The following is a 144,179-nucleotide window of genomic DNA, read 5'->3' on the forward strand; positions in this document are numbered from 1 at the left end:
GCCCCCAGATTCCCTTTTCATATGCAGATTTTTACTTCTGTTGGGTATATTCCTAAGAGCGGGATTGCTGGGTCATATGGGAGGTTTATTTGCAATTTTCCAAGCACTCTCCATATGGATTTCCACAATGATTGTACTAGCCTACACTCCCACCAGCAGTGAAGGAGGGTACCTTTCTCCCCACATCCACGCCAGCATGTGTTGTTTTTGAGTTCTGAATGTAGGCCAGTCTCATAGGAGTTAGGTGGTACCTCAAGGTAGTTTTCATTTGTCTCTCTCTGATGGCTAGAGAGACTGAGCATCTTTTCATATGTGCGTTAGCCATTTGAATCTGTTCTTTTGAGAAATGTCTGTTCATTTCCTTTGCCCATTTTGCTACAGGGTTTGTTTTTTCACTATCCCTGGGTTTCTGAAGCTCTTTGTAGATCCTAGATATTAGTCCCCTGTCACTTGTGTAGAATGCAAACATTTTCTCCCATTCTGTTGGTTGCTTCTTCACTTTTTAAATTGTTCCTTTGCTGTACAGAAACTTTTTAGTTTGACATAGTCCCATTTGTTCATTTTGGATTTGATCACCGTTGCTTTAGGCGTCTTTTCTAAAAAGTCTTTCCCTGTTCCTATATCTTGGAGTGTGCTTCCTATGTTTCCCTTTAGTAGTTTAATGGTTTCTGGATGTAGGTTTAGGTCCTTGAGCCAATTAGAGCTGATTTTTGTATAGTGCGACAGGTGCGGGTCCTGCTTCTTTATTCTGCAAGCTGCTATCCAGTTGTCCCAACAGCTTTTATTGAATAGACCAGGTTTTTTACCTGGATTGTTTTCTGTTTTCTTGTCAAAGATTAGTTGACTATACATGTGTGGATTCCCTTCTGGTGTTTCTATTCTGTTCCACTGATCTTCTTCTCTGTTTCTGTACCGGTACCAGACTGTTTTGATAACCACTGCTCTATAGTATGTCTTGAGGTCTGGAATTGTGATTCCTCCGTTTTGATTTCTACTTTTCAAGACAGCTTTAGCTATTCGTGGTCTTTTGTGGTTCCAGATGAACTTCTGTATCATTTTTTTCTGAGAAGAATGTTGCTGGGATTTTGATTGGGATTGTGTTGAATCTATATATTGCTTTCGGTAATATGGCCATTTTGATAATGTTGGTCCTGCCAATCCAAGAACATGGTAAGGTTCTCCATTTTTTAAGGTCTTCTATTTTTTTTAAATGATTTATAGTTTTCATCATAGAGGTCTTTCACATCTTTAGTTAACTTAATTCCTAGGTATTTAAGATTCCTTTCCTCTATTTTAAAGGGAACTGTACTTACAATTTCTTTCTCAGCGGTGGAATTATTTGTATACACTAGTGCCATTGATTTGTGTTCATTAATTTTGTATCCTGCTACTTTGCCAAAGTCTCTTATGAGTTCCAATAGTCTTTTGACTGAGTCTTTTTGTTCTCCTATGTAGAGAATCATGTCATCTGCAAATAGCGATAATTTCAATTCATTTGCAATTTGTATTCCTTTAATTGATTTTTCTTGTCTAATAGTTCTGGCAAGAACTTCCAAAACTATATTGAAGAGTAGCGGTGAGAGTGGACATCCCTGTCTAGTTCCAGATTTTAGCGGGAAGGCTTCCAGTCTTTCCCCATTTAGTATGATACTGGCATTGGGTTTATCGTAAATTGCTTTATGTTGTAGAATGTTCCTTCTATGCCTATTTTGTTTAGGGTTTTTAACATGAAGTGGTGTTGGATTTTATCAAATGCCTTCTCTGCATCTATTGAGAGGATCATATGGTTTTTACGAGTCAACTTGTTGATGTATCACATTTATTGTTTTGTGAATGTTGAACCATCCCTGCATGCCTGGGATGAATCCCACCTGGTCCGGGTGAATAATCTGCCCAATGTGTTGTTGGATCCTGTTGGCTAGTATTTTGTTGAAGGTCTTTGCATCTATGTTCATCAAGGATATCGGTCTGCAGTTCTGTTTTTCTGTTGTTTCTCTCTCTGGCTTTGGTATTAAAGTGATATTAGCTTCATATAACGAGTTTGGAAGAATTGCCTCTTTTTCTATTGTTTGAAAAAGCTTGTGTAAGATTGGGGTTAGTTCCTCCTTGGATGTTTGGTAGAATTCAGCAGTGAAGCCATCTGGTCCCGGGCTTTTCTTGGTTGGGAGGGCTTTTTATTTGTAGGCTGTCTGATCCTGAAATCACTAGAATAACTAACACCTTTAGCCTTTAAAAATAGTGAGTAACTAGGAATAAATCATCTCTCCTGGTCTGGGACAGTGTAACCCTCTGATCAAAACAGAGCAACTCCCTTCCCCCTACCACTACTAGATAGAAAACAAGCTCGTTCTTCGTTGTCTTCCTTTAACTTCATTTGTTGCTCTTGATCTAATTTTCCTCTGGGAAGGAGAAAATAGGAAAATGGTAAGTTCCGTAGGACAAAATGGTAAGTTTCTTTTCATGCTTGGGATATGGTTCTGTGCATAGTAGGTACTCAGCAAATGTTCCTAAAGCATTGGTTCCTCAACAGTTAAATTACTGAGTACCTGCTCCAAGATCAACACTCCATCAGATGCTTTGGATGGAAAGGTAACTCAAAACATGTAAATTACTGCAGTACTGTGAGATAAGTACAATTAAGCTAACTATAAAGTATAGGGGTAAATAGAGAAGTGATTATGTCTTGAATAAAGTTGGGAAGTCGTGTCTTCTAGAGATCATTTTTAAGCTGATTGTTGGAAGAATTAAGGACTTGCCAGATGGAAAAGTCCAGGCAGAATGTAACACAAAGTGAAAAGGCCAAAATCTAGGAATGACAGAGTGTGTTCCTAGTTTGTTTGATTGTACTGCCTTTGTTTCAGGAATAATTTAAGGTAATTTATGTTCCAGTCTTTTCATACTGGAGTGGTTAGAGATGAGACTCAAAGATGGCAGGAAGTATATTATTAAGAGTTTTGTAATTGATGCTTGAATATGAATTTTATATAATGGAAAACGAACCCAACAGGACTGATAATCAGATTTGTTGTGAGTTTTCTGTATATTGAATGAATGAAGATAGAAATTGAAGATTAATAGGTACATTTACATTTCATTTTTGTAAAAGGCAAAAGTGCATTTATGTGTGTTTATATGTACTTGTATATACAAAGGAAAATGTTTCAAAGGATATACTTTAACTTGTTCATAGTGATAACCTCTGGGGAATGGGATTAGAGGGAAGGGGATTTATGTGGCTGTCTGTATACTGGGTGGGATATTGTGCTTTTATTTCTGTATTTGAATTTTAAATAAATGTGTTAAAAAAAGATTTATTTATTTTTATTACAAAATCAGAAATAGAGAGAGGAGGAGAGATAGAGAAGATCTTCCGTCCAACGAGTCACTCCCCAAGTGGCTACAACGGCCAGTGCTGTGCTGATCAGAAGCCAGGAGCCAGGAACCTCCTCCGGGTCTCCCACGTGGGTGCAGGATCCCAAAGCATTTGGGCCATCCTAGACTGCTTTCCCAGGCCACAAGCAGGGAGCTGGATGGGAAGCGGGGCTGCCAGGATAAGAACCGGAGCCCTTATGGGATCCTGGTGTGTTCAAGGTGAGGACTTTAGCTGCTAGGCCACGCCGCCGGGCCCCTGGTTCAAGTTCTGACTGCTCAATTTCCCATTCAGCTCCCTTGGGACCCTGTACCCATGTGGGAGACCTGGAAAAAGCTCCTGGTTCCCGATTTTGAATCGGTTCAGCTCTGGACATTGTGGCCACGTGGGGAGTGAACCAGTGGATGGAAGATCTCTCTTCTCTGTACACCTGCCTTTCCAATAGAAATAAATCTTTTTTTTTTTTTTTGGCAGAGAGAGATACTAGCTTTTATTGCTGCGTAACAACTTATCCCAACACTTAGTAGCTTAGACCAACACACAGGGAGCCCAGCGGTTCTGCTCTCGATCCAGCTGCCTGCTAATGCGTCTAGGAAAGAAGCAGGGGTGGCCCATATCCCTGGGCCTCTGCACCCACACGGGAGACCCTGAAGAAGCCCTGACCCCATGCTTTTGGCTGGGCTGGCCTAGCTCCAACTAGGGAGTGAACTAGTGGATGGAAGAGCTCTCTGCCTCTCCCTCTGTGCCTCTCTGTAACGGTGACATTCAAAGAAATAAAATAAATTTTATTATTTTTAAAATTTATTTTTACTGGAAAGGCAGATAAAAATAAATCTTAAACCAAGCAATTTATCCATGATGGCAAACCGAGCAAACTTGAACACTGCTTCTTTGACAACATTAGCAAAGTCCAGGTAAAGAAATCAAAGTGAGAATCAGCCCACCAGGGTTAGGTAAAGGCAGCATTTTTTAATAAACACTCAGGTTAATGGATATCAGGAGAGACAGCACATCAACAACTTATTCTATTTATTGGATTGAAGAAAGGAAATACAAATGACTGGTTGAATGCTGTGCGCTGACATGGAAAAGGTGTATTAAAAAAAAAAAATCCCAGTAAAGGAAATCAAAGTTACTGTTTCAATTAGATTTAAGATGTTTCATATTCTACATGTTTATAAAATGAAAGGCAACAAAGGATGTTCTGTAGATAATTGAACAAGTGAAAATAAATATCAGACACTTGAAACTTTTATACTTTAATAATAAAGAAATTTAAATGACTAAATATAATCTGAGAGGCAGTTAAGAAACAAAACAACCCCAAAATTTAAGAACACAATCCTTTAAAACATTTAATCAGTCCATAGCAATTTGTTATTATATACCAAAAAAAGTCTAAATGTTAACTAGTTCCACCACAATACCATGTAAGTTGACAATTTAGAAATCTTGAGATCAACACTTCAGTTCTTTTCTTGATCTCTACAGCTTGGTTTGTAAGCACATCCTTGCTTTTGTGGTCCTATTTCCCTCACCACACACACACACACACACACACACACACATTTTCAAAGAGCCAGCAAGATTTTTTCCTTCTGTGCCTAAAAGTGTTATGAACAGTTTTAGTACATTGACTCTGCTAATGAAAAATGTTTTAAGATAGGGACACAATTTGAATCTTATAAAAATATATCAGTTTTAAGCAAGCCAACGCAGGGAGGGCACTCTATATGTGCACAAGACTTTAAGTAAAATCTAGAAAGTTGTTTTCAGGACTTTATATGAATTAAGTATGCACTTCCCACACACATACCACCCATTTTTATAGTTAGGTTTTACTAATTTATCCAGGCTATCTGGATTAAGTAGACAGGGGATGGGTGTTTTTGATATTTGCTTTTGTAACTATGGGGTGGCTACTGTAACAATAGCTCAATAACACTAAGAAATTTTAATTGTTAGCCCTGTTTTTTGAAAATGTCTAATAAATGTAAATGTAAATTCACTTTTTAAAGTTAGCAGTTTCTATCCAATCAGATACGGTTTCGGAAATGGAAGTAATGTTCTGGAGGGCAACCAAAAGAGCTATTAAAATCGAGGTGAGAAACTACATCATAGTATTTAAACATCTTAGAGAGGGGACAAAAAGGATATTAAGAAAAATGTCTTCTTTCCTCCCCACTCAAAAGCAGCCATTCTTCTGCTGTGAAAGAAACTGACATGAATACTTTCCCTTTCAAGAGATGTAGGATATATTTACCCACTGTGAGGCAGAGGTGATAAGGTCAGTTCTTGTCTGCAGGAAACAACATCCTAAAAGAGAAAATTTCAACATGGGGAGGGGGAGGGAAGGGTTTTCTATTAATGTCATGGATGCCACTCCAGAGGCAGAACATGTCTAATAATAAAATTCACATCATTACTCACTTGTGTTTTTTTCAGATTAAAAAAATATTGGACTCTTCCTTTTAGCTAGGAGGTTATTTTGATTAAAGTTAGGGACTCCCTTTCTGTTCTCCCACCCAAAAAAAATGGGCTAATTTTAAGGACATTTGTAAATAGTTTCCTGTATTTAAACTACTTACCTGGTTTTATATAACATGGCGTGATCAGTTAAGAGCAGAAAAAAAAAAGCAACTAGTATGAATAGAATAAAATGTAAAAATCAAAACTAAGGTTTTCTCATTCCTCCCAACTAACAGCCACTCTGAATCTTTATTAACACCCATACACCAATCTCAGTGATACCCGAGCCAACATTTAACCACTGATAACCAACAACTTGTGGGAAAGACATTTAATTTCATACTTGCCCTAACCCTTAGTACATAACAAAAACACTTTTAAGCACATGGAAAATGAGCCTACTAACCTGATTTTTGGAGCCCAAATTCTCCACTATTTCGATTCTATGTGCAAAAAGTATTGGTACTTTTCATTCTCTGCATGTTAGTAACTTGTGGCTGGCTCGCAGTATTCTCAGACCTCAGCTATTTGTCTATCACACTACCAGAAATCAGAATACCCCGCCATCAGATTCTCAACCACAAACCCTAGTTTCCTCACGATTCATTTCCCCTTTCCAGCACAGTCACTGCATGGCAAATGTATGAAATAGACATGTACAGCAACTTGGCACAGCCAAGTACCAGTGTTATGTTGGAAGCTGCCAGTTAAGACAAATCCGGGAAACAAACTCACCTAGCTGCTACAGAATCCTTTGCATAGTTATTGCTGTTTTCACAGGAGCTATGTTCTTGTAAAATGTACCTCACCATTATTCCACTTTTTAAAAGTGTTTCCAACTGTACTTCAAGAAGCACTCTGAAAACTCAGCTCTAGGAGGCTGGGTTGAAGTGGTAGAATCTGAGTGCCAAATTGCCCCTGAATGGATACAAACGTTACGGCTGTACCATGGCCCACTATAACCAGGTGTGTAAACTGCGGTGGAGTTTCTAGGCCAACCTTCTGTTGTAAGTGATGGTACTGTAGAGACTGGGGTGTATCATCGGCTTCAAGGCATGAATGAACCACACCTCAATATGGTTTAATGGTACTGAGGTAAAGAGAAGTTGCCACTTAATTATAAATTATAGACAGTTACCAATGAAGATTTTTTTATTCAAGCTTAAAGTAAAAAGTAACTTAAGAAAAATGAAGTACCAGATAAACGGTAACATTTTTTTTTCTTTAAACCTTAGAAGTATCAAAACAGGAATTCCTTGATTCTCTAAGTGGTGGTCTCTGCAAAATGGAGCTTAAAGAAACCGTATTATACACCGATTTGATAAAATAATCTGCCAATCTCGATCTGTAATTTTCTCCTACTATGGGTTTTTGGGAGAATACATGCTATTTTAAGGCCAAATGTGTTTATCCTTCTTCTCCCCTTCCCTGATTGCCCACCCTCCTTTTTTTTCTGTTAATATTTCCTCCCCTTTCAAAGCGGAGAGCTGTTGACATCCAAACCTCCCATTTCTGTATGGATCGCCAACGAGTCTAGTCACAGTAACAACATGTTATAGACTTGGCCAGGTGAAAAGGAAACAGTAAGAAATTTTTCTTCATTAGAACCTGATTTTGGGGCATCCCCAACCCTTTCTGCCAACATAACAGCTGTGGTACCTCCCAGCCCCGTCCTCTACTGAAAAGGGGACGGAATTTCAAGGCAGACAAAGGAGGTGGTACTCAGCTGGAATGGGATCTCAATACAATGCAAACATCAGGCTGTGGGCTCCCATGAAGTTAAATTATTGAAAACTAAAAGTGCTTTTCCTTAAAGGAACCTTTCCTTATACCAAAAAGGGAGGGCAGAGGGAGAGAGTATCCACAGCACCAGTTTAGAACGAGGTTCTGTATGGCAATATCAAAAAACTGCGAAGGAATATTCTTAACATCTATGTTTTCCTATCGCAAATTAAGAGAAATGAGTATGAGGTTTGAATCTCAGTTTAAGTATGTTTGGAACCTGCTAAATCTTCTAACAATTTCAGTTATATTATAAACTTCCAAACTGATTACATCTACACTTGCTAGATTACACCAAAATGACCTTCCAAGCTGAGGACAACTTGGAGTAAGTTTTGTTAAAAACCTAAACTCACTACTGATCTCTCATGTTGGCATATTTTTCTTTTTAAATCTTGAATTTCTTGAAGTTGGTGTACTGATGTTCTTTCAGGAATGAAGCAAAAGGGGGAAGCCGCCAAAGTGTTAGTTTCCTGTGCAGTGTCCCTCCCTCCATGCACTGTTTCATGTGTCTCATGTGGTATCAGTCACACTGCGCATCTAAGTCACACAGGAAAATGTTTAAGCTGGTTTAGATTCCAAATGTATACAAATGAAGTCACTTTAATCCTATAAATACTTCTTAATTTATTTTTAAAAAATTGTGCTGTTAACCCTTTTTACGGGGCAACAAGCTATGTGAAAAGTACAAAACTTTTTGTCAAATGTGATATTGAGAGTGCTTTTGACATAGTTCACTGGTTATCTTCTGGATCAGTATATACTGCGCAACGGGCAAGGCTAGAATCCATGAACCAAGCTGCAAAGATCTCAAGCTAAATAAGGCGGAAAGATTTGGAGAAACAAAAGGAAATTCTTTCCTATCCAATGTATACTCTTCAGACTAATGCACTCTTCCTATCAAGCCTTCTAAACTGTTAAATAAAGTTTTCCAAACAAGCATTTAAACTTCATTACACAGAAGAGCAACAAGAATGGTATCCTGCCAGACAAAAGGCAGGAGGGAAAAAAAATATATATACTGAGTTCAATGGGTAAGCCTGGATGTAGCACAGTTCTTCACAACCGACGGGGGATAATTCAACATGGTGTCCAACAACGTTCTAATGAGGCGCTTCATCAACTGGTTACTAGGAAGCAAGGTGTAAATGTTTGGCCCCAATCGGGCTTCAGAAATGGTTCTTTTTTCATGACGAGCATGTCTGTCCAGCTATCAATCATGTCTGTTTGCACCAAATCCCAAGCCATTAAAATACGACTAATTTTAAGTTAACAGAAGTCGTCTGCTCCAAATTCGCCATCAACTATCCATGCTACTGCATTCCTCTGAATGAAGATGAAACGCACATATATAGGACAGAAAGAGAAGAAGGGGGGAGAGAGAAAAGTCACCAGTTAGAAAATTTCAAAATTAGACTCATATTACAAAACAAAGTGGCATTAAAATACAATCAATTCAGAACAAATTTTTCTTTCATAACATAGCCATTAAACAATGTATCAGTCACTTCTTAGGCTAAGTGAACAATCACGTTAAGAGTCTCATCCTTAAATTAAGCTTAAAGTAAGTAATGCCAAATAGAGAAATATTTCTCCCTTTTGGGTACTTATGGTATTAATAGTTTTACTGAGACATATTTTGCATATTACATAATACATCCATGTAAAACACAAAATAGTTTGTAGCACTGTACAACTATTAACAATGAATTTTAAAACATCTTAATCATCTATTAGTATACACACAAATCCTTTTTAAAAAAAGATTTATTTATTTTTATTACAAAGAAAGATATACAGAGAGGAGGAGAGAGAGAGGAAGATCTTCCATCTGATGATTCACTCTCTAAGTGACCACAACGGCCAGTGCTGTGCCGATCCAAAGCCAGGAGCCAGGAATCTCCTCCAGGTCTCCCACACAGGTGCAAGGTCCCAAGGCTTTGGGCCATCCTCAACTGCTTTCCCAGGCCACAAGCAGGGAGTTGGTTGGGAAGTAGAGCTGCCGGGAAAAGAACTGGATGCCCATATGGGATCCCGGGCATTCAATGCGAGGACTTCAGCCGCTAGGCCACGCTGCTGGGCCCTACACACAAATCCTAACCCCAGTTCTAGAAAGCAGTCTATTTTCAAGCTATGGGCTTTCCTACCTAAGGCCTTTTCTTTATAATTAGAATTACAACATGGGGTCTTTTGCATCTGCTTGAAGCATGCTCTTTTCCAGGAAAACCCATGCTATCAGTTTTTTATCCTATTCTACTGAAAAGCACTTAGCATCAAATAGCTTTGCAGCTCTAAAAAATTTAGATTGGCTCAGCTTTGGCCGTTGTGGCCACTTTGGGAGTGACTCAGTGGATGGAAGATCTTACCTCTCTGTCTCTCCTTCCCTCTACAAATCTGACTTTCCAATAAAAATTAAAAAGCAAAAACAAAATCCTACAATAGAAAAAAAATGAGTTTGTTAATCCTACTACTATAATAAATGTCAGCAAATTCTTTTATTTATTTACTTTTTAAAGATTTATTTATTTTCACTGCAAAGTCAGATATGCAGAGAGGAGGAGAGACAGAGAGGAAGATCTTCCGACCCATGATTCACTCCCCAAGTGACTGCAATGGCTGGAGCTGAGCCTATCAGAAGCCAGGAGCCAGGAACCTCTTCTGGGTCTCCCATGTGGGTGCAAGATTCCAAGGCTGTGGGCCATCCTCGACTGCTTTCCCAGGCCACAAGCAGGGAGCTGAATGGAAAGTGGAGCTGCCAGGATTAGAACCGGAGCCCAAATGGACTCCCTGCGTGTACAACAAGGACTCAAGCCAACACTGCGCCGGGCTTGAGCTAAGCAAATTCTTACTTGCAAGAGCTATCAAGAGAAACATTTTATTTATAGTATCTTATTTTGTCACAGCTTTTAAAATGCCATTTTCCTTCCCTCAACTACATTTTTCAAAGGTTACATTTCAAACAGGTATTATATTTTAGTCAAAAACAAAAAAGTGATTTGGAAAGAAACAATAATTTGAGAAGTGAAAGGGGGATTCTAAAAGAGCTGTACAAAGGCATATGACTAAATATGTGATTCCATGGAAACTTTTCTGTTTAGTGACCACAATGGCTGGAGCTCTGAGCCAATCCAAAGCAAGGAGCTCCTTCTAGGTTTCCTACATCAGTGCAGGGTACCAAGGCTTTGGGTTGCCTTCCACTGCTCTCCCAGGCCAGAAGCAGGGAACTGGATGGAAAATGGGGCTACTGGGATTAGAACCGGCGCCCATATGGGATCGTGGTGTTTGTAAGGTGAAGAACAGCCAATTGAGCCACTGCCCATGGCTGGAAATTCATTCATTCATTCATTCATTCTTTCAAGTAATAAATTCATTTTATTTTTGATGATGGTTACATAATTGAGAGGGGTGCATTTCTATCAGGTAAAAATGAAAACCCCTTAGGGGCTCTTGCCCATGTTGCCAAAGCGCAATGCAAGGTTGTTGAATGGCATAGTGCCCACAAAAGCTGGAGCTGGACCGATCTGAAGCTGGGAGCCAAGAGCCTCCTTTGCGTGGGTGAAGGGTCCCAAGGCTTTGGGCCGTCCTCAACTGCTTTCCCAGGCCACACGCAGGGAGCTGGATGTGAAGTGGGGCCGCTTGGATTAGAACTGGCGCCCATATGGGATCCTGATGCGTTCAAGGCGAGGACTTTAGCCGCTAGGTCACCTCACTAGACCTGGATCCAGATCTTATAACTGAGTTAAAATGTACTTGCTCACAAAAGAGAGTATCCATATTGATTAGCACACTAAACTGCAGTGTGCCTCATTCTCCTATACTGGAGGCACAAACACATTCTCTTGTGGAGTACATCTGCAACTTCTGACCTAGTATTTTTATACTTCTTCAAATTAGATCATGTGAAGAAATAGCTTCCAAATTATTAACAGAATTAGAAAAGCACAAATCGGGCCCAGTGCGATATCATAGTGGTTAAGGTCCTCGCCTTGCACGCAGTGGGTTCCCATATGGGCACTGGTTCTAATCCCGGCGGCCCTGCTTCCCATCCAGCTCCCTGCTTGTGGCCTGGGAAAGCAGTTGAGGATGGCCCAAAGCCTGGGGATCCTGCACCTGTGTGGGAGACCTGGAAGAGGCTCCCTACTCCTGGCTTCTGATCGGCTCAGCTCCAGCCATTGTGGTCACTTGGGGAGTGAATCATCGGATTGAAGATCTTCCTCTCTGTCTCTCTTCCTCTTTGTATATCCGCCTTAAAAATAAATAAATCTTAAAAAAAAAAAAAAAAAGAAAAAAGAAATAAAGAAAAGCACAAATCATCATAGCTAGAGAGGCTTAAGCCTACAATATCAATGTGGTCATCCCATCTGTTTCAGCTCCTGCAGATGTGTCTGTGAAAGCAACAAATGATAGATGGCCCATGTGCCTTGAGTCACCCTAGTCTTTGCCTGGATTAATCCCATTTGGGGTGAACCAGCAGATGGAAAAATCAATCTCTTGGAGCCTGGCATGGTGGCCTAGTGGCTAAAGTCTTCTCCTTGCACGCCCTGGGATCCCATATGGGCAATGATCCTTATCCAGGCGGCCCTGCTTCCCACTCAGCTCCCTGCCTGTGGCTTGGAAAGCAGTCAAGGACGCCCCAAAGCCTTGAGATCCTGCACCCATGTGGGAGACCCAGAAAAGGCTCTGGGATCCTGGCTTGTGATTGGTTCAGCTCTGGCTGCTGCTGCCATTTGGAGTGAATCGGCGGACAGAAGATCTTTCTGTCTCTCCTCCTTTCTATATATGACTTTCCAATAAAAATAAACAAACAAAAAACTCTTACAGAATTGGCCTTAGAGCCTAAAGGCAACACGAAGAATTAGTGAAGACCTCAGCTTTGTCTGCTACACAGTGGGGACCACAGGAGCTGGCTGAGTAGCTGAAAGCACATCCCATGGCCATGGGCTCTGTGTTATGTTTCAAGAGTTTTCCTCTCCGCTCAAGCTGCACATCCTCATAGCCTAGCCTGCCAGCAAGATCTGATGAAGCCATGGGCAGGGGCACCGTGACAAAAAGGTAAGAGTTGAGGAGAATTCTCTTTTCAAACCATTCATGCTATTCTGAAAGCAAGCCACTGCAACTCCTACACAGAGAATCACTTAACCATGGATGGTTAGTCATCTTTCTTACTAAAACATCTGTGAGACACTTAACAACAACAACAAAAAAAACAAAAGCAAAACAAACAAGCAAACAAAACGTTTCTAGGTAAATTCTTTTGCTCTAAGCCAAATAAAACATTTTACTAGCTATTTAGAAAAGAGAGATAAGTCATTAACATAAAATTTCTTACTACCTCTTCTCTCTAGCATGGATATCACATTCTACTGAATTTTTGTCCTTAAATTATGTCCTTTGTCTTACTTTGGGCTTTTGTAATTTCTAAGAATCTCAAACCTGTTGAAAACACTTCTCAGATCTAGAAGACCTGGCAGAACCCAACAAGCCGCTGGCTCCTGCCAGGCTTAGTTATCTTACCTGTGAGAACGAGGATAAAACTAATTCTGAGGACTAGGAATATTTTAAGCAAGAGTCCATAAAAGGAGTCCATCACATAATTAATATGGCAAATTTTAGTTTTAGCTCCTTTCTCTATCAATCAAGTGTGACTAAAGTTAGTACACTCACATTAAAATACCTCTTTTTCAACTGTGAAATGCCTAATCACAGGCATTACAACCCTGCAGATGTGTTCCCAGGGTATGCTGGCTAGTTCCCATGTATATTAAATGCATTCATTGAGTGCAGTATTACAACAGGCAGGATAAGGAAGTGGTATTTTCAATAACATCTTATAAATGCACTATATGGTCGTTAATGATGTGGTACTTTTCATTTTATTCTCTCTTGCACCACCTTGCTTCCACACAAAAACAATACTTTCAGATCTTACATTAAATCTCGTTTCTAGAGTCAGACAGTGTAAAATCTAAAAATGGGAGAAAAATAATTGATATCCTATACTCTAAATTACTATCTGAAAATGTTGCAACTTCATAGCAAGCCGAGTAATATTTTACTTGGGAAACACAGAGCACAGCAGTCTTACCTTCAATATTCTGGTGGTCTAGGAAAGGTGCTGGTCCCCATATTCTAACAGTGCCGTCATCTGAGGCGCTGGCCATCATGGATGGAATCTGTGGGTTCCAGCTCACACAGTTTACTGTACGCGTGTGTCCTGTCAGCTCCGCAATAGGCAGTTCACTACGTTTGTGCCAGATGTAAACCTTGTGATCTAAACAGCAATTCAGAGGAAAGTCAGGAAGCTGTTTTATATTAAGAAAACCATCATCTTAAATGTATCACTTACTATATACAGATCATTAGTTATTACTACAAAGGGAAAATGAGAACAATATTAAATTTTAACAAATTAGCTTATGGAAAGCCATTTGAATGAACTTTTTAAAAAAATATTCAGGTCTTACCACCAAAAATTTTTATCTATGCTATTTTGTCAATACATACATGAATAATAAATAATTACAACCCAAGATCTTTGAAGGTAAACAAATCCATTATGCAGATGATAAATTCTAAGGAAATTCAAGGCTGACAAAAAAGTAGCCTAATAAAAAAAAAAAAAAAAAGCAACAGGGCCCGGCAGCGTGGCCTAGCAACTTAAGGCTTCCTCGCCTTGAACACCCCACAATCCCATATGGGCGCCGGTTCTAATCCCGGCACCTCCACTTCCCATCCAGCTCCCTGCTTGTGGCCTGGGAAAGCAGTTGAGGATGGCCCAGAGCATTGGGACCCTGCACCCGCGTGGGAGACCCGGAAGAGGTTCCTGGTTCCCGGCTTCGGATCGGCGCACATCGGCCGTTGCGGCTCACTTGGGGAGTGAATAATCGGACGGAAGATCTTTCTCTCTGTCTCTCCTCCTCTCTGTATATCTGACTTTGTAATAAAATAAATAAATCTTTAAAAAAAAAAAAGCAACAACACAGCTAAACTTTTATTGGATGCTTACAAGCTAGGAGGCAACAAGTACTTTCCTTATCAGCTAGTAGACAGGGAAGCTGACATTGAAATACAGGCAGCCCTGCTCAACAGCTTACTAGCAAATCTAGACAGTCTCACATTTGCACCAAAAGATGGCCTTAGAGTAGTACCATTCATAATCTTTTGAAGTGAAAAACTCAAAATCCCCTACAGACTTGTTTATTATAAACTAATCTCAAAAACTCCAACCAAAGTATCCAAAGCAATGGCTCAGAGGACTCAGGGGAGTCTTTGGAACAAGACTTCCCAACATCAGTGTCTTCTTTTAAATTAGGGTAGATATATTCATTCTTTGCAGCCTCTTCATCCAAATGTGAAAATCCAGACAGATCAAACAGCTGTGAAAGCTCAACTAAGTACAGGAGAAGGTTGTGAAGCATCAGGTTGGATCCCAGGGTACTCTAGAAAGCTGTGAGCAGGTCCTCAATACCGCCAACCCTCAGACGTGTGCTGGACACACCCTAGGAGACTCTGGACAATGCATCCTGGTTCCAAAACTTATGTAATAAAAGGGACAAGGAGCTAACTGAAGAAATAACTTTATGCTTCCTAGAAAACATTTGTTGTTAATTTCTGGAAAACAATTTTTTTCTTGCATAGAATGAAAAAAAAAAAAAAAAAAAAAAAGAGCCTGAACTAAAGAAATCTATAGACTAGACATTAAATGTGAGTGAACTGAATATGCCTATATTTCAAGGAAAATGTCAGAAGGATGTTTGCTGAAGCAGCAACAAAAATATGATTTAAAGCAGTCACGGTTAGAATGATATGCTTGATGATCAAGCTCTGCTGGCTGTGCATTTCGGAACAATACATACAGACTTTGCAATTTTCCTATCCATTGCCAGCACAATGAGAAAGTCTGCAATGCTACAATATTTTAGGGAAAGTTTTCAAAGTTGCTCTACTTTGTGGAAAGTTCTTGAAATATATTTCTTGCAAATAAATTGCAAATGCATTAATGTGGCCATCTTGGGACAGGGAGTCAGCACATCTTACGGTGTTCTAGCATTTTTAGAACCATCCTACAACACCTGAGTGAGCCTCAGAAAAAAATAATCTCTAATTCATACCTCATTTTGGTTTTAAGGCCTATGTAGAATATCTCAGATTTACTTCTTGGTTTGGCCTTAAGAGTAAAGGTGTGGTACCAAGAGGAATAATGGTAGCCACATTTTTTTTAAAGAACCATGGGACATTCTGAGTGTAACTCAGAGGGAAAATACCCACCAGCAGCAGACTGAACAGAGCATGGGGAGAGAGTTCTTAGAACTAGGAGGAACCAAAATGCAAGTACAAGACTTTACACACAGACCAGGGAAAAAGTCACTTGGGAACCAGTGAGGAAGCTTGGAGACAAGAACAAACAGGAAAAAAGCACTGGTTGGAAAGGAGTTGAATCCACAGTGAATCACTCTTCTCTCCTCCCAACAATTTTGTCTGCCATACTTTTTTTCTTTTTTGAGGAAAGAGAATATACAAATTCCTATGTTTGATGTTAAAATAAAATTGCTAAATCTCTTTGGTACCAATTTTAAATAAACTTCATTCTTAAAGGAAAAACACTTTATGATCCTCTTAGTCATTGAGATGATTTTTTTTTTTTAATCAGGTAGAGACAGGAAACAATTACTTATTTTTCTTAAAAGATTCTAGCTTCCTGCTAATGCAGGCCCTTGGAGGCTTACTAACGACTCAGCTAATTGAACTCCTGCTATCCACTAAACAGACAGCGACTAAAATACTGATTTCCACGGGCAGGCATGGCAGAATAAGTGAAACCACAGCTCGGGCTATCCATGTCCTGGACTGGAATGTCTCTGAGTGTCAGGGTTACTCTGCTTCGGATCCAGGTTCTTACTAATGTGCCTGGTTGGGCAGCAGATGCAGGCCCAGGTGCTGGGCTTCCTGTCACCAACGTGGGAGAGCTACTTGGAGTTCTTGGTTCCAGGTTTCAACCTGATCCATCCAGCCCCAACTTCTGAAGGGATTTGCAGAGTGAATGGCAGATGAACAATCTCAGCCTCTACCTTTCTCGACACCCACACTGTCACCCTTTCAAAGAAATAACCCAAAAAACAAAACAAAACAAAAAACACCCCCAAACAGGCTCCCCGGGGAGTTTTACCACTGAGGCTACCTGAGCAATGCATCAGAGGATGGGACCTGATTTCTTCCCTATGTGATAGATTTCAGGGGGTGGTGGTGGTGAAGAAATGGTAGAGAAAAAAATATATAGACACAATTACATCCAAGCTGAGGTAAAACATCCTAACTAAATCTGATTTTTTAAAAAAGTCTATACTAATTCTCAATAACCTCTTAAGCAATATACAAGACATGAAAGCATGATGATCTGACTAGATCTTGATTTGAACCAAGAGTCAAACACATCTTTATGGGATCAGAATACAGAATATAATAATGAGAGCTCAATCCATTTTCTTCCTCCCTGAAAAAGGAGAATGATCAATGTGTTGGATAAATAATGCACAAAATTTTTAATATCTGGAATTATAGAATTTATAAAGATATAATTACCTTAGTTGAGAAAAAAAAATTATAGAACTTTAAACCCAACAATATTATTTACCTTCACTGCCACTGGCGATGAAGTCTTCATTATGGCCTCCAAAACATGAGTGAATTGTATAAAACCCTTGTGTAACACCTTGATACTTTCTTACTAAAACTCTGTCTTGCAAATCCCATAAATGAACTCCCTGCGGGGGAAAAGAGAATATAGGCATATGTTCTGTTTCAAGTCAAATAACTTTAATATGTGTTAATATGAAATCTAAGAAATTAGAATTAAAATTTCTGCTAAGGTAAAATTTTTTGAAAATTGTATTAACATACCTGAGTTGCTACATTTAACAAAGCTAACCGGCCGTTTTTTGAAATAGTGAAAGACATAATAGGATGATCTTCTTGTACTCTGTAAGCAAAAAATAATTCGTCAGAAGCAATAAACAGTTCACAAACTGAAGTGATCAAAAGGGATGGCAAGGGGAGGGTTCACCGTGGGGGAGGGGCATGGGGAGGGGTGGGGGAGACCCCAGAGCCTATGAAACTGTCACATAATGCAAAATAATTAATAATTAATAATAATAAAAAAAGGGATGGCAAGGAGGCACAGTGGATTCACCTGCTGCCTACAATGTCAGTATTCTATATAGCTACCAGTTTGAGTCTTGGTGGTTCCACTTGCAATCCCTCTCCCTGCTAATGTGCCTGGGACAGCAGTAGATGCCCTAAGCACTTGAGAGAGTCCCAGATGAAGGGCTACTGATTGTAAAACACATGCGACAATGGGCAGGAGAGAAGAGGCAGGGGGGAGGGATCACTAAGCCTACAAAGTTGTATAATGGATAATAAAAACAACCAAGCAACAACAAAAAACCACAGTAAAAATGAATGTATCTTTAAAAAACACTACTATACATTCTAGTACATAAATCAGATAATTGTTGTATAACGAAAACAAATAATTACATGTTCCTATCTGTAAGGTCCTCAAAGTTGTATCCTCGAATTCGCTGGTGCGTATCTGATGCCAGAACAGTCTTCCCGTCACTCAAGCACCAAAGGCATTGCACTCTCACTCCTTCCCAGGAGTCGAGGAGATTACCATCTAAATCCTGAGCAAGAAGACACTGTTAACTTCAAAATGCACAGGGTTCAGAAAGCCCAAAACACAAAGAACCTTTTTTTTTAAAAAAAGATTTATTTATTTTTATTGGAAAGGCAGATATACAGAGAGGAGGAGAGATACAGAAGATGACCTTCCGTCTGACGATTCACTGCCTAGGTGGCCGCAACAGCTAGAACTAAGCCAATCTGAAGCTAGGAGACAGGAGCTTCTTTCTGGTCTACCACACGGGTGCAGGGTCCCAGGGTTTTAGGCCATCCGTAACTACTTTCCCAGGCCACAGGCAGGGAGCTGGGTGGGAAGCGGGGCTGTGGGATTAGAACTGGCGCCCATATGGGATCTCGGTGCATTAGAGGTGAGGACTTTAGCCGCTACGCTATCGTGCCGGGCCCACAAAGATTTTTTTTTAAAAACAAACCACCCTGGAACATAATTGTTCCATAAGTATTCTTAACTGTAAGAATTTGAATTTAGGTCCAGTTGTATTAAAAGCTCTCTTCTCCCTTCACTAGATGATCATGTGTAAGTAAGGCAATCATAAAGAAATAATCCTTAAGTTCTATGTAAAGTTTCATTTTTATTAGAAAATAACTGAAACATTCCTTATTCTTGGGCTCCCCAACTATGGACTGAAACGTATTCAAGGAGAAAAGAGCCATGTATGGACTTAGGTTCTTACACTCACTATCTCAAAGCACTGAGCGGGATCACCATTCCCAGTTCACAGATTAGAGAACGGTGAAGTTCTACATCCAGAAAGCCAAAAACTGCACAGGGCAGGAAATGAGCAGAAATACACATGGTCATGTTGTTTCCACAGGATTCAGAATTTTAGAACTAACAGCCAGGGCTGGTGTGGTGGTATAACAAGCTTATCATGTGCTGGCGGTGCCAGGATCCCATCTGTGTGCTGGCTAGTATTCTAGCTGCTCCACTTTCACTCCAGCTTCCCCCAAACTCCCCCAGGACAGAGGAGGCTGGCCCAAGGCCTTGGCCTACTGCACGGATGTGGGAGACCCAAAGAAGTTCCTAGCTTTGAATCAACCCAGCTCCAGCTGTTGCAGCCACCTGGGGAGCGAAACAGTGCATGAAGATTTCTCTTTCTGTCTCTCCCTCTGAGACTCTGTAACTCTTTCAAATAAAATAAACAGATCTTAAAAACACAAACTATGTTTCCATGGTAAGACACTGAATTCCATGAGTTTCAAACAAGGTTAACAAAACTGGTGATTCATAATGATTACATTAGAAATCCCTATAGTAAATTATCTTTAAGCTACATAAAATGATTATCACTCATCTGGAAGGGCCTCTTAGACCCCCGAAGCAAAGATATAGGACACAGAATGTACACAGGATAGTAAAGATGACATGCCTATAGCACAGCCTTCCTGGACCTGACAATTCTTAGCCATTACTTATTTTTAGCATTCAAACCATTCAAAACAAAAACAGCAGCTACTAATCAAAATAAAACTCAAACACTGAAAAGCTCTCCGGAAGCAATTATCACTGCCTTTCATATTTTTTAGTTTTTTTTTTTTTTTTAATAATTGGAAAGTCAGATACACAGAAAGGAGGAGAGATGGAGAGGAAGATCTTCTATCTGTAGAGATTCACTCTCTAAGCGGCTATAAAGGCTGGAGCTGTGCTGATCCGAAGCCAGGATTCTGAAGCCTTGGGATTCCAGCGTGTCCAAAACAAGGACTTTATCTGCTAGGCTACAGTGGCAGGCCCAGTTATCACTACTTCTATTCTTCAGTTATTTAAGGCTGTTTGCTCGAGAAATTTAGCATCCTTTGGGTTACAAAAATGCAAAAAAATATCCACCAGAACTAAACACTTTTTTTGCATTCCCTATGAATTAGAATATTCAAAAGACTAAAACAAATTGTTTTCTCAACGCAAGGCCTATACTGTGTATAAACATTTGCAATGATACTTTTCTTTTAAATGAAAGAAACAGGGCCCGGTGGTGTGGCCTAGCAGCTAAAGTCCTCGCCTTGAAAGCCCCACGATCCCATATGGGTGCTGATTCTAATCCCGGCAGCTCCACTTCCCATCCAGCTTCCTGCTTGTGGCCTGGGAAAGCAGTTGAGGATAGCCCAAAGCCTTGGGATCCTGTACCTGCATGGGAGACCCGGAAGAGGTTCCAGGTTGCCGGCTTTGGATTTGCGCAGCACCGGCTGTTGTGGCCATTTGGGGAGTGAAACATCGGACAGAAGATCTTCCTCTCTGTCTCTCCTCATCTCTGTATATCTGACTTTGTAATAAAAATAAATCTTTTTTTTTTTTTAAGATTTTATTATTATTATTGGAAAGCCGGATATACAGAGAGGAGGAGAGACAGAGAGGAAGATCTTCCATCTGATGTTTCACTACCCAAGTGAGCCACAATGGGCCGGTGTGCGCCAATCCGATGCCGGGACCAGGAACCTCTTCCGGGTCTCCCACGCGGGTGCAGGGTCCCAATGCTTTGGGCCGTCCTCGATTGCTTTCCCAGGCCACAAGCAGGGAGCTGGATGGGAAGTGGAGCTGCCGGGATTAGAACCAGCGCCCATATGGGATGTCAGGGCTTTCAAGGCAAGGACTTTAGCCGCTAGGCCATATCGCCGGGCCCAATAAAAATAAATCTTTAAAAAAAAAAAAAAACAGAACACTACACTCAGCAAAACTTATTTAGCAGGATAGCAGAGGAGGTACTGATACAGTGCGTTTTATAAAAATTTCTAGACAAATGATTTTATTAAATAAAACTAACACTTAAATGTGCTTTGGAACAAGCACATACTGGGAAGGGGCAGTGGATACTTACACACTGATAGAACTGGCCTCGCTGGCCTCCAGTCACAAAACGTTTCCCATCTGGGTTCCAAGCTACACTTGTTAAGCTGTCCTCATGAGACTGGCTCATTTTTGTCCTTAATTCTCCCGTCTATAAGGAAATAAAACAATGGATAAGACCTTTTACATAATTCATGAAAGGGCTTATTTAAACGAAAGACAACAAAGAACTAGTAACTCGAATATCCAAATATTTTGGTTAGTTGTTTCCTAATCAGATATATGAACTGTTTCAAGTGGCCTTGCAAAAATGACTACAGCACTCAGATGAGAAATTAAGGACTTAAAAGAAAACCCAGGAGTTGAACAACGCCCAGCACAGGTATCTAAACAGTAGATACTAGAAGGTAGTTTCCAACAAATCCCTCCTGTTAAATGAGCTACAGCCAATGAACATATTAATCTGTCCCAAGCATAATGATAAAGCCTAAGACCACATACCCATTTCTTCTGAGATCCCATATCTCAGCCCAAAGTTTTATCTATATTTTATTCTAAAACTAGATTAATGGGTAATAAAATTATGCCCTTAAGCTAGGTGAAGAGCAGTAGAATTTATGCTAAATTTTCTACCAAAATACAGAATGGGAACCATTGCAGTGCAGCCATTCAACTGCCACCTGGGAGAGCCACATCTTGTTATTCAGAGTGCTGGTTTAAGTTTGCAACTACTCTGCTTCTCCTTCATCCCCTGGGAAGCAGCAGATGGTAGCCAAGCGCTTGTGCACCTGCCTACTCACAGGGGAGACCCAAATTTATAGGTTCTTGGTTTTGGCCCGGCACAGGCCCAGCTGTCATGAGCATCTGGGGAGTACACCAGTGAATCAAAGATTGGTGTGTCTTTCTCTTTCTTTCATATAAATAAATAAATCTAAAAAATGCTACAGAAAGGTACAACATATTAGGGAAATGGGAAAAATAAAATGGGTTTTTTTCTGACATTAACTGTATTTCAGTAAGAAAGAAGATCTGTGTGCTGTTGAACCTAGGTCGTCTGCATTATTTCCAAATGAGCAAGAATATTTAGTGGTTCTAACCCTCAGATATCCTCCTGTTACATTTCTAAGTCATTCAACTTAGAAGGTATACACATACCATTTACTCTAGTCTTGATTCCATTTTGTTCAGGAATTAGAAACAGGATCTGAGAGAAATAGCTGCCCTTGGTTTAATAAAAAGTACATGGGCATAATTTTCCTGTGAGAAATGGGTAATCAAAAGTAAAAATAAAAGAATGAAAACAAAGGTTTTATGATTAGGCAATGGGGCCAAGTAATAAAAGCAAAGAGGGCACAAAAGCAGAAAATCAGATTATCTCCCTTAACCTGAAAAAGAGTTTAACAATCTTAAATTATTATCCCAGACTGCTAACTACTCTTACCTAAATACTTTTGGGGATTACTTGTTATAAATAATCAAAAATTTACAAGCACAAATACACATGCAATAGGTAGACCCTGAGCATTTTAATTCACAAAAATGCTAACACATAGCATTTTACAGTCAGAATCGGTCTTTCCTATTACGCTAAGGACACCAAGTATGTATGGCTGTCAGATTACTATAACCTACTCCAAACACCTTGGAATCATTCACATCTGATGAGAAGATCACCCATGTACAAGTCTCAGCATACAAAGCACACTGAGGAACAGTCACACAAAAACACAGTTTGTAAGAAATTCAAAATTGACTCCAAGGAACACAAAATGGGCACGAAAGTTTTAAGACTGTATCAGAATTAGTATATACTTCCTTCCTATGAAGACAAAATGAAAATTTTAATGAAGAAGCATTTCTTTTGTGTTAGGTTAAATCATTTCAAACTTTGTTTTTACTGACAGAAAACAGTTTACTCTGTTTTGCCAACTCCCTGAAACCAATCACAAATACAACACTGATTAAACAAGCACTGTTCTCAAAAAATTGCTGGGAAGATATTTTGGGGACAATTGGAGATTTAAAAAAAAAATGAACATTAGCATCCACAGAGTTTTAGTTAAGATCTTTAAGTATTGAAAGCTAATACAGTTTGAATACATAGCATCTTATTTTAGGCAGATATGTATTAGGAAGCAAAATATACCTGTACTTTCAAATGTTTTAGATACTTTCAGATACGGCTTTCTATATGTACATGCTTATATGCCTGTCTTTACTTATCTATGCATGCATATGAACATAAAATATCATAAAATATTAGTAACTATTTAATCTCAGGAAGTAATCATATATATAGCTCTGATCAGTTTAATCTTTCCATTTATTTTTATTGGAAAGACAGATTTGCATAGAAGCAGAGACAAAGATCTTCCATCCACTGGTTTGCTCCCCAAATGGCCACAATGGCCAGAGTTGAGCTCATCCAAAACCAGGAGCCAGGAGCTTCTTCCAGGTCTTCCACATAGGTGCAGGGTCCCGAAGCTTTGGGCCATCCTCGACTGCTTTCCCAGGTCACAAGCAGGGAGCTGGATGGGAAGTGGAGCAGCTGGAACATGAGCTGCATATGGGATGTCAGGGCTTCGAGGTACAGGATTAGCAAATTGAGTCATTGTGCTGATACTCAACTTTTTTTAAATTATTTTTTCAAACTTTTCTTAATATTTAAAATTTTTCTTAAAAGCTGGGACTGCAACAAGGATACGTTGAACAGTGAGAAAATCTAGTCTTACATGGGCCAGCATTGTAGCACAGAGGGTTAAGCCACCACCTGAGACTTGGCATCTCACATAGGCATCAGTTTGAGTCACAGCCGCTCCACTTCCAATTCAGGGATAGTACAAAGCGGCCCAAATGCCCGGGCCCCTGCTACACACGGGAGACAAGACAGAATTCCTGGCTCACGACTTGGGCGTGGGATTGCCCATCCCACTGGGAATGAACCAGTAGATGCAAATATCATTCTCTTTTTAATTCTGCCTTTCAAATAAATAAAATCCTTAAAAAATTACATTTTGTTCTATTAGGCACAATTTAGAGTTCATCTTTTTTCCTGTGCAGCTTGATTGGCACATTCTTGTTAAAATTCTTACCCCATTCAAGCTGAACTACTACACTGAAACCACAGCCTGGACCATTCCGTTGCATAAAGTAAAAAAAAGAAAAAATCACACCTAACCAAGTCAGTTTACATAAAAAGTTCAGAAATAAATTTTTATTGTAACCACAGGATTTCTAAAACGTGGTCTGTAAGTAATACAATAATCTATTCTGAGGTTTTCCAAAATTGGACTCTGGATAAAGTTAAAATTTTAATTTGGAAATACTAAAGTTGGGCCTGGCGCTGTGGCCTAGCTGCCTAAGTCCTCGTCTTGAATGCACCGGGATCCCATATGGGCACTGGTTCTAATCCTGGCTGCTCTACTTCCCATCCAGCTCCCTGCTTGTGGCCTGGGAAAGCAGTTGAGGACGGCCCAAAGCCTTGGGACCCTGCACCCATGTGGGAGAACTGGAGATTCCTGGCTCCTAGCTTCAGATCTGCGCAGCATGGCTGTTGTGGTCACTTGGGGAGTGAATCATTGGATGGAAGATCTTCCTCTCTGTCTCTCCTCCTCCCTGTATATCTGACTTTATAATGAAAATAAAATAAATCTTTAAAAAAAAAAGAAATAGTAAAGTCATTAAAATATTAAGCACTACAATCATCATTTAGCTACATTAAATGAATTCAGAATATTAAATACATGTAAGAAGATGTGAAGCTGTTGTTATAATGGGAAACTGGATTTAATGCTTATATTTTATATGCTGCAAAGGTGTACACTGTGTACACTGCAGAACCATGAGTTGTAAAATGGTTCTGGAAGCACCACAGTAAATTGGATAAAACTCATACGACAAAAACTATTATTCAGAGTAACTTATAAATCTAAACACTTTATTCCACTTTAGGAATTGTGTTTTATAAGCGATACATTATGGTAATACGGGTTGAATGATTCTGTTCTGCAAACCAAGAAAACAGTTGCAACAAACATATAGAGTTTGATCATTTGTTACATAAAGGCTAAACCAAGGATGGAACTCGCTCACTTGTACATTCCAAAGCCAAAGCTCAGAGCAGTCATCAGGGCCACAAGCAACAAGATAGTTGTCATCTGGACTCCACGCAATATAAGAAACGCCATAAGCATGTCCTTCTAATGTTTTAAGCAATTTTAGCAGGTGTGTATCCTAGGAAGAAAAACAGATCACTCAGTTTATCCCCATCCCTAAAAATCACTGTCTTCTGGCACAAGAACTTAAATAGCTGCAAAAAAAAGTATTCTGATAACATAATAATCGATGTTTTCATGCCAACTGTCCTCTCAAGCAAGTCTGGAAAAGCTTTCTTCGCAGACTCAATCACACTGTAACATTACTAGAAATATTACACACATACACACTGTGTACCATATGGAATTATAAAGGTGACACAGAAATCACCCTTAACAAGCTGACAAGGAAATAAAAAAATAGGCATAATTAATTAAGAGCTAACTTTTACTTTTTAAAGCTTTAATTGAACTCTTACTTACCAGAAAATCCATCCTTGAAAAGTGTGCAATTTTGTTATCAGAGTATTTTCAGTGTTGTGTAACCATCATCACATCTAATTTTAGACCATCTTTATGAACCCGAAAGAAATCCCATACCCATCAGCAGTCATGCTCACTTCCCTGTGGCACCTGGCAACCATTTCATAGAAATGGAAAGATACATGATGTGGAGTCTTGTAATTGGCTTCTTTTACTTAACACAAGGCAAGGCTCATCTTTAATGGAGAATTTATCAACAATTTCAGTCACTTTTACTGCTAAATAGTATTCTACTTCACAAATGCCCAGCAGTTTTTTTTTTTTTTAAAGATTTATTTTATTTTTTATTACAAAGTCAGATATACTGAGAGGAGGAGAGACAGAGAGGAAGTGGAGCTGCCAGGATAAGAACCAGCAGCCATATGGGATCAAGGCGAGGACCTTAGCCACTAGGCCACGCCGCCGAGCCCCCAGCAGTTTTTAAAGATTAAAAAAAAAAATTTAAGTGAAAGATGTTACAGAGAGAGATCTTCCTTCTACAGGTTCACTACCCAAATGGCTACAACAACAGGAGCTGAGCCAATCAAAAGCCAGAAGCCAGGAGCTTCCTCTGCTTCTGCCACAAGGGCACAGGGACTCAAGGACTTGAGCCATTTTCTGTTGCTTTCCCAGACCATAGTAGAGAACTAAGTTGAAAATGGAGCAGTGAGAACTAGAACCAGCACCCATAGAAGACACCAGTGCCACACCAACCATGCTGCCCTCACCATGCCTGGTGATTCAGCTCATCAATGCCTGGATTACTGCTACCTTGTACACATCCTGCAAGATGTTTTTTTGAGGGGGACATGCTTTGATTTCTCTTAAAAAATGCACACAGGAGTGAAATTCCAGAGTCATATAATAACTATGCTTAATGTTTTGAGGAACTACCAAATCATTATCCAGGAGATTGTACTATTTTATGTTCCCATCAAAGTGACCACTTAGTATTAATCAATGGCACATAAAAATATCCCATTTAACACTCAAAAAGTTAAGAGCTCAGTATTACCCTTTCCCTCACTTTATAAGGAAGGAAACAGAAGATTAGAAGAGTCAGAAATCTGCCTGTTCAAAATAGAGTTGGAAGTGAATAAGGATTATCTAATTTTAAGCTTGACACTCTTAGCTTACAAAGGCAAAAATGTAGAGGGCAAAGGACATAGTGCTAACAGACCAAGGCTTGAGGAATTGACTTGTTTATTCTAAGCAAAAGAATTAAATTTTAGGGGCAGAAACTTTGGCTCGACAGGTTAGTCTTCCATCTTCAAGCACCAGGAACCCATCCAGGTTGCACATTGTGTCCCGGCTGCTCCACTTTCCATCTTGCTTCCTGCCTGTGGTCTGGGAAAGCAGTCGTGGATGACCCAAGCCTTGGACCCTGCACCCGCATGGGGAACCCAGAGGAATCCCCTGGCTTCTGGCTTCAGACTGGCTCAGCTCTGGCCTTGCAGCCACTTGTGGGGTAAGCCAGCAGACAGAATCTTTGTCTGTCTGTCCTCCTTTCTGTGCATCTGCCTTTCCAATAAAAATAGATCTTTAAAAATTAATCTGGGGGACCTACCTGCATTCTGGCACAGTGGGTGGGCCAGTTCTAGTCCAGGCTGTTCCACACCTATACAGCTCCCTGTTAACATTGCTGGAAAGCAAAGGTAAGCTGCCCCAAGAACTTGGGTGCCTATACCCACAGGAGGCACAGATGCAGTTCCTGGCTCATGGCAGTCCTGGCTGCTGAGGCCATTCTGGGGGGCAAATCAAAAGATGGAAGACTTCTCGCCCTCCTCTAACTGCCTTTCAAGTAAATGAACAATTTTGAAAAAAACAAAACAAGGTAGAGCTGAGACTGGCAGTGGCACAGTCAGTTAATCCTCCACCATCTAGTGGCAACATCTTGTACGGGTACTAGTTTATCTCTCAGCTGTTCCAAGTCTGATCCATTTCTCTGCTAATATGCTTTGGAAAGCAGTAGAGGATGGTATAAGTACTTGGGACCCTGCACCCATGTGGGAGACCTGACAGAAGCTTCTAGCTTCTGCCTCCTGATCAGATCAGCTGTGGCCGCTGTGGCCATTTGGGGAGTGAACCAGTAAACAGAAGATCTTTCTCTCTGTTTCTTCTTCTCTCCATACATCCTCCATTCCAATAAAAACAATTAAATCTTAAGACGTAGAAGAGCAGAGAATCTAGAAGTAGAAACAGTCAGATTTTAGTTAGTCCGAAGATGCGCTGAGTTTACCTGAGCCTTGGAGGTAGGGATTACAGCAATGGCCCATAAGCCATTAGGAACTGATCTGCAACTCATCTGGCAAAATTAGGTTGGCCAGGGGTTAGTATTGTGGCCCCGTGGGTTAGACACTGCTGATGATACCGATGCTAATACTCTCAGAGCGACAATCCCAAGCCCAGCCGCTCCACTTCTGATCCACCTCCTGACATAGTTGGGAAAAGAAAAGACGGCTCTAGTAGTGGGGAGACTGGGATCGAGCTCCTGGCTTCAGCCTAGCTCAGACCTGGCATGGCGGTCATTTGGATGGTGAATCAGCCAATGGAATCTCTCTAACTATGCCACTGAAATAAACAATAGATCTTCCAAAAAAAAAAAAAAAGCAGGTCATCTGTGTGCTGGCATACCATATTGGTGCGAGCTTGAGTCATGGCTGCTCCACTTCTAATCTAGCCTCCTGCTTATGGCCAGGGAAAGCAGTGGAGGATAGTTCAAAGTCCTTTGGCCTCTGAGCCCATATGGGAAATCTGGAAGAAGCTCCTGGTTTTGGATCAGCCCAGCTCTGGCCATTGTAGCTATCTGGGGAATGAACTAGCAGATGGAAGAGTTCTCTCTCTCTCTCTCCCTATCCTCCTCTATAATTTTGCCTTCAAATAAAAATTAAGTAAATTTTAAGAAAAGAAAAATAGGCTAGAATTTTAACAAAAAAATGGATTATGTATATTGGTTTGTTTCTCTATGGAGTTCTACTTTTATTAACAAATTAGCTATTTCTAAGCCTATATTAACAAAATAAAAGTTAACATTGCAATTACATCCAATTCTTTCCTGGGAAGGGACAGACATGAGGTACATGGATCGTATCCACAGCATTAAGGCCTACTCATCTGTATGACTTACTAACTGGACAAGTTACATTTTCCTGACTAGCTCAAAATCTTCTAGGATCAAATTTTCGTTCATGTTAATGTTCTAGGATAAGAACGATTTGCTTAAAGTGATAACAAATCCCTTTAACAATATTAGCTCAAAAACTGCTTCATGTACATAAAACAATGCAGGAAGCAAAAATAATGCTGTCCCAGATAATTTTAGCTATCTAAAAACATGTTCTTTAAATCTTCTGTATTTGGAGTGCAGCGTCCTATGCAGCTTCCTACTAATGTGCTTGGGAAGGTAGTTGAAGATGGCCTAAAGACTTGCAACCCCTTAGCGAGACCTTAGGAAGACCTAGACAGCAGCCTGGCTTCAATCTGGCTGCTTCAGATGCTTGGGGAGAAAACCAGCAGATGGATGGGTCTTTCCTACTCCGTGGGCTCTGCATTTCAAAGAATTAAAAACAAAAAACTGTCTAATCCTCAACGAAGTACACAAAAGATCCCTGGGCTATCTATTGCTTAGTTTATTAGCATCATCTCAGTTCAACACCAACTCTTTCCCACTCTCATTTAGCCAAAGGCAACTCTTCACTAGTTTTGTTTAATAGTTCTTTATCTTTGTTTCACCTAAGATGTATTGTCTTACTTCCTGAGCGTTTCAGTTCCAGAATGACCTTTTCTGTATGTTCCTGCAGCATTCATTATAGAACAATTTTACAGTGTATTCTTACGTACTCAGTCTGTGTGTAGCCAAAGACGGGCACACAGTGGGTGCTTACTAAATGCTAACTAAGAGTGTGAGATAGATACTGATATTAAGAAAAAACTTTACAGAGCAGTGTTTTTTTATATTGTTGCATTTCCCTTTTAGATACCTTGTAAATAACTGCAGAATGAAAAGGGAGACAATCTTTTTTGTTTGTTTGTTTGTTTTGCAGATATAGTGTTACCAAAGCAAAGATGCAACCATACATAAAACAAGCCATTTGTGGAAAACTAGCAGATGGAAGATTGCTTTCTCTGTCTCTTCCTCCTTCTTTCCAGTAAATAAACCAATCTTACAAAGAGACAAAAGATAAAACATACTAATATCTACCCATATGTAGTCATGTAGTTATAAACAGACAGAATGGGTGCTGGGCCCTTGGCCTAATGACACTGATATTCCATATTAGAGTGCTTGAATTTGAAACTTACCCCTGGCTTTGGACCCCAGGTTCCTGCTAATGCAGACACGGGGAGGCAGAGGTACGGCTCAAGTAACTGGGTTTTTGCCTTCCACGTGGTAGCATGGACTAAGCTCCTGACTCATAGCTTCAGCCTGGCCACTGTAGGTACTTGAGGAGTGAATCAGAGAATTGGAGCTTTCTATTTTCTTCTCTCAAATAAGTGATTTAAAAAAATTACACAAGATAATGAATAGTTTTAGAAAACAGAGTAAGTCTTTTCTCACTTTTTAGAATAGGCATTGTATTACTCTGAAAATCAAATACTATGGAAGACATACCTTGACACAGACAGCAATACCAGTGGGTTTGGGGCCAGCATGGTGGCATAACAAGCTAATCCTCCACCTGTGATGCTGGCTTCCCACATGGTCACTGGTTCAAGACCTGGCCACCTAACTTCTGATCTAGCTCCCTGCTGATGGCCAGGGAAAGCAGCAGAGGAGGGCCCAGTGCACTGGCTCCTGTACCCACAAGGAAGTCCTGAAACTCTTGGGTTTTGGACTTGAACACTTGGGGAGGGATGCAGAAGATGGAAATACTCTCTCTTTCTCTACTGTTTCCATTGTTCCTTTGTCACTCTGACGTTGAAGTAAAATAAATACATCCTTAAAAAATAGCAGTGATTTATGGGGCCCAGCGGCGTGGCCTAGCACCTAAAGTCCTTGCCTTGAACGCCCAGGGATCCCATCTGGGCGCTGGTTCTAATCCTGGCAGCTCCACTTCCCATCCAGCTCTCTGCTTGTGGCCTGGGAAAGCAGTGGAGGATGGCCCAGAGCATTGGTACCCTTCACCCGCGTGGGAGACCCGCAAGAGGTTCCTGGTTCCTGGCTTCAGGTCGGCGAAGCACTGGTCATTGCAGTCACTTGGGGAGTGAATCATTGGACGGAAGATCTTCCTCTCTGTCTCTCCTCCTCTCTGCACATCTGATTTTGTAATAAAAAATAAACTAATTAAAAAAAATAGCAGTTATTTGTAATAGAAATTTTATATGCCATTTACTAGCTTTGAGAGCCCAGGAATTTAATTTTGATTTCAGTTTTCTCATCTGAAAACAGGACATGTCAGTATCTCAGGACAGACACAGCACGCACAGCTTTAGTACAATCACCAGCACACGATCCATACTCAACAACTTTGATATTCATCTACAAGCTATCTCTATAACAAAGAGAAACTTAAAGGCCGCAAACCTCCCCCACTCTATAAGTACTTTTAAAATATGCACTATGAATCAATTAGATTTAAAGTTATCTCTTTGCAATCGCAGCATTAACAGTGGAGTACATACCGGATCAACTTGCCATATGATAACAGTTGTATCTTTTGAGCCTGTTGCTAGTTTAGTGCCATCATTAGAGAATTTACAGAACCATACTTCATTACAATGCTCCGTAAGTATCTGCTGAGTATAACATGGAAATTGCCTCCTACAAAGAAGTCCACAAATAATTATTTAGATTATATCACAAATGTTAAGATCAAAAGCACTTACAAACCTTAAGAACAAAGTTTTTACTTGTACATTGAAAAAGGTGAGATTCTAACATTAGAACCTTCTTACTTAAGGTAACCAGGGGCAGTCAGTAATCTAAAATCTGCTTCAACTTAGAATTTACTGTTGGGCCTGGTGCGATGGCTCTGCGGCTAAATCATCGCCTTGCATGTACCGGGATCCCATATGGATGCTGGTTTGTGTTCCATCTGATCCACTTCCCACCCAGCTCCCTGCTTGTGGCCTGGGAAAGCAGTCAAGGATGGTCCAAAGCCTTGGGACCCTGCACCCAAGTAGGAGACCTGGAAGAAGTTCCTGGCTCCTAGAATGGTTCAGCTTTGGCTGTTGCGGCCACTTGGGGAGTGAACCAACAGACGGAAGATTTTTCTGTCCCTCCTCCTCTCTGTAAATCTGCCTTTCCAATAAAAATAAACAAATTTAAAAAAATAGCTATCTCTACCCTATGCCTTTCAAATATTAACAATAAGACCTTAAAAAATTATGACATGATCAAATACATTTCCACAGATTATTAATAATCAGGGCGTCATGTTTATATGTTTAAATTGGATGGCATCAGCTAATTGTATTAGAATTGACATTATATTTTTATTTATATAAAATCCACTATATAAATCCCTGAAATAAAGAAGCCGTGTATGTTCTTGCTGGCACTGTGGTAGGCGACAAAAGCGCGCTTTAAGGCAGCAGCTCTTGTACTTTAACAGTAAAAGCTAAAAATGAAGGCACAGAGTCAGCCAGATCTGGCCTTACATTTTTTGTTTTAAGATTTATTTATTTGAAAGGTAAAGTTACAGTCACAGAGATCTTCTATCTGTTAGCTCATCCCCCAAAGCGCCAGGCTGAAATCAAGCCCTTCTTCCAGGTCTCCATGTGGGTGCAAAGCCCAAGCACTTGGCCTGGCCTTCTGCTGTTTTCTCAGGTTAATTAGCAGGAAGCTGGATCAGAAGTACAGCAGCTGGGACAACAGAGGGGATGCTGGTGCTGTAGGTGGTGCTTTTTTAAAATTATTTTTAAAGATTTATTTATTTTCGGGCTCGGCGGCGTGGCCTAGCAGCTAAAGTCCTGTCTTGAACGCCCAGGGATCCCATATGGGCGCCGGTTCTAATCCCGGCAGCTCCACTTCCCATCCAGCTCCCTGCTTGTGGCCTGGGAAAGCAGTTGAGGACGGCCCAATGCATTGGGACACTGTACCCGCGTGGGAGACCCGGAAGAGGTTCCTGGTTCCCTGCATCGGATCGGCGCGCATCGGCCCGTTGCGGCTCACTTGGGGAGTGAATCATCGGACGGAAGATCTTCCTCTCTGTCTCTCCTTCTCTGTATATCTGGCTGTAATAAAATGAATAAATCTTAAAAAAAAAAAACAAAACAAAAAACATTTCCACGGTCACAAGAAGATCCATTGAACAGTGCTGGTGTAGTCTGGAAAACAGGGTGATTTGATTTTTAAGTAAATGTTCAATGGAGTTAGTCATTCTCACATCAACATCTTATTCTTTTTTTTTTTAAGATTTTATTCATTTTATTACAGCCAGATATACACAGAGGAGGAGAGACAGGAAGATCTTCCGTCTGATGATTCACTCCCCAAGTGAGCCGCAACAGGCCGATGCGCGCCGATCCTATGCCGGGAACCAGGAACCTCTTCCGGGTCTCCCACGCGGGTGCAGTGTCCCAATGCATTGGGCCGTCCTCAACTGCTTTCCCAGGCCACAAGCAGGGAGCTGGATGGGAAGTGGAGCTGCCGGGATTAGAACCGGCGCCCATATGGGATCCCGGGGCTTTCAAGGCGAGGACTTTAGCCGCTAGGCCACGCCGCCGGGCCCGGAAATGTTATACATCTGTATTGTGTCCAATACCAGGTCATTCTAACACACGTGGCTACTAAACACCTGTAATATTGCAGGTAAATTTTAAGAGACTGGGGCCGGGCAGCATGGCCTAGCAGCCTAAGTCCTCACTTTGAACGCCCCACGATCCCATATGGACGCCGATTCTAATCCCAGCTGCTCCACTTCCCATCCAGCCCCCTGCTTGTGGCCTGGGAAAGCAGTCGAGGATGGCCCAAAGCTTTGGGACCCTGCACCCGTGTGGGAGACCCGCAAGAGGTTCCTGGCTCCTGCCTTCGGATCGGCGCGCACCGTCCGTTGTGGCTCACTTGGGGAGTGAATCATTGGACAGTAGATCTTCCTCTCTGTCTCTCCTCCTCTCTGTATATCTGACTTTGTAATAAAATAAATAAATCTTTAAAAAAAAAAAATTTTAATAGACTGGATTTAGGACCTGACACAGTCACCTAGTGGCTAACGTTCTTGCTCTGCAAGTGCAAGTATCCCATATGGGTGGCAATTCTTGTCTCAGGCTGTTGGCTTCCCATCTTTTGTTTGTCGCCTGGGAAAGCAGTCAAGGACGGCCCAAAGCCTTGGGACCCTGCACCCACGAGGGAGACCTGGAAGAAAGCTCCTGGCTTCGAATTGGCTCAGTTCTGGCCATTGTAACCACTTGAGGAATGAATCAACAGATGGAAGATGCTCCTCTCTGTCTCTCCTCCTCTCTGTATATCTTGCTTTCCAATACAAATAAATAAATCTGAAAAGAAAAAAAAAAAAAAAGAAAGAAAAACTGATTTAACTTGAATAGCTTTTCATTTAAGGGTACTCTTATGTAGTTAATTGGCTACTATTTGGATCATATAGGATTATATTAAAATTCTTACCTAAAAATATCCAGACAATAAGGTATAAACATTCAAATCTATTTTGAAAGCAATTTTCACTTTTTTTCACTAACCAATCAATAATGCACAAACATGTTCCGTTGGGGAAAACTCTGTGGTGCAGAGGGTTAAGCTGCTTTCTGGGATATTCGGATCCCTCCCTTCCTGGAGTGCTGGTCTGAGACCTGGCTGTTCTGCCTGTGATCTAGCTCCCTGCTAATGTGGACAGAAAGTAACAAAGAGATCTCAATGGATTTCCTTGCTCCTGGTTTCAGTCCAGCCTAGCCCTGTGGTTGTGGATGCAGGTGGAAGGTCTGTCTCCTGTTCTCCCTGTCTTTATCATCTTGGCATTCAGATAAATAAAACAAATATTAATAATTAAATGAAGTACTATCTCAATTTTCATGAAGCTGATGGTAAGTAATGCACAAGATGTTATAAACCCACTAAGTAACAGTTTAGCATTTGGATCTATGGCCGACTCCAAGGCCACTTTTCTTTCTAAGTGTCATTCAATAAAATCCAATTTTTTAAAAAACTACCTCTGCATAAAATTCTTATAAAAAATTAACTTCAATCTTCGAAAAATTTTCTTCTTCCTACAAATTTACCAATAGCAATGTCAGTTAAAAGGAGAAGCACTTTATATGCAGGCATAAAACGCACACTAATTTGAATGACCAAAACTGCCCGAGTAAAAAAATGCATTTGAAATTGGGTGGCAAAGATACCTGTAAGAAAGGATTGTCTAATAATCAAAATGATAAGGCACAAATAATCTAGTCTACTGTAAATTTGTACACGTATGTGACTGGAGTGGTGTTTATGTTGTCACTTTTTTGTCATTACTTAAAAAAAAATCTTTAAGATTACCAGCCCTGTTTATTAATGGCTTTTTTTTCTTAACGGTATGTGACAGTCATCGTTTCTCTGCCACCCCACACCAATACCAGCATCAGGTCTGGTGTTAGCTGTTCAAGTGCTACGTACCATGGAAATATGAAGAGTGAAAAAAAGGAGGATGCACACACTGTGACTGTATAGTAGGAAACGGCTTTAGGGGCCACCTCAAAAGCAGAAGGGAGAGTATGTGCTTTCCCACAGATCGTATTGGAACCTGAGCCCTGACATCATGGTTGAAAAAGGTTACACTAAATATTTTCTACATGTGATGAAATGTGGATCACGTAATCCAAAATTTCAGTTGCTAAACACAAAGGCGAGTTCTAAATCTACAGATAATTCTTGAACCATTAAGTCTAGTCATTACTCTTCAATATATAAATTTATGAACCACACAAAACAATGGGGGGGGGTCACACTGCTTTAACATTTTCTTTAAATCTCTTTAAAGAACCATGAGACATAAAACCATGCAGTCTTTTCAGCCGTGTCCCTTACTATCTCTATTCAATTTAAACCAAAGTCTTAAAAATATTCATCAAAAGCAGAATAGAGCTAAAGACTAAAAAGGGATCAGAGCAAAGGATCTCTAATTACTCCTTTACAGAACACTTGAGACATGCAACAAACAGTACTCCTATACTTTAAGCTAAGTGACATTCTGAAGTCATTTATTTAAGGCCAACAGCTCAATTACTTCTTATTTAAAAAGGGAGTAAAAACTCAACTACAAATCAAAGTGGTTTACGCACACCTAAAATTTCAAATCAAAGAACAGCTATGCATTTATACATAATTTTTGTGGTTATCCTCGTCCTCCACACTGCTGTAATTTTATCCTCCCTATTCATGCTATTTTCATCAGATGACCTTGGGCAAAACCAACTGAGCACATCCACTTCAGCCGTTTCCCCTTCATCTTTGGTTCACTGGAACCAACTCATTTCCTTTCTGGAGTTTCAAAGATTGCACAATTTATTTTGTTATCTTAAAGTTGTACTTCCGGGACAGGCATTTTGGTGCACATGTTGAGCCACTGCTTCCATCAGCAACTCACACCACAGGGCCTGGTCTGAGTCCTAGCTTCTCTGCTTTCACTCCAGATTCCTACCAATGTGCCAGAAAAGGTAGCAGATGATGGCTTAAGTGCTTAAGGCCCTGCCACCCACAAGAGACCCAGACAGAGTCCCTGGCTCCTGACTTCAGCCTGGCCTGATGAAATGGCCATTTGTGACATTGTCTCTCTCTTTTCAACTATTTAAAAAAAAGTTTTATAGACTAAAAACAATTTTACCAACTCTAAGAAAAAAAAAACAGCCCAAAATTCTTAAAATGCTAAGTTATGTACATGGGTAGGTAGAACAACCTACCCTGGAAGATTAATACCCGTTACTCTGAGCATTTTTGGGTTAGAGTCCATCTTCTACTAAAATGCAGAACTTTCATTAAATTATTTCCTGACCATAAGCTTCTTTACAATAACTTAGACCAAACTGTCAGAAAATGAAGCTAAACTTTACAGCCAACAAAAAGAAAACCCTTTACAGCTTTTACAGCTTTACTTATTAAACTGTAGTTTACTATATACACATGTATACTTAATATTCAGTTTTAGTTCTACCTGTGAATAAATGCTTAGTCAGTTAAGAATACTGTCCAGCTCTTATGTAAAAGTCTAAACAGAACATTTTGATAAGCTTCACAACTGAGTTTATAAAAATGTTACTCTATTTCAGAATATAAGCAGTTTTCCTCTTACCTACTACAAACATGATCTATAAGCAGAGACACAGAATCTAGATTGTTGTCAAGTTTGGTATTGTGATATAGGCACCGATCCCTCTGCAGTTCCACCGCCTGCCGCAGGAGAGTCTGTAAACGCCGTGGGGGAAGCATCACTGATGGTGGTAAATAGGCTTTAATAGAAGATATTTTAAAAAAGAGAAATAAAATAATAATAAACTGTCAACTTTCTGTAACACAATTACTTATCTTCCCTACTTGCCTCCAGCCCAATAACACTGTGCCTCTTCAATAGAGAAGTTCTGGGTAATGTGATACATAAGCTTTATGAATATTTTTCAGTAGCTAGAGTGACACTGCCTTGAGGTTGGGATACAATGAAAACACAACAAAAAAGCAAATTCCCAACCAAAAAGAAAAAAAAATGATGATGATGATGAAAAAAATCAAATGATAATCATATAGCAGAGAGAGATCAGATACAAAAAAAGTCTCTAGCACTGGCACTGTGGCTTTGTGGGTAAACCCACTGCTTAACACCAGCAACCCATATTGGTACAGGTTTAAGTCTAGCGGCTCTACTTCCAATCTGAGTCCCTGCTAACGTGCCTGGGAAAGCAGCAAAGATGGCTCACGCATCTGGACCCTTGATACCCATGTGTGAAACTCAGATGAAGCTCCTGACTTTGGTTTGTCCCAATCCTGGCTACTGTGGCCATCTGAGATGTGAATCAGTGAATGGTCTCTTCCTCTGCATGTCTGTCTTTCAAATAAACAAATCTTCAAGGGGTCAATGCTATGGCATAGCACACTAAGTCTCTGGTGGAGGTGGGGACAATATTCCACAAGCCAATGGTTCAAGCGTCAACTGCTCCATTTGCAAATCAGCTCCATGCAAATGTGCCTGGGAAATCAGTAGAGGTTGGTCTGAGCACTTGGGTCCCACACTCACATGAGACCCAGAAAAGGCTCCTGGCTCTGGGCGACTCGGTTCTGGCCATTATCGCCATTTGGGGAGTGAACCAGCAGATGGATGACCTCTCTGTTTCTCCTCTCTAATCCTGCCTTTCAAATAAAAATAAATAAATCTTAAAAGAAAAAAAAGGGGGGGGGGGAGTTCCCGGCGTGATGGCATAGTGGTTAAAGTCCTCGCCTTGCATGTGCCGGGATTCCATATCACTGCTACTTCTAGTCTCTGCGGCCCAGCTTCCCATCCATCTCCCTGCTTGTGGCCTGGGAAAGCAGTCAAGTACGGCCCAAAGCCTTGGGACCCTGCACCTGTGTGGGAGACCCAAAAGAGCTCCTGGCTCCTGGCTTTGGATCAGCATAGCACCGGCTGTTGCGGTCACTTGTGGAGTGAACCACTGGACAGAGGATCTTCCTCTCTGTCTCCTCCTCTCTGTATATCTGCCTTTCCAATAAAAATAAATTTTAAAAAAGTGCATTAAAAAAAAGAAGAAAAAAACCCTTACTCAAAAAAGGGCAATGTGGGGCCCGGCAGCATGGCCTAGCAGCTAAAGTCCTGTCTTGAACGCCCAGGGATCCCATATGGCTGCCGCTTCTAATCCCGGCAGCTCCACTTCTCATCCAGCTCCCTGCTTGTGACCTGGTAAAGCAGTGGAGGACGGCCCAATGCATTGGGACACTGAACCCGCGTGGGAGACCCGGAAGAGGTTCCAGGTTCCCGGCATCGGATCGGCGCGCATCGGCCTGTTGCGGCTCACTTGGGGAGTGAATCATCAGACAGAAGATCTTCCTCTCTGTCTCTCCTCCTCTGTGTATATCTGTGGAGCGGGGGAGGCATGGTACCACTTGGGATATGGTACCCCTTATCTAAGTGCTAGGTTGAGCCCAGTTGTTCCACTTCTGATTTAGTTCCCTGATAATATGCTTGGGAAGGCAGGTGACAGTCCCTATACTTAGGACCCTACCACCCAAGTGGGAGGCTCAGATGGAATTCTGTGTTCCCAGCTCCGCCTGTTGCAGGCATTTGGGAAATGAATTAGTAGATGGAAGGTCTGTCTCTATCATTTTTTCACTCAAATACATGAATAAATACTTAAGAAAAATCAAATAAAAAACAAGCATCAAGTCAAATGTTAGAACAAGTTTCCATTTCTCATTAAACCATTTCTAATGCCAAGAACACTATGGAAATTCGGGGAAAAACCAATGTTTTGATATATGCATCAACCAACTGTAAGATTCGTTGATTCTTAGCGCTGCACTACTACGCCAACATGCATAACACTTCAGAACATATTTTTTCCTTTTAACCTGATTTTATGCTGAATTTTTTCTAAGTCATTAAATTCTTTGATTCCTTAGCTTCTTCTGAAATATCTTTTCTTCTGCGCCACCTCCTCTTCTGACTTAGGAACAATGTGCTCCTGTTCGGTGAGGGTCATCGCACTGTGGCAGGGAGCTCATGTATTAACCTAGCCAGGAGCTCTGCAAGGATGATAGCACCTCTCGGTACTTTGTTCACTGGTCAGACAGTTGACATCCACATCCTTCAGCTCGCACTACTCTGCATTTTTAAGCACATGCAACAAAAACTCGTGTTCCTTTGGGCTACTGACCCTGTGTCCAATCCTGCTGCTTGGCCATCTACTAACCACCATCTTAACGATGGAATGGCACATGCTGTTTCTTGAATGTGGCGTGGCATGGACATTAGTAACATACACGAGAGCAAAGAAGGTCTTTAATAAGTAAAGATCTGATGAAAGTGGAGCCCACCACTACAATTCGGAGGTTATAAATTTGGGGGAGAATAAAAATTTACCTAAAGAAACTTGTATCTTAACTACTGAAATAATTTCTGAACCATCTATGGCTTAAGGCTGTGGTTTACATATTTTTTTTCCATCAACAGTTCTGAGAGCTAATATCTTCAGAGGAGCATCACTACATTACACAAATAGAAGGAAAACTGTTCTGGGTTCAATGCCTCCTCAACAGACTCCAGCTGTTAGCTCTTTAGCCTCCAAGGCAGAGTTTGGAAATCTTTGGCTTCAGTGTTCCTTTACAGACTCCCCCTCCTCTCCTACAACCATTTAGTAAAACTGCCTAGAAACAAAGCCTCCCAATTGATATCTCATATCTATTTCTAACCTAAGAGAAAACAAAGAATTAAGAATCCTACTCTGAAGTTTGTCCAACAGTTTGGATCGGGAAGCCGTCCCTTTGCCTTCCCATTCTGCTTTTGCACGTAGGTCTTCTGCATGGCTACACATCAAATACCTAAAAGTACAACAGAGAAAGCAACAATCATCAGACTCTTTCCTTTGGAATAAATAGTTACAAACACTGACTATAACTAGCATTTCAGCTATCCAGCTCTTACTTAGTTCAAGAAATTTCTACAGTGGATTTAGTTCATTAATATAAGATGCACTTGGAAAGAATTACAAAAACTCTGTGTTTAACAGTAATAGCTAAATATGAAATGAGAAGACTTCAAAAAGGTTACAAAAAATGCATACTACGAAAACTCCATGCATGGCTTCCAAGTTTTTGCATTAGAATAAACTTAAATTCCATGTTGACAGGGTGTTTGATGCTTCCTTTTATTATAGGTTAACCTATTTATAGAACACATTCTAATATTACTATTCACTTTTTTTGATTGTTCAACTTTTGAGCAAACTCCGTAAAAGAAACCTCATGTAACTGGCCGAGAAGCGGCAAAGCAGCAGCATGGAAACGCTGCATCCTAACTGCAGACGCTGCTCTTCACCATTAACCTTTCCAATACACAAACATTTTAAAGATAAGTATCAAGTAAACAAATACAATACACCTGCAAAAACTGGGAGAACCACATTTAGGATGGAGGGGATGGGCACTGCAAATGCCTTCAAGACTGGCAAATTAAGGATCAGAAAGCATATTAATTTCACTAGAGAGTAATAATCAAAGAAGGCAAAGAGAGTAGGAAACAATCAGGCATCCCACAAGATCGAGAAGAGACTATTAGTGTGCCAGAAAGCCGGCGCAAGTTTTTAAGCAAGGAAGTAAACAACTTATAGTTTTATTTGTAAAATAACTGTCAGGGAATAAGGGCAGAGATAATACACCTTGGCAAGATATGACCATAATATCCTGAGATGCTTTCAGCTGGCAGAAGCTGGCACTGGGGTCTAATTCTGCCAAGTCAAACCACAGAACTACCTGGAAAGTATATAATCTGGGAGTGGGAGAGGCCTGGGAGGGAAATAGTGGGCTCCTCCCTCTTGGGTTACCACTTCCTCGGGAGGGCACAAAAACTAGGACAGGGGCTGGGGTGGCTAGACAGATACCCAACAGCATCTGTGTGGGCTGCATAGTGGAGCTGGATAGATGGAACAAAGCTTTAATACCCACTGACATGTATGAGAGCCGAATGGGGTGTGGGACAGACTGGACCACTGCTACACATACTGGCAAACCAGGGTAGGGGGCGGGCCTGGTGGGGGTTATTGTGGGTCGCTCCAACTAGGCTGCTGCTCCCACTGGTTTATGCGAGGGCCGAGTATGTGCTGGGCAGAACCAGGCTGGACTGCAACACCCATTGGTTCCAGTGGAAGTCGGGGCTGAAAACAGAACCAACCCAGCAACTGCAACCACCAGCTGATCAGGGCAATGGACTGTGCCGGGTCCTGTACTTGCTAGTACATACAAGAATTTGGTCTGAGAACACCTCACACAAAGTTTCTTTGGAGATCTCCCCAATCGAACTGCTGGACTCAGAACCCTAACCAAGAAAAGACATAAGACAGAACAGGTCAATCAACCATCTCAGCTATATGTTGGCAGTGAAATACGGGGCAAACGGAGACTCTATGATGGACTATGTCAATCAGTGGATTCTTCAAAGACCTCATCGTGCTTGGAGTGGCAAGATTGGCAGCGATTCATAACTGGTGAACCATCAAAACCACTTGAGCAAAAACCTCGGAGCATGCCCTACATCCGGGATCTGGGGAGGGTAGGAAATTGGGTGGGTCTTCTCCCTTAATACCCCCCTTTAAACATGAAGGAAACAATATGGAAATGATAGTCTTACCCACTTTCCTATAGCCCTTGAACCTTTTTAACCCTAATTAACTATGTAAAAATTGTCCAAAATATAACAAAAAATATATATATATTAAATATATATATATATCCTGAGATGCTTTATGGCTGCATAGCATAGCAACTGCAGAGATGCAGAAAAATTAAAGACTTTTATTTAGAACACAGAACTCTGAGTCACTTATCAGATATTCAAATGGAGACTGTCAAACAGGTTACCAGATATATATACCAGGAGTTCAGATCTGAGATGAGCTTAAGAACCATTAATAGGGTGTCGTGGTGTGACAGGCTAACTGGCATCCCACATGGGCTCTGTCACTTGGGAGAGAGACATAGTTTCCAGCTCTGAGATTCAGTCTGGCCTAGCCCCTGCCATTGCATCCACTAGGAGAATGAGCTAGCACATGGGAATCTGTCTCTCTCCCTCTCTTTCAAACAAATAAATTAAAAAAAAAAAAAAAGAAGAAAAAAAAGGGCCACTTGGGGCGTCAATCAGCCAATGAAAGATCTGTATCTTCTCTCCATAAATCTGCCTTTCCAATCAAAGTAAATAAATCTTTTTTTAAAAAAATCCATTAACATATGGATTTTACTGCATGGTATGATACAGAATATTAGCTAGAAAGAGTATTGAGGACACTTAAAAATGTGCAGAATTAAAAGATAAATTGATTTTGATGCAAAAAATGTGAAATTTGGAAATATGAAGTATCTTCAAAAACTTTAAGGCTTAGTATGGACCTGAGTTTAAGTACATGGTGAGTAGCCGTTAAAAAACCGAATCCACACTGGAAACTTGACTGATTATTGTATTATTATCCATACCACAGGATCTTACAATTTGGAAATAGCAAATCACAGGCAATACATACTTCTTCCCCCTTCCACTGATTCAGTAAATCTTAACAGGAACAGCTTTTTTGAACAAAGTTGAAACACATGAAAATAGACCCAGACAGAGTTTATATAAATCCCTGGCATTAATAAGATATTTATATCTTGGAAAAATATTCAAGAGCTGCAACTTTATGGTGAACTGCATGGAAATAACAGCTCTCTCATTGTCCTGATGTCTAAGAACTCAGCCTCCTTACCCACTGAGAACATGAATGCGCTCTGTATTATATTTCAGTGGCGTCAATTCACAGCGTAGAACTTGAAGTGCCTCCAGGACCTTGCCATCCTCCAGGTATTCCAGGTACTTCTGCTGCAGCAGCAGAAACTTCATCCTCTGACATGACAGAAAGCAGCAGTCAGGGGAAAAAAGTTGATGGAAGTTTCAGAAAATGTTTGTGCCTAAACAGAACAGTAGAAACCATTCCACTATGTCCTTTGAAAATAATTTTATAAAGCTTCAAGACGACTCAAAATATTTCGGCTTAATAGAGTTAGAGTAAATGTGATTTTGCGCAATTCTAAATCTTAATAAAACATTGCTTTTGAATAAGTAATCTCAAATCAGACAAGATCAGTGATCAAAACAAACATGGAAAACTGAATTTTGTTCTTAAAATATTCCTAGAATTTAGAACTATTCCAAGTATTCTAAATGAAATTCCAAAAGGTTTGATGTCTATACTGGGACACTGAGGGGGTTTTATGTAACAAATTTTGAGAAGATGGGAGGAAAAACTAGTTACTGGGGAAATTACTTAAAAGTCATCATGTGGGCTCGGCAGCGTGGCCTGGTGGTTAAAGTCCTCGCCTTGATCCCATATGGCCACTGGTTCTAATCCCGGCAGCTCCACTTCCTCTCTATCTATCCTCCTCTCAGGGTATCTGACTTTGTAATAAAAATAAAATAAATCTTTAAAAAAAAAATCATGTAAATGAAGTAGACTAGAGCCACAGTATGCAAGTGGAGTGTGAGACTGGCTGATCAAAACTAAGAAGCTTTACCCAGCCAATGAGTCTGTTGGTATACAAACAGTGTCTTGTAACTACAGTCGACAAGTTCAGTGCTGGCTGACTTGCTCTTTTCAAAGGTATAACATTCCAAGGTTAAATTTACAGGTCTTCAGAAAACTTCATAATTTGTTACTTTCAACAGTCGGACCACTGATGCATTTAACTAAATACTACTTACTAGGTCTCTTCCCCAAAATAAAAAATCAGTTTTACAGTTAGTTGTGAAATACTTTTCATATTTAGCTTTTTTCTGAAGTGTTTGTAAAAATAAAATAAAAAGTTTAAAAACTTTTTTAATGGTACTTCATCATTTCATACCACATGGAACTGGCCGATCAGGATTTAATTTGCTCACTCAATTTTCTCAGTAAGTGGGAATTTGCAAAGTTTTTTAAAAATTCAGGGAAGGGGCTAGCATAATGGCTCAGCTGGCTAACCCTCAGCTTACAAGTGCAGACACCCCATATACGTGTTGGTTTGCATCCTGGCTGCTCCATTTCCCATCCAGCTTCCTGTTTATGGCCTGGGAAAGCAGAAGATAGTCTTTGGACCCTGTACCTGAACAGGAGACAGGGAGGAGGCTCCTGACTTTAGATGGGCTCAGCCTTAGCCACTGAAGCCATTTGGGGAGTGAACCAGCAAATGAAAGATGTGTCTCTCCTTTACTCTGTAAATCAGCCTTTCCGATTAAAAAAAATCAGAGCAAGCCTTCTTTCCATGGGGCACAGACAGGCAGGAGAGAATAGGCAAACTAAACTAACGTAAACACACATTTCTGTATATAAAAGGAATGCTGTAAAAGTAGTTTAAGAATATTTTATCCAGATCAAAACAAAGAACATCTTTAAACAGCAAATCTTGGTATTGTGCATTACAAATAATATGCTGCTGGCCAAGCAAAGCTAGATTTGGGGTTGAGAAAGAAATGTTTCTTCTCCTAAGATTCAGTCCAACTCAAGCATCTGACACAGGAAGCAGAAGGCGAGTAAAACTCTACCTTACTCCCCTGCTCCGCCCCACCACTTTAAAGCAAAAGCTAGATTATAATCAAGAAAATAAACATGTTTTAATTCACAAAGGATGTTTATTATTTACGAACTTTTAAAAGTTAGACAAAATTGAAGTTTGCTAAGGAGGGAACTGAATACTACTCATGATCATAACAACAAGACAAAAACACCCATGAATTTCTCTCCAAGGGGAAAAAAAGGTGAGGAAATAAACTCCCTGCTATAACTTTCCTCAATTCCCAATTAGACCTCCAACAGGCCATTTCTAATCTCTAACGATTTTTCAACATCTCTGGGCCCTTATCCCCTTTTTAATATCTAATATATCTTAAAATTGCTAAGTCCCTAGGGTAGTCTGAGCAATGGCTCCACACTAAATTCTGCTGTGCTCCTTATGCAACATTTGGATTGCCTGACCCTTTCCTCCTTCCTTTTTTTAGAATGAACTCAGTGTTGGAAAAACTTCACAAGGTGGGATACACAGAACGTTTGGTTATTGAGGACAGCCTCTTAGTTAACTTAGCCATGGTTCTAACTCAAATAAGGTTAAAACCAAGTTGAAGCGATTAAATGACTCAGAGGAAAGGGGAAACAAATCATACTTAAACCATGGTTCAACACTACTGCCTACTTGATTTCAAAACATTTTTGTATATTAATGCAGTATCTGAACTTGTTTGCTAAGCATGTTTCAACTATGTTAAAAAAATAGAAAAAAACAGGTATTTTTAAGATTTAGAAAAGTTTTTTTTCCTTCTTTTTCCTTTAACTGTAATTAACTATGTAAAGATTGTCAACAACAATACAATAAAATAGATTAAAAAAAAAAGATTTAGAAAAGTTTTGTTATTGATTTGATATCCACACAAATTGCAGAACATAGACCCAAACTAAAAAAAGTTTTAGTTCATGAGCTTGGCTTCCAGAAAATCCAGAGCAACTTCTATGATTGTGTCATGTGACTGGAAACCATTTTAATCAGAGGGACAGCAAGAATAGACTGGATCAATATAACATTCAGATTTAAAAAATAAAATACAATTTTAGTCTAGACTAAGTCATGAAATCTGTTTGGGCATACAATTACAATAATCAAGCTTTAAAAATCCCAAATACTTGTCTTCTATGGTATTGTTAACGATTTTAGCTTATAGATTATCTTCTGCTGGAGATGCAGTGGGGAGAGGAGTAGATATAAACACAATGGGAAGGGCTCAGAGCAGCGCTGAATTGAATCTTACAGCAGCAATTGATTCATGAGTGTTTTCAGATAAAATCTGGAATGCTTTTCTTTGTATAAATACCTAAACAATTTGAGGGTGTGAGGCTCAGCCAGAGATTTAATCTTCATCTTTTATTAGATGCTAGAATGTTCTACAAACTGAGAATGTAAAAAGAAAGGATTTCACCTTACCATCTTTCTTCAATTTATGTGTTCTTTATAAATTATGAAGGTTTCTAACAAGATATTTATAATCTCAATCTAATTCAGAAGTCTCAAACTACCAAAAAAAAAAAAAAAAAAAAGCCCAGTTAAGTGAGCCTACCAAACTCCTCACTACTAGAATCATTTGGACCAAACTTATGACAAGCAACCTTGAAGAAATCACACCCACTAGATTCAAGCCATCCACAGGCACATTCTTCACTGTGCCCATGGAAGCAGAACCAACTTGCACAGTGGGAAGGAAACCCAATTCTTATTTTGGCCATTTAATTGTCTTTATTTTAAAAAGCTTATTCAGTCAGAGCTAAAATTTACGAAAAGCTAATTAAAGTTGTTTTTCTTTTTTTAAACTCCTAAGTGGGGAAATTTCTGTTGCTAGAAAAAATAATAATCCCTTTGGACATACATGCTTAACTATTTTGTTTTTAAAGTTTTACTCTGGAATTAACTTTCATAAATTGATTTGCTATCAATCAACTGACTCAGTAGTAATCTTAAGTATCTACTGAAAGAAGTCTATATTGTCAATTTAGATAAATTTATATTTATATTTATATTTGTCCACTCATTTGTACCTTTAATTCATCTTAAGCCTATTTCCTTTCTATGATCATATAATTGAACAGACCTACAATCTTAAAAAATTTTGTAGTAAGATTTCAAAAAAGAAACCTAGACTATAGAGAGGGGCAGAAAAGATTGCTTGATCCAATCAAAAATCGAAATCTAGCAGTCATTTATTAATATTTAACAAAAAAGCTGGTTTCCTTACTTCACTTCCTATTCCCTCCCCCAACAGACAGGAAACTGCTTCTGACAACAAATGAATCAGCTAGAAGTTAGAAGCCTGCAGCCACCAGCTCTTCATGGCTCCTAACCAACAACACAACACAAAACTGATCCCTGCCTCTTCCTCCACAAGGGCTCCAGAGGAATCAGAGCCCATCAAGTGTAAAGGATTCACAACGGGGAAACCAGCGAGCTGGTTCTGTCAGGGAAGGCAGGCCAATGAGCAAGCCCATACAAACCTCTGCCAGGGTAATACAGAGGATACAGATTTTGACACTGTTAGTTCTCAAAACTGGAACTCAAGAATAGGAAGGAAATGGTGAACACACCAACAGAGTTGGCTTGACTTTGTTCTTAAAAAAATCTTCAGGGGCTTGGCAGCGTGGCCTAGTGGCTAAGGTCCTCGCCTTGATCCCATATGGCCGCTGGTTCTAATCCCGGCAGCTCCACTTCCTCTCTATCTCTCCTCCTCTCAGTATATATGACTTTGTAATAAAAACAAAATAAATCTTTAAAAAAAAAAATCTTTGGGAATTATAGTTCACGTATATATCAGCTTAAGGCTATGTGGATGTATGCACTTTCAAACACATTTTATCTTTAACCAGCACACTCAGTAAGTATTGTAACATAAAGGTATAATTTATCTGTAACTATAAATATAAAAATCATACCAGCATTGAAAGCATGAACATCTTTCAACATAACCTCTGTAAAAAGCTTAACTTATAAACTATGTTCAAATGACACATTTCAACAGCGATCTTTAAAAATTTAAACTCATCTTTTAAAACACCATAAACACTCTTCCTAAGTTACAAACTTAATTATACGCAATGCAACTTTTTTAGGCCTTATCTTTTATTATAATAGGCAGAAGCCTAGAAGTTATCAATAACCTACTAAAATAAGCATAAATGTGAAACTAAGAACGAAAGTGTATTTACCACAATTATTCCCAACAACGTTTGAGAGATTTCAAGTGCGCCTCTTACCACAATAGCATGAGGAGAATGCACTAAAGGCTTTAGTTCATTCAGGTCATTTTCTGCCTGCAAAAATTGGTATAAAAGAAAAACAGGAATGTCACAAAATGCACATCAAATATGTAATTTTAGCAGCAGTCACACAGTTCTATGCGCCCTACTTTACCTTATCCCAGTCTCCTTCCATGACATGATTTCGGAATTTGGTAGCAGAAGGATGTTCTAAACGACATCCTGACTCTTGCATGAGGAGATCAACAGTCTGGCTGCAGGAGAGATACAGTGTAAAAAAGACCTGACCGACTTGAGGGTGTTACTCTTCCAAATAAACTCCAGCCTTCCACGAAAACAGTCCCAAAGCTCATATGAAGGAAAAGTGGGCTCTAATGCACTTGCTTCAATAAAGCTCATGTACAATGGCCATGTACTTTTATTTCTAAGTCATGTCAAAAACCTTCCTGGAAACCAGAATCAAGACGGGCTAATTCCTACTTTTGCTTTTTAACACCTCAGGAGTGAGTTCAAGCGGTATAAAACTCCTAAAAGAGTGTTTTAACCACTTGAGCAGATTTGGACAGGATCCACAGGCTAAACATGGTACTACAGCTAAAAGCTAGAAAGAAGAAAAAGGCGCTCTACACGGCTGACAAAGATGACCTGTGCCAGGCAGCGCTTCATATCTAGGTATTACATGCAGGTACAAATTCTAATAGGTCGATCCCTTAGATTCAAATAAAGCCAGCAACAAAAAATCATTTCCTTTCTCCCTATACTAAAAATAGCAAATTTACTATGGTGTAGGTTCCAAACAGTCACGAGTTATTTCCTCCTGCTGCTGTCAGCTTGCTGCTTCTCTGAAGTCAGACGTTCTGTTAGCATTTACAAAATCTGTTTTCATCCTAATCCCTTTCCTTAGGAAACAAAATAAAATCCTCCTAGGATACAGTTCATTGGAAGTGGTAAAAATTGATCAAATATGTTTTTTTCTATCAGTTATTAGGCTTCTAAGAACCTTCCACATAGTTGTCTCTACGGAATCACCCAGCTCTTTCAACTGAACAGTGCTAAAGATCTGCCAGAAAATCAAAATATGTCATGTGCCCGGGTGCCGTCCCTCTCCCCACTTTCCAACAAATCCACAAATCCAAAATCGCCTGTTGGCCAGGCCAGGAGCTCATATTAATCTGCGCTTTGAAGTCTATTCCTCTCCTTCTGGCTCGGGCACCTCCCCCATGGATTCCGGGGCACTCCCACCCATCTCGTTCTACCTTCCAACCCCCCACCCCGGCCCGATTTTTCTTTGTGTTTATACAAAAACGGTGGTTTGGGGCCAAGGTCGCGGGTCTACCTTCATCCTATAAAGGTGAGGTACCCGAGGCCACCTAAGCCGTATCGGAAAACAAACGATTCACCGGATCAGATGTCCAGTGTGGAGAGGCAATCATTCCTGGCGTCCAACTGGGATTTCAGACTAGTTGGTGCCGCGCCTCTCGATACATATGGGCCTTTCAGGGACATCACCAAGGCCTCTGCCTGCCTTATTCCCACCAGATTTATTCCACAACCTCCTTCCACATGATCCCAGCCCCTCGGCTCCTATAAACACTTGTAGGTGATTGTCTTTCCTGATTGGTAGTTTGCCTGGGCTGTTGTCTGTCATGGTTGGGGGTGGGGAGGTGTCCCACAAAGATGCCTCTGAGATACACTTGAAAAACAAATCCTCCAAGGTTCATTATTTCCACCGGCTCTAATCCACCCCTCCCCCACCGCCGACACCGACAGCCTCCCGCATCTGTCTTTATTGACAGACAATTAAGCTCCCAAGGTGTGCGGGGCCGGGAGAAAGGGACAGGCGGTGGTGGCGGGGGGTGTCATTCTTTTGCCGTCCCACCGAGCCGCGGCCTCCGGGCCCTGCGTGCTCGCCCGTCATTCTGGCTCTCGGTCCCAGAGAGGACTCGCTCCTCCCGGTGGCCTTCCCCACCCCCCACGCCGCTCCGCGGCCTCGTCCCTCCGTCCGTCCTTCACCAGCTGCCGACGACGGATACTTACTTGAGCCCTAAGCCATTCAAGTGCTGTCCTATTAGCCTAATGACATCCTCATCTGACTGCGAAAGCCGCTTCTTCTTCTTGAGGCTGCTGCCCAGGTCCGGGGTGGCCAAGGCAGACGAGGCGGCCGTGGTGGCGGCGGCAGCGGCGACGGTGGCGGAGGCTGCGGCGGCGGCCGCCCCGCCGGGAACCCCGTTATTGACACTCAGGCTGTTGCTATTGTTGCTGGCGGCGGAGGGGGCGGAAGGCAGGAGCCCATTGGCGTGGGCCAGGTCCCCCGCGGACGACGACGAGGGGGACGACTCCCCGTTCTGGGCCGACAGGCAGGCGAGTTCCTGGGTCTGTCCCTGGCCCCCGCCGCCCCCTCCGCCGCCGCCGCCGCCGCCGCCTCCTCCTCCTCCTCCTGCCCCGTTGGCCTGCATGATGCTGCCGCTGACCAGGCTGTGGCCGCTACTTCGGTGGGGGACGGCGGCGGCAGGGGCAGCAGCCGGGGGGAGTCCCACCACTACCACCACCGAGGAGGAGGAGGAGGACGAGGAAGACGACGAGGACGAGGACGACGAGGACGACGAGGACGGAGGGGAGAGGCCTGCTCTGCCGGCCGAAGCCCCGGGCTCTCCTGCTCCCTCCGCCGCCGAGGCTCGGGGTTTCTTCCGCGGGGGCGGGGAGGCTCCGCCGGTGTCCGAGTCGGAGGAGGAGGAAGCGGAGGCCAGAGTTTCCTCGCCGAGAGAGGCCGTGGTGGGAAGCCGGTGGGGCGAGGCGGGGGAGGGGAGGCGAGGGCCGGGGCGGGGGTCGGGGCGAGGGACGCCGGGGCGGGGGTCAGGGAGGCGGCTGGGGGCGAGCGGGCTGAGCAGCAGCAGCAGGAGGAGGAGGAGGAGGAGGAGGGGGAGAAGGAGGATCCGGGCCCTTTCCCCCCCCCCTCCCGGAGGCAGCTCGGGGTGCGCGGCCCGGGGGGTCGCGCCGGGGGGCGCCGCGGGGCGGCTGCGGAGGTGCGGGGCCCGCCGCTGGGGCTGCGCCCAGGCGCGGGCGGCGGCGGCGGGCGGCGGCGGGCGGCAGCGGAGGCAGCTGCCGCCTCTGTCCTCGGGTCCGCTCCGCTCTGCTCCCTGGTGTGTTGATTCTTCCCCCAGCTGCTGCCTAATGGAGTCCAGGCGCTCGCGTCACAGGAAATGCCTATACTGCCCTCCTCACTCACTTCCGGTGGCAGGTATGGAACCTATAGGGGGGCCTGTCACCCGGCACGTGCGTCGGGGGCTGGCCGCGGCGGAGGGGAGGGGGCCTGCGGACCGGTGGGACGCGACCCGACCCCGGCCCGGACGCCGCGGAGAGGGGGGACGGCGGGCGCTCGGGGCCGGGCCTCAGCGTCCTGGGCGGCCGGGCTCGGCGACGGGGCAAGCCGGAGGGGGAGGCCTTGGTCCGCGGGGTTGGGGTGTGTGCGTGGGTGCCCCCGGCGCGCGAGCTGCAGGTGTGCGGAGGAGCGACCCCCAGAGAGCCGCTGTCACGGGCCGAAGGTGGGAGTGGAGCAGGTGGCCGGGTTTGGCAGTGAGAACTGAGCGACACAGGGTGGCGGTAGGGCCCCAGCTCAACTCGCTGATGGTAACCGGGACGGGGTGGGGGGGGTGGAGGGTTGGAAATCAAGCTTTTAAAAGGACTTCCCCATTTTAGGGTGGAAAAACTGGAATGTGTGTGTACTGCCTGATGCGGTGGCCATAGCCAGGGCCATGCCAGGATGAGGTACCCCGGCCGAGAGAAGGCGCACTGCTTTGTGACAGTGTTTGTTGAGAGGACAAGAAGTCACAAAAAGGCTGTGGAGTGTGTGGCCGAGGGGAGGGACTTGGCCACCTGGCCTCTTGTTGAGCACTGGCCCAGCCAGCACCTCCTTCCCCCTCCCGGCTGCCTCTTGAGTCACTGCCCATTTAGGAAGCAGTAGCAAGCACCAAGCTTGTTTCCTCCACAAGACTTGCATCTTAAGGATGATTCAGGCTTCAGGCTGGACCCCGAGCTCGCAATTTTTATGTGGCATGTGAAGCTGTGTGTCACCGTCACTTATCAAGTTTCAGTAGTAGACAAAGTAGCCTCAAAGCCCAGGGCTGAACCTGCATCACTGGCCAACAGTGGGGCTCACCAGCACAGCACGATTTACTCGGAGGTGCTGGAGACCTGAGACAGACAAACATTTTCTCCCAAGGTGGACTAGTGCTCTTGGAAGTGGTTGGAAGGAGAGCATAGACCTGACTGAAGCGTGTGGCACTGGTAACGTGGATAAGATGAATCAGGTTTGTGATGAATGCCTTAGGAGACTGAATCTCTCCGTCTGGATGGATAATACAGATGCTGGGGATATCTTCGGTGGATTCTCAGGGTAGAAGGGAGAGGCTGACCAGTGTGAGATCTCGCTTCGTAGGCCTCATTTCTTAATATGTTTCCAGGTGGCAGCTGTAATGGCAGGTGACTCACACGGGGTGTTTATGTTCATCTGGAACAGACCTGAGTTCTCCCAGAGGTTCAGAGGGCATTGTCCGTGTAGGCAGCAGAGCCGGAATGACTCGCCACTTAACACCTTCTTGAGGCCCTTTTTTGCATGTTGACTTCAGGCAACCTTATTATTAAAAGGGCTGTCATTGTTTGGGCAAAATTTAGTGTTTGCAGAATGGTTGATGAGAATTTATTAGACCCGCAGCAAGCCTGAGGATGCTTCTCAATAAAGCCTGTGACTCTCCCAAAGGAAATAATCATGTCCCTGTACCTCCAGATGAGGCTCACCTTTCCCGAAGAAGGATGAAGGGCTGGAAGGAAGACAGCAGACACCGGCGCTGTCTGAACTTGTGTACATCCCAGCTTTGCCATTCACAGCTAACCTAGGCTGCTGTTAGTGAAATTTGGGAAGGGTTTGTGTACACACACGTCTTTCTCTGTGCTGAGACAAGGCTTGAGAGCCTGTAGTGAGAATGCTGGGAGTTGCTGGAGCCAGGCCTTGGCGCCTAAGCCTTGTGCAGATGAGTGATACTAGAACACCACTCAGCACACCCAGAAGGACTCCCCAACAGCGCATTACTTACAGTATAACACCTAGATTCTATATTGCCCTCCTCGCAGAGCAGGGCTCTTACCGAACCTCTCAGCTAACCCTTTGCTTGCATCTCCTCAAATGTGCTGCCTTCCTCCTTTCATCTTCTGAGTCCCTGACCATACCCACTCATCTATTCTCTACCTTTCTGATTCCAGTCGATCATTGAAGGCTTACTTGCTTCCCTCCTTGCCTTTTAAAATTTGTGTTTGTGTATTTAAGGGTCAGAGAGAGAACATGCTCCCATCTGTCAGTTCACTCCCTAATGCTGACAATGGCTAAGGCTGGGAACACAACCCAGGTGTCCCAGGTAGGTGGCAGAAGCTCAACCCCTGAGTCATACCCTGTTGCCTCCCTAGACCTGTGTTAGCAGGAAGCTGTGGTCAGGAGTCAGAACACTGTATATCAGGGCTTGGTGGGATGGCTCACTTTGCTGCTCCTCCCCTTGCAAACATCGGGATCCCACGTAGGTGCCAGTTTGGGTCCCAGCTGCTCCACTTCCCATCCAGCTCCCTGCTTGTGGCTTGGGAAAGCAGTTGAGGATGACCCAAAGCCTTGGGACCCTGCTCCTGTGTGGGAGGCCCAGAGGGAGTTCCTGGTTCTGGATCGGTTCAGCTCTGGTCGTTGTGGTCATTTGGGGAGTCAGCCAGCTGATGCAAGATCTTTTGTCTCTCCTTCTCTGCCTTTCCAATAAAAATAAATAAATCTTAAAAACAAATGAACAAACCTGGGAATCAAACTGTGATACTCCAAAGTAGGACAGGTGCACTCTTTTTTTTTTTTTTTTTTTTTTTTTAACTTTCCCTTCTTAATTGAGTAATTATCTTTTTTTTTTTTTTTTAAAGATTTATTCATTTTATTATAGCCAGATATACACAGAGGAGGAGAGACAGAGAGGAAGATCTTCCGTCCGATGATTCACTCCCCAAGTGAGCCGCAACGGACCGATGCGCGCCGATCCGAAGCCAGGAACCTGGAACCTCTTCCGGGTCTCCCACGCGGGTGCAGTGTCCCAATGCATTGGGCCGTCCTCAACTGCTTTCCCAGGCCACAAGCAGGGAGCTGGATGGGAAGTGGAGCTGCCGGGATTAGAACCGGTGCCCATATGGGATCCCGGGGCTTTCAAGGCGAGGACTTTAGCCGCTAGACCACGCCGCCGGGCCCGACAGGTGCACTCTTATCCACTGCTGTAAGTGCAGGAGCCTTCCCAGCTTCTGTCCCTTACTCTGATAGAGCCTGAGGTCCTAAAGACTGTTTATAACCTGCTAAGCCCCTCCAGTTCACCTCTAACTTCACCTTCCTCCTGAAAAAGTTGTGAATAGATTTAGGAGTAAAGGGCCAGGAAAAAGAAATGGAGTCTACTTTGAGGTGTTGGATTTGTGTTAGCAGGGCTGTCTATGGCTGCCTCTGTGCTAGGCTTCCATTCGGAGGGGACTGTGGTCCTGGAAGGAGCCAGAGCTCTCAGGTGTCTGCTGTCAGACATCTTGGTGGTTGGACCCACTGTTCTCAAAGGCCCTCCCCACCTGTGGTGTCTGTGCACTGTATGTGTGACGTCAAACCACTGTAGCTAGTCCATGAAGACCAGCTGTGTGTATTGTTGATCGAAGACAATGTGTTGAGGTTGTGGGTCGTAGTATCATCTTAGTTTGAGCTATATTTGGTATTTTAAAAAATGAAGTGGAAAAGTAAACACATGTAGAGACTTTGTCCAGGTAAGTCGCTCAGAGGAAGATGATTATTACTTTGTAAGACTTTTGCTTCAGAACCGGATACCTGTCTGTGCTTGACAAAGTAAAACATACAGCTTCTGTAGCTTGCTACCCAGAATGCTTGAAAAACACTCATCGAGAAGTCCCAACTGACTGGGAGACAGCTGAGGAAATATGTAATGGGTATACACATGACATGACACGTTGCTGTCACACTCCAAGGCATTGTCTTTAAGGTTAGCTCCTGGAGCTGGCACTGTGGCACAGTGGGTGAGCTGCTGCCTGCAGTGCTGATAAGCCTTATGGGTGCCGTTTTGAGTCCTGGCTGTTCCACTCCCAGTCTAGCTTCCTGCTAGGCAACAGTTGAAAACAAATGCCCCTGTCACCCATATGGGAGACCTGGAAGAAGTTCCTGACTTCAGCCTGGCGCATCCTGGGTTATTGTGGTCATTTGGGGAGTGAACCAGTGGATGTAAAATCTCTCTCTTTGTTTCCCCTTCTCTAACTGCCTTTCAAATAAAAAGTTAAAAATTAAAGAATGTTAGCTCCTGTTAGACTTTGAAACATTGAGACTTTTAGTAAATTATAACAGCAAAATTTTCCAAGTCTTTCTAAACTAGTAGAGACTGTTAGTCTTCTATCAAAATTGAAGTTTGGGGGCCATTGCCGTGGCATAGCAGGTAAAAGTGTTGCTGATATCCCACATGGGCACTGGTTCAAATCCTTGCTGTTCCACTTATAATTCAGTTCCCTGCTAAAGGCCTGGGAGAAGCAAAAGAAGATGAGTCAAGTGCTTGGACCCCTGCACCTATGTGGGTGGACCAGAAGAAATCCTGGCACATGGCTTAGGCCTGGCCTAGTAGCAGCTGCTGTGGCCATCCAGGGCCTGGATCTGTGGATAGAAAGTCTGGCTGTCTCTCTTTTCTTTGTAACTCTAGCTTTTAGGTAAATAAATTTTTTTGAATGTATCAGTCCGGTGCTGCAGTGTCAGTACTCAATTGTTACATGTATGTTAGTTGTCAGGATCTCTTGTGTCTCTGAGGAGGGATATACTTTTTTTTTTTTAAAGATTTATTTATTTTTATTACAAAGTCAGATATACAGAGAGGAGGAAAGACAGAGAGGAAAATCTTCCATCCGATGATTCACTCCCCAAGTGAACCGCAACGGCCAGTTCTGTGCCAATCTAAAGCCAGGAACCAGGAACCTCTTCCGGTGTCCCACATGGGTGCAGGATCCCAAAGCATTGGGCCATCCTCAACTGCTTTCCCAGGCCACAAGCAGGGAGCTGAATGGGAAGTGGGACTGCCAGAATTAGAACCGGCGCCCATATGGGATCCCTGGGCATTCAAGGCGAGGACTTTAGCTGCTAGGCCACGCCGCCGTGCCCGAGGAGGGATATACTTATTTCTGTATTTCTGGCTCCATTGCTAATTTTTTTTGTTTTTTTTTTTCAAATTTTGGATTTGTTGGCCTTGGCTGGCTTGAGAGAACTCAGGAAAGCACAGTTCTTGGATTCAGACTCCTTGGTAAGCTTATTGGCTGGGACAAGCCCCTGGGCCCCACTACTTCTTGGTCCTCAGCATTTAGGCCCGTCTGATGGAGTGGATGTGTTGGTCAAAGGGAAGTCATGGATGTGACAAATATTTGGAAAAAGACTATGTTGAAGTGTTTCACAGTGAAAAATTAAATCTTTCATTGCCTGAAGGAGTTGAAGCAGCTAAGGGCCAAGGTGTAAATGACAGTTTCTGTGTGTGTGTGTGTGTGTGGTGAAGGGCACAGTGGTCTGGCAGTTTTGCCCATTGCTGTGTGTGTGTCTCTACAACACTTGCTTCTTTTCTGTCTTCTGAATGCCATGAGCATTCAGTGCTTCCTATAAGCAGGGCAGGGGTGTGGCTGAGAGAACCAGAGAGGCTGACTGCATGGCCACAGGAACCTGCTCACCCACGAGGGAACAGGCTTGCCTTTGTCTCACGAAACACAGTCCTCTCCTCAGAAGCCACATCCATGTTCTGCAAGTACACGTTTTGCAGTCATGTTCTGTGAGTACATGACAGGGTCTCAGGAAGCTTTCTGGAAACAGTGACGCGACCCACAGTAAGGAGATTATTTTACCACCAAGCATCTGGGCTGGACTGCTGGGAGCAGTCGGTACTGCCTGCGCTGATGCTGTGGTAGGGCCACACTGCAAGACGTCACCACCGGTGCAGAGAGACTCACTGATATGTTGGAAGAGCCAAATGAAAGTGGCAAAAACCATGTGTTCAAGTGAGTGATGTGTCACCAAATGAAAAATGCATGTTCGAAAGCACTGTGCCTAAGAGTCATGCTGGCAAGTAAAACTATATGGGCAGACCTGACTTTTTGTCTATTAGGGTCAAGAAGTGTACAGAGTGGTTCACCTTCAAGTGAGGGGGTGGGGATGCCAAGCAGGGAAGTTCTTACTCACGTTGTAATTCTCTGCAGTCTGTAAATCTTCTAATTATACATAACGATATTTCTAAGGATTTTTAAAAAGTGTCATTCAAGATTGTTGGGTTGTGAGATTATAATTAACTGGGCTTTGTTTTTCTGTATCAATGTTAGGCTTTTAAGCACTTACGTTTGTAAAAGCACACTCAAAAACCATCAGAATATTCATGAGAGCCTAATCATAATAAAAACATGCCAGATCAAGAGATGTTACATGTATTTCATTAAGTATATTTGTCTTTTTGTTTTAATCTCCCCTATGACTTGTACCTTTTATATTCTCAGGAGGCTGTCTCTGTTTGGGCACACCTCCATCTCTCATTTGATTCAGTTCTTCTGGGAATGAAGGGCAAAAAGACATTCCTATTTATTAACTTTGAAAAGTGGATAAATAATTAATAGCCCCGGGAGTCCCCGCACGGACAACAGCCCCTTTGGGCAGTCATGCTGAGGCTTGGTTTCAAGTGTGTGGCTTATCCTTCTGGCTTTATGATAATCGTAAATAATACTTAACAGCAAAACCATCATGACCATAAACTGCATCCTAATTATTATGAGAAAACATGGTTTCTGGATCTGTGCACATGGCCCAGGTAGAGGAATTAGACTAGTGACTACACACTGTTCAGTTTAAAAGATTTGCTTATTTTTATTGCAAAGGCAGATTCACAGAAAAAGAGAGACAGAAAGATCTTCCATCTGTTGGTTCACTCCCCAAGTGGCTATGATGGCCAGAGCTGAGCTGATCCAAAGCCAGGAGCCAGGAGTTTCTTCTGGGTCTCCGACACGGGTTTAGGGTCCTAAAGCCTTGGCCGTTTTCTACTCCTTTCGTAGGCTACAAGCAGGGAGGTCGATGGGATGCAAAGCAGCCGGGACACAAAATAGCACCCACATGGACTCCTGGCACATGCGAGATGAGGATTTAGCCACAAGACCATGGTGCTGGACCCGTGACTAGACATTTATAACAAATTTTCAAGACTGCAGTGGATAGCTATTCATAAAGTTCTAAAAATTGTTGAAAGTATCCCTGGCTTTCTTTGGTTAATTTTTATTTTATACTTGTATTCCTTACTTAAGAAAATAGTAAGTACTATAGGGAAACCTGAAGCTTTGTAGCCCTGAACGAAGACAAGAATTGAGATAGGAAATGAATGGAGAAACCACAAGTGCCAGTCATTCACAACAAAGGAACCAGACAGTTCCTAGCTTCTTGATGTTAGTCGAGTGGTGCTGGGTTCAACCAAACCGATGGCACTAAAGAGATTTGCTTAAAGCTGGTAAGGTTTGCATCTTCATGGGCAAGAGATGCCTTCCTCAATTCTGACGTATTTCTGAAAAGTCAGTACGTCCACTTTGCCATGCCTCTGACCTCTTAGACTCTCTGTCTGTCCCCCAATATTGACAGGTACAGTAGCACAAAAACAGGTAGAACTTCAACAACAACACTCTTTCCGTTTCCTTTGCTAATGTCCGCTTGCTCCATCCTTAGTGTTTCTTTGTCTGCGATTGGGCTTCCTTCATCATAAAATCATACTAGCACTGTGGGCCAGGCGTTGTTCTGGGTTCTGTACACACGTTGCAGTATTTTCACTCATCAGTCTGATGAGGTCTGCACTGTCATTGACCCCATTTCATGGCTGCTCTGCTGCAGCAGCTGTCTGGTGGGGACGGCACACTAAGCTAAGTGCAGCCTGGAGATTTCCTCACGTGAGGACACTTCACCTTGAACTGGGTGAGTGAGAGCAAGAAGGCAGGAGTGCATTTTTTTTCTTTGTGAACTAGGAAAGTTTCCAAACCTGGGGGGCTCCTGGGAGACAAGCTGTACCAGGGTGCCTCCCCAGATTTATTTTTTTTAAAAGGTATTTATTTTCATTTTGCTTTAAAATAAGAGAGACAGACACAGAGCTCCCATCTACTGGCTCACTTCTTACATGCTGGCAATAGTCAGGGCTGGACCAGGCCAAAGCCATGGACTCCCATGTGAGAGGCAGTGAGCCAAATACTTCGGCTATCATCTGCTGCCACCCAGGTTGCACATTCACGGAAGCTGGAATGGGAGGTGGAACCATGACTCAAAACCCAGGGACTGTGATAGGAGATGCAGATGTCCCAAGTGGTACCTTCACCATCGCCCAAATGTCTGTCTCTAGTCAGATTTGTTTTTACAACCTATTGTGTTGGTCTAATGAGGGCTTCTAAACCGTGAAGGGCTGTAATGGTCTGGAGGCTGGGATGAGAAAGAGCCAAACTTGATTTATGCAGGAGTTCATACTTGGTTACCTTACTCCATTAGCAGTGACAGCCAGGTCAGCTGGTGAGGGAAGTCTCAGCTACCTGAGTGAGAGCAAGGCTAGACAGTGTAAGCTAATACGGAGAGCCAAGACGGGGCAGGTCAGCTCAGCGAGGCCACAGGAGCTGTTGTTGGGAGCCTGATGCTTTAGGCAGTGCAGCCAGGCTGCCTGGAGCCCTTGGGCTGCATATACCCCAAAGAAGAGAGGTACACGATTGCTTTTTTTGCCCTTTGTGTTTTCTTTTTTATTTTATTTTAATTTTAAAAGTATTTATTTTTATTGGAAAGGCAGATCAGACTTACGGAGAGAAGGAGAGACTGAAAGATCTTCTATCCACTGGTTCCCCCCTCAAATGGCCCAATGGCTGGAGCTGAGCTGATCCAAAGCCAGGAGCTTCTCCGGATCTCCCACTTGGGTGGAGGGTCCCAAGGCTTGGGGCCATCTGCTGCTGCTTTCCCAGGCCACAAGCAGGGAGCTGGAAGGGAAGTGGAACAGCCAGGACATGAGCTGGTGCCCACATGGGATCCCAGCAGTGCTTGCAAGGTGAGAATTTAGTTATTGAGCCATCAAGCGGGGCTCATGCTTTCCTATTTAGTAGATGCTCTGGGAGTAGGCACAGTGTTTCTTATACTGGCCAGTGTGCAGTGGATTCTTTTTTTGTGTTAGAGACTTTGCTTGGTAAAGGCGTATGGCCAACAAGACTTCTTGAGGTCCCTGTAGCCTAGTGGTTCCATGTTTGTGGTTTCCACTGTCACTCCATAATTATGACTTGATTAGCATGAGGAAGGGTAAAAGAGGGGAGTTATAAATGGCCAAAATGATAATACCTTTGATTTGCTGTAGCTTTAAAAAACCTTTGTTACGCATGATTTCACATATTCACAAAGGTAGACAATGATAGAGCAATTCTTAAGTCCCCACTTTGGAGCTGCAGTAGCCATCAGTTCATCTATCCTTGTCTCATCTGTCTTCCCTCTTCTGAGGATTTTGAAGTGAATGCAAAGTATTTGATTTATAAGAGGCCTATTTTTTATTTCACTATAGAGCTTTAAAAGATAAGAAATCTCTTTTTAAAAGATCTACTTATTAGAAAGGCAGACTTATAGGGGAGAGGGAGTGAGAAAGAGAAACAGAGACAAAAAGATTTTTGCTGGTTTGTTCCTCAAATGGCTGCCAGTGGCCAGAGCTAGGCTGGTGCAAAGCCAGGGACCAGGAGCTTCTTCCAGTTCTCCCATGTGAGTACCCAGGCTCGAGTATCTGGGCCACCTTCTACGGCTTCCCCAGGCACATGAGCGGGGAGCTGGATAGGAAGTAGAGCAGCTGCAGTTGGACCATTGCCCACACGGGCTGTCAGCACTGTGAGTAGCAGCTTTGTGTGCTGAGCCATAGTGCTGGCCCCAGATAAGAACTCTTCATGAAAACATTGTCACAATACCATCATCGCACCTAAAAAATGAATTCCTTAATTATTATCATATATGCAACTTGTGTTTCATTTTCCCCAATTGTCTCACAATATTTTTAACAGCTTATATGAAGCAGGATCCAAATAAGGCCCACACATTGCATTTGGTTAATGTATTTCTAAATTCTCCCTCTTCCATTTTTAGTAAAGCTTTTTCTATTAAAATATAATACATAGATGTACAGATCCTTAGACATAACTTACTTCTTTTTTTTTTAGTGTCAGTATACCTATGAAATCACCACCCAGGCATTAAAATAGAACAATACCAGGACCCTGGTGGCATCTCACTGTAGTTTTAATTTGCATTTCTCTGGTGACTAATGATGTTGAACCTATTCAGTTATGTGTGTATGTGTGTAAATAATTGCCATTTCAATGTTCTCTTTAATAAAGTGCCTTTAAAAATGCCTTTTAAAGCCTCTGGCTGCCCTTCTAAAACTACTTTTTTTTTTTAACCCCTCACTGATTTGTGGAATTCTTTTTATATTCTGGATCTGAGTCCTTTTTGGGATATATATTCTGTAATTTCTCTCACTGTTTGGTTTGCTTTCATGCTCTTCATGGTGTCTTGAGGAGGAGTGGTTCTTAATAAAATATGGTTCATCAGTGTTCCCTGTACAGTTTAATGCCTTGCATGTCCTACTTCAGAGGTCATTCCATGTCCTCAATGAGCATGAAGGTATTCCCTTATGTGGTCCCCTGGATGTTTCAATGATTTGCCTTTCATGTTTGTTATTACAGTCCTTCTGGAATTTCATTTTGTGACAGGTGTGAGGTAGGGGTCGTGGCTGCTTATTTTCCTGTGCACTGTCTGGTTGACCCACCCATACTGCAAGAACATCCTTTTCCCTCACTGTTCTACAGTGGCTTTGTACTATGCATTCGAGAATTGAACATGTATGGCTCTGCTTCTAAACTCTTACATTGTCCCATAGGTCTACTAATACACCTTTGTGGTTTGGTTGGCAATAGTTTGTGCTAATAGCATACTAACTTAATTCCTGTAATTATATAAGTCTTGACATCTGGTAGTGTAATTCTTTCAGCTTTTTTTTTTTCTCAAGAGTTTCCTGGTTATTTTTTGGTCCTTTGCATTTTATATGAAATATATAGACATATCTTGTCCACCCAAAAATTATTGCTGAGATTTTTATTGGAATCCCAGTAAATCTATACATCTATTTAGGAAGAACATATATCTATATAATGTGACTTTTTTTGGATCTAGCAATATGGCATGTTTCCCTACCTACACAGATCTTCTTTAATGTGTTCTTCACTGTTTCCTGATAATGGTACATGCTTTTCTGTATTGAAGCCTTACACACATTTTGCATAGATTTAGGTCAAGGTACTGAATTTTTTTTGATACTGGTATAAATGATATGTTTAAAATTTCATTTTCTTCTCTCTATCCTAACATTAAGGCTATGGACAGATACTTCATCATCAAACACAAATTGGAAGCCTGTGTTAGGACTATTGTTTAGAATTGATTTTACTGTGTTGTTACAGTTTACCTTTTCATTTACAAAAACACTAATAATACAGCTGGTGCTCTGTTGTTTCTCAGGTATCTGCCTTAAACAACCCCCCACTCCTGCCAACCTGGGGAAGAACTGGGCAGAAGAGACCTCCTCTGAAATCTGTTTGGATGAGGAAGGAGAGAGTGTCCCGGACAGTACTCATCCTAGGGGAGCTGGAGCCAGGCTGGACCCACTTGACCCCATAACAAAGCTGCGAGGCAGGCCGGGTGGTGTCTGTCACTCATTTGTCTTCTAGCCTGGGTGCTCATGGCGTCTTGTGTCAGTCCTTTGGAGGAGGGTATTAGAAGGGAGGGCAGCCAGTAAAAATGTAAACAACTGTTTGGAGTGGTGCTTTCCGAGAACACTGGACAGGAGCTGCACTGCTTTGCTGCCCCTGGATATCGTATTACAGAAGGAGGAAGGCTTTGTCCCTTCCCATGTGACAGTGCTCCCGTGGCTTTGGCACCTTACAGCAATACCTCCCAGTGCTGTCCCCAGGGCCAGCACTAGCAGCGGTCATGGGGATAGTGGCTTACGTTTACAGAGAACTTGTTGTGTGTTAGGCACTGTTCTAACTGCTTTATAGATACGCACTGTTTTTTTTTTTTTTTTTAAATAAGGAGGGAAACAATGCACAGAGAGGCTAAATAACTTGTTCAAGGTATACACAGCTTATAAATGGCAATACCAGGATTCACACCCAAGTTGTCAGGCACTAGAGCCTGTGTTCGTAACATCCAATAGCCTATAAAGTGACAGCAGCAGGTGAGGGCTGGTGGAGGAGAGCAAAAACAAGGAAAGGAGGCCCTGCAGGATGTCTGGCCGAGGGGGCACGGCCATTGAACTTGCTTTCCAGTGTCTGTCTGCCAACTCCCAGAGGACTGTCTGAAGGAAGTGTCTTGGGTTGTAGGTGGGGCTGGATGCCAAATCAACAGTTCAGGTTGGAAGAAGTGAAACACAGGTGAAGTAATCCAAGTCTGATGCTCAGATCCAATTTACAAGCTGCAGAAATGTTCCAGTTGTTGATGCTCTACTTTTCATCCCCTTCAATTTCCTTGGAGTAAGTGGAGACATGACTTCTGGTCTGTTCTTTCTCTGAGGTGACAGGCACATCTATATTTAGGCCAATAGTCATGCTTCTGTAGTGATGGATCAGCATGTGCCTATGAGGACGGCTGCACATAGAGGCAACACGTGTCTGTGAACAGACAAATCATCCCTGTCATGGCTCTGATGGACACCTGTAAGAGGGGCGTCGGTACAACTTTGTCCAGCAGGCACATAGACTCACATTTGTGCTGGGACCAGGGATGGCTGGCTACCTGGGCAAGTGTCCATGAGCTCAAGTAAGCAAGTGGACTCCAAGGCAGCCACATCACAGCCAGAGGCTTTCAGGCTCCAGAGCCTGGCAAGTGAGAGCCATCTTTGTAAGAGAGGGAACATCAAAGTTTCTCCCGCTTCCAGGAGCAGAAACTAGAACCTGCTTTATCCCCCTCCCATCTCCTGTGTCCCTGAGCTTTATTGATTCTTCCCTTTTAATGGCTTTCAAATCTATCTCCTCGACTTCATCTCCAAACCATTAATAGTTTGGATTCTTTATTTCTTTTTTCTGGCCTAGATTAGACAACAGCCTACTAAATGCTCTGTACTTTTCTCTAATTAGTTGCATTCCCTGCCACCAAACTTATCTTCACAAGACATAAAATCATCATGTGACTTCTTTCCTTAAAACTATTTCAGTGATTTTTCTCACTTAGAGGATAAAACTTAATGGCCAGGGACCGATTCACGAAGCTCCTTAAGAACTGGCCCCTGCTGCTCTTTCAAGGCCTTCCTGCCGGTCTCCTTGCTTTTGACACCTGTCTGGAACCCAAGGATTGCTTACGGGGTGGGTAGGGGAGAGGGGTAGCCCTTGTGGTGGGTGAGTGGCATCTGTTACTCCTCTTCTTGCCCTCAGGTGGCTGATGCCTATCTTTCTGTAGACATTATCTTTACATTCAACCTGGGTGGAAGTGTGATACATGATATAGGCATTTCTAGAACAACATAACTAGAGAGCTGGCTGTCTTCCCTGGGAGACCCTGGGGTCTTGGGAGGAAGGTCTTCTAACTTGTCCCATTTCCAATGCACCACTATCTGGGGAGAGAATCAGCAGATGGAAGATTTCACACTCTCTGTGTCTGTTTTTCTCTGTAACTGTGCATTTCAAATAAAAATAAAGATATATATTTTAAATATAAGGGAAGTATTTGGTCCTTGAAAGGACCCCTGATTTTGTTTAACACAGAAAAAAACAAAATCCATAGGTACTTTGCAGATACTTGCTGAATTTATTCTTTGTACCTGTTCATCCATCCATCCATCCATTAATCCATTCATTGCTTCAAAGGTAGTTTTTGAGCATTTTCTATATACAAGGCATTGTTCTAGGTTCTGGATATGCACAGTAAACATGACACAAAGTGTTTCTTCCAATATAGCTTATCTTCTTGCAAGCTTGCATTCTAGTTTTACCTACTGTCTTCTAGGGAAGACAGGCAGTAAAGGAAGAAACAGGAGGGCCAAGAGAGTCCTGGGACACGATGCACAGCACTGCATAGTAAGGGAAGCTCTCTGAGGGTACCCTTGACCTGAATGCACTTTGGAAGCAAGGCAAAGAGCATTCCAGGTAGAGGAGACCACCAATACAGAGTCCTTGGAGGAAGAACATGGGGACTTTAGAATAAATGCTTTGGTTACCAAAAGCCAGGGCAGTTAGAAGCACATTGAGAACACCTCCAAGGGAAATAGAACTGAAGATATAGGTTGTGGCTGGTTTTGGAGGGAAAGATAATTCATTCTTCAAAACATAGTAAGGGCCCAGAGCAATGTTGCAAAGGATGAATCCTTGCTTTACAAACGTGGCATTCTATTTGGATGTTGGTTCATGTCACTGCTGCTCCACTTCCCATTCAGCTCCCTGCTTGTGGTCTGGGAGGGCAGTAGGGGATGGCCCAAAGCTTTGGGACCCTGCACTCATGTGGGAGACACAGAAGAAGCTCTTGGCTCCTGGCTTCAGATAGGCTCATATCTGGCTGTAACAGCCCTTTGGGGAGTAAACCAGTGGATGGAGGGTCTTTCTCTTTGTCTCCCCTTCTTTTTGTAAATTTGCCTTTCTGATAAAAAAAAAAATTAAAAAAAAAAACCCAAAAACTAGGCGTGGAGGTGCTGATAACGAAAGAAAAAGTTCCCAACTAATGCACAAAAGCAGTAGGAATGTGAGACCCAGTGCTCCCTCCCCTGCTCCTTTGGGGCCAACTGCTTGGGTGAAGGCGCTGCCCAGCCATAACTCCCTTGGGCTTTCATTTGTCCTGGGGCCTGTGGTTTGCTCAAACCCCACAACCTCAAGAATGTGAAGGCATTCGCTTGCCCTGACATGTGCTCCCTGCAACTCCAGAGTGGGAGAAGTCCCTTTGTTGACCCATCTCTCATCTCTCTTCCCGCTGAATCTTTTCATTCCATTCCTGCTCTCACTGAACAGTGGGGCACCCTGTGTCTGAAATCCTGTGTCCTTTGGTGCAGGGCAGTGAAGCATGTGCTCCTGTACCCACACAGGCACTGGCCGAGGGTTACATAACGAGAGCTGTTCCTGGCTCACACAGGAGGCTGTGATGTGGCAACCACGGGGCTTACTGCAGGTAGGCCAGGCAGGAACTCGCTGAGTGGGAGCCATGGCTCGGGGCGCAGGCCTATTGGTCAACTTTGCTCAGACTTAAAACATTCCCTCAGAACCCCAGGCTTGGGTTCAGGAAACCCTAATGAGATCTGTCTTGTGGATGGGTGCTCCCTGCCACAGTCATGAAATGTTGGAGATAATCCCTGTGAATTTTCTGCCATGGGTTGAAGGGCACCAGGCAGGAGATCTGGCCTTGTGGTTCACACTAAGGCAGCGTCCACACTAAGGCAATGTTTAGACAGCATAATAGAGCCTGTTCTGGGGCCGTGATCTAGTCTCTGTTTTGTTTTCTTCTTGATTGTACTCCTGGTTATGCCTGTGGAAGCTGGCTATCCAGAAAACATATACTACTACGTCGACAACAATCATTTGGTACTGAAGTTTTCAGACAAGGCAACTGAGGCCCAGTTGGTCAGATGTCTTGCCCAGGGGATGAGGGTGGGTTGGGGTCAGAGCCAGATCTACCAGTCTCAGGTTCCTGACTTCCAGGGTAAGTCTCCTATCTCCACTCACGTGGCCGCTAATCAGTAAAGGGAGGTAGCAACATGATGACCTGATGACTAAGGTAGTCCATATTAAAAACAAAAACCTTGATTTCTGGTTTCCTTGAGGAAACTAGGGCCTGCGCTTGTGTAAGACAAACAGCTGACGTAAACTGTGGCTTCTGTCTTTGGACAGGCTGTACGCTGTGCACACGCTACATTCTCTACCACTCGTGTTTGTCTGCTAGACATGGAGGTTGACTGTTGACTGTGACCTATAGTCCAACTTGCACTCATGTGTTTCTGATGGTAAAAGTAAGAAGAAAATGAGCTCATGCCCATATCCCTGAAGAGTAGGCTATATTTCACAAAGAAATTGGAAAAAAAAGGTTAAAAATCTAATAAAATAATCTCATGAACCAAATCTATGCGGCACTTGTAGATGCTGGGGTTGCAACTCCTGTGCCTGTAAACTCGAAAGCATAACTGGAGGAACTCTGGGCATACTGTTCTCACCGAACAATTGTAAGATACCTTGACAAGTTACCTTTTTAAACATTTGCATAGCATGGAGAGGAGAAAAGTGGCACAATGAGAAATGGAATCTTTCCAGCACTCCCCTCCCCCTCCCCGAAGCTGTTAAATCCAGGATCAGTTTTGGATGCCAAGTCAGGCTGTCCGAAGGCTGTGCCTTAAGGATCTCCTCATGTGGCAGGATTATCTGAACTCTTCTATGATCTGCGAGTCATGGCACCACAATGACTTGGGGATGCCAGAGCTTGGGGCTCCTCTGCCTTTAGCCAGAATGACAGCGGAATTGGTAGAAGGAGATGAGCTCAGTGATTCTGAGGAGGAAAGTGCAAATAAACAGAACGCCCTGCGCTTGTGTGGTTAAAACGGACCGTGTTTTCCCCACCCAGCACTGTGACAGACAGTACCCATTCCGGGCTCACTTCCACTTGGGAATTTTTCCTGATTTGCTGCTTCTAGCTGTCCTTTTAACACTGCCAGCCAAAGCTGCTTTGTCAAGGCCAGGGGAGGCTCCAGAAGGTGATAAGTAATTGAGCTATATTGTGTTGAACACAATTGAAATGTCCAGGCCTGTCCAGAGAGCAGGAGAACCAGTCCTCTCTGGTTCCCACTGGGACAGTCCTGTTTACTTTCCTCCTGCCTGTCGTCGTCACAGCCACCCGAATCTTGGCCTGTGACCTGGTGAGGAATGTCTCCGCTGGAGTTTCGACAGGCAGGGCTGTTTGTCACCACCAGGGAAGCTGCCCAGCTGGCTGCAGGTGAGGAATGCTGCCCAGCTCTGCACCCCAACTCCTCGTGTGCTTCAGGAAGTCCTGCCTCTGTGTGCCTTCATGTCAGTGTTCTTGCTGCCTCTCTAGAAGGGCAGCTAGCCCCTGCATCTGCCAGTTCCTCAGCCAGGCTCTCTGCGTGGCTCACTGCTGGGCTTGCTCCGAGGAACAAGGATTAAGCAGAGGAGGCGTCACTGCCATTAGGATACCATACACATGGCAAAGGCAAACAGAACCAGCCGCCTCCTCGCTGACTCACCTCCCCCAAGCATGAGTAACTGGGAGGCGGTGGGAACAAGCAGGTATTAGAGGCAGTGAGGTGGGAGCAGGAATGGGGGGAGTGTTGGGTGGGAGGCCGTCTGAATCCTCTCCCCTTGCACTAACCTTTCCCATCACTGCCCTCCCCCCACCCCATCACCAGCTCCTTTTCCAGAGGACCTGGAAGTCTGGAGATCTCAAAATACACGTTGACTAATGAAGTCTCCCTCAGCCTCATGAGTCCCTTGCTGTCCTGATGGGTTCATGAACTAGAACCTGTACCCACAGCAACACCTGTCGGGGTGTGTGTGTGATGCTGTTGGATGTCCTAGGAGCCCTTGGGCCCAGGACACTCCAGGAGTCACTTCACAGTGTCCTAAGTGCCTGTAGGCAGGGGAGCCTCCAGGCCTCTGCCGTGACCCTGGCAGAGGCCTGTGTGGGTGGTGCTGGATGGTGTCTGCCCTTTGCTAAGTTGGCCCCATGTCGGCGAGAGGAGCGCCGCCATCAAAATTGCCAGGGCTGTCCTAAGGGGAGCAACATGAGGGGCAGTCCTTCTGTACCTCAATTCTGAGAGGCAACAGGATTGTACTGGAGAGAAGCAACACGCCTGCTGTCCCAGGCCCATGCCAGCCCATCAAAGCCACGGTCATTATCCCAGTCACAGCAGGTTAACGTGTATGGCAAAATCAACACTGTCTTGTCCCCTTTTATGTTTATGTGAGGAAGCATTCAGCTTGTATAGGACGCTTGAAACATCAAGTATAATGCGTTGTCATATTTGAATATGAATACCACCTAGGTTTTAATAATAACCAGTCTCTTTATTATGCTTGTGGCACTGTAGGCATATCATTTTAAATTATGTATATAGCATGTCAAGTGTATATCATGACTGAAATAATTACTGTTGCTCCATGTGGCCTACATAAGATGTGCCAGAGTAGTAAATGTGATCACTCAACTCAAAACAAGGGGGGGAAGTTGCCTTAATACCCCTGCTGGGTCATGGAAATCAGTGTCCAGTGGATTGCACAGAGAGTGTTGAGATCTTGTCCCTTCTCCTCGCACCACCTGCTGCCTTTTTCCAGGGGCACAAACTTGCTGTGATTGTTCACAACCAAGTTCTGTTCAGGAAGATCTGAGGCCTGCCTGATCCCTCCCCTACGTCTCCTGGCCCAGGAATGGGATGCTGACTGCACCTGGGGGACAGCCTGGTCCACTGCCCATAAGGCCATGCCATAAGGAGTCTCCCCAGCTGGGCTGCCCCGGCGCTGAGGTCTGCTCCTCCTGGAGCTAGGCTCCCTGTGGGCACCAGGCCGTATGGGAAGCAGCAGCAGGACAGGGCTTGCTGCGGGAGTTACCTGGAGGCCTGGAGCAAGCAAGCATGTTGCCTGCACAAGAGCTGGGGGCGGGTGGTGCCAGCAGCTGGAACAGCCAAGGCCGCCCAGGCTGGGGCCTGGAGGAAGAACTGTGTAACCGGCCTGGACGACAGCCCGAAAATTGGGAAGGGAGCCGCCCCGAGCTCTGCTCTCAAGCACGGAGGGCCGCGGCTTCCAATCCAGCAGTTCCAGAACCGCAGGCGGCAAGGTCAGGCCCCTGCCGAAGGAAGTCCACGTGAGGAACCAAACAGGAAGTGAGTAAGAGACGAGGGTGTTAAAGGTTAAATAGGAAGAGTTCTTGCATACAGATTGGACTTCCCCGTCTTAAAATTGGCGTGGCTGTGGCCGAATCCTCCCTCCCGGTGCCCTTCTGTTCCCTGTCCCTTTGGTCAGCCAGCTGGGGCGGCTTCCAGAGGCGGCCTTGTAAAGCTGCCAGGCCTTGTTTTGACAGCGCTGTTGTGAAGATCAAAGGGTACTCACCTGAGTGGAAATCGGTGCCTCCCGCCGCCCCTCCCCCGGCCCTAACTAGACAGCCAAAGAGCTGAAGGGATTGGGCTGGGGAGGATTCTGGCCGGACCTTCCCAGCTAAGTCCTCCCTGTCCCCTTCTTGTAACTTTCCAGTCGTCATCGGGGAATACGATTGATAACCCTGACACCTGGTGGTCGTCCGAAAAACTGCACTGGGGGACAATTGATCTTTTGTCTTAAATTTTAAGTTTTACATTTCGCATTTCTAATGTTAGTGCTTATCTTAAAAGAATATTTTATTTATCTGAAAAGCAGAGTTAGAGGTGAGGTGACATCTTCCATTAAAGGCTAGGGTGGAGCCAGCCTAAGCTAGGAACCAGGGATTGCCCCTGCATCTCCCACTCGGAGGGGCGTTAACAGGGAGCTGGATTGGAAGTGGAGCAACACAGACAGGAACAAACACTTGTATGAGATGTTGGCACTGTGGGTGGCAGCTTATTGCACTGTACTACAGTGCCTGCCCCAAGTAGTTGCTATTGAGTCATTCATTTACAAGTAAAATTCCTACAAATGCATTCAGCAGAATGCACCTTGATAAGAAATTTTTGGAAAGGTAGACCTGGGACTGTATATAATCCTAGCAGAGGGACTTAGTTTGAACTTATTAGTGCTCTCTTAATTAATAGACTGTGAGCAAACAGGATACCATTGCTCCAGTAATCATGGTGACTGCCTGCACCTGGGCAAGAGGCCCAGCCATTAGCGTTGACGCTGCAGGGTGGGCTGCCCATTTGTTCAGCCTCTGCTCACAGCCCAGGGCTCTCCCTCTCCTTGCTTCCAATGACTCCTGGGGATGAGGCCACCAGGAACCAGGCTTCCACAGCCTGAGGAGGCAGAGTATCAGCTGGGGCGTTGAAGGCCTGGAGAGCAGGGCGTGATGTAGGCAGGTGTCCTCTGATAACTGTGGAGCCGACCTTCCCTAAGAACTGTGTAGTTGCTTGCACACATTTCTGGGGCGATACCACTTTTCAGATGTGTGTCTGGGGACAACAAATACTTGTGCCCAGCCCTTCAGCCTGCTTGCTTCGGGTGGCCTAGGGACACTGGCAGGTGCACGTTAGAGGAGTCCCCAGTACCCCGAGAGTCCTTACCCCAGTGTCCAGTAATCAGCTGTCTCAGGGGGCACCCTCCAGCTGCACGACCACCCAGTTGCTGTCCCAGAATGGGCTCCGCTGTCTTCCTCCCTTCTCTCCTCCCACCCCGCCCCATCTCTGACCTGAAGGAGAGGTGAGCTACCTGTGTCTGTCTGCCCTTTATCTCCCAGGGCATCAGGCCCTGCCCTTAGCCTGCCCTGCCTCCTCCCTGCTTTGGCTCCCAGAGCATCATTGGGTGTCATGTGACCCTGAGGATGGATGTCCTATGTTGGAGGAGACTGGAGAGGGCCAAGGCCCCCGGTGACTTCACAGAGTTGCCGAAGCAGATCCTGACTGTTTCCTCTGGGCTTCATAGTAAGGGCAGAGAGAATAGATTCTTGCATATAAAATGACTTTTTTTTCCTTTCTGTTCTGTGCAGCTAGGCCTGCTTGTAACAGATAGTTTGGCCCTCAGTGGCAGCTGCAGGGTGGGCTGCACTAGAGAAAAATGGGCAAATGTCTGTTGAAGAAAGATCAGAGAGAAACAACAGAACTCAGCTCGACTCCTATGGGGGGGCACTTCTGGGAGAACTGCACATGCAATCAAATAGGTGTGTTGGGGACGGAAACATGCTGGGGTTCCCCTAGCCCCCGGCCGTGTCTCGGAGCTTCTGTTTTCTCATATGGATAGTGTGGTTGAAGGGGGACAGGGAAGGGAAGGGGCAGTCCGCTCCAATTGTCCTGGTACAGACACACTGGCTCAAAACTCAGCTTAAGCAGGCCTGGGGAGGTGCCTCCAGTCCTGGTTTCCTGTGCCCCTGGCATGGGTGTGGTGTCAACAGAGGTGTGTGCCCCATGTCTTTCTTTATCTTGGAATCATTTTGTTAAACAGCTATATAGGGCCATCAGTTAGGGACAGTAGGTTGCACATGTGTGAATTGGAAACTGGACATCTCTGTACCACTGAGTACATGTCATTCCCCCATAAGTTTTCTCAGGCCCCTTTGTGATCATTCACTCCGCCACTGAGCTGCCCTGCCATGTAAGGCCACTGTGCTTTTTAAATTTTTTTTCCAGTTTTCCATAGGGGGGCTCTCACAACATGTTCTCTTGTCTTACCTGTCGTTTTTCTCAGCATGGATTTCTGATTTGCCCATCTTTCAGCGTGTGTCAGTTTATTCCTTTCTGTTGCTGAATACCATCCTGTGGCACGGGCACAGCACACCGGCGCAGTCTGTTTATCATTTGCCTGTCGATGGACATTTGGATCCCTTCCAGTTACGGGCCATTTGTGTATAGCCCTTTGTGCTCTTGACTGTAGCATGGCTGCATGGGGAGGGTGTTGGCTTAACTTTCTATTTATTTATTTTTAAAAGATTCATTTATTTTATTGGAAAGACAGATTTACAGAGAGAAGGAGAGAAAGATGTTCTGTCTGTGGGTTTACTTTGTCAAATGGCCTCATGACCAGGGCTGAAGCCAGGAGCCTGGAGCTCCATCTGGGTCTGCTATATAGATGGCGGGGTCCCAAGCCCTGGGACCGTCTTCTGCTGCTTTCCCAGATGTGTGAGCAGGGAGATGGATCAAAAGCTCAATAACTGGGACTTGAGCTGGCACTCTTGCAGGATGCTGGTGTTGAAGGCAGCAACTCATCTTGCTACAACGCTGGCCCCATAGTCATTCCTTTCTTTCTTTCTTTCTCTCTCTTTCTTTCTTTCTTCCTTTCTTTCTTTCTTTCTTTCTTCCTTTCTTTCTTTCTTTCTTTCTTTCTTTGATAGACTTTATTTTTTTGGATGAGTTTTATGTATTTATTTAAAAAAATTTAAAAATTTACTGAAAACGTTGCAGAGAGGACAAGAGACAGAGAGAGATCCTGTAGGAATTGCCGGCATTGTGGGTGGTGGCATTAACCTCCCATGCCACGGTACTGAACTCTTTAGAAGGGTTCCATTTCATAGAAAAACTGAGTGGCAAGGGCACAGCATTCCCACATACATGCTCCTGGGATAGCCTTCGCCATGGTCAGCATATTGTGCGAGAACCCACACTGCTGACTCAGCGTCCCCCAGAGCCTGCAGGCTGCCCATGGTTCACTTATGGCTTCAGACAGTTGTACGGTGACCTGCATCCACTCTCACAGCCTCATACAAAATAGCTTCACTGCCCGGGGTTCAGAACTCGTGAAGTGTGCGTGGAGTCGGCGCAAAGAGAGAAAGAAAGAGACGGATCACTAGGATTCCATGATAGTGGACTCAGCAATAATGCAGTCCGCTTTATTTAAGCAGAATCAGTCAAACTCTGGCTCAGACTTTTACTTCATGGTCAAGTGGGTGTTTCTAAGGACAACCCTGCCACCTGCTTTACCCAAAAACAATCGAAGTTCCTGCTACAATTCTTATTCTACAACTCAATCTCGTATCACAAAGAAAAGGAGAACCTAAAGATTAAGGAAAGAATGAAACCCTAAATACAGGTCCCTTGACTAGCATAAGGTCAATGGGGACAGCCAAGACAGTAGGAATAATAGAAGGCCCTTTTGCAAGACATTATTATTGACATTAACCTCCAAGCTCACATTGTGTAAAAAGCCAGTCTCACAGTAGCAAAAATGCCTGGACAGATTAGAATTCTTCCACAGGGTGGTCCGGTATCCATGCAAAGGAAGGTGGAGCTGCATCCAGGTGGCTGTAGACATCCGCAGGGCCCTGCCTCAGCGGGAGGTTCCTTGCGGCCCTGCCAGCAATGGAACAATGTCTTCACACCCTCCTGTCCCCCACATCCACTGCACGGACCCCAACACCCTTCGAAGATTTCCCCCCAGCTTTTGGGTTGTCTCCTTTTCTTAGAAATCTCCTTTTCTTTGTCATCAAATAACATTTATTTTTAAATCTTTTGTTTATTTTTAAAAATATGTTTGAAAGGCAGAGACAGGGACGGAAAGATCTCCCATATGCTAGTTTACTCCCCAAATGTCCTCAATAGTTGGAGCTGGTTGGGCTTAAGCCAGGAGCTGGGAGCTCAGTCCAGGTACCCCATGTGGGCGGCAGGGACGCACTACTTGAGCCAGTACCTGCTGCCATCCTGGGTGTGCAGTGGAAGGAGGCTGGACTGGAAGCAGAGCCAAGGCTGGAGCCAACTCTGCTGTGGAATGTGAGTGTTCCGGGCTGGTGTTTCAACACTAGGCCAAATGCTTGCCTCCAGTTTGATTTCTTTAATATGTTCTGTTGATCTATGTATGTCTCTCTGCTAGTACTTTATTGTGCTGACTGCTGAAACTATTTTGTAAACTCTAACGTTCTAGAGTGATTCTCATACTACGTTTTTCTCTTTCAACAATTTAAAAAAAATGATTTTAGGTTCTTTATGCTTACTATCTTTACAATAATGTGCTCTCTCTATAGAAAACCTTGCTAGGGTTTTGATAGAAACTGACATTTTTCTTATATCTCGTTTTCTAAACCTTAAGTACCATGTCTCACGAGATATTCAGATCTTTTGTGATTTCTTATGTTTTGTAGTTTTTAGCATAGATCTGTACATGTTTTGTTACATTTATAACTAAGTCTTTGTTACCTTTGGAGCAGTTGTAAATGCATTGTTTTCAACTTTAACTTGTGTATGTTGATTTTTGTGTGCTGTTTTTGTGTCTTGCAATTTTGAAGATTATTTATTAGTTTAGTTAAAGATTTTTTTAAAGATTTATTTATTTTTGGGGCCCGGCAGCATGGCCTAGCAGCTAAAGTCCTCACCTTGAACGCCCCGGGATCCCATATGGGCGCCGGTTCTAATCCCGGCAGCTCCACTTCCCATCCAGCTCCCTGCTTGTGGCCTGGGAAAGAAAGCAGAGGACGGCCCAGTGCATTGGGACCCTGCACCCGTGTGGGAGACCTGGAGGAGGTTCCTGGTTCCCGGCTTTGGACTGGCGCTCATCGGCCATTGCAGCTCACTTGGGGAGTGAATCATTGGACGGAAGATCTTCCTCTCTGTCTCTCCTCCTCTGTGTTTATCTGACTTTGTAATAAAAATAAATAAATCTTTTCTTCCTCTCTGTCTCTCCTCCTCCCTATATATCTGACTTTGTAATAAAATAACTAAATCTTTAAAAATAAAAGATCTTCCGTCCAAATGATTCACTCCCCAAGTGAGTGCAACGGCCGGTGCTGTGCCGATCCAAAGCCGTGAACCAGGAACTTCTTCCGGGTCTCCCACACAGGTGCAGAGTCCCATGATTTTGGGCCGTCCTCACCTGCTCTCCCAGGCCACAAGCCGGGAGCTGGATGGGAAGTGGAGCTGCTGGAATTAGAACTGGCGCCCATATGGGATCCCTGGGCGTTCAAGGCGAGGACTTTAGCCGCTATGCCATGGCACTGGACCCTAAAGATTTTTTATTTTTTTCAATTGGAAAAGCGGAGTTACAGAGAGAAGGAGAGACAGCAGTATCTTCCATCTGCTAGTTCACTACCAAAGCAATTGAAACGGCTGGAGCTGAGCTGATCTGAAGCCAGAGGTCCTTCCGGAAGCTCCTTCTGGATCTCCCACAGGATTCTCAAGGCCGTGAAACAGTCTCTGCTTTTTTTCTCAGGCCACAAACAGGGAATTAGATTGAGCAGCTGGGACTTGAACCAGTGTTCATTGGGATGCCAACACTGAAGCTCAAGCTTAGTCTACAACACCGTCATGCTGGTCCCTTTGCAGATTATTTTTAAAAATAGCAGTTTAAAAAGTAGATTTACTGGAGTGGGTGTTGAGCCTAGCAATGCATACACCTTGTCTCACATCAGAGTGTGGCACGTGGTCCTGTCTCTTGACTGCTCCTTCCTGCTGGTGCAGACCTGGAAGGAAGCAGTGATGGCCCATGTAAGTGGGATACAGCTGCCTCAGTGGGTTTCCTTCTTGATGCCCAGCTGCGGCTGCAGCCCTGCCTCAGCCATTGAGGGCATTTGCAGAGTGAACCAGTGGGTGGGAGTTTTCTCTTTCTATTTGTTTTTCTTTCCATCTCTCTACATCTCAAATGAGTAAAGTTTACTGACTTTTTTTATATAGAAAGTTGTCATCTGAAAATAGGGGCAGTTTTATTTCTTATACTTCCCAATCTGTTTTTTTTTTTTTTTTTCTTTCCTTATTTCATAGTCTAGAACTTCCAGCAGTTTTCTGAATAAGAATGGGAAGCATGGAGAGCTGGCATTGTGGCATAACAGGCTAAGCCACTGCCCGTGATGCCAACATCCCATATGGGTGCTGGCTGATGTCCTAGCTGCTCCACTGTGTACCTAATGCAGCTTCTTAGCAACACACAAAAAAAGCAAGAGAAAATGGCCCCAGTCCTCACGTGGGAGGTGCAGGTGAAGCTCCTGGCTGCTGGTCTTGGTCTGGTCCAGCCCTGGCTGTTGTGGCCATTTGGGCGAATAATACAGCATATGAAGGATCTCTCTCCCCCTCCTTCTGTCTCCCTCTGTTCCTCTGTAACTTTGCCTTTCAAACAAATAGAATAAATTTTAAAGCAAAGGAGAATGATAAGCATGGATATCCTTGCTACTAGGCTAATACGCTGGGCCCCATAGATTCAAATTGAGACATAACATTGCAGTCCCAGTCCTATTTGTAGCCATGTGAAGAGTGACCAATACATGGAAGATCTCTTTCTCTCTGCTTCTTCTAACTCTGGCTTTCAAATAAATAAACTAGTCTTGAGAGAGAAGACAGAGAGATAGAGAGACAGAGAGAGAAATCAGAAGCAGGGTTGGAACCCAGGTGCTCCTTGAGGGGACGTGAGCATCCCAAGCAGCAGACTAGCCTGTTTGTGGTTTTCATAATTTTTGTGGTGCTGGTCTGGTACTGAAGGGAAAGGAAGGAGAGATGTTTTTTAAAAATTCTTTGAAAACATTTTTATTTTTTTAAAAAGTTTTATTTATTTGTAAGGCAGAATGTCTCTCTCTCTCTGTCTCTCTCTGTCTCTCTCTCTCTCACACACACACACACACACACACACACACACACACACACTGCTAATTCCTTCCTCACATGACCACAGGTCTGGGCCAGCCCAAAGCTAGGGAGTTCCATTTGGGTCTCCCACACCGGTGGCTAGCATTCAAGTTCCCAGACCAGTGGCCTTGCTAGGCAGAACACTTCTATGTCAAATGACAGTGTCCCAGGTGCAGACTTCAGCCACTGTACCACAGCACTGTTCCCCCATCTTCATGTTTGAAATCTGTATTTTGTTGTTGTTGTTGTTGCTGTTTTAAGAATTTTTCCCTCTTCATGACCAGTTGTGAGTGCTTTGGTGTAGTTTTATTATTTAATTTTTGTTATTTACTGTTTTTTATTATTTAATTAGCAGAACTAAGCACACTCACAGGCTTTAATAGGAGTGTCTTTTCTTCCTTAAGTTTTCTCCCTCAAAACCCCTGCAACAACTGGTCAGTAGGGGAAAGAACCTCCTTCATATATGAATTTTTTTCCCAATTTTTTTGGGGCTGGTTCCCTGGCATAACAGTAAACTAAGCTTCTGCATGTGGCACCAGTATCCCAAATGGATGCTGGTCCATTTCCTAGTTGTTCTGTTTCTCATCCAGCTCCCTGCTTATGGCCTGGGAAAACAGCAGAGAATGGCTCAAGTCCCTGTGCTCCTGCACCCATGGGAGGGACTCAGAAGAAGCTTGGCTCCTGGCTTTGGATTAGCTCAGCTCTGGCCATTGCAGCCTTTTGGGAAGTGAATAAGCAGACGGAAGACCTCTCTCTGTCTTTCCTTCTCTCTGTAAGTCTGCCTTTCAAATGAAAATAAGATAAAGTAACTTCTCCTTTGCTTATGACTGCCACTCCCTTGCATTCCATGTAGACTGCCGTATTTCTTTTTTCTTTTTCCTTTCCCTGTTGTTTGGTTTATCCATGGAAAATTCTGAGCATTGAAAAAAATAGGCTGCTACAATGCTACAATGAACATACTTATTGACAATTACCAACTTCTGAAACTGCAGGTTTTTTTTTTTAATGCTTCTGACTTGCAAGTTTTGGAGATTCGTTTTCAAATTACATAAGAAATCATGTGGTAGAGAATGCACAGTGTTGTTGCTTTTTCTGTCTTTGGGGGTGTGTGAAGGGACTCGCTCCCCTTCGACATGATTTATATTCCTTATCAGGAAGCAAGCGGTATGATAACTAGAGTCTCCAGTGATTTCCAGAGGTTACCATAGCACCTCACATACTAGAGTATCTAATAAAACTGCCACAAAATAGTATGAAGAAAAACACTTATGTTTATGAAAAAAAATTTGTAGTCCATGCATAGATTTTTCCAAAGATTTGTTTTTATTGGAAAGGCAGATTTACATAGGAAAGAAGTTCCTATGTAAAGAAAGATCTTCCATCTGCTGGTTCACTCCCCTAGTGGTCACAGAGGAGCTGAGCCATTCAAACCAGGAGCCAGGAGCCTCTTTTGGGTCTCCCATAAGGCTTCAGGATCCCCAACCTTTGAGCCATGCTATATTGCTTTTCTAGGCCACAAGCAGTGAGCTGGATGTGAAGTGGAGCAGCTGGGACTTGAACCAGTGCCCATATGGGATCCTGGTGCTGCAAGATGAGGATTTAGCCCCTGAGCCTTTGTGCTTGGCCCGCATAGATTTTTCATAATAAATAAAAAGTGTGCTGTGAACCCTTTGGCTTCTGTCCTTCTGCACTTCAGGGATGGCTTTGGAACTTTGGTTGATTTTGGTCATAACTCATCTTTCACCTGGGGTTTCAATCCTTAAATGTGTCCCTAACTTTTCTTCTTTTCCCTCCTGTGTGAGGGTATGTATACATGCATATGGGACTCTTATGTCAACCGCGCACAATGGATAAGGCAGAGGAGCATAAGGCAATAAGGCACCTGATAGAATCCTGGCACTAGCATGTCCTAGTTGGGGTGGCTTTTTAAAGCTTGCCTTCTACACATGAATAACAGCCTTGGTCAGGATGATTGTTGGGATTCGGAATAGTGCAGGCTGAGGGCTGCTCTCAGTGCCTGAGCACAGTGGTAACTCCGGAAATGACAGCCCTTCCGGTGAGGACAGATGCAGCACTGCTGTGAAGTGGGGAGTAGAGGATCACCTACAGCTTGGCCCACTCTAGGCCCCAGGGAGAGCCAACTCCTGGCTGCAGTCACTTAGAGAGCCAGTGCCAGACTCATGATTCATCCCCAGACTCATCAGTGCCACTTCCTGGACTTGCGGGAGGGTGGGGGGTGCCTCCTGTGAACACACTACAGTCAGATTTCAGCTTCTATCTTTACAGGTGAAACAAGACAGTCTCAGCAGCTAATTTCAAGGGAATTTATGATTCCAGGCCTTGAGTTTCAGGCTCTGTGTCCAAGACCACGTCCACACCCCCACAGCTGTGCTTGCAGTGAGCTTGGGAGACTTGGGCAGCTCTGCTGGGCCATTGTGCTCAGCTCCCTGTGGGTGGATTGGTTTGCAGAGCCCCAGCTTGTTTGCAGGCAGTTGTGAACAGACCAAGGCACACTTGAAGGTGTCACACAGAGGACACCTCTACTCTGCTTCTCTACTTCTGTCTGTCCTCTGTCACACACACACACACACACACACACACACGTTGCTTCTATGCCCCCTAGCTTCTGGAGAGCTGTGCGGACCTTTGTGCATTCTTCCCAAGGTACAGAAATGGTCTTTCTTAACTGCTTTCTCTTGTTTTACTGGCTTATGAAAAGCATCACACGTCACCATCTGTAGCTACTTGGAGGACATCCGTTCTGTCTGCGAGGTAAAGGCAACTTAAGATGAAAATAGTGGACAGTGTATAGAAGGCCATCCTTCTCCCTCTGTCCTGAATGAGCATGGTGGGAGGCGGGCAGAAAGGGCCATGCAGAGACCATACCTGCTAAGGGCCTGTCCACTTGAGCTCCCTTCCCACTCTGCAGCAGTGCTGGGTTGTATTAGTCAAATCATGACAGATTACCTAGGGAAGACTTAAAAACAGAGGGTGTTGTAAACCCTGCAAGAAGAAACAATGAGACATCTCTCTCTTACATGCTAGAAACTCTATTCCTACCAGCCGGCGTCGTGGTGCTGTGAGTTTAACTGCCATCTGTGAAGTGGGCATCCATTTCAAAGTGCTGGTTCAAGTCCTAGTTGCTCCCTGCTGATGTGCATGAGAAGGCAGCAGCAGAAGCCCCTGCTACCCATGTGGAGATGCTGATGGAGTTCCTAGCTCTTGGCTCAGCCAGGGATGGGCTACTTGGGGAGTGAACCAGTAGATGGAAGGTATTCCACTCTGTCTTTCCCTCTCTCTGCCATCCTGCCTTTCAAGTTCATATAATAAATTATTAAAACAAAATGAACTAAACAAGCCTATTCCTGGGACAGATGTTGTGGCATGGACTTGAGCTGCTGCCACAGACACTGGCATCCAATGTGTAAGTGCCTGGCGTGAGTTCTGGCTGCTCCACTTCCAATCTACCTCACTGTTGATGTGCATCCCGGGAGGCAGCTGGTGATGGGGCAAGTACTTGGGCCCCTGCCACCCAGGTGGTACCCAGTGGAGTTGCTAACTACTTGCTTAAGCCAGGACTGGGCCATTTGGGGAGGGAGGCAGCAGATGGAAAATCTCTCTATAACTCTGCCTTGCAAATGAATAAACAAATCTTTTTTTTAAAGTGGGAATTTCTCCATGTCTTTCTTTTCCAGATGTCTGCTTCCCTCTATGTCAACTTCCCTCCTGTATCTCCCTGCCTGGTTGCTCCTCTGTGTCTTCAGATACTTATTTTTGTGTGGTGTCCGTAGTAGGTAGCTGTTATCTATGAGAAGGATGGTCTGTTAGGAGCTATTTGACCATGACTGGGAGAGGAGCCTATAGAGGTGTGTTAGTTCATCTGGGTAGGTACAGTAAAATCCCATAGGCTGGGCAACTTATAAATAACATCTGTTTCTTACAACCATTCCTAGAGGCTGAAAAACCCAAAGTCAAGGTGCTGGCAGAGCTGGTGTCTAGTGAAGGTCTGCTTGGTTACAAATGGAGTCCTCTAACTGTGCTCACCCAGTGGAAAAGTCAAGGCAGCCTGCAGAGGCCTTTCTGTAGGGACACTGCTGCATTATAAATGCATGAGGCTCTCATCCTCTTGACCTCACCACTTCCCAAGGTCCCACCACCTCTTTATGTCATCACACCAGGGAATTGCGTGTTCAATGTCTGTGTATTGGGAAACAACCATTCAGATCTTGGCAATCGTTAGATACGTAGAACCAAAACAGAGGGACAGTGGAACAAACTATGACCAAAGAAAGACTTGGAGACAAAAGCATTTAAGAAACAATTGTATTTGTAAAAAGTTTGCAAGGGTGTGTAGGTTTTAGAAAGGCAAGGCTTGTTTTTTTTTTTTTAAGGATTTATTTATTTTATTACAAAGCCAGATATACAGAGAGGAGGAGAGACAGAGAGGAAGATCTTCCGTCCGATGATTCACTCCCCAAGTGAGCCGCAACGGGTCGATGCGCGCCGATCCGAAGCCGGGAACCAGGAACCTCCTCCAGGTCTCCCACACGGGTGCAGTGTCCCAATGCATTGGTCCGTCCTCAACTGCTTTCCCAGGCCACAAGCAGGGAGCTGGATGGGAAGTGGAGCTGCCGAGATTAGAATCGGTGCCCATGTGGGATCCCAGGGGTTTCAAGGCGAGGACTTTAGCCGCTAGGCTACACCGCCGGGCCCAAGGCTTGTTTAATAGAAAACACACCAGGTCTTTTACCATATGATTTAAATCTTGACCAACATCAAGGCCCATCTTCAGACATCAGTGTGAAAGTTGGGGAGCAGGCATTTTTTAAAATGAGTTGGTGTCCTACTGGAATGCCTCAAGGTTTTATGTTGGGCCCGTCAGTGTGGCCTAGCAGCTAAAGTCCTCGCCTTGAACGCCCAGGGAAAAGGTTTAATGTTTTGGCATGAGAGTTATGTAGAATGATGTTTTAGAGAATTTTTATTTATTAGAGTAGATATTGCAGCATAAATTGAGCTGAGACACCCACATCTCAGATTGCTGGTCCTAGTTCCAGCTGCTCTACTTGTAGTCCAGCTTCCTGCTGATGCAGCGTGGGAGGCAGTGGATGACAGCTCAAACACCTGGTTCCCTTCCACCAATGTGTGAGACCTGGACGGAGTTTTTGGCTTCCCTGGCTGTTGTGGGTATTTGAGAAAGGAACCAGTGGTTGTTTGTTTGTCTTCTCTAAAAAAGAAGAATGAATGATCTTCTGCCTTTTAGCTCATTCCTTGAACGCCTGCAACCAGCCAGATCAGGCTGAGTCCATTGTGGGCATTCTCTGTGAACTGTGAAGCATGGTCCTGCCCCTTTGTGGTGGCTTGTCCTACTCATCTGCACTTGATCTGAGCCAAAGGCCAAGAAGCGATTGTCCTTCCCATCTGAATGGTGATTATATAATGGCTATCACTGCAGACTAGATTTTGTCTAGTTCAGCCTTACAGGAAGAGGATGGAGGTTTTTTGTTGTTGTTTTCTTTTAAGATTTATTTATTTTATTACAAATTCAGATATACAGAGAGGAGGAGCGACAGAGAGGAAGATCTTCCATCTGATGATTCAGTCCCCAAGTGACCGAAACGTCCGGTGCTGCGCCAATCCAAAGCCGGGAACCAGGAACCTCTTCCGGGTCTCCCACGCGGGTGCAGGGTCCCAAAGCTTTGGTCCATCCTCAACTGCTTTCCCAGGCCACAAGCAGGGAGTTGGATGGGAAGTGGAGCAGCTGGGATTAGAACCGGCGCCCATATGGGATCCCTGGGCGCATTTAAGGCGAGGACATTAGCTGCTAGGCCATGGCCCTAGGCCCAACCAGCCATTGTTAAGCACTGTTTTGGATAGTGTGAACATAAATTCTACTAATCTATTCTATAGGATTCCTATTTCATAACTATTTAAAAATATTTTTGGGCCTGGCGGCGTGGCCTAGCGGCTAAAGTCCTCGCCTTGAACGCAACTGGATCTCACATGGGCACCGGTTCTAATCCTGGCTGCTCCACTTCCCATCCAGCTCCCTGCTTGTGGCCTGGGAAAGCAGTCGAGGACGGCCCAAGGCATTGGGACACTGCACCCGCGTGGGAGACCCGGAAGAGGTTCCTGGTTCCTGCCTTTGGATCGCCGTGCACCGGCCGTTGCGGCTCACTTGGGGAGTGAATCATCGGACGGAAGATCTTCCTCTCTGTCTCTCCTCCTCTGTGTATATCTGGCTGTAATAAAATGAATAAATCTTTAAAAAAAATATTTTTATATGCACTGGGAAGGTAAATCGTGTGTGTATGGATGCTCACTACAGCCAGGGCTGGAGGAGGCAGAAGCCAGCATCTGGAACTCCACCTGGACCTCCTACCTGTGTAGCTGTGGCCCCAGCACTTGATTCTTTATCTGCTGCTTCCCAGAACAGTCATCGGGACTTGAACTTGTACTTCCATATAGGGTGTGGCTGTCCCAAGCAGCGGCTTACCTTTGTGCACCCCAATGCCTGTCCCCAAACTGTTAAATTATAAAGTTTTTCTTTTGCTTTCCTACGTTAAAATACAGACCTAAAATTCTTTTAAGAAATTGTCTTCCTACTGAGTTTTGAGAAGAGATGTTGGAATAATAGACCATTTGCATGTTTCCTTCCTGTTTTTACAGGTATTTCGTGTTAAACTTTCAGTTACAGATAAAGAGGAAAGAAAAGGGTTTTTCCCTCATATATTCAGTAAACATAGACATTAACCACCATTCATCAGTTCATTTAATCCTAGAAAATTCGCTTTTTTGCCGATCAAAAGCTCAGCAGTCTGCCTTCTCTAAGTTGTCGGGTGTTCTGTGCCAGGAGTCCTGACTGACAGGTTTCTGTGGGAATGATGTCAGTGCCCACCGGCAAGCCCGCACCCCAGTCTAGTCTGGTGTCTTCAGGCTTGAGTCCCTGCTGGGCTCTTACTCGTCTCCTCCCAGGTTGCTTCAACAAGCTCCCATTTTATTTCTGAATCTGTAGCAGACGCCTTTAGACAAGCATGAGGGGAGAGCAGACACCATCTGTTGATGCTAAGATGAAATAACTCTGGTGATTTTATTATAACAACCAACAGCATCAGCCTGGAGGAGCTGCCTAATGTACTCACATGGACTTGGTCAGTGATTTCCTGGGAGAGTGAGGGCACTGACCTCTAATTGTCCCTTAGGATCTTGTTTTATTTGTCATCAGCTGACAAGGGTTATTTTAAGCCTAGAAACAAAAATCTGCCTTTTTCTTCTTCTTTTTTTAAAAAGGAATCAGTCTGTAGAAAGTAATTTTGCTGGTTTCTATGCATGAAATTGCCTTGATTGCTAATAGAGAGGTTATGGGTAGGTGGCAGATTTGTGTAATAGACATGCAGACATTGTTTATTTGCAAAACCTGAAAGGAAATTTGCATGCCATTTCTTGGCTTTCCAAGTTGTCTTTAGCTAATAGAGATCAAGGAGACCTACCTGGGTTTTTGAATGAATGTTGAGAGACAGAGAGAAGAGAATGTGTGAATATTTTGGGGACCTGGAATGCTTCTTCCCATGTATTTTCAGTCAGTCTATCCTGAGAACTCAAGGTATAGGTGTGACTGGTGTTAGCAAAAATAAGGAAAAGTGGGCCCAACGCTATGGCTCAACTGGTTGATCCTGGACCTCCAAGAACAGCATCCCACATGGGCCTTGGATTGTGTCCCAGCTGCTCCGCTTCTTGAGCTGCCTTGCTTGTGGCCTGGGAAAGCAGTTGAGGATGGCCCAAGGCCTTCGGACCCTGCACCTGTGTGGGAGACCTGGAAGAAGCTCGTGACTCCTGGCGTCAGATCCACTGAGCTCCGGCCATTGCGGCCACTTGGGGAGTGAACCAGCAGACAGAAGATCTTTCCCTCTGTGTCTCCTTCTGTGTGTAAATCAGCCTTTCCAATCAACATTTTAAAAAATCTTGTAAAAAATAATGAGAAGTACATATGAAGGAGTGTCAGAGAGGAGAAGGGGGCCCCAGGGTAGAGCAAAGTACACGGGGAGAGGTTTCTGTTTGAACCTGTGCTTCAAGCTACCCCATGCACAGAAAGTGCCCCAAGAGTCGCACACAGGCACATGGAAACTGTTTGTAATTTACTGCTGTCACTCTTCACATCTTAATTAGATGGACTTTCTGGTTTTGGTTGTTAATATTTAGACATTATCTTAATGGGACATATGAGAGCTTTTAAACCCTTTGACATGCAGATACATACTGATAGCACAATTTAATCATTGTCTTTTAAGGATTTTTCAGTTATTTTCATTTACATTTTGTAGCTTTGAAAAATAGTATATAGGATATTGCATCATAACATCATTCTAGACAGTTTGATAAGTGAGATAAATAAAAGAATTGCTCAAATTTCATCACCCTAATGTCACTATTGCAGTTTTTGGTAAATTCTACTTCAAAGTTGCATCAGGTTGGTGTCTATGTCATTTAAAGTTTTTAATCAATGTTTATACAGTTTTCTAAAGATTTATTTTATTATTTTTTATTGGAAAATCAAATATACATAGAGGAGGAGAGACAGAGTAAGACCTTCTATCTGTTGATTCACTCCTCAAGTGGCCGATCCAAAGCCAGGGGCCAGGAGCCTCCTCCAGGTCTCCCACATGGGTGCAGGGTCCCAAGGCTTTGGGCTGTCCTCAACTGCTTTCCCAGGCCACAAGCAGGGAGCTGGGAGCTGGATGGGAAGCGGGGCTGTCGGGATTTGAACCAGCACTTGTATGTGATCCCGGTGAATTCAAGGCGAGGACTTTAGCTGCTAGACTTCTGTGCCAGGCCCTATGCAGTTTTGATTGTGATGTTTTTCCTTTCCACATAGAATCATAAGCCTTTTTCATGGTGTCTCACCATCTTTGTAGGTGTATTTTTCTTCAATATTTGCTTAAGGTGGTATGATTATAAAAACCCAAATGCACTCCAAGTCAAGACCTAGGCTGGCATGTTAAATGAGACAGAACTGCAAAGGGGTTTAAGACAGGGAGTGGGAGAGCTACAAAGCCAAGAGGCTGTTCTTTTTATTTCCAGGAAAGCAGTCAGCTCCTTGCTTAGTCTCAGATGCCCAGCCACATGCCCAGATGAGGAACAAGGTGTCTGGCCAGCACTCCCTTTCAGTTACAGGGAAGGCCTTGGAGCTCACAGATAATTTGCTGTTATGTAAATTGGAGATAATTCAGGTTGCCCTCCCTCACTGGCACTGGAGCCCAGCAATAAAGGCCTGGAGTGAACAGGCTGTGTGCACAGGGCCAGGAAGGAGGAAAGCAACTGCTCCCCATGCAGAATTTCACCTGCAGCCTCCAGTATCCCCTACGGGCATGACTTGGTGCTTGTCCCTGCCACCACAGAGCCAAGAGGGGCCCAGCTGCTGCGCTGCAGCGCTTTCACTGACATCTCCTCGTGAGCACATGGGCCTGGCGAGGCAGAGCAGTGTGAGAACAGAAGTGGTTCTGCAGATCCTCTGCAGCAGCAGTGAGAATGGCTTACGATCCTAGAAGCCACTGGGCTCAGCTTTGTGTCCTCTTCTCTCCTTCCTTCTCCTCTCCTCTTCTTTTCTTTCTGTTTTTTCTCTCTCTTAAGATTTACTTATTTTTATTGGAAAGGCAGATCCACAGAGAAGAGATACAAAGAGAAAAAGATCTTCCATTCGCTGGCTCACTCCTCAAGCGGCCACAACGGCTGGAGCTGAACCGATTCGAAGCCAGGAGCCAGGAGCTTCTTCAGGTCTCTCATGCGGGTGCAGGGTCCCAAGGCTTTGGGCCGTCCTCCACTGCTTTTCTCAGGCCACAAGTAGGGAGCTGGATGGGAATTGGAGCGGCCAGGGCATGAACTGGTACCCATATGGGATCCCGGTGGTTGCAAGGCAAGGGTTTAACCACTAGACTATCACGCTGGGCCCTGAAGAATTATTTTATTTTAGTGAGGGAGACACACACCAACTCACCACACATGCACACACACACATAGACATAGAGGACCATCTTCCATTCGCCAGTTCATTCTCCAAATGGCCACAACAGCCAGGCTGAATCTAGAAACATAGAACTCCATCCTGACCTACATGGGTGTCATTGGACCACTTCCCACTGCTTTCTCCAGGCTCATTAGCAGGAAGCTGGATCAGAAGTGAGGTACTGCTGGGACTTGAACCTGTGCTCATATTGAATGCTGGCATCACAGGTCTGGCTTGTGCCACTATGCCAGCTGGCATCACACATATTGGCTTTACATTTTTAAGTTGTGACTGTCCAGTAGTTGGTTCCCTCGCTGGCTTGCTTCTGAAGTCTATGACAACCTCCCCCTAACCTCACCATCGGTCAGATGGTTACACGAGCTCCTCACAGACTTTCTGGTGGGATACTTTGGAAGTGGCTTGCTTTCTTCTGACCTCTCTGCTGCCTCCACTTCCCCAAATCAGGGTTCTGTTCCAAGCCCTTGTCTTGCAGCTGGAGTTCAAGACACTCCCACATCAACATTCTCATTCACACATCTACACTCTCTACTTATCCCACCAAATACTGTCCTCCCTGGAGAGAAAGGTAGTCTCAATTGTCCCCTCTCCTAGCTTGAGACTCACCAAGATTTTGGTTCTTCAGAAACCTCAGATGAGGATTTGAGAACCCCTCAGGGATCTAATCCTGAACCCACCCCCTTTGCCTGTTGGGCCAAGCTGTTGTCTGTCCCGGGTAGGAGGGGAAGGTCCCACTGGATATAGACTGTGGTGGAGTTGTCCTTGGTGTGCTTGTCACAACTGTAGGTTACATACCAGCTGTACGTGGTGCAGCTCTGAGGGGGGAGAATAGAGGTCCTTACTGTTCCCCAGAGGACCCTGACCCCTCCCGCCCTGCATGAAGTAACACTGAGCTGAGGTTCCAGAGGGACAGACATCTGCTGTGTGTTGGGGAGAGGAGGGCCTGGGGAATGCGGAAGGGGAGTGCACGTCATGCACGAATTGTCTGGACCAAAGGAGCCCAGGGGTAAAGAAGACCAGAAGGCTAGGGAGTTGGGAAGTCAAGCAGGAGGAGAAAAATGGAGAATTCTAGTTTGAATTCAGTTAAGTTTCAGATGTGTATATGAGGAGCAGGTGCTGTGGCATAGTGTTTTTTTTTTTTTTTTAAGATTTATTTATTTTTATTGGAAAGGCAGATATATAGAGAGGAGAAGAGACAGAGAGGAAGATCTTCCATACGATGGTTCACTCCCCAAGTGGCCCCAACGACCTGTGCTGTGCCGATCCAAAGCCGGGAGCCAGGAACTTCTTTCCGGGTCTTCCATTGTGGGTGCAGGGTCCCAAGGCTCTGGGCCATCTTCAACTGCTTTCCCAAGTCACAAGCAGGGAGCTGAATGGGAAGTGGAGCTGCCGGGATTAGAACCAGCGCCTATATGGGATCCTGGAGCGTTCAAGGCGAGGACTTTAGCTGCTAGGTCACGCTGCCGGGCCCGGCATAGTAGGTTAAGACACAATCCGGTCCCTGCTTGTGGCCTGGGAAAGCAACTGAGGATGGCTCAAAGCCTTGGGATCCTGTACCCCTATGGGAGACCCAGAAGAAGCTCCTGACTCCTGGCTTTGCACCAGCTCAGCTGCATCCAATGCGGCTATTTGGGGAGTGAATCAGTGGGCAGAAGGTCTTCCTCTCTGTCTCTCCTCCTCTGTATAACTGACTTTCCAATGAAAATAAGTAAATCATAAAAAAAGCATCTTGGGGGCCTGGTATGCTAGCCAAGTGGCTAAATTCTCGCCTTGCATCCACTGGGGATCCCATATGGGTGCTGGTTTATGTCCTGGCTGCTCCACTTCCCTTCCAGTTCCTTGCTTCTGGCTTGGGAAAGCAGTAGAAGATGGCTCAAAGCCTTGGTTGGGATCCTGCACCCATGTAGAAGATCAGGAAGATGCTCCTGGCTTCTGTTCAATTCAGCTCTGGTTGTTGCTGCCACTTGGGAAGTGAACCAGTGACAGAAGATCTTTCTGTTTCTCCTTCTCTCTGTAAATCTGCCTTTCAAATAAAAATATATAAATCTTACCCCCCCCCCCAAAAAAAGACATAGTTTGGAATTCCCACACTTCATGTGAGATGGCCCGGGTTTGAGTCCCACCCCTGTTCCCCATCCAGCCACCGTCAATGCACCTTGCAGGCAGCAAGTGATAGCCCAAGTACTTGGGTCCCTGCCACCTGCCCGAGACCTGGGTGGAGTTCCTGGATCCTGCCTTTGACATGTGGGGGAGTGAGGCAGTGGATGCAACATTTCCCTGTGTCTTTCAAAGATATGAATAAAACTTAAAAATGATCATGAGGTATCTACAGGGAGAAAGTAGTAAAATAGAGGCGCTGTTTTCTCATGTGGTGCAGCATAGCCTGGGAAGTGAAACATTTTTTCAGATCCCATGTTATTGCAGACCTTTGTTCCTCGTGCTGTCAGCCACACAGATGGCTCCTCTGCTCCTGTTCGCCAGTGCCTTGGTCACCGAGCAAGTACCCGTCCTCCTTGGGCCGCCAGAGCATCTGCATTCTTGGGGCCGTGGCTTATTCCTCTTCTCTGTGCCTTTTGAGTTTCACTGCCTATCATCTCTGGATCCGGGGGGTGGGGTTGGTGCAGCAGCCCACAGAGCCTGCTGACAAAGCTCTCACATCCACACATTTCACGCCCTGCCGGCTGTGCTACAGGCAGCTGCTCTGGTCTGGTGCAGTGGGTACTGCTGACTTCTGTTAAAGGAATCATTTAGAGTATCGCTGTTGGGTCCCTTCCCTCCAGGAACTCTCTGGGCAGTGTGGGGACAGAAGGACCACTCAGGGTGACAGGTACTATGGGGAAGGTGGGACAGCCTGTGACCGTGGTGGGGAGACTGCAAATTCTTTTTTTTTTTTTTTGGAAACTTTATTAATCTATTTTTTCCTATTCCAATTAAAAATATATATAACATAATGATTACATGGTTGATCAGGGTGGGAAGGATCAAGGTTCAGGGGAAATTGGGTGAGTTCATTGATTCCAAATTTGTTATTTCTTCTTGTTGTTCCTGGGGGAAAGGGAGAGACAAAGAGGAAAACCACTCATGACTTTCTGCACATCCCAGTACCCAAGGATGAAGAACCGCCACCTCATATCAACCCAGGAGACTGCAAATTCTTGTTGAAAGCAGGCGCATGACAAATATTATAGTGAATGACACAGAACAGATGAAGTACTAGCATACACTGGGAGGTGAATGGATCTTGAAAAAACTCTTGGGCCCGGCGGCGTAGCCTAGCGGCTAAAGTCCTTGCCTTGAACGCTCCGGGATCCCATGTGGGTGCCGGTTCTAATCCCGGCAGCTCCACTTCCCATCCAGCTCCCTGCTTGTGGCCTGGGAAAGCAGTCAAGGACGGCCCAGAGCACTGGGACCCTACACCCGTGTGGGAGACCCAGAAAGAAGTTCCTGGTTCCCGGCTTTGAATTGGCTCAGCACCTGCTGTTGGGGCCACTTGGGGAGTGAACCATCAGACAGAAAATCTTCCTCTCTGTCTCTTCTCCTCTCTGTATATCTGACTGTTTCTATGCCTTAGTTTGGAAGTCCTTTTGCCTTGTATATTACTTCCCACTCAACTGTTCTTATACAAATGATATCTCATCAGGTATATAAAAGGTAGCCATATAGTTGTTCTCATGCAAAGGATATCCAATCAGTCACACACAAGACATCCATTCAGTTGTTTATCATACAAATATTGTCCCATGGACTGTAATCCTGTGCTCACTGTCTATGGTCGCTGACCTAAGGTCACAATGTCCTCCTACAATATATATTTTTTTCATCCTCAGCATTTTCTACAAACTTTTTGAAGTCTCTTGAATTTTGAGTCCAAAGACTTGGGTCAGGTTAACTTACATAGTCACCTCCCACCTCCACCAGGGTAGCCAGCAGCAGTGTTCTCTTCTGGATGGCCGTGATGATGAAGCCACACAGTAGATGTGCTGATGGTCTGTGCTGTGGGGTGACATGGCTTGTGGCCTTTTTTGGGGGGGTGATGGTGGTCACTGTTGCTTTCATAAAGCAGCTTGTGTGTACTGCAAACAGTCTTGGAACAGAGAAGTCTCTGAACCACGGCGCTGGCCAACAAGTGAGTTCCCTGTGTTGGCTCTGCAGTCATGCCAGGCCCTGGGCAAGACTGAACATTTGGTGACACTGGTTTGTGTTTTCTGCCTATCGCTTCTCGGCCTTTGGGCTAAGATCAAGTGTTTTCTGCCTGGCAGCCTTCGGGTTATCGTCATCTCAGTATCTCTTCCATCCACTTCTCTCAAGTGATGAGTATTTTCCAAAATGAGCTTACCCCTCAGATCCCCTGCTGAGCATGTGAGTGGCCCTTTGGTGTTGTATTCGCACCCTTAGAGCAAGGACGAGAGGAGGCTTTTCACAGCCTCGTGGAGAGAAGGCAGTTGTTCGGATGCATGGGCACCTTCCTGGCACCCCCAAAGTCTCCTGGACTCAGACCCAGGCAGTGATGACCTGTACGCAGGGCAGGTGCTGTGGCACAGCTGGTTAGGGCTTAGGGCTTGGGATGCCCACATCCCTTTTCAGAGCTTCCTGCTGGTACATCCTGGGAAGCAGCAGGAGATGCTTCCTGGATCCTGCCAGTCATGTAGGAGTCCTGGAGTTCTGCTCCCGGCTTCCGGGCCTGGCCCAGCTCTGGCTGTGCCAACATTTGGGGAGTGAACCTGTGGTGGGAAGCTCTGTCCCTTTCTTTGTCTCTACCTTACTCTGTCTTTCAAATAAGATGAAAATAAGTAACCAAAAATAAAAAAAAAAAAAGTGAATCAGGTTTCTCACTGGCATAGAATGAGGCTAACTTGGAGGCCAGGGCAGCTCCAGCAGGAGTGGAGTTATTGCTGGGTCTCCTCATCTCTCACCACGAGGGCGAAAATCAGTGAAGTCCAACGCTTATAGGAGACTCTCTGACTGCAAACCACTGGGCGTTTCTTAACCTTCTTTTTCTAAAACAAGAAGGGAAAGCATTGGACAGAGGCTTCCTTGAGTCCTCCCTTGGTACAGGGGGATTGTGAGCTAGCTGGGCTTTTGTTTCTTCTGAATCTTAAAAAAAAAAAAATTGTTCAGGAGTTCACCAAAAACAGGAGCCTGGCAAGGAAAGAGATTAGAATTATGTAAATGAAGCAGTCAGTTTGGAATGCAGGTGGGAGTGTGCCTGTGGGAATGAGTCAGAGTGGGAGCAGACAGGTTACCACGTGCTGCTGCAGTCCAGAAGGTGCAGGTGTGCTTCAGTGCGTAGGTATGTGTGTATGTGTATGGCCATAGGGGTGTGAGTGTGTACAGGTGTGTGTGGATGGGCATGTGTACACAGGTGTGTATGCATATATGTGAATATACATAGATGTGTATGTAGTCATGTGTATAGATGTGTATACACACAGGTATGTGCATGTGTGTAACCTTCACAGCCTTGGAAAGGGCAGCAGACAGAGCACTTGCCTTGCTCCCAAGACGTCTTCGGTTATTGGGTGGATCTGCATGAACCCTGGGACCCAGTGCACTGGCATCTGCCGCAGGGGCTGGGCCCTGGGCTGTGTGATGGGTGCTTCTGCCAGCGAGCGGAGCTGGGCATGTTGTCACTGTACATCAGTGATTCACACGCTTTGGAGAACAAGATACTTTGTGATGCCCTGCTGTTTTGGGGATGCATTCTACCCACCCTTTAAAAGTGTCACTAGTTAAAAATTCCTAAATTCAAATTGGCCTGTTTTAAAATCTATTAATGAAAAGTATCCTGTTCTTTTTTTTAATTTCAGGTTTTTTTTGTTTGTTTGTTTGTTTTCTATTTGAAAGTCAGAGTTACAGAGAAAGAGGGAGATCTTCTCTTCACTCATTTATTCCCTAGATGGTCAGGTCACAAATGCCAGGCCTGGGCCAAGCTAAAGCCAGGAGCTTCTCCTAGGTACCCCAAAGAGGGAGCAGGGTGCCAGACACTTGAGCCATCCTCTCCTGATTTCCTAGGCACATGGAACAGGATTGGAAGTGGAACGTCGAACTGGGCTTGTGTGGGATGCCACTGTTGCACACTACACCACAGCACTGGCCCTTTGTTCCACTCTTTGAAGCCCATAGGATAACCAGCTAGCTCCTGAGGTGTTGCACACGAGGTTTGGACTATGCTGAGTACTGCATGCTCTTTCGGGCCAAGGGAAGGCCCTTGCTACTGGTGATGAGAGGCAAGGCTGCTATAGCAGGACTTCCGCTTGCCTCCTCCTCCACTCCAGGCCCTGGTGACATCTGGGGATATTTGATAAAACCTGCTTCTCTCAGACTCATTGCTAATCAAGATTCTTTTTGCCTCAAATCCCTCCCTCTTCCATTCTGTTGTGCATCCTGCCTCCAGAGTTAATTTTCTAAAACAGATTACATTATGCCACTGCACCCTATCCCCTGTGGTTTTCAGAGGGGTCTCCTGCTGGCTGCATGAAGCCAGCGCCTTGGCATGGGGAAGAGAAGGCATGGCATTTCTCTGATTCAACATCTTTTATAGCTCTTCCTTTACCTGCTATTCTTGCTATATTTGATTTTGGATCACTTATTGCATATCAAGAAGCTAAAATGTGACTCAAACTGGCTTACAAAGTAGAGGAATTATTTGTTCCTTGGTCAGAACGATACTGGTGTCAGCGTGAACTTCAGACAGGGTTTGGGGCCTGGCGGCATGGTCTAGCGGCTGAAGTCCTCGCCTTGAACACCCCGGGATCCCATATGGGCGCCGGTTCTAATCCCAGCAGCTCCACTTCCCATCCAGCTCACTGCTTGTGGCCTGGGAAAGCAGTCGAGGATGGCCCAAAGCCTTGGGATCCTGTACCCGCGTGGGAGACCTGGAAGAGGCTCCAGGTTCCCGGCTTTGAATTGGCGCAGCACCGGCCGTTGCGGCTCACTTGGGGAGTGAATCATCGGACGGAAGATCTTCCTCTCTCTCTCCTCCTCTCTGTACATCTCTGTACATTAAAAATAAATCAGTCTTAAAAAAAAAAAAAAAAGACAGAGTTTGATCCAGCAGCTCGACAATGTTTCCAAAGACCCAATTTCTTTGTTGGATTCTTGGGGTCGCCTAATGGGTACCTATGGCATTGTGTTTCTTTGTTTTTAAAGAAAGTATGACTTCGCTGCAGCTTTCTCAACTATCTTCAACTTGATCAGACTTGATTGTGTCATATGAGGGGACTTGCCTGCTGCAAGATTTCCTTTTTCTTCATGGCTTTCACCAGAACAGAGTGGACCCCTGAATGAACAGAGTGGACCCCTGAAGGAGGATGGGCTTGGAGCAGCTGGATCTGCTCATTCCATGCATGCTGCATTTGCATTTGCATTCCTTCCCGAAGGCACAATCTACTCCCACTGACACAGCTCTGGTCACACCTCCAGGGCTTGCCCACAGGTCATCTCAACCTCTGTGCCTCTCCATTCTGGAGGGATCCATCTTGCATCCATCCCTGTACTCCGTAAAGTACCCGTGCTTCTGTCCCATGTCTAACTAGCATCTACTAGTTCAGCTTTGTGTTATACTCAGTTCTTTATATGTACCATGTTCATTGTTGGGGCTTCTGAGTGCTGAGTAAATGGTGATAGAAAAGAAGGATATGGTTAGAGAGTGTACTGTGTTAGAATTCTTTGTTAAGAGCTCATTCACCTAATTTTATTTAATCTGGTTTAATCTTGGTGATGGTACTACCACATGGTTGCTGTTACACAACCCTTCCCTCAAACTAGTTGGAGGTATTGCTAGAGAACCCCAAACCCTGGATTAATTGGTCTGACATGCAGAAAGCCAATCACAGACATTGGTATGGTGGGAGAAAGTGGGAATTTCTTGTACAGTGCAGAGCAAGGAGCTGGGCAGCTATTGCTTAATCCCTGGCTCTTGGAGGAGTTAGAAGTCAAAGTTCCTACAGACTGAAGTTGGGGCTGTGAAGTGTGTATTCAGCTCGTGTGCACATTCCTGGTTGGTCAGTGGTGCTCCTGATCTTTTTTTGATTGGTCAGTGCGTTTAGGGAATTTTTATAAATGGCCAGGTGAGCTCTAGTCGATCCAGGAGCTGGAGGGTTCCATGCAGGTTTCTGTCCCAAACCTGGAATTGTCCTGCCTGGATCTGGATTTCCTCCTAACAAATCCTCTAATGCAGAGCAAGTGACTTTCTGAGTCTGGTGATTAGAACCTTGTAGGACCAGCTGTACCACTTCCTCAATTCAGTGAAATCCTTTTGCTAAGGGACAGGCAAGGACACCTTGGGCTGGGTCCTGCCTTTATATTATAAGAATTTAGTCTCAGTACTATTATTAACAAACACAACTTGCACATGAGGAACCTTCTTGGAATTTAATGTAAGAGTTGCAACGGGCATCTGACCTAGAGGTTAAGCTGCCTAAAACCATGTTGTAGCTCCTGGGTTGGAGTTCCCCACTTTGCTTTGGATTTCCAGCTTCCTGCTAATGTGTGCCCTGGGAGGCAGCAGGTGATGGCTCAAGTTCTTGGGTCTCCGGCACCCACCTGTGAGACCAGGACTGAATTCCTGGTTCCTGACTTGTTGTTTGGTATTGAGTGAACTGGAAAGTCAGTGATTTTTGTCTCTCTGCCTCCTAGATAAATGAATAAATAAACATTGCCTTAAAAAGTGCTAGAAGCGGGCACAGTGCGGTAGCCTAGTGGTTAAAGTACTCACCTTGCATGCACCGGGATCCCACATGAGAACTGGTTCTAATCCCAGAAACCCCGCTTCCCATCCAGCTCCATGCTTGTGGCCTGGGAAAACAGTAGAGAACGGCTCAAAGCTTTGGGACCCTGCATCTGCGCAGGAGACTTGGAAGAGGCTCCAGGCTCCTGGCCAGTTCTGGCCTTTGCGGCTGCTTGGGGAATGAGTCATTGGATGAAAGTGCTGGGGTCCGTGCAGTGGATGTGGGGGACACGAAGGTGTGAAGAGTATTGTTCCATTGCAGGCAGGGCAGAAGAAACTTCCGGCTGTATGGCAGGGCCTGGAGGATGTCTCTACAACCACCTGAATGCAGCTCCACCTTCCTTTACATGGGCACTGGACCACCCTGCGGAAGAATTCTAATCCATTCAGGCATTGTTTGCTACTGTGGAGTTGGCTTTTTTATTCAATGTGAGCTTGGAGGTTAATGTCAATAATAACGTCTTGCAAAAGGGCCTTCTATTATTCCTACTGTCTTGGCTGTCCCCATTGACTTTATGTTAATCCAGGGACCTGTATTTAGGACTTCATTCTTTCCTTGATCTTTAGGTTCTTCTTTTCTTTGTGATACGAGATTGAGTTGTAGAATAAGAATTGTAGCAGGAACTTCTAGAGTTTTTAGGTGAAACAAATGGCAGAATTATCCTTAGAAACACCCACTTGACCATGATGTAAAAAGTGTGAGCCAGAGTTTGAATGTTTCTGTAGAAATAAAGCGGACAGCTTTCCCGCATTGTCCATTATGATCATGAAATCATAGTGGTCCATTTCTTTCCTCTTTAACCCGAACTCAGCTGGAGCTGGACTCCGGCATGAAAGATCTTCCTCTCTGTATCTCTGACTTTCCAATAAAAATAAATAAATCTTTAAAAAAAAAGTGCTAGAAGTGAATTAATTGCTCAAGATTGCGTAGTTAGTGGATGGCAGCATGGAGGCTTGAATCTAGTATTCTTTGGATTGCTAAGTGTGTGTTTTTCAGCATTATGGTGTTTTACACAGACATTTGTTTGCACCCTGACACTTTGCCGAAGGAGGCATCCCTGTTAGAGGTGATTTTCTAAAGAGGGATTGTGGCAAGATAGGGTGGAGGGCAAGGAGCTGGGGGTGGAGTTCCTGACCAGCTTCAGGGGCCCGTGGAAGAGTGAAGAGAGGAGGGGGTGGGGAAGGCAGGGGCTAGTGCCCAGAGGAAGCTCTGGGCCTTGTTGGGGGAAGTTTTACCAAAAAGCCTTCCTTTAGGACAGAATCCAGGAGGGTGGCTGTAGCGTAGCACCTGGAGACCAAGGCCCTTCCTTGCCTTCTTGGGGTCTTCAGAGTCATTGTACCGGACCATTGAAACTTAGAGGCCCACTGACAACTGGTAGGACAAAGTCAGTCATGTGAGACTGTGGTCCCAGATGCTGGGTGAGAGCAGGGCTGGTTCTCTGGGGTGGTCCCCTAGGAAAATTTCAAGGGGATAGAGCTGGGGTAGGGGAGTGGGGTTGCGGCCATGGCCAAGGACAGAGAAGCCTGACACTGCTGACAGGCACAGCCAGATGGCTGGAGTTGAAAGCTTCTTCCGTGCAGGAAGGCAGAGGCCTTGGCTCTGGTGAGTACAAGGAAGCACCCTGCCCAGGCTGCCCAGCTTGGGGAGCGGCGGGGGGAGGGGGTGACAGAGGCAGGGGCAAGTGAGGGGGTTCTTTCCCCAGTGAGCCGCTACTGCCAGGCCCTGCCGAGTTTTACATAAACAATCATCTGGAAAAAAAAGACTGCCGTAGCCCTTTCCTGGTCCTCTTCCCTCCCCCCCCCCACCATCGCCTGGTGTGTTCAGAAGTCATTGAAACCTTGGCAAACACAAAGGAAAGCCTTTATCCCTTCTCTGACCACGGAAAGGAAGCGGTGGGTTTAGACACCGTATGAATGGCGAGGGACAGAGCCAGAAAGATGGAGAGGTTGAAGGCAAGGCCTAGGAAGACGGTGCCAGAGTGTGGGCTGGAGGCTTCTGCCGCAAGCCGGGCTCAGGTGCGGTGCAGGCGGAGGGACGGCGAGCAAAGAGCCGCTGGGAGCCAGGCAGAGAGCAGCCCCAGGGAGAGGTGGGGGCCCCCGGAGCCTGCGGGGTGGGGAGGAGGTGAGAGATGATGGCCTTGACTTTGTGGTGAAATCCAAGGCGCTCTTTAGAGCCCAGCGCACTAGAGCTGTGTGGAATGCAATTCGCCATGAGCCTGGCTTGCGCGGAGCCTGGGCCGGAATGTCCACCCCACTCAGAGCCAGCCGGGGAAGGGCTCCTTTCCTCCCTCTTTCTTCCACTTTCCCTCCTGTGGCTTCTTCTTCCAGCCCTTTGTCTCTGCCAGCCTCCTCCCTTTCATTTCCCTTGCTCCTTCTATTGTGACCCCAGGGGTAGCCAGCCTGGGGGCCCAGTGCCCGGTCCAGGGGTAAGCCCATGGCCTGCAGCTGAGGTGAGGCCCTGGGGAGCCCTGGTGTGGGATCTGGTCCAGCCTCATGGCCCCGCCTCTCCTAATCTTATCCTCGCACAACCCTGGGCGGCACTCGGCATCCCGGCAGCCCGGCTGTTTAGCAGGGGGAGCCCTCCCAGGACGGGAGGGGCGGGCGACTCTCCCTGGCGACGGGACAGCTGTGGCCGCGAGATAGACAGGAAGCCCGGCCCAGCCCTCTGTGCCAGCTCTGTGGAATAACAAGGGGCTCCGCGGGCAGGCAAACAGGGGCGGGGTGGGTGGGGCCAGGACTCAGTGTCATCTTGTTTAATTATTAGTGAACTACTAAAGGTTCCTCTCTCTTTTTTGGACTTGGGTTTCTTTCTCCGAAAAATGGGCACAGGTGCTTGCCCTGCCGTGTCCTGAGGTTGCTCAGAGGCCTGCAGGCTTCAGAACCCTGCCTCCGGGGAGGTAGACCTGGCTCAGCCAGGCTTGGTCTCTGCAGTGTCATGGGGAGAGGTTGTGGGGAAGCAGCCTGGAGCAGCGCTCCCCTCACGCTGGTGGGGAAAGGTGGCCTGCTGACATCACTGCACAGGCCGGTTTTGTGCGTGAATTGTGTAAAGTGCAGCATGTCCCTGCTCTAAGTAGGACAGCATGGACAGGTGGACCCGATGGAGTTCTGGGCCCCAGGCAGGACAGGTTAAAGCCATCCTGCTCCGGTTTGTCTCCCCCAAGGACGGTCCCTTCTGCCTCTTCCTTCAGGGACTGCTCCTGTGCCTCCCAGCCCTTCCTTTCTGCCATTCCAAATCCAGTTTTTTCTTCGGAACCCAACTCAGAAGTCACGTGTCAGCAGCCCAGCCCCACCTTAACCTTTTGCCCAAATGCCAGTGCCTATGGATCCAGACTGCTCCAATCCAAAGCCCCACAGATGAACTCTGTGACCTTGGGTGAGCAGTTTAACTTTGCTAAGCCTCAGTTTACCTATCTGGGAAATGGTAAACAGCAGCAGCCACCTCTGGATTGTTAGCAGGATCAGATGCAGCCTGTTCCAGCTGGAGGCTCGACACATGATAGGTGCTTACAGCAGGCTCAGGATTTTTTTTTAACACCATTGAGTGTTTAATATGGACATTTTGCCTCCCTGCCTTGATTGTAAGCTGTTTAAAAGCAGTTTATGTGTTAGCTTTTCTTAGCATAACATGAACTCTCATGTACAAGTATGATAGTATTTGCAATTAAAAAATAAGAGGGTTTTTTTGGTGCAAAATTTTTGAAACCCATGCTTTTTCTTTTTTCAAAATATGCATTTTCCACAAACTTTTTGAAGCCCTCTCATACTGGGTACACAGTAAAGTGCCTGGGGGAAGAACCCTCCTCCCCAGTTTTGGTTAACCGATCTCTGTATCTGCAGAATGGTGTTGGGTTGCAATGATGGCATATTGCTCTTCTTTTTCACCAGGAAGAATTTCTGTTTATTGAACACCTATCCTACATGGCATTGCGCAATTCTCCGTGTTATCTTCTTTAAACTTTCGCAAGAAAATCAAATTCCTGGGGCAGGCATAATTATCCTATCCTCATTTTACCAATGAGAAAATCTTAGGGCTCAAGAGAGATTAACATGACCTGGATAGTGCAACTGCTAGAGAAGGGAGTCAAACTCAAGTCTGTCTGAAGCCCAGATCCTATTTTGTTGTTTTTCCGTTGTCATACCTTTCAGTTTCACTGTTTTTGCAGACAGATTCTACATTTTAGTTTTATTTGTGGTTTACCCCAACACCATACCAACCCTTAGTGTTCAGTGAACTTGGTAAAATGCCAGTGGATTACAAAAAAAAATAAACCGGAGGCGCAGAGCAGCTGGAGCCGGCCAGAGCTTTCACTGAAGCAGCACTTTGATCCCTGGACCTGCCGCACAGCGGGTTTGACTGTTTCTCTTGAGATGTTTGTCACCGTAAGAGCGCTCCTGCCCCTCCCCTCAGCTGGAAAGGGTGCCAGAGTGTGGGCTGATTTTGGTGCCCAAGGTCCACGGGCAGTTTTCTGGTTTAAAAATAATGTCACTTTTCTAGAATTTTGAACTATGGGGATTTTTAAAGATTGACTCCCTGACCGGGGTGTTTGGTGGGTGGGTGGGGGAGGATAAACCCCTCTCGGGAATTCCTTAAACCCCAAATTTGGCAGCGACATGGTGGCGGCCAGAGGCGCCAGGACAGGGTCCTCATTCTCATTCAGCACACGCAGTCACACTCAGTCACACACACAGACACTCCTCTTTGTCTAAAGAGCCCTGTAATGTAAGAGAGTTGGGCGAAGGAAGGAAACTAGCAGGTTCAGGCTTGTCTTGCCCCTGCTTCGGGCTACTGGGCCCCTCTGCCAGGCGCCAGGACTTTGCTCTTTCTGCCCTGCTCCTGGCCACAGTAGTCCAAGGTCTGTGGCCGGTGGTGGCTTTGCTGCTTTTGTGTGTTCCTGGGTTACTCTGTTGTACATATGGAAGGGGGAAGGGTGAATGAGGACCAAGATTGCTTTGTCTCCAGTTAAACCTTTTGCGGTAAGAACATGAGAGCAGAAGGGGAGCCAGAAACTGAATTGGTTGTTTTTGTATGAGACCCTTTTCTGACTGGGATTCGAAGCAGTCAGGTGATGGCCAGCACTGGACTCGGGGGAGTGTGACTGTGGCTTGATTCTCCGGGAACCCACTAGCTGCATGAGCAGTGTTCTTACTCATAACGCTAGAGAAGCAGGCTGCTCAAAGTCATAGCCACAAGTGCATGCCATAGGGCTTCGAAAAGTCCAAGGAAAGGTGAATTTAAAAATAATCTGAATTTGTCTGGATTTTTTTAAGCCCCTGCATATCCCTTGAATTGGAGTATAAATTAAATAGGGAATGGGCCCGGCGGCGTGGTCTAGCGGCTAAAGTCCTCGCCTTGAAAGCCCCGGGATCCCATATGGGCGCCGGTTCTGATCCCGGCAGCTCCACTTCCCATCCAGTTCCCTGCTTGTGGCCTGGGAAAAGCAGTTGAGGACGGCCCAATGCTTTGGGACACTGCACCCGCGTGGGAGACCCGGAAGAGGTTCCAGGTTCCCGGCTTCGGATCGGCGCGCACCGGCCGGTTGCGGCTCACTTGGGGAGTGAATCATCGGACGGAAGATCTTCCTCTCTGCCTCTCCTCCTCTGTGTATATCTGGCTGTAATAAAATGAATAAATCTTTAAAAAAAAAAAAAAAAAAAAAAAAGAAAAAAATAAATTAAATAGGGAATTATAGCAACCTGGGAAAGCAGTGTGAGGTGTGATATTACCTTTAAGACACAGATTGAGGACCTGGCGTGGTAGTCTAGTGGCTAAGGTCCTCAATTTGCACTTGCCAAGATCCCATATGGCCACCAGTTCTAATCCTGGCAGCCCTGCTTCCCATCCAGCTTTCTGTTTATGGCCTGGGAAAGCAGTGGAGGATGGCCCAAAGCCTTGGGACCCTGCACCCGCCTGAAAGACCTGGAAGAAGCTCCTGGCTCCTGGCTTTGGATCAGCTTAGCTCAGCTCTGGCTGTTGCAGTCACCTGGAGAGTGAGCCAGTGGATGGAAGATCATCCTCTCTGTCTCTTCCTCTCTGTATATCTGAGACTCTAATAAAAATAAATAAATCTTTAACAAAAAGACACAGATTGAGTTCTTTTTTTTTTTACTTTTAAAAACTCATATTTTCGGGCCCAGCACGATAGTGTAATGGTTAAAGTCCTCGCCTTGAATGCGCCGGGGTTCCATATGGGCACCAGTTCTAATCCCAGCGGTTCCATTCCCATCCAGCTCCCTGCATGTGGTCTGGGGAAGCAGTCGAAGACGATTCAAGGCCTTGGGACCCTGTACCCATGTGGGAGACCCAGAAAGAAGTTCCTGGCTCCTGGCTTTGGATTGGCGCAGCACCGGCCGTTGGAGCCACTTGGGGAGTGAATCATTGGACGAAAGATCTTTTCTGTCTCTCCTCCTCTCTGTACATCTGCCTTTCTAATAAAATAAATAAATGTTAAAAAAAACTCATATTTTCGTTTTATTTGAAAGGTGGATAGGCAAGCATAGGTCTTCCTTATACTGGTTCACTTCCCAAATGCCCACAATAAGCCTGAGTTGTGGCTAGCTGAAGCCAGGAGCTCCATCAGGTCTCCCACAGGACTGGCAGGGGCCCCAATGCTGGAGCCATCACCTGTTGCCTGTCAGGTGCAAGATGCAGGGCTCCCAAGGTGCAGCTTAACTAATTTTACTGCTCCACCAAACACACGACTCTCAGTTCTAATCTCTCTCTTTTTAAAAAAGATTTATTTTTATTACAAAGTCGGATATACAGAGAGGAGGAGAGACAGAGAGGAAGATCTTCCCTCTGATGATTCACTCCCCAAGTGAGTGCAGCTGCCAGTTCTGTGCCGATCTGAAGCCAGGAGCCAGGAACTCCCTGCAGGTCTCCCACATGGGTGCAGGATTCCAAAGCCTTGGGCCGTCCTCGACTGCTTTCCCAGGCCACAAGCAGGGAGCTGGATGGGAAGTGGAGCTGCCGGGATTAGAACTGGCGCCCATATGGGATCCCGGAGCGTTCAAGTTGAGGACTTTAGCCGCTAGACCATGCTGCCGGGCCCTCTCGGTTCTAATTGTAACTCTGTGTCACATAATAGTCACGTACCTTCTCCATGTCTCAGATAAAGTTGTTTATGAGGATAATAAAAAGCAGCTTCATTCTGGGATTATAAGCATTGTATTAAATGAGTGAATACTTTTAAAGATCAAAATAGTGCCTGACATATAATCACTTATACTTAAATATTAAATCTGCCTGTATCTGTGACTTTCTTCGATATGTATATACATATGTGTGTGTTATATAAAACAAATGTCTATAACACATAATGTATAAATACATGCACATATACTCGCACATGAAACATGGTATTTGGTGCTGCAGCGTGAGTTGTCAGCCAGAGGTTCATAGTGAAACCGAAAGGCATTGAGCATAACATAGTTCAAGCTGCAAAACTCACCTTTATCTCTGCTGCACTAACACAAATGTCTCAGGCAAGTGGTGTCATGTTCTGTGGTTGGACTCCTGAGGATTGGCAGAAACCCCACAAATTTTCCATAGTAGGGAGACATATTGATGATTATGTGAGGAATAGTGTCACCTGTCCACTCCGAGGATGGATCAGGCTCAGGAGGTGCAGAGGGATACTTCATTAATGATCTTGCAAGAGAGGGTTCCTGGTGGGCAGGCGGGCACAGCCGGTGCAGTTTCAGCAAGTGACTTATTCCCTGGCACACAGGCCCCTCCCCAGTTGCTCATTGGCTTAGTACTGCTGGGTAACAATCTTCCCGTATTTGCTTCAGCTGTGTCGGCCACTTAGGCCCACCTGTGTGACCTAAGAGCTCTCTGGGTGTGACCTCGCTGTTATGCTAGCTGGCTGCTTGTAACTTTCCCCAGTTTGCAAGCTGTTGTGCAGGCTAGTTGTCCACTTGCAGCTAAGCACCTTACTCTGAAAATGAATGGATTGCCTTCTCCCAGGGTATTCCTCAGGAATTGAGATGTTTCATAAACCTGGTCATATGCAAGTGTGTGTTCTCATGTAGAGACGTGGACTCTGCACAAGGCACTGTAGTGATGTGAACACAAACTGGTCCTGGTCCCTGCTTGGGAGTGCTGTTTTTCCGTATTCCATGCACACAGGCGATGCTCAGCTGTTCTGAGTAGCATGGACCACTGCTTGGTTGTTTTGCAGGCTTTCCCCTCTGAGAGCAGAGTCCATCTTGCTGGTTATCAGAAGAGGCCATCTGCCAAACCAGGGTGATCCATAGGAGGCATTTTCTTTTGGGAGTCCCATTTTCTGGGACATGTGAACTTTGTAAGAAACTAGGCCTGAAATGTATTTGGCAGGGGGGAGATTTATAAAATCGAAGCAAGATGGCTTGAGATAAAATGCATCTTTCTCTTTGTTCCCCTGAAACAAACTTTTCCTTCTCCAGTTCTGGAGATAAGTTTCTGTCTATGGACAATGATCATTCAAGCCAGATGTGGGCCTCTTCATACTCAGTGTGGCACAGGCTCCGCTCTGGGGGAGCTGAGGAGGTGATGTTAGCAGCAAAGACAGAAATATTTGGATCTTGAATAGCACAGTCTGCCTTTATACTGCATTTGTGTCTGACTTAATTGAAATTCCTAAGATGTGATTTTTTTTTTTTTTCACTTAATGGTCAGGGAAGCGAGTTAGCTTACATCTGTAGAATGTGGCCGTGGACCACTAGTGACACTCTGGGCAGAAACTGTTTAAGATGAAATGTGGATGTGGCTTTCCTGACCTCGCTGCTAGCTGCTCCCTGCTTGAATCCATTAAGCACATCTTGGAGAGTTTAGTTTTTCCAAGGATAGCTCTGATTCAAATGACTCTTCCTCTTATAAAACCTCAACAACTTCATATTAAATGCAGCCTATAAAATATGCTTTGATGGTAACTTGCAGCTCCTTGCACTAACCCAGTAGGATTAGTCATCATGGCATGTCTGCAGAACTCTGAAAGCCGAGAAATCTGAAATACTCCAAAATCGGAAGCTTAGTGCCAACAACACACTCAAAACTTTTGGATTTTGGATTATTTCGTTTTCTATGCAAATATTTTTTAAAAAATCCAAGAAATTGTGGAATCTGAAACACTTCTGTCTCCAAGCAGTTCAGATGAAGCATCATCAGCTCTATTTTTGTAGGTATAAATATTTCTGCATTCTAGCCAATCATATCTTATTTATTTAGCACCTCTTAGTAGGGAGAAGGTACACTGTTAAGCCCTGGAGGTTCAAAGATTAATACGATTTAAAAAAAATATTTATTTTTATCGAAAAGACAGTTTTACAGAGAGAAGGAGAGACAGAAAGAACCTTCCATCTGATGGTTCACTCCTGCTTTCCCAGGCCATACACTGGGAGGCTAGATGGGACATGGAGCAGCTGGGACACAAACTGGTGCCCATATGGGATACTGGTGCTTGCAAGTGGAGAATTAGCCTGTTGATCAGGGCCACCATGTAAGATTTTTTCTTTTTAAAGATTTATTTATTTTTATTACAAAGTCAGATATACAGAGAGGAGGAGAGACAGAGAGGAAGATCTTCCGTCTAATGATTCACTCCCCAAGTGAGCGCAACGGCCGGTGCTGCGCCGATCCAAAGCCAGGAACCTGGAACCTCTTCCAGGTCTCCCACGCGGGTGCAGGATCCCAAAGCTTTTGGCCGTCCTCGACTGCTTTCCCAGGCCACAAGCAGTGAGCTGGATGGGAAGTAGAGCTGCCGGGATTAGAACTGGCGCCCATATGGGATCCCGGGGTGTTCAAGGCGAGGACTTTAGCCACTAGACCATGCTGCCAGGCCCTACCATGTAAGATTTTTGTGGCAAAGTCTAACTCACAGTTTAGCAGAACCTGGAGATAAAATGTGTTGAGAGGAGTAACCAGTTCTGTCTACTGCAACGCGTGGTAAATAGAAACCCAGTTTTGTATCTGTGAGTGTTCCCTGCAGTTACTGCTGTCTCCTTCAGCTCCTCACTTGCCTCTTGTTCATATCCTCAGTCCTTGTGGGAACCCCAGTGCCCAGGTCCATTCAGCCCCCTCTCCCTGACTTATCCTGCCTTGGACTCTTGTTGTCATCCTCTTCCTTGCCCCGTGGCAGCTGCCAGAGTAGCTCCTCTAATATACCCTGACCTGGTGCATGGCTCCCCAGGGGTGCCTCTATGCTCCCTCTTGGTCGCAGATGAACCCAAACTCAGGAGTTGGATGGGGGCGTGTAGGCCTGTTACAAGGGCACTCAGTCTCAGTCTCTGGCGTTTCTTCTTTCATTCTTTCTTTTTAAAAATTTTATGTTGTGTACACTTATTTGAAAAGCAGAAAGAAAAAGAGAGTCATAGAGAGACCTTCCATTCGCCAGTTCATTCTCCAACTGTCCACAATAGCCAGGGGCTGGGCCAGGCTGCAGCCAGGAGCTGGGAACGTTTCCTGGTTGACACAGGTGCCAGAGACAAAAGGTTTGGATTGGGATCTACAGTGTCGCAGGATGCACATTAGCAGACAGCTGAAGCTGAGACTCAAACTCAGGCACTCCCATATGGGATGTGGGCGCTGCAGGCAGTACTTCCCGGCTCCCCAGGCTCTGGCCTTCTGTGTCCCACAGCTTGAGGGAGCTTGCATCATGCTGGTACTTCAGCCCAGCTCTTTGGCTCTTCAACAGCAGGGTCCTTCCTTCCTCAGGGTCCCAGGGGACTGTACCAGCAAGGCGTGGCTGCCCCACTTGGGAAAGCCCCTTCCCCTTGGGAGGCAGTGGTGTGTCCTCCCAAATGCCTTCCTGCCTTTGCCCACAGGACCCAGAGAGGGAGCCACATAGGCCACTTGCTGTGGGCCCATATCAGGCCTTTTCTCAACCCGCTTCCTGTGGGCTCCTCTCAGTTTCACTGCTGGCCTTGGCTTCTAATCCTACCTTGTTTATACTTGGTGACTGAACCTCAGCCTCTTCCTCTAGGCCGACCTCCATGGCATTCTGTTTACAAGAGGGGGAACAGAGGAGGAGAGGGGTCCCGGTTGTCCCATGCCCTCTGCAAAGGACTTTAGCTCTCCTCCAGTGTGGTGGTCCTGTTTTCAGCGGGGACATGACATGACCATGTAGAATAATCACCACCAGTAGCTGGAAACTATGGAGGCCAGTTGGGAGACTAAGATCAGGCTGGGACCTTGTGAGTGTCCTGGTCAGCCCTTGGCCTAGATGCCTTGGCCATCATGTGGGTAGCCTGGAGGAGCTCAAAGAGGAATTGAGCTCCAGGATCACACGACAGGAAGAGTTTGCTCCAAAAGGGGATTTGCTCTTGCTTGCATTTTAGTTCTAATTTATTTATTTTCGTTTTATTTGACTCTCTCTCTCTCTGCCTCTTCCATTGGCAGGTTCATTTCCCCCAATTTCCTGCAAACCAGGTGGAAGCCAGGAATGAGGAACTCCTTCCTGATGTCCCACGTGGGTGGATGACATCCAAGGGTCGTCTCTTGGCTCCCCGCGTGTGCATTAGCAGGGAGTGGGAATCAGAAACAGAGCCCAGCCCCTCCTGTGTGAGATGTGGGCGTCCTAAGGAGAGTGCTCACTCCTGAGAAAAGTGAAGTACACAGTTGCTGTGCTGGCTCTGATACTGACCCTGGGCTGTGTCTCCTGAGTGGTGGAAGACAGGAAGGGGAAGAGGAGAGGTTTCATTTCTTCTAGAAAAACCTGGCTGGATGTGTTAAATCAAAGGTGAGCGGATGAGTGTTGTGGGGGTGGAGGTGAGTCGCCTCCGCTCTATGAGATGCCCTTGCAGCTGTGGCTGGGCCACGGGGCTGAGTGTCTTGCTTGTAAAGTTATGTTTTCAGCTCAGTCTGTAACTCACAGCGCAATGTGAGATCAGACACTTGGCTTTCCCCGGACTCCATTTAACAGTCTGCAGAACACACCTCCATCTTGCAGGGAGCAACAGGAGCAGTTAATTGGTGTTTGTGAAGCGCCCAGAGATCCCCAGATGCGAGCTGCTGAATACGCGAGTGGGTTCCTAGGCAGGCTCCTATGTGATTGCTAAGTGGGCAAACCGCTGTTTGTGATTTCACATTCAGATCCTTGGAGAACACTCGTTTCTTCCCAGTGTCTGTCTCTTCCTAAAAAATATGCTTTAGGAGAATTTTGAAAACTACAGAGAATAAGATAATGAAAAACCGTGTATTCATCTACCCAAATGAGCAAATATTGGCAGTTTTTACAGTGAATAATTTCATTAGCATTTAACAGTATTTTTCTCACATAATTCTTTTTTTTAAAAGATTTATTTATTTTTATTACAAAGTCAGATATACAGAGAGGAGGAGAGACAGAGAGGAAGATCTTCCATCCGATGATTCACTCCCCAAGTGAGCCGCAATGGCCGGCGCTGCACCGATCTGAAGCCCGGAACCAGGAACCTCCTCCGGGTCTCCCACGCGGGTGCAGTGTCCTAAAGCTTTGGGTCGTCCTCGACTGCTTTCCCAGGCCACAGGCAGGGAGCTGGATGGGAAGTGGAGCTGCCGGGATTTTAACCGGCGTCCATATGGGATCCTGGCATGTTTAAGGTGAGGACTTTAGCTGCTAGGCTACGACGCCGGGTCCTTCTCACATAATTCTATGAGGTATTTGTGGGCCTTAAATCTTTTTGTTTTGCTTTGCTTTGCTTTTAAGATTTATTAGCGAGAGAGACACAGGGAAATTTAAGATTTATTAGCGAGAGAGACACAGGGAGATGTCGTCCATGTCCTGGTTCACCCCCAGATGCCTGCAGTGGCTGGGGCTGGACTGGTCCAGAGCCAGGGAACTTCTCCTGGTCATCTTGGGCCATCTTCTGCTGCTTTTCCAGGCTATTAGCATGGAATTGTATTGGAAATGAGGCAGCCCGGACTTGGATCAGCACCTGTGTGGGATACCAGTGCCATAGGCAGAGGTTTAACTTGCTATGCCATGTGTCAGCCCAAATGTTGTTTGTTTTTGAAGCAGATGAAGTAAGACACTGTCTTGCCCTCAACCCATGCCACCCACACCCCTCATGCCCCTCATGACCCTCATGCCCATCCATCTGCCCGTGGTGTGCGAGGCTTCCCTTGCCTGTGCAGCTCTGTGTGTGTGTCTGAGCGGATCGATTGATGGATGGATTTTTCCCATATGTCCAGAAGACCAAGCTACAGAGCAGGGAGCTCGGCCAGGCTGGCGGCCTGCCCCTGCTGTGCTGCCCTGTGTCCATCTGTACCATGGTAATTGGTAGCCTCTAGGTTGCTGTTAACCTTGGGAATCATGACAGAGTGGGAGGATCGAGAAATGGTAACTCATGTTATTAACCATAGTATGTCATTTTCTCGCTTTTTGCCCCCCTCTCTAGGCAGAAAGGCATCTGAGAGCAGGGCCTGTGTCCCCAGCCTGTGGGCCTCTATCCCATGACTGGAGCCTCCTGGCTTGGTGGAGAGGCTCAGCACTTGCTTCTTGAAGAAATGATGGAAATGCCTGGGCCTGTTTCCCAGTGTCAGCTGAGATGCACTGAAGGGTAGGTGCCAAAGCTAGTGTGTTTCCAGGGCACCCAGAAGACAATTGCTGCGATGAGGAGGCTGGTACATTGTCCCTCCCAGGTCCTGCTGCTGTCCCTCTGGTTGCACAAGAATTCAGAGTGATGGGTGGGAGGGGGAGACTCAGAACTGCCTTGTTGGATTTGTTTTCCTTGTTGTCTTGAGTTACATGCTGTTCACTTTTCAGATGCGTGTCTGCAAGACTGTGGCTCGCCCAGCTGTCACAGGCTCCTGGCGGTGACCTGAGCCTCCATGGATGGTATGTCCGCCTCTGGCAGACAAGAGAAAGGGACAGCAGGGGGCACCAAACCCACACAGTTATGCTGGAGAGACGAGAGTCCGGGTGAGTGACAGCGACAGTTCCTGATAGTCGGCTAGCTCACCACCCTTTCTGTAAGCTGTTTAGATTCCCACAGTGGCGTGGCAACGGAGAGCATTATTTAGTAAAGCAACAAACAAATAGAGCTCTAACCCTGACCTTGCCTCCAACGGCGGCAGAAGCTGTCAGGGCAAGAAGCCACTTGGTTCATCTTGTGCTCTGCACTTGTTCGTCACAAATCGGGCCGGAGATGAGGAGGGGCAGACGGTCTGTCAGAGCTGGGATGCGCTGGTTTGCCTCCTGTGATCTGCTGGAAAGACTTTATGGTACTTTAGTTTGTATGTGTATGAGACAAGAATCATCATAGAATTTCAGGCCCCGGCACCAGATAAGGATCTGCTAGTAGAGGTTTTTCTCATATGTTGTTATGCTATGTACCCCTTGTTGTGTTTAAAAACAGTAGTCCACTGGCATTAAAAATATATATATATCTTTATTTGGGCTCAGCACAATGACTCAATTGGCTAATCCTCCCCTAGCGAGCATGGGATCCTGTATGAGTGCTGGTTCATGTCCCAGCTGCTCCACTTTTCATCCAGTTCTCTGCTTGTGGCCTGGGAAAGCAGTCAAGCATGGCCCAAGGCCTTGGGACCCTACATCTGTGTGGGAGACCTGGAAGAAGCTCCTGGCTCCTGGCTTTGGATCAGCCAATATAAAAATAATCTTTAAAAAAAACCATTTATTTATTTAGTTTTTAAAAAAATTTATTTATTTTTATTGGAAAGGCAGATATAGAGAAAGGAGAGACAAAGAAGATCTTCTCTCTGGTGGTTCACTCCCCAAGTGGCTTCAACGGCTGGAGCTGAGCCAATCCGAAGCCAGGAGCAGAAACTTCCTCTGGGTGCAAGGTCCCAAAGCCCTGGGCCATCCTTGACTGCTTTCCCAGGCCACAAACGGGAGCTGGATGGGAAGCAGAGCTGCCAGGATTAGAACCGGCGTCCATATGGGATCCCGGTGTATCAAGGTGAGGACTTTAACCATTATGCTATAATGCTGGACCCTAATCTATTTAGTTTTAAAGCTTTGTTGTATTTCGTTTTTATTTGAAAGGTGAAGTTAGAGAGACAGAGAGAGAGAAAGGTCCTCCATCTGCTGGTTTACTCCTTAAATGACTGAAATGACCAGAGTTGAGTTGATCTGAAGCCAGAACCGTGGAGCTTCTTCCAGGTCTCCCACATTGATTCAAGGACTTGAGCCATCCTCTGCTGCTTTCCCTGACCTTAACTAGGAAGTGGATGGGAAGTAAAGTAACTGGGACTCAAATCAGCATCTATATAGGATGCCAGTGCTATTGGTAGAAGTTTAGTCTAATGGTACTGGCCCCTTATTTACTTGAAAGGCAGAATTAGAGAGAAAGAGAGAGAGAGAAAGTCTTCACTTGTTGGTTCTGTCTCCAAATGGCCACAGTAGTGAGTGCTGACCCAGGACTTTCATATAGGTCTCCCATGTGGGTTGCAGAAGCCCAAGTATCTGGACCATCCTCCACTACTTTCCCAGGTTCATTAGCCAGGGGCTGGATGAGAAGTGGAGCAGTGGTCCAGCATGATAACGTGATGGCTAAAGTCCTTGCCTTGAATGGTCTGGAATCCCATATGGGCGCCCAAAGCTTTGGGACCCTGCACCCATGTGGGAGACCCAGAGGCTCCTGGCTCCTGGCTCCTGACTTTGGATCAGGTTAGCTCCATTCATTGTGGCTGCTTGGAGTGTGAATCAGTGGATGGAAGATCTTGCTTTCTATTTCTCCTTCTCTTGTGTATCTGCCTTTCCAGTAAAAATAAATAAATCTTAAAAAAAAAGTGGAACAACTTGGCTCATCTGTATGGGGTGTTGGTGTTGCAGGTGGTGGCCCTACTGGCTGTCCTTTTTGTAGTGCTGGTCGCTCTAGACTCTTTCATCACAAACCTGGATGATCTGTTGCTGTCCCAGGGGAGTGGAGACCCAGCAGGATTCTCTATTGGAGTGGGAAGACACAGGAGGTGTCCCTTTGAGTGCTTGGAGGCCTGGCACCCATGTAGGATGCTAGTGCCACAGGCTGTGGCTCAACTTGCTGTGCCACGATGGTGTCTCCTATTGGCATCTTAAAATTTTTTTTTTAATTTTTTTTAAAGATTTATTTATTTTTATTACAAAGTCAGATATACAGAGAGGAGGAGAGACAGAGAGGAAGATCTTCCATCCGATGATTCACTCCCCAAGTGAGTGCAGCTGCCGGTTCTGTGCCGATCTGAAGCCAGGAGCCAGGAACTCCCTCCAGGTCTCCCACATGGGTGCAGGATTCCAAAGCATTGGGCTGTCCTTGACTGCTTTCCCAGGCCACAAGCAGGGAGCTGGATGGGAAGTGGAGCTGCCGGGATTAGAACCGGTGCCCATATGTTCAAGGCGAGGACCTTAGCTGCTAGGCCACCCCGCCGGGCCCTAAAATTTTTTTTTGAAAGGAAGGATTATAGATAGACATACACACTGAGAGAGACAGAGACAGAGAGAAACCTTTTATCTTCTGGTTCACTCCGCAAATGGCTGTAAAGGGCCCGGCGTTGTGGCCTAGCGGCTACTTCCCATCCAGCTCCCTGCTTGTGGCCTGGGAAGGCAGTCGAGGACGGCCCAAGGCCTTGGGACCCTGCACCCGCATGGGAGTTCTGGAAGAGGTTCCTGGTTCCCGGCATCAGATCGGCATGCACCGGCCCGTTGCGGCTCACTTGGGGAGTGAAACATCGGACGGAAGATCTTCCTCTCTGTCTCTCCTCCTCTCTCTGTATATCTGACTTTGTAATAAAAATAAATGTTTAAAACAAACAAACAAACAAACAAACAAACAAACAAAACGAAATGGCTGTAAAGCCAGATCTGAGACAGACCAAAACAAGGAGCCTGGAACTCCTTCCAGATCACCATATAGGAACAGGGGTCCAAGCACTCCAACCATTCTCTGCTGCTTTTCCAGGAGCACTAACAGTGAGCTGGATTGGAAGGATCAATGTTTTTTGATGAAGCTGGAAGAAGGCAACCATTTCCCCACTGTGTTTTGAAATCTTTTAAAGAAATGTTTATTTTCATCTATTTGGAAGGTAGAGTGAGAGAGGGAGAGTATAAAAGAGAGAGAGAAAGGGATCTCTTCCATCTGGTGATTTGCTCCCCCAGTGCCTACAACAACTAGGGCTGAACCGGCCAAAGCCAAGAGCCCAGAGTCCATCTGGGTCTGCCAGGTTGGTGGCAGGGCCCAACCACGCGCGTCCTCATCGCCTGGTGCCTCTCAGCATGCAGGAGCAGGTGACAGCTCCTGAGCATGACAAACGATGCTCTGAAACACATGTAGCTGTCCCAGGAGGCGCCTTTAGTCTCTGCCACACAGTACCAGCTCCCGAGAGCCTCTGTTTTGAGTGTTTTTCTGTCTGTCGCTGGGGGGTGAAAGCTGAAGACGTGTTTAGGAAGAACAGTAGGGCCTGGATGAGGGTCGAGGCCATTTCTGAGTTGCATTGTTTATTAGGGTGGCTTCCCAGCAGTGGGCTGTGGAGAGTGCTGTGTGTGCACTCCCAGCAGGCGTCCTTAAGTCTCATTTGTTTGTGGTTTTCTACATGCATTACCATACCAGTGTATTTTGCTCATCATGAAGCCTGCAAAAATATTAATTTGAAAAAAAGCACCTCAGTGAAGATAAGTAAACAGGATTCTTAGATGTCTTGTTAATTGCAGTGGCTTCATTACTGTCATTAGCTAATGTCTTGAGCACAATTTACATTAGGATCACACCCCTTATTATCACTGGTCTATGCAAAGCTGTGTTTCAAGTAAGCTTCTTGGTAATTCACTCACTTTCTGGCTGATTTTTGAGATCTGATTATGTTGTTGTTGTTTTCCCTCCTAATGTGGCTAGGAACTTGTCAGGTACTCATCTTGGCCAATCATCTCACACACAGTTTCTCTTTGGGAGAAAAAAATATTTGAGCCACTTCTCTGTTTGGGGATAGTTAGATTAGTTAAAAATTAAGTTCTCTCTTAGTTTCGCATAAGCCAGGCTTGTCTGTAACGGGTCACTGTGTACTCAAGGGAGCCATAGTCAAGCTCTGTCCACTATGAACCGTCTGCTCTTCTTCGCCCAACCTCCTGCTGGGATGTCTCTGAAGCCTGGATGACTTGTGACGGCTAATGAGGGATCCTAGTGACAGTCCTGACACATGGTAGATATTAGCAAAGCTGACTTGCCTATGTATTTAATTGTATGAAGATGAAACATGTTCGTATTTTCTTCCTGTGCACTCTGGATCGTGTCTTGTGCCTCACAAATGTAGAGATAAAATGCAAGCATTTTGACTTGGCATAGAAAGCCCTTCACAGTCCAGCTAGAGTTAGCCTTTCTTGGCCATCAGATCAGTGTGCCCCCATTTAGCTGCAGTCATGGGCTTCCCAGGAGCTTGTGACCCGCAGAGGGCAGCTGTGGTATCTTGTCTATCGTTTTGTGTCCTGAGCGCTGCTCAGGGCCAGGGCTGGCAAGTTCTTGGACCTCAGAATCAGTGGGTTGCATGAGGGGTCATGTATATTTTGGCTTTTGTTCTGAGCCTGTGGAAGCCCTTGGCAGCCCCCCACACAGTGGGGTCTGGTTCGTCCCTAAAGATTCTTCCCGCAACCTGGCTCCTGGCTGGTGAGCTGTTCGGTGCCTGCCATGGCCAGAGCAGTGCTGAACAGATGGGGCGGACTGCAAACCCTGCAGCACATTCCCCTAGCCTCTACCACGGTTGCATCATTCCTGTCAGACAATCTGTCTGCAGGCGGTGAGTGCTCCTGGGGGGCCTTCCCGGGCCTCTTCCGAGTTTTTTTTGGGGAGACAAAGGTATCAGGCCAGATGGCTCCACCCACTGCCTCAGTCCCACTGGTGTTCCAGGGACTGGGAAGTCGAGAGCTCTTTTTAGAGTACAGAGGTGGGGGCTCTCACCTGGACCCTGGAGCTGGAGCAGCCTGCAAAATAAGCGGGCCAGATGACTGTTCTGGCTGTGGAGTGTGTGTGTGTGTGTGGGGGGGGGGGGCTTTCACCAGCCCTGGTTCTGACGTGAGGGAGGATGTGTCTGGTGCCAGGGAGAAGCCTTCATGGAGCCTGCATCCCTGAGTCGCCAGGCTAGTAGGGGCAGAGCACACCTCAGAGGGGAGCCGTGTTCTCAGGACCTTCGGGGGGGGGGTGTGTATGTAGCTAATGTCTGACTGGGAGGCAGTTCAGCTATGCTGTCTCATAACCCAGGATTCTGGGAGGCAGATGCAGTGGCTTTGTAGGCTGGGCCTGGGTTTATGGTGGCCCCACCAAGGCTTGCTTATATCAATGTCCAGTGCCTTGCTTTTCAGAGCATTTTCTTTGGGGGAAAACCTATTCCTTTTGTTTTAGAGCAAATCTTCCTTTTGGAAAAACACTACGATGTTATGACAACCTGCAAAGATGCTAAGTTGGTATATGCTAGGCCTAGGGGATGGTGTGAGTCACTGGGGGTTAGGAGCTCGGGAATACACAGCAGATTTTTTTTTTGAAGACTTACTGATAAATTTTATTTGAAAGTCAGACTTACAGAGGAGAGATAGAGAGATCTTCTGTTCATGGGTCACTCCTCAAATGGCTACAATGGACAGGGCTGGACCAGGCCGAAGCCAGGAGCCAGGAGCTTCTTCTAGGTCTGTTATGTAGGTTTAGGGGCCCAAGTACTTGGGCTGTCCTCCACTGCTTTCTCAGATACATTAGCAAGAAGCTGTAGTGGAAGTGGGATGATTGAGATTCGAAATGGTGCCTATATGAGAAGTCAGTATTGTAAACAATGGCCCTACCGGTTACACCACATTACCAGTTCCACAGTAAACTCTCTCATCATAAACTTGAGTGACCTGGAGCTGTTCTGGGGGAGTGGATACTCAGCTTTCTTCTTTCTTTTTTTTTTTTTTTAGAGTTATTTACTTTTATTGTGAAGTCAGATATACAGAGAGGAGGAGAGACAAAGAGGAAGATCTTCCATCCGTGATTTACTTCCCAAGTGGCCGCATCGGCCAGAGCTGAGCCAATCCAAAGCCAGGAGCCCAGAACTTCTTCCAGGTCTCCCACATGGGTACAGGGTCCCAAGGCTTTGGGCTGTCTGTGACTGCTTTCCCAGGCCACAAGCAGGGAGCTGGATGGGAAGTGAAGCAGTGCCACCAGGTTTGGAACCAGCACTCATATGAGATAGTGGCACATTCAGGGCAAGAACTTTAGCCGCTAAGCTACTGTGCCAGGCCCTCAGCATGATTCTTTACTGGAGTTGGAAGACTACAAGGGGTGTTCCTTTGAGGACTTGGAGTCCTGGGGAGGCCACAGCAGCAGAGCTGGGCCTCAGCATAGGTGGCCATGGGCTGTAGCAATTTATGAATCTCATCATATACTTATACTTTATGACGTGCAACAGCTTTCTAAGTGCCTCTGGGTACAGTGTTCCTTTAATCCACATTTATTGAATATAAAATGCTGGGGGGGGGACTGCAAGTTGAGGTGGGAACCTGTAGTCACCGTGACAACTTTGTGACAAATGTGGGGCAGGAGAACCAGCCTCTTTTTGTCACAAGGAAGCTCGGGTTCAGAGATATGAAACAAGTGTTCAGCACCAAAGAGATGACTCATGAAGGAGTGCTAGCCACTGGCCTTTGGATTCTGATTTCATTTCTCATGTCTCGTGCGGGGGGAAGGGTGGGCTTAGCGGTTAGGAAGGGGATCTCTTGAGACCCAGATTTGGCACTATGGGTTAGATCTCTCGGAACCATGCATGGTCTCCACAAACGACCTTCTGCCGTCTTTGTCTCATTGCTTGTAAAAGCAGCAGTACCCACTGCGGTGCTGGGCTCTTCTGACAATGCAGCAGGACAAGTCTGTAGCACGCTGGGTGCAGCTTTTGGCATTTAGTGAGCCCTGAAGAAGTGCCAATCATGACTGTGATGTGGTGATGAAACTTGCCTGACTCCAGGCTCGGAGATGCGAGGGAGGTGCCCAGGAAATGGTATCTATAATGAATGGAATTTGTCATTGGACATGTTTGCCAGTGTTTCTTGCTTGAGCTCCGCTCCTCATGGCTTGGAGGATATATCCCTTTGCTCAAATCAGTGCCCCCTGTGTTGATTGTACTGGGGATCTGTGTGATGTTTTTGTTCTGGGAGCTATGATCTTTGATGTCACTGATGGGGCAACTTGATACCCTGGTAGTGAGTTAGCTTAATCCTGTCCTACACTGTGGTACAGACCACAAGCCCCAGGAAGGCTATGATTTCCAATAACAAAGAATTGAGGAGACCAAGGATTTCAGATAGGAAAACAGGGGCTTTAAAAACCAAGAATAGTCACAGAAAAGAAAATCTAACCAATTAAAGCCGCAAGGACAAATATTTGTCACTGTATGCACTGGACCCAGTTTGAGGCAGGTTCAGGAAGATGGTCAGGGTGGAAGATACCAGTGCCTATATGAGGGTAATTGATGTCTTGCCTCATGGGGCCCTGGGGCGGGGGGCACTGGCTTTTCCACACACAGTCCCACACAGTTCTGTTTCTGTCTTCTGTCGGGCCCTTCCTCACTGCAGGAAAAATGATCGCAGGGAATTTAATCCACAGGACTAATCCTGGCTGGCAAGTTCTATTTTTGTGAAAGTATATGATATAAGCTAGGAAGATGAATAGGCTGGGTTACATGCAAATTCTTCTTTCCATTTCTTAGGATACTCATTTCTCTCCATTCCTTCCTAATTCTCTTTCATATGGTTGCTGAATGTGGTGCCTCCATGGGAGAGAGGATGGGGTAGCATGGGGTGGTACAGGAGACCCTCTCACCTGGTTTGAGCTGTCTCAGGAATATGTTGGCTAAGTCGGGGCTTCTGTTTATTTCCCTGGTTTTCTGCTGTCCTGATGTAAGGCTTAGATCGGGGTTAACGACGAGTCACCTTTAATCTTTGATAGGACTCCAATTCAAGGAGTTCATGTTTATTCTGAAACTGTTTTATTTCTGCCCTATTCCACCCCTCCCCAGCCCTGAACCATAAGTCACCCACTGCTGAGTTGTCTTGTGCATCGATCTTGCTAGTGCCTGTTTGGGGATTGGAAGCAGATTGTCTTCTGCTGTGCTAGTTCATTGAATGTTATTTAGTTATTTGGGTTTAATTCTTTGTCCAGGCCTTGCTAGCTTGTGAATGTCAGCAGTCGGGGAGGTACTGGTTGTTTACTGCTCTGTAATCAGAATCACATGGGAGGAGGAGCTTGGGACTGCAAGATTCTGCACTTCCCTGTCCGCTGTATGTCAGCAAGAATTTGAAAAGTCTTATAAGTATAGACTGTGGAAGAATAGAGGTGGCAGTGGGAAACAAACCAGTGACTCATTAGAACGGTAATTATCCTGTGCAGTAGGGCAAGAGCCAGGTTAGCCTTGAATCTCCCCAGTTTTGAATTCCACTGATTAGGGGACAAAGTGCCCACCCTCCCCACCCTGCAGCTCAGGCCCAAGGCCAAGGGTAGAGACCTGAGGCCTCTGCAGAGAAACAGAGCTCTCAGGCCAGTGTCTAGAAGATGTAGGACAGGGCCTCAAGCGCTGGTTAATATACCATGAAATGACCAGATGCAAATTGACGGAAACAGTCCTGAGCACTGGACTTCTTAGAGAGCTGCTTTGCCTGAAATCTCCCAGGATGACTAACGAGGGCCTGGGTCTTGTTCATCCCTCAGGCCGTCCACCTGCAGGTGGGCCACTGTCAGATCCTTTCCAGGCTCCTGTCTCTGTTGTGCTGATGGGAGACAGTGGCCTTCTAGGAGAAGATCCAAGGTAATTGGATAGGCTTGTCTTGGGCCTCACCCTGTTGCTAAGGGTATGTGTCCTTGCTGTCTTTGTAGCACAACATGGCGCAGTAAAGGACCCGTGATTGCACTCTGTTTCCCCTTCTCATTCCCAAATGGGAAATTCTGATATCATCTCTTCTTTTCTCTTGTATACTGGGTGTGTTGGGGGTGGTGTTTCTAAGATGTTAAAATGGAACTGCTCACCAGATCCCACTGAGAGGAATCTGCAAGACCTCAAGACTGTGGTCTTCAGGGCATGATTTTGAGTTATCCATGAAGAGACGATGAGTTGGGTTTTAGGTATAGTTGCCTCCTGTCAGGTTATGGGGATTGTTGAAGTCACACAAATGGAAGCAATGGTGTGTATCGATAATGACATAATAGGTAGATAATAATGAATAGATAACCTCTAGAGAGGGGAATGATAGATGCGTGTTCTCATTTTATTTTTTCTTCAAGTAGCAACATCTTCCTTTTATGATACAGCAGCCTGATTTTCTGCTGGGGAAACAGGTTCTCTCAGCTCTCAGACTGTGTGATTTACCCCTTTCTGTGACCAAAGTTGATTTAGAGAGAGGCAAGTGAGCCCAGCCAGGATCCCATGCTATGGGATTCAATTGCTGAGCTTCAAAAAAAAAAAAAGTTTATTTATTTTAATTAGAAAGGTAGGGTGACAGAGAGAGGGAAATTTCCATTCACTGGTTTACTCCCTAAATGCCTGCCATAACTGAGACTGGGCCAGGTTGAAACCCAGAGCCAGGAACTGCATTCAGGTCTCCCAAGTGGGCAGCAGAGTTCCAAGTACTTGAGCCGTCCCCTGCTGCCTCCTAAGATGTGTGTCTCAACGGGAGGCTGGGTGAGAAGTGAAGGCACAACTCCATCCCAGGCAATCCATATGGGAGGGATGCCACCCAAGTGGCAGCTTAACTTGCTGTGCCAGTTCCTAAGGTTTTGAAAACTCTGTTGGGAAAGAGAAGCCCCCTTTCCATTCCTTCAAGATGTTGGGAATAGCCAGAGCTGTTCAGGACCACCTTGTTATTGCATGGGAAATGTCTGCCAACATGCAGTCCACAGAAATGAAAATGGAAGGTGGGGGAGGAGCAAGTTTGATGTTCTCCTCCCTGCGCTTCTCTACCTTTTAATTCAGTGCACCAAAAACAAACAAAGAAACAAGCAGAAACACCTTACATTTTGCTTGAGGCCATATCAGTTGGGTTTCTGAAACCCAGAACTGACAGTCCCAGGGTCAAGTTCAGCAATGAGAAATGCATAAACCCTCCCTGAGCTTCGCATGTGTTTGGCACCCTGCAGCCTTTCTTACCTAAATGAGAAGACAATGGCTTGGAAATCTGTCTTTTTCCTAATGTTTATTTGCTATGTTTCATCTTGAAAGGCAGAGGGAGAGGAGAAGGGGAGCGCTTGTACCTGCTGGGTTCAGTCCCAGAATGCCTGCCTGCAACAGTCAGTGTTGGGCCAGACTGAAGCCAGGAGCCCAGAACTCCATCCAAGCCATCAATTCCACACACTCTGATTTAGAATATGAGCATCCTTCAGTGGCCAGTGGCTGAAAGCTTCTCTAGGTACTCACTGCCTGCCTCCCTTCCTGATCACGAGTACTCTCTGCAAGTGCACATGGGCAGGTACCTGGAGGGACCCAGAGATGAATTCTGCCACAGGTTCACCCAGAGCTGGCACTGCCTAGGGGAGGGGCACTAGAGTGCTCTAGCTTGTTGTCAGTGTTGTGCCTGACAGTGTAAACAGTCAGCTATTTATTACCCATCTGTTCAAGGAATCCTGTGAGCCACTAAGATAAGGTTTTAACTCCCGAACAGGGAACACACTTTCTCTTAACTGCAGAAGACTTCACCTTCTTCATGTCACAAAAGCACCAGTAAAATGGCTGCTGAATAAAATAAGAAGTGTTGGTGATCGTCACAAAGGCAGCAGACCCTAAAACAGGAACCGGCACGTGCAGATATCATGCTGTGTGATGAACATTTCATTCCCAGCAAGTCCGTTGGTATTTACGGCGCTGCATGATTTGACTAAGAGTCCAGGATGGAGTGTTACAGAGAATGTCACACAAAAAACAGTTCCCAAAAAAGACTTGTATAATCATGGAAAATTGACCTTAATACAATGATGCATCATTAGTCAATAAAGACATAAAGGATACAACATATAGAGGTTATAAAAGCCATTTGTTTTTGTATATCCCTATACATACACACTCGAAGATTCTTCAAAAGATTCCACTTACTGTTGAAAACATTGAAATAAAAAAGATGAGATTATTTTGGTGCAAAACATTTTGAAGTCCATGCACAATTATTTCACAGTTCTCATTCCCCACAACTTTATAGAGACCCTTTGTAGGAGTCCATTGATACACAGGTACATGTAGCTACATTTAAATGCACACATGTGTAAGGCTAGAAGGAAAATGTGCGATGCTTGTGGTGAGTATCTTTTGGGCCATAAGGTTTATAGGGAATCTGATTTTCTTTTATATTTCCAGCTTTTCTAAAATGATGATGTGTTTTTGATGTGATTGTATCCATGTGTGGCACTTACCCCAAATTCCCTGCCTCTCACAGATGCTTGTTCATGGTCATTGGGAGGCTAAAGCTGGAACCAGAATTTAAGATATTTGGCTGTCTTCCTGAGAGTGTCCACATGTCTCAGGGAGGCAGGTTGCTGACAGCATCGATTTCATGGTCTGGGAGCCAGGGGTGGGGAGATGGGAACTGAGGGGCAGTCATCCAGGACACATCTCTCAAGCAGTTCCTCCTGCTCTCATGTGAAGTAGTAAGGGAAGGTGAGTCAGGTGGTCAGATGGCCTCCTGAGCCAGGGCTGCCAGCTCCATTAGGTCCAGAGCAGCTGTTCGGCTTTGTTCTCACTTTGTGCTCTGCTGAAGTCCTGGTGGCCTCTGGGACACAGAGGAGCAGCTCTTCCACTTTGAGACATCCATCTGCATCAACCTGCCAGCATTCATCAGCATATTTACAAGAAGAGATGACTGCGTTAGGATGTGGATCAGACTGAACATTCCATGGAGTGCTGAGCAAGGACACCCTCACCTCTTTGATGCGGGCGGGAGTACTGTCACTGTGGTTGATACCAGCAAGAAGAAAGGGTTGTGTGAGTCCTCAGAGTGACCTAGTGTCTGTCCAGACAGACCCAGAAGAGCAGTGAGCTGGTGATGCCCTACCAGGTGCAGCTCATGTGCCACCCATGAGCGGCAGGAAGGGCAGCAGAAACTAAAGGGCCAGAGAGGCAGGGAGGCAGAGAAGGGAAGGTTATTTCCCTGTGTTTTCTCCATAGGGAAAAAGAAGAGATGTTTGGCATACTTCTTTGATCTCCGTTGTTAGGCTTAACCTGCTGCAAATACTTCTTTCTGTCTGATCACGAACTCTACCTTCATGCTTTCCCAAAAGGGGATGGGCACATAGTTATGGATGTGATTCTAAATATCTGCACATGGGCTCAGTGTGCATTTGGTACAGTAGATTCAGCTGTTTGCAATGCTAGCATGCCATATTAAGTTCCAGTTTGAGTCCCAGCTACTTTGCTTCCAATTCAGCTCCTCCTAATATACCTGGGAAGGCAGTAGATACTGTCCCAAGTACTAGCATCTTTGCCACCTGTGTGGAGACCAGGATGATGTTACTGGTTTCCAGTTCTGGCTGTTGTGGACATTTGGTGAGCAAGGCACTGGGTATAAGATCTCTCAGTCTGTCTGCCATTCTGTGCTTTAAATAAATAAATGTAACATTGGCATGCTGATGTAAGTGCAAAAGCCAAGGCGGTTTTGGCCATAGTGAATCTGAAGAACCCTGGAGGGAAGCCCCTTTGGCATTGCTAGACACCTGCTGTGTGCACTGGCTTCCTTGTGCTGTGGGGTGGGAAAAGCAGCCTGTTTTCTGAGCACCTGCTATGTGCACTGGCCGCATTGTGCTGTGGGGTGTGGGAAGCAGTCTGTTTTCTGGGGCAGCAGAGTTGCACATCTCTGAAGTCTAGAACCTGGCCAAAGCTTCTCTCTAACATGTCCTGCCGTTCTCCAGAGCCTGGGGTAAGATCCTTTGCAGGAGGAAGACTGGATGGGATAAGAGTGTAAGACCATGTCTGCATTAATAGTTAGGGAGTAGTGTATTTGGTTGGTAGAATTTCCATGTGCCTCTATTTTCAAGTGATCCTTCAATTATTTATTGTGTATGGAGTCAATTAAGTCCCATAATTATAGTCCCAAATTGCATTTTGGCTGTTGAAATGTAATTATTTGTAAGTCAACAGTGTTAACTAACATTTGCATGTTGCAGACTTTAGAGCTTATGAAATGTTCTCATATTACAGTTTCATGTGTATTTCAGCAAGCCCATGATTTAGGGATGGTTGTCCACACTTTATAGATGTGAAAACCAAGACATTGAAAACCACACAGTGTCATCATGCAGGACTGGAACTTGAACCCTCCATTTCTGACCATAAACTCAGCATTTCCCCTATCATTCCTTTCTTCTCCTCTCCATTGTTCCATTCTCCATCCTGGCTGGATGAGTAAATCCTTCCCTGGCTATCTGGGGAGTGTACATATTCTAGACATGTGCATGAGGGGCGCACAGAGACCATGTCCAGGGCTAAGACAAGGGCAGAGAGTAAGGAGAGGCTGAGCACAATGGGATTGGGGATGTGGGTGCTGAGGTGGGGCCAATGGAAGATCTGAAGAGGCAGGGCAACGTGCTGTGACATGGTCAGGTGTAGGAAGTCAGGGGGAGCACACATACTAGCACAGGCTCGGACAGGTGAGAAGTGATGGTGGATCATGGCTGGGTGATGGCGGCGGAGGTGAGAGAAACAGCTGGATTCTGAATTTGAGCTCTAGCTTGCAAGATATATGGTGACTGTGGAATAGATAATAAAATGTAGTCACAAGAGCAGGTAAGTAGCAGTAGCTTGGTTTTCAAAACCTTTTTTTCGGGGGGTGGGGGCGCGGCGTGATAGCCTGTTGGCTAAATCCTTTCCTTGCATCTGCCAGGATCCCATATGGGTGCTGGTTCGTATCCCAGCTGTTCCACCTCCCATCCAGCTCCCTGCTAGTGGCCTGGGAAAGCAGCAGAGGGTAGTCCAAAACCTTGGGACCTGCACCCATGTGGGAGACCTGGAAGAAGTTCGTGGGTGCTGGCTTTGGATTGTCTCAGCTCTGGGCATTGAGGAGTGAACCAGCAGACAAAGATCTTTCTCTCTGTTTCTTCAATAAAGATAATAAGATAAATCTTTAAAAAAGAAGAAAACTTTTAAAAAATATTTATTTGCTTTTATTTGAAAGGCAGATTTAGAGAAAGAAGAGTGATTTCATGCTCAGCCCTCCCGCAAACCTAGTGGGAGCTGCAGCCTAGTTGGGGTGATTCCCCAAAACCCCCACCAGGCCTGCACCCTATACTGGTTCCCATGCTTGCCAGTATGTACAGCAGACTTGTTCAGTCTTTCCCACATTCCATTTAGCTCTCGTACATGTCAATGGGCATTGAAGCCTAGTTCATCCCAGACCTGTTTTTCACGCTCTGCAGTGGGAGTGGTAACCCAAGAGGGAGGTGCCCACTATTTCCCTCTTGGGTCACTCCCAGGTGGTTCTGGAGTTTAACTTGACAGAATTAACCCCCAGTGCCAGCCTCTGCCAGCTGATGCTGTGGCAAAGCCCAACCAACCCTCACCCACACTAATTTATGCTTGCACCAGAAGGAACAGTCAGCCCAGCCTGACTTTTCCCTGATCTAGCTCACATGAGGCCCACAGGTGTTGTAGCCTGCTTGGTCTGGTCTGCCCCAACTTCCTTCTGACTTGATGACATGTAAATAAGGTCAAATTTCCAAATAAGGTCATATTCACAGATACTAAGGGTTAAAACGTCAACATGGTTTTTTGAGACACAGTTCAACCCATACTGCTGCTAGCCAAATAATAGGCAATTTGATCCTTTGTTCAATGAACAAATGAATGGCATGGAATTAGATAGAAACTATGTTCATAATTAATTAAGGGAGATGGCTTAAAGATCTGAAATGTCAGGTGAGGAGATGCAACATGTTTTGTCCATGTGTAAAGTTTGTTACCTAAGTGATGAGTTGCTTTGCTGGGGCCAGCCAGTGGAAAGTGTTTTTTTTTTTAAGATTTATTTGTTTTTATTGGAAAGTCAGATATATGTGTGTGTGTGTGTGTGTGTGTGTGTATGGAGATAGAGAGGAAGATCTCGCGTCTGACTGATGATTCACTCCCTAAGTGACCTCAACGGCCAGAGCTGTGCCAGTCTGAAGCCAGGAGCCAGGAGCTTCTTCCGGGTCTCCCGCGCGGGTGCAGGGTCCCATCCCAAGGCTTTGGCTGTTCTTGACTGCTTTCCCAGGCCACAAGCAAGGAGCTGGTTGGGAAGCAGGGCTACCAGGATTAGAACTGGTGCCTGTATGGGATCTCAGTGCGTGTAAGGTGAGGACTTTAGCCACTAGGCCACTGTGCCGGGCCCAAGCAGTGGAAAGTTAAAGTTTATAGTTTGACATTTAAAGATTTTAGATCTTAAATCTGTTTATAGATGTTCTCAGATTTTTTAACCTCAATTCTATAAAAAAAATTAAATGGCTGTTAAAAATACTGTTTGCCAGCTTGATACACCCAAACAGCAGGCCTGTGGTCTCAGAAAAGACTATATATATATATATATATATATATATATATATATATATATATATATATATATGTATATATATATATATATATATGCGCGTGTGTGTATGTGTGTGTATTAAATAGGAAGTAGCAACAATGGAGTTGGTAGAGTAAATCTGGACAAAGCCAGGGCCTTTTCCTGTTCTTTGCGAAGGGCCAATCTCCATGAGAGAGAGGGACAGAGACAGAGAGAGAGCGAGACAAAGAGAGAGAGCGAGACAGAGAGAGAGAGGTTGGAGCAGAGTCTCAGCTCCAGGGAGTTGTTCTAGCCTAGTCAGCAAGTCTAATGTAAGTGTTAAGCCCCACAGCCATGCTAATTGCTTGTAACTCGCTGACAGGGGCCTGGTGTTCTAGAGAGAAGCAAAGTTACTGGGGGAGGAGAGTGAGGTTTTCAGAAGTGAGAGCACCCCTCCTGCTCACCTGTCTGGCAAAACAATCAGTTTTAGCTGGAGTCTGATTGAAACTGGATCTAGTCAGGGTGCCAAGCAATTAGCAGGTAAAAAGATATGAAGGAGTCAACCTCGGTTCTTGTTTCACATCAAAGACGAATTTCCATGTGGACAAAGCAGTGAGCAAAGCAAGATGTAACTTAAATCGGAAACCTCTGACCATGGCAACCAGCAAGGGGGCTCTAAGGGAGGAAAAAGAACCTGAGAAACTATGAGGGTTGAATCCTTTAAGCACAGTTTTTTTTTTTTTTTTTTTTTTTTAAGGAAAAAGAATAGAACAGCAGCTAATAGTTAATCAGAGGGTGCAGGCAAAACCCACCGAAAGGCTGGAATTGCAGTGCTGTCTAGCCTGCTCATCATAAGAAAAAACGCCCAAAGGAGCAGCACAGGTAGTTTCTCTACAGTTTCTCATGATCAACTGAAAACAGAAGGCTGGAATCACCACTTCTCATGATGAAACTGGAAACTTGGAGGAGTGGAGTTGGCACCTGGCAAACCAAAGAGCGTTCGCAGATATCAGGGGCCTGAGGAGTCCCAGAGGGATCTCTCCCATACAAGTTAGAGAAAGCACGGCCCTGCCTGCACCCAGCTTACAGGTGTCTAGCCACCAGAGCTGGGAGAAAATGCATGTCTGTTGTCAGCTGCCCAGGGTACCACATTGAGTGCCTGCCACCCAGGAAAACCAGTGCACTGTCCCTTTTGTCAATGTTTAGCTGTCTGAGGTTTCATTTTCTTGCATTCCTGTATTCTACTGGGCTAACTTTGCAAACAAATGAATCCTCATGGTCTTAACTAATGTTGGTGGCATGTTAGAGTGTCTGCAGGGCTGCTGGGCATTGCATGTCCTGGAAGGGGACCTTGTGTGGCAGGACAGCCTTAAATGTAAATGTGCCACATTACAGTGCTTTGGTCACTGACAGCACATACAGTGGTAGCTACCTTGCAGCCTTGGTGTATGATAGTCCCCTCTGTGATGCTGTTAGGGTGCAGTTCCCCATTGTAAAGTGATATATGACTGTAAATGGGGAGACTTTTTAAAAAAATTTATTTTATTTTATTTTTATTGGAAAGGCAGATCTACAGAAAGAAGGAGATACAGAGAAAATCTTCCTTCTACTGGTTCACTCCTCAAGTGGCTGCAAAGGCCGAAGCTAAGCCAATCAGAAGCCTGGAGCCAGGAGCCTCTTCTGGGTTTCCCACATGTGTTCAGGGTCCCAAGGCCTTGGGCCGCCCTCCACTGCTCTCTCAGGCCACAAGCAGGGAGCTGGATGAGAAATTGAGCAGCTGGAACTCGAACTGACACCCAAGAGAGATTCCGGTGGATGCAAGGTGAAGATCTAGGCAGTAGACCATCACACTGGGCCCAGTGAGGGGGCTTTAATAAGGGGAGATCACAGAGATGTGGACAGGGCTTGGGGGACCTGCAGAGATGGTGAGGGATGGCTGCTACCAACTAGGATTTAGCAGCATTGGGTGTCGTCACCATGTCACCATGTCTAGGCTTGGAGGAGGAGGGTAGGGGCAGTTCCTTCTGGAGCTGAGGAGGATGGCAACTGTATGGTTGCCCAGCAGGATTTGAGGCCTTCTGTGGACAGTAGCAGGTGAACACTGTTGCCTGCAGTGAAGCACGGAGGGAGCCAGGGGGTCGAATGCTTGATCTTGCTCTGTCCTTCCTCTGTGTTTTGTTGGCTTCTCCCAGTCAGAAGCTGGAGGTAAGGAAGCTTGTGGCTGCGGACTATGCAGGTTAGCAGCTTAGGTGCAGGAGAGAGTGGAACTCCCAGACAGAGGAGGGCTGGAGAATGTGATTGACAATGCCAGATGGGCCTGGGAGCCAGCCAGGAATAGCCGTTCTCTCTCCAACTTTGATTTTACTCTTCAAGGATGTGTCTGTTATGAAATTTTCATCTTTGAAGCACATTTGCATTTTGGTAGCACATTTTTCTAAATTGTGAAAGTTAGTTGTCTCTTAATACTAGGTTCAAATGTAGATTCTTTTGGGGTTGATGCTATGGCATCACAGATAAAGTCACCACTTGTGGTGCCACCATCTTATATGAGCACTTGTTCATGTCTCAGCTGCTCCACTATTGATCCAGTTCCTTGCCAAGGTGTCTGGGAAAGCAGCAGAAGATGACCCAAGTGCTTAGCCCCCGAACCTATAGGGGAAACCTGGAAGGAGCTCTGGCTCCTGGCTTAGGACAGCCCAGCCCCAGCTGTTGCAGTCATTTGGGGAGTGAACCAGCAAATGGGAGATATTCTCTCTCTCTCTGTAACTCTGACTTTCAAATAAATCTTTAAAGTAATGTAGATCCTTTTCATGTTCTAAGGCCCTGGGGCACAAATAGAGATGAGAAACCCAGCAAATATGGCATGAACAATAGCGATCCTACACTCTTGGATGCCAAGGGTTGTTGCAAGAAAGGTCATGACCTGGCATGGGGTTAAAAAGAATCACGTGATCCAGGAAAAGCACCGAGGTGGATTGTGGCTGGTGGGGAGAAAGATCAGGAAAAAAACTTGGGCAGGTGATGGAGCCTCAGACCTCAAAGGTTTCTGTAGGGAACTGCAAAGCGTGAGAACCAGGGGGGAGCCAGATGGCAATGGGAAAAGGGCCATTCAGATGTTGCTTTGTGTTCGGAACCTGCAGCTGGACTCACCTCCAGTGTGGGCTGCCAAAGAAAGGAGCACTGAACACCAGTGTGAGTCATCTGAAGGCCTGTTGCACAAGGGCGGCAGCTTGCCCTAGGGGGCGTAGCAAGAGAAAGGCAAGTTTTTCTTGGATTTACCTGCAGTAAGTGGGTTGGGATATAGAGGTGGGTTTTTTGTTTGTTGGTTTGTTAAGACTCATGAATTTGTTTGAAAGCTAGAGTAATGGGGATGGGGGTGAGAAGGGAGAGAGAGAGATCTTTGAGTTGCTAGTTCACTGGCCAAATCCCTGCAGTAGCTGGAGTGCATCAGGCTGAAACCAAGACCCTTGAACTCTATCCAGGTCTCCCACATGGGTGGCAGGGGTACAAGTAGTTGAGCTACATATTTTCAAGGAGCTGGATCAGAAGTGGAACGGTTTGGAACTCAAACCAGCACTCTGATGTATGATGCTGGTATTGCAAGAGCCACAATCCCCTGCGCTTCAATGCCAGCTCAAGGGTATTAAGTTTTTATGCTTGTTCAAGGAGTTTTGGCTCATAACTGGGGCCAAAAGTTTTGGCATTCTGGGCAATGGGCTATACATCTTTATCAGTGCTTACAGTCGTTCAAGTTGTACTAGGTTTTCTTTTCCTTTTTTTTTTTTTTTTTAAGATTTATTTATTTTTATTGGAAAGTCAGACATACAGAGAGGAGGAGAGACAGAGAGGAAGATCTTCCGTCCGATGATTCACTCCCCAAGTGACCACAATGGCCGGTGCTGTGCCCATCAGGAGCCAGGAACCTCCTCCAGGTCTCCCACGTGGGTGCAGGGTCCCAATGTTTTGGGTCATCCTCGACTGCTTTCCCAGGCCACAAGCAGGGAGCTGGATGGGAAGTGGAGCTACCAGGATTAGAACCAGCACCCATATGAGATAGTGGTGCGTTCAAGGCAAGGACCTTAAATGCTACGCTATTGCGCTGGGCCCTGTAGTAGGTTTTCAATAAGTACTGATGAATGAATGGATGCTCTTCACATTGTACAATAAAATGAGGATGACCTTGAATCAGAGCTTCAGAATTGCTAGTCTTCACTACAGCCAAAAGTTCAAAAGCACACGATGTAGTTTCTGGGGGAAGTAGTTAATGGGAAGTCAGATACGGCTCCCTCATTCCCTTTCACCCCTGTGATTTTGTCTTATGGCCCTTATTTGAAATTTCAGTGGGGAGCTTGCAACACAACCAATGCAGTTTGTTATGTGTCTGTCACCTAATGATAAAGACTTCCTCAGCTCTTCATTTTCATGCAAATGTTTCTCTTGAAAATCAAGGCCATTACAGAGTGGGGCTAATTCATTTGTCGCCCTTGAGGATGTAGTTGTGTGGATGACTTTAAGTGTGCCTGTTCTAGACTCTCCAATATGGCAACAAGTGGAGAGCTTCATTCATTTAAAAATATGTAAATAAGTGCAGCTGCATCTGGCTGTATGGACAATACCAGTGAGACCGTGGTGCTAAATTCCATGAGAAGATGCTGGGAATTGAGAGGGACACTCAGCTTTGAGGATAACTTAAGCAGCATTAATAAATATATTTGGAAAATGCATGCAGCAAAACCCATACATCTAGCTTAGCTTTTTTCACTCTGAGCTGGCAGAATTCATAACAGCTTAAAAAAAAACAAATAGAGAACTGGCTGCTTCCCAAAACCAATTAAATATTGAGAAAAGGAAGTCATTTGCACTGAACTTGCATGTTGGAATTCTCTATTACTATACTGAAAAGAATTACATAATTTTTCTTTCCTCATTAGAATCCTTTGATTGAGTTAAGTGGTGTGCAACTTTAAAAAACTGGAATTTCCAGAAATCAGCCTGAAAGTCTGTTTGTTTGAACATAGAATGCCGTTTCTCGTAAAAATACCGTTATAAATGTGGCAGGGTACCCAGACTAGCCTGCTAAAGCCGTTTCAACTCATAATATTGATGCCATATGGTATACTTGCAAGCAAATGTAGTAAGAAAACATTTCCATTGCAATATTAGCATTTATGTAAGTCTTTTAATCTCCCATCTCTGAAATTTATGAAGAAAGGTTTTCATTTTTCACTAAATGATAGTGCCTGAGGAAAAGCAGATTTAATTAAAGGATGAGACTATGGATGAGTACTGTGGGGAGACTCAGGAGGGAAATTTGGGTCCTTTCCAAGGCTTTTTACTGTGGTGCTGTTGGTCTTTTATGACATTAAGTCACACTTCCAAATGTGTAGCCTTCTTTTTCCTCCTCATCTGGTTGGATTACTGGCACTGCTTTAAAGTCATCATTCATGATTAGGGTCATTTCTGATTGGCTCAAAATTGGAAAGATGGGGGAGGGGGACCCCAAAGGGGGTCCTTTTCCTGAGATCATTGAGCAGAAGCTAGATGAGAGGCAAAACAAGGCTCTATGGAGGGTGTACTGGCAAAGGAAAAATCAGTTCCCTGAATTGACTGGACTGTGCTGAGCCAGCCAAAATGTATGAGCCCCGTTAAAGAAGGAAAAAGATCTTTGCCTGCGGTTGGGAATTCTGTGCAGCAACAGGCCCTGCTATTGCCCTCAAGGGAACAGGCTCTCAGGGACAAAGCACAGGTGGAACTCAGTGTGGCTCACTCACAAAGCATGCTTTAGGCATCACTCTAATTTCTCATTAGCCACTTTGACTTTTGTCAAAGCAAAATTTTGAGTCATTTGTTTTTTTCATTTTCCATAAAAAGAAAGCTATCATATCCTATTTTTAAAAATTTGTACCCGTCCCTCATTCTTCATCACCTCCAATGTCCACCCAAACCCATGACCCCAGTAGTTTAGCTTGCTACCATAGCTTAGATAATGCTTTATCATCAGTGAGTATTTGGCTTAGAAATTGGGAATATGAGATTATCAGCATGCCTGGGTTCAAGTCCAAGTGTGGGGCCTTGGGAGGCAGTGGTGATGGCTCATGTAGTTGGGTTCCTGCCAATCCATCTGGAAGACCAGGGTTGGGCTCCTGGCTCCTGGCTCCTGCTTGGCCCAGTCCTCACCCTGGTGGGCATTTGGGGAGTGAACTAGAAGATAGGAGCTCTATGTCTGTCTTGTTTGTCTCTCTGCTTCTCAAATAAATAAAATCAAATAACAGCATACTATGTCGGACTTTTCCCCAGGGGGGAAACATTCAAAGGCTTCAAATTTTCTACACATGTTGAAGCTTTTCTGCCATGTGTTTGAGACCTTAATAATAGGCCTTAATTCTTCCTGCCTAAGCCCAAGTCTTTCCCATTTCCTATTAGGTACTTGCTGTTTGAAAACAAAACAAAACAAAACAAAACAAAACATAACAAAACCCATAGCCACTGCATCCTTTGTGTGCAAAATAGACTCATGCTTTGCTTCTTGAAAATCATACTCCTGGACTATCTGAATCCCACCTATTTGTGGTAAACAATATCTAAGTTGTCAGTCTTGCTTATAACCTCAGGCACATGAGACCCTACCCACCATGTTTCAGAACTTGGTGCTACCTGTCTTGTCACACGTGGTTGAGCTAAGACAGTACTCGTGACCCAAATGGGATGGATTGAGTTTTTCTTTCTTTTCTGTAGGGTTTGGAAATGGCACTGAAAAGCAGTGTGGGTGTCAGGAACTGGAACATGTAACTTTGGAACTGTGGATCAGCCACATTCTATTTTATGGAAAATAAACTACAAAACCTACTGGTAGAAAGGAAAAGACCGGGTGCACTATAGCTGGAGTTTTTGGTAGAAAAACAGTAGAAATCAATTCTGGTTAGCTTAGGCAGAAAATACTTATCACAAGGACATTATATAACTCATACAATCGTTGAAAGGTTAAAGATTGAGAGCTCAGCAGCCAGAAGGCAGCCAGGTGACCCCCTGATATAACTTGGTTGCTACCACAAGCTCCTCCCACTCTTGCCTCCTGTAGTCCGTGTAGGAGCTGCAATGATTTCTTTAAAATTTAATCCAGATTATGAACCTCTAAAATGAATTTACTGTGAAGAATCTGGTCATTGTCCTGAGTTCCTGGCAGAAAGCTTCTAAAACCAGTGGAATTTCCCAAGAATAGGAGTGTCTTTGTTAGGTGCATCCTGACAGTTTCTGCTAATGAGGTGGTGATTCAGGCTGTGGGTAGGCAGACCGACCCATCCTGTGATTAGAGGATTGTGGCTTTGACCTACCTGATATCAGCTTGACCGTGGGGGTTCCAGGGAGGGACTGTGGCTGGCAGTTTCTTTAGTCACATGAGCATTCATTCAGTCATGTCCACATAATGAAACCCTGATAGAAACTCTGGGTTCATTTTTATAGAGAAACCCAACACGGCTATTTTGTGAGATAATTTTAGAGCAAGGTTTTGTTGCACGTATTAAGTCTCATCATAGCTATTGTGTGCCTGTTTCAGTGAGGACTTATTGAGGGCAGAGCTGGGTGGCTGGACTTATCCATGCCATGAGCACTGAGTGTGATGTCTGGACACACTAGTCCTCAGTAGATTTTTGTTGAAATGCTGGATGATAGTTCAGTGTTCCTGTTAGTTCCATGGCTGTTTGAGTCTCATGGCTATCCTGTTCACTTCGATGTTAAATTTCCTTTAAGATGTGTGAGATGTGGTTTTTCAAAACATCACTAAAAGTGGCAAGCATTCACAAGAGCCACATTTTAAATGACATTTTCTAGTAACAACTTGAAAGCAGCATAAAATTCTCCTTTAGAACAAGAAAACTATGTGCCCGATTCCTGATTCTTTTAATGAACTGTGTTGACTTTCCCTTTAACCATTATATAAAGGCAGCCAATATGTATTTATTGTCATAAAAAAACCTCAAACCAAGCAAGCAGCAACTCTGCACAATAGTTTGGGGCGGGGAGGGTGGCATGATTCCACCAGGTCAGGGCACAGCAGCTCAGGTTCAGAACCAGCTTTCCTATGTGGATGATAGAACTCTTAAGTACTTGAGCCATCATCTACTGCCTCCCAGGGTGCTCACTGTTGGAAGCTGGAATTGGAAGTAGAACCAGGACTTGGACCCAGCTATCCAGCCAGGCAGCCTATGGTGACTTGGTGAATTCACTCACAGGTGGACTTTTTTGTGTGGGGGAGAAATTTGTGACAATTTGAAACCTGCAGGCAAACTGCATGATGTAGATTTTGAGACAATTACAAAATTACATTAGAAATGTATAAAATGTATGTAGATAACGGTCTGTTTTATCATTTGCTACAATAAAGTTAGTGCAAATCTATCATAAAAGGATAACATTCATCAAACTTATTATGTACAAATTAAACATCTTTGCTGCTATTTGCAGTGGGAAGAAATGTAAACAAATGCCAAAATGCAGTATTGAATTATAACTATGTAAAGTTAACTGGTGTCACTTGCTATGGTTTGATGAGCTGCAGGGTTTCGGGGATCCACTTAAAATACCTGTGAGGGAACCCACTGTGATGACTCAATGCTAAATCCTCACCTTGCACACACTGAAATCCCATATGGGTGCCGGTTCATGATGCAGCTGCTCTGTTTCCCATTTATCTCCCTGCTTGTGGCCTAGTAAAGCGGTAGAGGATGGCCCAAAGCCTTGGGATTCTATACCTGCATGGGAGACCTAGAAGAAGCTCCTGGCTTCTGACTTTAGATTGGTTCAGCTCTGGCCATTGTGGCAACTGGGGGGAGTGAACCAGAGGATGGAAGATCTTTCTGTCTCTCCTTATGTCCATAAATATGATCTGCCTTTTCAATAAAAATAGATAACAACCAAACAAAATCACATGAAGTGGTTATCCTTGTATGAACACTTAGTCTCTGCAATAAATTGTATATTCTGGTAAAAGGTAAAATTTGTTGCTATATGCTATGTACTGTGTATGTTATTAGCAATGACTGGGCAACAGCAGAGTATTAGTAATTGAATATTTGGGGAATTAAAAATTATGTACTGGGGTCCAGCATTGTAGTGTATCAGGTAAAGTTACCGACTGTATTGCCAGCATCCCATATGGGTTCTGGTTTGAGTCCCAGTGGCTCCACTTCTATTCAGCTGTCTGCTGATGAGCCTGGGAAAGCAGCAGAGAATGGCCAAGTCCTTGGGCTCCTCCCTGCACCCTTGGGAGAGACCTTTGCTTCAGTTTGACCCAGACTTGGCTGTTGTGGCCATTTGGGGTAGTGAAGCAGCAGATGGAAGATTTTTCTCTCTTATTCTATCTTTCCCTCTATAACTCAAATAACTGAAAAAATAAATTTAAAAAAAATTTGTGTGAATGTTCAGCTGTGCAGGAGTCTGTTCCCTTAACCCATACATTGTTCAAGGGTCAACTGTATTTCCAGATGGAGTCTTTTTTTTTAAAGATTTACTTACTTTTATTACAAAGTCAGGTATACAGAGAGGAGGAGAGACAGAGAGGAAGATCCTCCATCTGATGATTCATTCCCCAAGTGAGCCGCAACAGCCGCTGCTGTGCCGATCCAAAGCCGGGAACCTGGAACCTCTTGCGGGTCTCCCCCATGTGGGTGCAGGGTCCCAGTGCTCTGGGCCGTCCTCGACTGCTTTCCTAGGCCACAAGCCGGGAGCTGGATGGGAAGTGGAGCTGCCAGGGTTAGAACCGGCGCCCATATGGGATCCCGGTGCTTTCAAGGCGAGGACTTTAGCTGCTAGGCCACGGCGCTGGGCCCCAGATGGAGTCTTATATTGAGTAACTGGGGGTTGGGATTTCCCATACATGAATTTTGGGGTGACACAATTCAGTCCATAAAACTAAGCTTTATTTCTTTCTTGTCTATCTGAGTGTCTCTTTTGTGGAAGTTCTTCTCAAAACAAAATCTGAATATGTTAACCCATCATCTCCCTCGCTTGTTCTCAGGGGGTTTTGGTAAGAGCGGAAATGGTTTGGAAACAAAAATGAATGATAGAACGTGGTAAGATGTTGCATCTGTGCTCTCCCATGCTGCTTGCCTTCCAGATGGCAAACTGGTGCCATCATTTAACATGGATTACAGAAGAGGGGCACTGGGGCTTGAGACCAGAGCCCATTGTAAGTTTTGGGAGAGAATGAAAGCTGAACCTGAGCAGTGTTGGGGAGATGGTTGGAGAGGCATTCAGAGGTATGACGGAGTTGGAATCTACAGCTCTAGGAGAATAAAGAAAAAGGAGGAGCCTCACTGGGATTCTAGTGTGTCACAGGCTTCAGTACGTTTTTAAAAATTTTTATTTTTATTTGAAAGGCAGATTTACAGAGAGAGATATCGTCTATCTGCTGGTTCCCTGTCCAAATGGCTGCAATAGTTGGAGCTGAGCTAATCTGAAACCAGAATCTACAAGCTTTTTCTGGGTCTCCCACATGAATGCAGGGCCCCAAGGCTTTGCACCATTTTCTACTGTTTTTTCAGGTATGTTAGCAGGGAGCCTGATGAGAAGTGGAGCAGGTGTGAGCAGCGCAGGTCTGCGATCCTGGCATTGCAGGACAGCCCCAGTACAGCATATTTTTGAATATAGATCCCAGAGACAAATGATATAAATGCCCCCTGTTCAGTCTGCTGTGCAGAGAGGCACCCATTCCCCTTGCCCTTTGGGAATTGTAGCATGTCTTCCCATTTGCATGAAATCCTCAGGTCAAGCAGAAGCCTTGACTGTGGCAGCTAAACACAGGTGCACTCATGACACTCTTTTGCCCTCCGGGGACACTCAATGCACACCAGGCCCAAAGAGACAGTGATGGGGTGACTTTGAGCACAGCAGGGCTCTGGATGGAGCACACCTATTTTTAGCAACAAAACATGTAATAATCAGAAGCCAGAAGGAAGTCACTGAGTCACATAATTAGGATGCTTGAAGTAGTAATGGATAGTGATGAGACGGTGACTAGCTAAGTGGCACACCCATGTCCGTCATTTCCAAGAGGCTAGGTTAACAGGGCTAGGATTCTCCAGAACAGAAAGGTTTCCTAACATGGGAGCCATCCCAGCTTCCTTGGCAATTTGACAAATGACTGAGGAAATTTCGGGAGTGCTGACAACACTGGATTTATCTGGACACAGTAACAGAAGTTATTCCATATGAAGAAATCCTTCCCTTTCCCATATTTGTGCTTTACCTGGTAATTGTGCCATAAACCCAGCCTGGCAAAATATTCTGCTAGAAGTGGTGGTGCGAGTGACATAGGTGCCTACAACCTACTGTATTTCAGGGCCTGGTGTGAGGAAGTTAGGCCTCAAATCTGAGCCACGGGATCTCCTTTGGATCTGAACGGACAGTTATTCTGACTGAAATTACTAAAATTAAGTAATAAAATTATCCAGCTATTTATCAGAGACAGAAGGTGTGAAAGCAAGCTGGGGCTGAGCCAGGTTGAAGCCAGGAGTCGGGGACTAAACCCAGGTCTTCCATGTGACTAGCAGGACAGAACTACTCAACTTATCACCACCTGCTGCCTCCCAAGACACACATTAGCAGGAAGCTGAAATGGAAGTGGAGCCGAAACTTGAACCAGGTACTGATGGAGGCCATGCAGTAGGTGTGTATAACACGAAGGTGTGAAGAGAACAGCTCCCTGACTGGCAGGGCCCGGGGAGCTACCAGCTGCTTAGCAGGGCTAAGTGGATTCATCTCTGACCACCTTGACGCAGTTTTCACTCCCCCTCGCATGGACTCTCAACCACCCCACTATGTAATCTATTGAGGCATTGTCTGCCCCTGTGAGATGGCTTTTACAACCAACGTGAGCTTAAGAGTTAATGTTACTGAGGATGTCCTGGTGAGTGGGCCTTTAACTACACACAGGAGTATAATTAAGCCTGTGCTGTTTACCCATTGCCATAAAATCTGGCCCAGATATTTATCATGCTTTCTGGGGAATGGCTTGATAAGAGGAACCCTAAAAGTTATCCTGTTACTGTGACCCTAAAGGTCATTCTGCTATGACAAAGAATATAGTTACTATGACCCTAAAGGCCATACTGCTATGACGAAGAATATAGCTACTGTAACCCTGAAGCCTATCCTGCTAAGGCAAAAAATATAGTTACTGTGGTCTTAAAGGTTAGCCTGTCCTTGCAATTCTTTAGAATATAGAAAATGTAGCTGTTTTAGTTGTTTTCATAAATTTTTAGCTAGAGGAAATATAGGGTGATTTCACTAACATCATAAAGAGATATTTTTGATTATTGTTTGATCACTTATGAAGTTGTAAAGCCTGCAGTTGTGGAGGAATGTAATGTTTATAACTTTTTGTTTTAGATCTTCATGTTTTTTCTCTCTTGATGTATTTCTCCCATTTAGTGATAGATAAGTTGTAGAACAAGAATTGTATTAGGAGTGTATTACTGCATAAGATGTGTTGTCTACTGAAAAACTCTTGGTTGCAACGTTGGAATGGATAATGCCTTGCCTAATACTGAAACAATTTGTAGAATTGTCTTTGGGAACACTCGCTCACCCATTGTAGAGTTGAAACTTAAATAGAGTAACTTAGCTCATTGCTAACTGCAATTCTTTCCGCCGTTTTTACCCTTGCTTTACTTGTTTGGTTAACAAACTGTGAGCTTACAGACCTATGGCCAACTAATGTCAATAATCCTGATCCCCATAGAACAAGGCCCCAGTCCTTTTAACTCATACAAGATAGGGGTCTGGTTGATACAGATGGCGCCTAGGTTATAGCCCAGACCTGAGGAGAGCAGATGAAGATTGGCAAGCCAAGATAAGCAAGGAATGTGGAATCCTTCCTCAATCCTTTCTCAGGAAGTTGCAAATTGTGCCCCCCTGAAGCTATGTTAATATGCCCCTAAGAAAAAACTTTGTACTGCTTCTGTATAAATAAAGCGGACAGCTTTCTCGTTTTGTCCACTACGATCAAGGAATCTGGTGGTCCGTCTCCTTCTTTCTCTCTTCACGCCTCATCCACGCACCCTTCCCGAGTTCCGAACCTCGGCTGGAGCTGGACTCCGGCAAGGTACTACAACATGGGGTGCAGGCATCCCAAATGGTATCTCTGCCAAGTGTCCCCCTCTGGTAGAATTTTCAGTAGTGTCTCCTAGTCATGTTTGGCCATGGCTGTCCATTTCATTTGTGATTCTACTGATTTATTGTCACTGATAATGCAGATGGCCCCAAAGAACTAACTGTTCTGTTTCTAAAGTTTGTGTAGTACTCTCCTTAAAGGAAGATGCTTGGCTGGGAAATGCTAGTGGTTTTCAGTATTAGCTGAGCCATTTCTCAGGTTATCGTAATGGGGTCCAGCAGCACCCCATCACTTTCTCTGTCCATCCAACCATCTGATAATGTTACATTCTGTGATCCTTCCATGTATGAAGCCAGTATTTCACACTGCAGTGGCAGTTGCACCGATTTCAGGGCAAATGGTAATTTTAAAACATGACCCCATGGAATTGGATGTCTGTAGATGGGACCAATTAATGCACTGAAGGAAGACAGTGCAGGCTAGGGGTGATTAATTACTGATTAAAGGCCTGAATGTCAACCTGCAGCCAGATGGCAGAAGAAGCTGCGGGTGCAGCTCAGAGTTTAATGAGAGGGGCAGTGTCTCAGGGGAGACAGAATTCTCAGCTTTGGCAATTTGCTGCTCCAAGGTTGGGGCCTGGAGCTGAGCAAAGTGCAGCTCTGAGATCTGCAGTGGTGGACATGTGGGTGGACAAGATCTTGAACTTCTACATTCCTCTGAACCCTCTAGCCTACAGAAGTGGCCTGCTCTCTGTTGAAACTGGAACTCCCTCCTTCTTCAACAGATGGGGGTTGAACCGTGGCATGCCTGTCTGTGGAAGGATCAGGTCTCCTGTGGTGGCTCAGGCACTGTGTTCCAGGGGGCGTGTAAGCCCCCAGGAGCAGATGGGTAAGAGCCAGGAGAGTGAGGCTGGGACCAGATGCTGAGAGTTTCAAATCAAAAGAGAATATGAAGTTGGACCATGGTAGTGTACCAACATAGACTGCTTTCCCTTGGTGGGGCCTCTGGGGGATGTGCTGATGTGTTGCTAGCATGCTCTCTGAAGCTTGGAAAAGCAGTGGCTTGTGTGAAGTGAGGTTGGAATGTCAAAAATGCTGCTGTTGGCAGTGAAAGAAGGGTTCAAAGTGCTCAGGGATGAGGTTGCATGCTGGAGGGAAAGTTCTCTAAGACTGAAAAATTCACTGATGACTGCTCTTTAGTGCACAGGTTTGGAAACAATAATAAGGAAGGTGCTAGAGGCAGGAGTCCTTGCACGTCCCTGCCAAGCTCCGTGGTACCTCTCTTTGACACAGCAGTGTTGTGGTCTAGCCTTGGGCTGGATATTTATTTTCTAGCTTCTTGCTTCTTATTTAAAAAGCATTTTAAACACAGGCATTGACACGGCTTAAGCAAGTGGTAAAGTTTATTCAGAAGGTGAAGAGTACAGGCTTATGTGGTCCATGTTCAGGGAGAGTGAGCTAGAAAGCAAAAAGGTAAGGGAAAGAGATTGCTACCTCTGTCCTTGCAGTCTGTCCTTGGGAAGCGGGAGAGCAAGCAGGTATGCAGGAGGCCAAGAGCTGGAGCTGGAGATACAGCCGATGCGAGAGTGACAAGCATGAAGCACAGGACCAAGAGAATGAGCTCCTCCCCGACGAGGGCTTTTAAGGGGTTTGAGAGGGGAGTGTTTATGCAACAAGGCAGCATACCCCTCCTCCCCCCACTCAGGTACCAGGTAATGATGCCATGCTTTCCTTTGATACACAGGTGGGCAAAAAGCATTACATGGGGCGGGGGGAGGTGTAGCTCAGAACTAGTGACCCTGAACTATCTGCCTAAGGCCATATCAATAGGAGATACCGTTACAGGACAAGGTTCTCTTATAGCAGTGAAGATGACGGGACCATCAAATCATATAGGCTGGCTCGTGGTACTTGCTTATCAGAAGCAAGGGGGGGTGTTATTATCACAGTGAGAAACAGGGTCAGAGTAACAGCCATTAAGGCCTGACCCTTGAGGCACTATGGAGTTGATTAAAAGATCACAGTGTCAGGGCCTGGCATGGTAGCCTGGTAGCTAAAGTCCTTTCTTTGCATGCCCAGGATCCCACAAGGGCATCAGTTCTAATCCCAGCAGCCCCACTTCCCATCCAGCTCTCTGCTTGTGGCCTGGGAAAGCAGTTGAGGACAGCCCAAAGCCTTGTGTCCCTGCACCCGCATGGGAGACCTGGAAGAAGTTCCCGGCTTCTGGCTTCAGACTAGCTCAGCTCTGGCTATTGTGGCTGCTTGGGGAGTGAATCAGCTACAGGAGATCTTCCTCTCTGTCTCTCCTCCTCTCTGTGTATCTGACTTTCCAATAAAAATAAATAAATCTTAAAAAAATAAAAAAGAACACAGTGTCCCTAGGGGCAAGAGAGGGGTCTGCCAGGCATATCACACAGTGTGTATCTGCAGCGTCAAAGCAAATTAAAGGAGTTGGTATTGGGGTACAGGGAGCTCAGTTGCCTCTTGTATATCAGATCCATGTACTGGCCATCCACTCCAACTCCAGTCCAGCTCCCTGCTCTTGTGCCTTGGAAGCAGCAGATGATGACTCAAGTATTTGGAGTTCCTATCATTCATGTAGGAGATCTGCATGGAGGTCCTGGCTCCTGTTTTCAGACTGGCTGAACTCCACTTATTAGGGCAATTTTGAGAGTGAGTCAGCAGATGAAAGAGCACGTGCTCTCTCTCTCTTACTGTCACTTTGCCTTTCAAGTAAATAAGTAAGTAATTAAATAGTATTTAAAAACAAGGAGAAAATCAAGAATGGATACCAGCAGCCTGAAGACAGTGGTCACAATTTGAAAAAACAGAAGAGTGCTATTGAGTGATTACAATGTCTGCATCCTATGGCAGGGTGCATGGGTTCTACACCTGCTTCTGGCTCCTGCCTCCAGCATCACCCTGCTAATGTAGATGCTGGCAGGCAGCAGTGATGGCCCAAGTAACTGGGCTCCTGCCACACTTGTGGGAGACCTGAATTCCTGGTTTTCTAATACAGCTCCAGGTGTGAGCCATTGTAGGTGTTTGGGGAGTGAACCAATGGAAAGGAACTATTGCTCATTCTCTCTAGCTTTCAAATGAATCAAAACACATTTTAAAAATGGCATCATCCTTTGCTCAGTTTCTAGATGTGACCCAGCTTTTAGACTTAACATCGACTAATGGAGATATCAGGACCCCATGGATTTTGTCACAGCAAGATCTATGCCACCGTGATGGGGGTATTTAATGATTTCCCAGTCTTCCTTCATTTACTTGAGTAACTGCTTGTTGGCAAAAAAGAATATTCTGACATTTCAAGGGTCGTTCTGTTTGGTGGGAGAGTAAAAATCAATTTCTGGGAACCCCATGTGTTCCCAGGGTTCCATGTGAGAGGAAGGGGCAGTGACCCAGCACAGTAGCCTAGTGGCTAAAGTCCTTACCTTGCATACCCAGGATCCCACATGGTTTGTGTCCCAGTGGTCCTGCTTCCCATGCAGCTCTGTGCCTGTGGCCTGGGAAAGCAGTGAAGGATGACCCAAACCTGGGGACCCTGTGCCTACGTGGGAGATCCGGAAGAAGCTTCTGGGTCCTGGCTTTGGATTGGCTCAGCTCCAGCTGTTGTGGCCACTTGGGGAGTGAATCAGTAGATAGAAGATCTTCCTCTCTGTCTCTTCTCTCTGTGTATTTCACTTTCCAATAAAAAAGCCCCCCCCCTTTTTTTTTACCTGAAGAGGAAGCAGCAAAGGAAAGGGGCAGGTAGCAAATGTTGTTCTGACTGAGGTCTGACTCGTACAATCCACTACCGAAGCAGTATTTAACAACCTATTAGCAGAATAGCTTGGCAAGTTGGTGCCAGCTGGCCTGTTTCACTGCTTGCCTCAGTGCTGGCACAATGGGTACCTGGACTGTCATACACCAAGCCTGGTCTAGATGATGCCAGTCTCCAGGAATGGAGACCTATGCTGAACACTTCACATGGAATTGTTTTGTGAGAAGATCAACCAGCCAGTTGGTTTCAGGTTGATTGCTCTGGACCCCTTCTACCATGGAACGCACAGTGGTTTGTGTTAGCTGTGCCAGACAGGCATGGTTTGTTTTGCCTGCCTTTATGGTCTTGACTGGCATCACTTTCTGAGGGGCTCAGTGCTTGATCCATCAACATGAGATCCAGCTGCAACAACACAGTGGCTGGAACAGCAAAGTGGATGTGAGACTGTTAGGACCACTGGTCCTGTCACACTGTGCTCTCCTTAGAACCTGCTGGCCCTGATAACCGTAGAACCTCACTCTGTGAGGGAGGGGTGCCCTTCTCCGGGAGGCAGCATTCATCCCAAATGCCCCAGCTTGCTTTGGTGCCTTGTCCCCTCTAGATAGAATGTGTGCTCCCTGGAGACCAAATACAAAATAAAAATAAATACAAATAAAATAAATACAAATAAAAATAAATACAAAATAAAAAGTAAAACAAAATAAATAAATTAATTAATAAAATAATAAATTAGAACAAATAGAGAACAACAAGGAAAGCTTAGAACTAGACAGGAAATGGTCAGCATAGACCCACATATACCATAACTAGGTAGGACACAAAGATTAGTTACTCCTCACTAAGGCATTGAAGATTTCTCTGCACACCCCTCCTAAAACTGTTCTGCACCTCAACTGTTGACATATGCCTTGTTGGAGTTATAAGCCAGTTTAGATTACCCTAAAACCTGCCAAGTTCAGTAAAAATTATGCTTCAACACTATAAACTGCGAAATACTAAAATGGTATAGACACGAGACAGCTGAATAGTACCCTATAGCCATTTTAAGGTGGATAGAAGCCGGTTGTATATAAACTAAAATTGAAATGTCAATGAAGTAATCACAGGATGTGGTTAAGAACCTGCATTTTTTTTTTAACATATTGGTTACTCAATACCATGTCAATTAACTCCATAATGTTGTAAATTGTCGTTGATGTTATGTTGGGGCTTTTAAGTGGTCGGGATGATATTCTGCCAGCTCAGCCTTCAGACCAGGGATGGTCTCCCCAAGAAACCGTTGAATGTATCTGGACAATAAGATGCTGCACTCTGTGCTTGATATATGCCTACAATGAAAGAATCTTGACTGAATTTGAACTGTAATATTCCAGCAAGGTGGAGGAATCCACCATGGGGGGAGGGCAGAGGGAGGGATTGGGGGAATCCCAGAGCCTATAAAACTGTGTAACAAAACGAAATGTAATCAATAAAAAAATTCTTTTGAGTTAAATAAAGGGCTTTGGATCTAAACCTGAAATCATATATATATATATAAAACACTTATTTGAAAGAGAAAGAGAGAAGACAAAACTTGGTAATTTTTGATTGAATGTCAAAGACATTGGGAATTTTACATGTTGGGCCTTGGGTACTCTTGTGTTTCCTTTAAATGTAAGGGCACTTCACACAGTTCATGGGAAAGTGAAACAAAAGATATGTTGATTTTGGTGCAAAACATCTTTGAAATGGTCCTTATTT

The 144,179-nt window shown here is 45.0% G+C and overlaps 1 protein-coding gene and 1 long non-coding RNA gene across 5 annotated transcripts; one reads left to right on the forward strand and one right to left on the reverse strand.

Moving 5' to 3' along the window:
* Positions 1-8,228: 8,228 nt before the first annotated feature.
* On the reverse strand, positions 8,229-51,296 carry WDR26 (WD repeat domain 26). 3 transcript variants are annotated; one of them, XM_004578607.4, is made up of 14 exons: positions 50,174-51,296; positions 48,291-48,390; positions 48,134-48,190; positions 43,079-43,215; positions 40,069-40,166; positions 36,937-37,093; positions 31,334-31,472; positions 25,188-25,328; positions 21,127-21,246; positions 18,155-18,300; positions 17,519-17,597; positions 17,253-17,382; positions 13,707-13,892; positions 8,229-8,947 (listed from the first exon to the last, which is right to left on the reverse strand). In XM_004578607.4, exons 1-14 carry the CDS (start codon positions 50,590-50,592, stop codon positions 8,922-8,924), a joined length of 1,935 nt encoding a protein of 644 aa, XP_004578664.2. In that variant the 5' UTR covers positions 50,593-51,296; the 3' UTR covers positions 8,229-8,921. The 3 variants fall into 3 exon arrangements, with proteins under 3 accessions (XP_004578664.2, XP_004578665.2, XP_058525209.1); XM_004578608.4 differs by having other exon boundaries at positions 48,086-48,190; XM_058669226.1 differs by lacking the exons at positions 48,291-48,390; positions 50,174-51,296 and having other exon boundaries at positions 43,079-43,280; positions 48,086-48,172.
* On the forward strand, positions 51,193-116,107 carry LOC131481244 (uncharacterized). 2 transcript variants are annotated; one of them, XR_009246177.1, is made up of 4 exons: positions 51,193-51,374; positions 109,518-109,679; positions 109,886-110,041; positions 115,994-116,107. It is a non-coding gene; the product is annotated as an uncharacterized LOC131481244 (long non-coding RNA). The 2 variants fall into 2 exon arrangements; XR_009246176.1 differs by lacking the exon at positions 115,994-116,107 and having other exon boundaries at positions 109,886-110,196.
* The last annotated feature ends 28,072 nt before the right edge of the window (positions 116,108-144,179 follow it).

Source organism: Ochotona princeps, chromosome 10, assembly GCF_030435755.1.
Source record: "Ochotona princeps isolate mOchPri1 chromosome 10, mOchPri1.hap1, whole genome shotgun sequence".
NCBI classification, from domain to species: Eukaryota; Metazoa; Chordata; class Mammalia; order Lagomorpha; family Ochotonidae; genus Ochotona; species Ochotona princeps.

Coding starts and splice junctions, on each gene's coding strand:
- WDR26 (XM_004578608.4), bottom strand. CDS start 50,592: ATGCAGGCCAACGGGGCAGGAGGAGGAGGAGGAGGCGGCGGCGGCGGC. Junction 48,391..50,173: donor TTGAATGGCTTAGGGCTCAA/GTAAGTATCCGT, acceptor TCTCTCCTGCAG/CCAGACTGTTGATCTCCTCA. Junction 37,094..40,068: donor ACTGTTGGACAAACTTCAGA/GTAGGATTCTTA, acceptor CTTCTATTAAAG/CCTATTTACCACCATCAGTG.